This window comes from Microcaecilia unicolor, chromosome 4 (genome assembly GCF_901765095.1).
Source record: "Microcaecilia unicolor chromosome 4, aMicUni1.1, whole genome shotgun sequence".
NCBI lineage: Eukaryota > Metazoa > Chordata > Amphibia > Gymnophiona > Siphonopidae > Microcaecilia > Microcaecilia unicolor.
The window spans coordinates 58290118-58400966 of NC_044034.1; the positions used below are offsets into that span (position 1 = coordinate 58290118).

General features: G+C 44.2%; 1 protein-coding gene across 3 annotated transcripts; it reads right to left on the reverse strand.

The window, feature by feature from the left end:
* Positions 1 to 12176: 12176 nt before the first annotated feature.
* On the reverse strand, positions 12177 to 87406 carry SLC35F2 (solute carrier family 35 member F2). Of its 3 annotated transcripts, XR_003941882.1 has the most exons (9): positions 79388 to 79657; positions 76933 to 77108; positions 69194 to 69321; positions 36170 to 36329; positions 31721 to 31877; positions 28431 to 28483; positions 24563 to 24717; positions 22219 to 23079; positions 12177 to 12187 (listed from the first exon to the last, which is right to left on the reverse strand). XR_003941882.1 is itself a non-coding variant. In XM_030200260.1 (8 exons), exons 1-8 carry the CDS (start codon positions 87334 to 87336, stop codon positions 22873 to 22875), a joined length of 1137 nt encoding a protein of 378 aa, XP_030056120.1. In that variant the 5' UTR covers positions 87337 to 87406; the 3' UTR covers positions 22002 to 22872. The 3 variants fall into 3 exon arrangements, 2 of the variants coding, with proteins under 2 accessions (XP_030056120.1, XP_030056119.1); XM_030200260.1 differs by lacking the exons at positions 12177 to 12187; positions 79388 to 79657 and adding an exon at positions 87236 to 87406 and having other exon boundaries at positions 22002 to 23079; XM_030200259.1 differs by lacking the exon at positions 12177 to 12187 and having other exon boundaries at positions 22002 to 23079.
* Between the last annotated feature and the right edge of the window lie 23443 nt (positions 87407 to 110849).

The following is a 110849-nucleotide window of genomic DNA, read 5'->3' on the forward strand; positions in this document are numbered from 1 at the left end:
GCAGATAAGGGAGAAAGTTAAGGAGCAAACAATTATTTATTTATTTTAAAATTTCTAATCTGCATACAACTAGGCAGAATACAGGAAAAACACACATAATCATAAAATCACAAACAAAAGTCACTGCTCATACCCAGTCCAGCACAAAAGTATCAACCCCATGCCCTCACAAACAGGTTTTCAAACCTTTGAGAAACTGTTCCAGAATTCTCTCTGAGCGCTTAAGGTCCAACCCAGAATTCCAAACAGACTTGGAGGGTAGGATCTTCAAACTATGGGAAATAAAAGGGCTGATTAACTTACACCAAGTATGTGATAAAAAAGGACTGTGTCCCTTTACAGAGTTAAAATACAAGTGCAACATGATTTTGGGAAAAGAGGAATAAAGTAGTTATTAGGAAAGCATTACACTGCATTTGAATACTCCTACTACTACTACTAACATTTCTAAAGCACTGCTAGGGTTACGCAGCGCTGTACAATTTAACATAGAAGGACAGTCCCTGCTCAACGAGCTTACAATCTAAAAGACAAGTGTACAGACAAAGTGGGGCAGTCTAGATTTCCAAAAGGTTAGGTGCTGAAGGCAGCATTGAAGTGGTGAGCTTTGAGCAAAGATTTGAAGATGGGTAGGGAGGGGGCTTGGTGTAGGGGTTCAGGAAGTTTGTTCCAGGCATAGGGTGAGGCGAGGCAGAAAGAGCAGAGTTGGTGGTGGTGGAGAAGGGTATTGAGAGGAGGGATTTGTCCTGCGAGCGGAGGTTACGGGCGGGAACGTAGGGGGAGATGAGGGTAGAGAGGTAGTGAGGAGCAGCAGACTGAATGCATTTGTAGGTAAGGAGGAGAAGCTTGAACTGTATACGGTATCTGATCGGAAGCCAGTGAAGTGACTTGAGGAGAGGGGTGATATGAGTATATCGGTTCTGGCGGAATATAAGACGTGCAGCAGAGTTCTGAATGGATTGGAGGGGGGATAGATGGCTATGTGGGAGGCCAGTGAGGAGTAGGTTGCAATAGTCAAGGCGAGAGGTAATGAGAGCTTGGACGAGAGTTCGGGTGGTGTGCTCAGAAAAGAAAGGGCGAATTTTGCTGATGTTAAAGAGGAAGAAGCGACAGGTCTTGGCAGTCTGCTGGATATGCGCTGAGAAGGAGAGGGAGGAGTCGAAGTTGACCCTGAGGTTGCGGGCAGATGAGACGGGGAGGATGAGGTGTTATCAACTGAGATAGAGAGTGGGGGAAGAGGAGAGGTGGGTTTAGGTGGAAAGACGATGAGCTCGGTCTTGGACATGTTCAGCTTCAGGTGGCGGTTGGACATCCAGGCAGCAATGTCGGATAAGCAGGCCGATACCTTGGTCTGGGTCTCCGCGGTGATGTCAGGTGTGGATAGATAAAGCCGGGTGTCGTCAGCATAAAGATGATACTGAAAACCATGAGATGAGATCAGGGAGCCTAGGGAAGAGGTGTAGATTGAAAAGAGAAGGGGACCAAGGACAGATCCCTGGGGAACTCCAACAGATAGCGGGATGGGGGTGGATGAAGATCCATGAGAGTGCACTCTGAAGGTGCGGTGGGAGAGATAGGAGGAGAACCAGGAGAGAACAGAGCCCCAGAACCCAAATGAGGACAGTGTGGCAAGAAGTAAATCATGATTGACAGTGTCAAAAGCGGCGGATAGATCGAGGAGGATGAGGATGGAGTAGTGGCCTCTGGATTTGGCCAGGAGCAGGTCATTACAGACTCTAGAGTGCTGTTTCTGTCGAGTGTAGAGGGCGAAAGCTGGATTGAAGTGGGTCAAGGATGGCATGAGAGGAGAGAAAATCAAGACAGCGGCTGTGAACGGCATGCTCAAGTATTTTGGAGAGGAAGGGTAGGAGGGAGATGGGGCGGTAGTTGGAGGGACAGGTAGGGTCAAGTGATGGTTTTTTGAGGAGAGGTGTGACTACGGCGTGCTTGAAGGTGTCAGGGACGGTTGCAGTGGAGAATAGTTCTGCTTATCCAATAACGAAGAACAGGGTCAATAACAAAAATATATGATGTACTGGAGGGGAGGTGCCCACCCTCCCTAATAAAATGGCCCACTGCATTTCTCTGGGAGCAGCAGTCCCAGCTTTTCCAGCACAGAAACTTACAGTGAAACTTGATAATTTGAAAGGAGCAATCCCTTAACCGTCTCTCCCCTATTCTCAGCTCTCCCCAACGCAATTGCTCTACCTCTGAAAATTACAGCCTTCTACTGTATTCCCACCTCCCAAAATGCCTCCATCCCCAAAACTATCCCCTTCAAATGCCCTATCACATAAATCTATCATCCCCTAAACTGCCCTAACCCCACCCCATAACTGCCCTACCTGCTCCTAAATTTAACCTCTGCAACTGCCCCATCACCCTCCAAATTGCCCCACCCCCTAAGCTCCCCCAACTGCCCTGACCCTTTTAAAATACTCTCTGCAACTGCCATGACCTTCCAAACTAACCCCTACCACTTAAAGTACTTGCCACAACAGTCCCAACACCCTCCAACTGCTCTCACACTCTTCAAAGCTACTACCCTGCAACTACCTCACATCCCAAACTGCTCCACCTGCAAAACTACCCCCAAGTAGCTGCTCCACCACCTCCAAACTGCTCCTTCCCCTCTAAGCTACCTCTTACACAGACATATAACTACAAACATATAGAGTGGGGTTAGAAAGAATTCTACGAACCATTTTCTGATTATTTTCCACACACTCATTCCTCTCTCTGTTGCTGTTATATCACATCCGATACATCACAGCATCCCAGTGACTCTCTCCTGCTTGTTGAGATCATCAGATATAATCACTCCCCATTCCATTTCTGTTTGGTGGTTGACAACACCTGATTTCCACATCTGTCTTCAGTGTTCCATCCTCCAGAAGTATCAATTTCTCTTATAAGATCATCTGCAATTATACAGTATGTCTTCCCTATCAGCTCTACTAAATAGAACCGGCCCCAGAACCAATCCCTATGGCATGTCACTGGTCACGCTTCTCCTTCCAGAATGAATTGCATTTGTAACCAGATTCCAACTCAAATTTACCACTTTAGAACCCAATCCTAGGCTGTCCGACTTTTAGACTCTTGAAATATATATTATTGAAAGTCTTACTAAAATATAATGTAAATCAGTTCACATCTGAAACCAATCAGATTTGTTTGGCATGATCTTTTTCATTTACTTTTGTATTAGAATGTTTTCCTGAGTTAAACAAGTTATACAATGCAGTTTACAAAAATAAACAAAAGAGCAATACAAAAACATATCTGTCATGAAATGCGTAGCCACCCACCTGGGATTACCCCGCAGCCACTTAGAGAGTCTATCCCCAGCACAGCGCGGGACAGTCTTATCCCTTATTTGTTCTGTTTGTCTGGCCTAGTTAGATTGTAAGCTCTTTAAAGCAGGGACTATCTCTTCATGTCCAGTGTACAGCGCTGCGCACGTCTAGTAGCGCTACAGAAATTATAAGTAGTAGTAGTATGATAAGCCTGTTGCCGTGCAATAACCCATTAGTAAAAGGGCCCCTAAGGGAATTAATGTGCACTAAAATGCTAAGAAAATCCATAGGTATAAAGTGGGCCTTATAGCATTGAACTTAACGCACAATAAGGCCCTAGCGCACACATGAAGACCCTAACATTGCTTGATGAATTCCCTCCAAAGTGTCACATATAGGAGAGCAGGAAGTTGGCTCCCAAAGTAGGATGGTTCCCAAATTTGCATGAAGGGTTTCTTCTGCTGAGAAAAAAACCCCCAAAGATCCCTAAGTATAAAACAAATGCATGCCTGTTCACAATGGATTTGCAAGGTATGACAAATGAGGTCTAATATAGCGCTCTATAGATCAACAGCCAACAGGGGCTCTGGGAGCAGTGTAGAGAGCTTGTTCCCTGGAGGATTCTGCTGGATCTGTTTGCATTATTTGTCCAGGCAAAAGCATGGCTGGATCACGAAGGAATTCACAGCTACCAAGCCTCAGTGTCCTTTAAAAAAAAGAATATATTATAAGCAAGATTGAAATTTTCTAATAGAAACAGAGTATTAGAGGCCAGTTGAATTAACAGTTTGACTTAAATGTATTCTGCTAGTCAGGATAATTGTGGGGAAATTAAATGGTAGCAGACTATTATTGATTGGATTAATTGGGGAGGATTTATTATTTTGTTTGTCTTGTGTTTTGTTTTCTTTAAAATTGAGACAATTTATAACTTCTTGAACCAAATTTATAAATCAGGCAAAAATAATGAAATAAAAACATATGCAAAGAAACAACAAATCATTTGCTTGTACAATTTTGAAATGTAGCATCTTTTAAGCAACTTTTTAATTCCTTGCAATTTTTTTAAATATTCTTTATTTATCTTGACAAGCATCACATACATTTCTTACCAGCAATCAGAACTTTACCATATAATAGATCCACTGCTGGAAACACACAAAAAAAGACAAAACCTTCTATAGAAGTATACACAGAAATTCTGAGGCTGCCCCTAACCTGCAGCAAATGACTCAACATGGCTGCCAGCTGCATAGTTAGATGGGTTCTCTGGCTGGGATCAGGTGATGGCCTAACCTTTAGCTCCAGTCCAATTGGACCCAAGGGAAATCATGAGATGGATGTTGACTCCAGGGACTAAAGATAGGGGGTGAAGGGGGAGACCTCTGCTCGCCTATTCCAGTTCTAAGATTCCAGTTCTTCCAATGGGAAATCTGGTTCCTGGATATCTACGAAGAAATCATTTATCATACAATCATGCAATTCTGCCAAACCTTCAGCTACTGCATGTTGATGTTTCTGAGCGTGCCTTACCTTCAATGGCTATCCTTGGAGTGCCACTGTCTAGGAGACTATCTAGCTGTTGGCAACTCAACCACACTTGATCAAGTATGGGTTAATTCATGTCTCCACAATCAACTTCTCACTGTGGATGTAGCTCCAAAAGTGTTGGAGGGCCCAAATGGTAGATAACAGTGCCTCCTCACAATCAGAGTACTTCTCAACTTTTGGCTAGCATAAATGATGACCCACTTGTCAGTGTTGTACTTCTGATACAAGACTGCGCTCATAGACTGTTCAGAAAATCCCAGGTAAATGAAGAACTCTCAACCCCCTTCAAGGTACCTAGACATGGAAAGCAGCTTAGCTGATCCTTCAGCTCCTGCATGGCAGATTCCTGTACAGGACCCCACTTCCAAGGTTAATCTTTTTTCAGTGATTTGAACAAGGGTCTTGAGATCTCTGCATACTGATCCATAAACTTTAGAATAATTACATATTCCTAGGAATGAGCGTAGTTCAGTGAGATTGGTGGATCTTTTCAGCTGTTGTAATGCTAGGACTCTGTTCTTCTGAGGTCACAAACCCCCTGCAGATACTTCATATCCTAAGTAGTTAAGCAACCTACACCATTGCCCCTTTGAAAGGGTCAATTTCAACTGCTGGAAAACATGTTCTATCTCCATCAGATGATCCTGGAAGGTGGACTTTTGATCAAGATGTTATCCATATAGACCAAAGGTCGACTTGCTGTAGGATCTGTGGGTACTTGGGTGACATGCTGGTCAGTGAGTCCACTGTCATAGGAATTCACGGTGAAGATTGGCTAACTGAGCATGCACGGGAGAGCCAGCATTAGCGGCCAAAGTGCACCTGCTGAATTAAATGCTGCTTGTTCAGCACAGACACAACTCAGGCAGGAGACATCTTCAGCTGGTGGGGGCTTGGCATTCCCACCAGCAAAGATAATATTTTATTGCAGTAGCGGCTGCGGGGGAGGGGAAGAGGGAGAGAATATTGGGTCCTCTCAGTCCACCTTTGGGAACCCCAAAAAAATTTGCTATGCCCCTAGTGTGAGACATACTTCCAGGGAGTGAGCCTTGAGTTAGATAGTTACTTATATCTATTAGGTTAACCAATATTTTAAGGGCTGCTAGGTGCTGTGGTGAAATATTTTTTTTTATGTACACCGTTATTGCTTGTTTTGCCCTGGGACTTTTGTTTTTCTCAGTGAGAACTTCATGCAAACTCTTACATGACTATACAAGCAGAGCTGGTGCAAGCATATTAGGCACCCTAGGTGAACCTTCAGCCTTGCGTGCCCTCAAGTTTGAGGCCTGTAAGCTTTTCAACCCCCACCCCTTCAAGATTTTGATAAACTCAATTATCATCACCTTAAGCATGCAATGACCCTATAAACATGCATAAAGGCCTATCATTTTACTTTAATTACAGCTGCTTCCCCCCTTTCCCCCAGAAAGCTGCCACCCTGGCTCTGCATATAAATGACCTCCTGATCTTTGCAGTCTTAGCAATTCTTGACAGCTGGGAGGTTCTTCTTTGTGTCAGTCAGGACTAAAGAAGTTAAACCCACCTCAACTCAAAATGGACACATATTCTGCCTTTCCCCAGAAAAGTATAATAAGGGTCAACTTTCAAAGCCAATTAACCAGATAAGACAGCCTCTTGTTCTGTTAACTGGGACTGAGCAAGACCTGTGGGAATATTCAATGGCACTTGATAGTGCCTCTGAATATCCCCTCTAACCACTATAGCCAAAAAGGGTTACTGGTGGTGGTGGTCCAGGGCGTAGTCAGCACTTAACCAGATAACTGCCGATATTCATCCCTTAACCAGTTAAATTAACCAGCCAAATAGCAATCCTATCTTTGGCCAGTTTAACTTAACCAATTAAGGGCTAAATATCAGCACTGAACCAGTTAAGTGCTGGCTGCACATACCAGATATTTAATTCTGGTATCGGGGCATGGCCCACCATTCAATATCCAGGCATAATTTCAGCAGCAGTAGTCAGCAGACCAAATATATATTCTTACCTCTGTAGATAGATTGGTACTGGAGCTTCCGCAGTTGTTTAGTTAAAGTAAGTCTTAATTAGACAGGGGTCGATATCCAAAATGATTTGACCGGCCAGAAACAGCTCTAGAAGTAATAATTTACGCTTTATTAATTTTCCTTTACAGAGAACAGTCTCTCCTCGGGAAATGTTAAAAACTTATCTTAAAGAGGTTTTGGAGGTTGGGGAAGATAATATCCTCTCATTCTCACAGGTTTATTACCTCCCCATTAAAGGTGAAGAAAAGCAACAACCTCAGAATAATCAGGCTCTAGATGTTTCAGCATTGCTGGAAACATCAGACTTGGAACAACTAACAACAACAACTTTGGTGGCTACAGTTGCCTTAACTCCAGATAAAATTTGGATTTTGAGACTATTTTTTCAAAATAAAGAAAAGTCTTTTAAAGGTTTTAAAGTCCGCATTTACCCGGATGTTTCAAGGGATACCCAAAAAAGATGTCAGCAATTTCTTCAATTGAAACCACAAGCACTCCAAATAGGAGCAACGTTTTTCCTTAAATACCCTTGCAAATGTCTGATTAGATACCAGTTGCAGAAATATGTTTTTTTTTAATGAACCTTCTCAATTAGCAGCTTTCATATCAACCAGACAATCAGTGGGAAGTACTACCATCTAGTAATAACTCTTAGTAATAATTTAAATCTGTTACCCATTCAGATTTCCTACGTTAAGTTTGATGATGCTTTTCTCCATTCATTAGGTATCTTGGATCCACATTCTGGACTTATGTGAAGTTAATAGATACAATTTTTCTTTCTTTTCCTTTTCATGTTAATTTACATTATTGTTTATAATTAACCGAACTTTTCTGTACAAGTACATTCGCTTGTTAAAAAAATGTAAATTAATAAAAAAAATTGTTTTAATTCAGACAGTAGAAAAGACTGTCCAGTTTAAAAACTCATCTGTTATATTTTAAATTGACAAAACAGAGAAAAGTTAGGTTTACAGGTTCCTTCCCACTGCCACCATCAGATGTTAACGCTTTCGCATCCATAGTATGTGTAAGCCTATAGTGTTTCACTTGCCATAGATGGCAACTAGGGCATGAAAGGGTTAACCTTCCTTTGCCTACAAGAGGGCATGAATCTGATTACCAGTGCAAGGTCTTGCTGAAGATAGGAGAGACTTGGCACATATGCAATCATTACCATTCTCATCTTCTGGGGGAAAAAAGATCTATGTGCAGTGTAAATGAAAATCTGTTCATAAAATCTTTCCTTTAAATGTTCCTTTTTTGAAAAAGGTCCATTTTAAACTTCTGAAACTAAAAAGTATAGCTCAAACAGGGAAATCAAAGCATCAGTTTGGTTTGTAGACTAGCTAGTTTGGCTTTTTTTTTTTTTTGTACCCTGTGCTTTCCCACTCATGGCAGGCTCAATGTGGCTTAGGTACTTATTTGTACCTGGGGCAATGGAAGGTTAAGTGACTTGTCCAGAGTCACAAGGAGCTGCCTGTGCTTGCAGTGGGAATTGAACCCAGTTCCCCAGGACCAAAGTCCACCACTCTAACCACTAGGCCACTCCTGAGTCATCTCTTCCTTTTATGACAGAAGAAACATGCAGGCACCTCTTCTTTCCCTCCCCCCTTTGTACCAGTGGTGTAGACACAAGGGAGGGCCTTTGGGGCCTGGAACCTCAATTTGGGTTCAGGCACCCAAAGTCTGCTGGTTTGGCTTGCAGGGGTCCCCAAGAAGACCCACCAGCAGAAGCTTTCCTGCAGTGATATTCGCCACCACAGTGCCTACCCTGCTTCCCCCTCCCTCATGTGCATGCTCGGTTTTAATGAAATTGAGCATATGAGAGCTTCGCACATTTTGCTCTGCCTCCCCACCGCTCTCCATCCTCACCGCAACCCCATATATTTGGTCTGGCGGGGGTCCCCCAGTCCCGCCAGCAGAAGCCTTCCTGTAGTGGCTACACCTCTGCTTTGTACCATCTAACCCTTCTCCCCCCAATAATAATGCAACCAAACACAGTGGGTTCAAATGAGGCCAAAGCTTTATGTACACCCCCCCCCCCCCCAAGTCAGCATGTAATACCTGACCCAGCCTTGGGTCCTTTTTCCTCCCCAGTTTTCCAGTGCCATCCTCCATGGAGTAAGAGACCAAGCTGGCCACCAAACCAATGTGACTAACCCTCAGCTCTACTGGGACCTCAGTGTTGTGTAATGTCCAGGGCTTTTTTTTGTGGGGGTACTTGGGGGCACTGAGTACCAGCACCTTTTTCATTGTCTGCTAAAATTGACCAAAGGAACCCCAAGTTTTAATGAAAGAGCTCAGGCTCTACATACCAATTCTGCCTTGTCATAGGTTCTGACTGGTTGCAGGGGGCCTGGCTATTGTGGGGTGGATCCCTCAGTGATCACCCCACCCTTGAAGGGTAGCCTAGCATTTGAGTACCGGCACTTTTTTTGCTAGAAAAGATGCACTGGTAATGTCCAATTCCTCCCTCCCTCCACCCACAAACACACACACACACCCCTTCTCTGAGAACTTCTCCACTGTCCCAGTCCCAGAGGAGTCCAAATAGTGACATTCCTACCATCAAGCAATGCTGCAACCACCCCATGTAGCACCAGCGGTGCTCCTGGATATGCTTCCCTTGTGTGTTTGCCAGAATTTCTTCTCCTCAGGCTTGGTTGTTCCACCCTCCTTCCCATAGCTGCAAAGAGTAACAACTTTCAAACAACCTGGGACATAATGTAAACACCAATAGATTAAAAGAAACTCCCCCCTCCTTCGGTCAGTTGAGAGGGTGATCGTGGCATTATGCAGAATTAGGCTCCCCTTGGCTGCATTTATACATGACACACCTACTGAGATCTCAAGTTCCTTCCCTGCTCAGTCAGCAAGTGCAGGATTCAGATTAGGGTGCAGGCTCACCTGCATTCACCCATTCAATGCACCACAAGCCTTAAGGCCCTCTGGAAAAGGGAAAGGAGTAGGTATCCCTGGCCTTTTAATTTCAACTGGCCAAAGTGACCGGCCACTTTCCTCTCATCTGTTGGGTGTATTGTCCTTGATTTCTCTTGTCAAAGGGCTGAGTTTCATTCCAAGTTATTAATAAATAGAATACAAACTTCTGAACCATCTGTACTTCAATGAATCAATCTAAGTGCAAGGACTTGATGGACAGAGTGGATGGACCGTACGGGTCTTTATCTGCCATCATCTACTATCTCTTATTTGTCCTGTCTGTCCTACTTAGATTGTAAGCTCTGTCGAGCAGGGACTGTCTCTTCATTCAAGTGTACAGCGCTGCGTACATCTTGTTGTGCTATAGAAATGATAAGTAGTAGTATATGTTACTATGACTATGCTGCCAAGTTGTAATATGAAAAGAACTCTTTCATGCAACTTTACATGTCTGCAAATCATGGTGCAAAGTTTCAATTGTTAGTTTTTTCCTTGACACAGTCAGGGTTTGGACTCAGATATTACTATGGGACAGCAGCCTCACATGCATAACTAGTTCAGAAGCATATTGACATTGTGCGGATTCAAAGAGACAGCTTCTGAGCTGCATGAAACAGTAAATTACAGAACCCAAGAAGAAGGGGAGACCTAATAAGGAGCAGCAGATAACAGCTGCTAGTCTATAAAAAGGGACCTCTAGAAATAGAAAGCACTTTCTCTAGCTGTTCATTTAAGTGTCCTCGGTAAGAGACTCAAGTTTATACATGCAGAATGTATGATTTACGTTTACCCCTGTCATTAGATATTGAGATGCAGAGACCATTCTGCCAGCATGTGGCATACAGTGCACAATACCCAGATTAACTGCAGAGGTTGGAAAAAGGACTGTACCTTGTTGAAATTTTGCACAGTTTAACAGCTTATATATATATGTAAGTCACCACACACCCTTCTAACAGCGAGGGAGCTAGCTAAGACAACTTGTTGCAGCCCTGGGAGTCCCCTGTCTCTTTTTGGCAAACACCCAGAAGAACAAAAAGTCTCATTGACTGCTTGAAACAAATAGTACTCTCTACTCCAAGGCAAAGAAGCCATAAAGGTATATGCTATTATCACCCAGAGTTGGGAAAACATTACTCCTTAATCCTCAGTTCTCAGGAGTATGACCCCCAAATCAGGGGAGAAAAGATAGCAGTACCTTCCTCCCTGCTATAGGCCTAAAACAAAAAAGAAAAAGGGAGAAGTAACTCAGTAGTCTAGCACTTCCCAATACTTTTGTGGCTATGACCCCACGATTGTGGCCAAATAAAATTGTTTGACCCCCCAGACGTGCAGAATAATGATGCACCTATGGAGAGTCAACCTAGGCCATGACCTCAAATGTGGGTTTTGTGATTCCATTTGGCGTCCCGACCCACAGTTTGGTAAGTTCTGCAATAGCCCCTTCCTTCGAGCCAATAATTTTTCTTAAATGGCACCAAAGCTCTTACTTGTTGATGTCACCCCTGCATACCTATGCAGGGAAGAGGTGAAAAATATCTGCTCTCTTTCTGATGGGTTTAGCACAGTCAAATATCAAGAGATTACATACTTTGTGAAATACAACTGCTTGGTTTTTTGTCACTCCTTTATTTCGTCAATTACACTGGCTGCCAGTTCCTTTTAGGATCCAATTTAAAATTCTTGCACTTTTAAAGCTCTTCGTGATGGGATTCCAGGCTATCTTTCTAACTTAACCGTTCCATATGTCCCTTCTTATACGCTCCATTCTTTGAATGACCACCACTTAGTCCTCCCTCCTCCTGCTCAGGCTCGCTGGGAGTTGACTCACAAAAGTGCATTTTTTTTTTTCTGGCACCTTTTCTGTGGAATGGTTTGTCTTTGGGACTTCGCTCAGAAAATTCGTATAAACAATTTAAAATTAATCTGAAATTTCTTTCTATGGAAAGCATGATCAATTGCTGAGTGCTGCATTTTGGCTCAGTGGATTTACTTTGATGCAATGGAGGAATTATATGCATGAGCTATTCCAGATGGACTGCTCATCTGTTGACAATCGTAGTCATCTGTTTAAGAGGCAATTTCTTATTTGTGAACACTCTTACCGCACTAGTTTGTTAATTTGTATTGAATTACATAGAAATTTGAATATTGCTTAAGTTAAGCAATCCTGTTTCACTTCCCATTGTCTTTTGCTTTAGTGTTCTGCTTGGGGTGGGGGGGGGGGGGATGTGTTTACTACAATAGGCTGCAATTGATATGTACGCTGTAGCTTTTGCTTTTTGCATTGTGTACTTTACAATTGTATTCTTTGGTTGAAAAATTTAAATAAACATGTTTTTACATAAAATTAATCTGAAAACACATCTCTTTTCAGTGACTTTTGGCACTCTGTGATGCTGATCAGCTTGATGGCAGCAGCAGACACAACAATATTATATTAAGCACACAGTTTTGCCTTTGTTCTGATTTTTTTTGTTTTGGATTTTTTAGCATTAGATTAGTTCCTTGTATGACTATGTTTCTTTCCTCTCAAGGTTATTGGAATTCCTTTTCTGCTATTAATTTGTCTTTTGAGATTAGCTCATGTATGTAAATCGCTTAGACTTACTTGGCTTGTCCAAAATTTGGTGATTAATCTAAATTTCAATAAACGTAAACATGTCTAACTTCAATCTGACTCTTCAGACTGTTACATAGTAACTTGCTTGATCTAGTCAGCAAAAATTCAGAGGGTACTGCATGCCTTCTTTCCCCTTGCTTTCTCTGCTCTGGTCCAACCCCTGGTATTAATGGGAAGAAATTAAGAAGTTAATGAGGCCTTTGAGCTTGTGCTTGCTTACTCATCTTGCATGTTTTCCATAGTAAAAGCCTGTTCAAAGGAGGGAGTAGAACTGTCACTTAGCCTGTGAGCATACATCTACCTATAGGCCCTGTGCTGCTAACTTCTTATTGCCATCATGAGTCAGGCCAAAAGAGAGGAGGGGAGGACCAGGGAAGAAGTGATATGGTTAGGACCTGATCAAAGGGCCACCATGCTGGTCACTTCCCACTCCCAAGGGATCCCTCCTCCTAAGACTGCCAAAATCTCAAAGCCACACTGAAGAATGATACCTTGTAATGTAGAGAGGTGTGCAATGCCTAGGGTAATTATTTACACCTCACTCTTTTTCAGGTTCACACTATTAGCTGGCAATAAGGCTAAGAATAAATATAGTTCTAAGAACACAATGATTTATTATAGGATGGCAAATGCAGCAAGCATAAGCATAACTTTCCTTAGCAGTAGATGCATTACAAACTTTATCTTATAACAACTAATACATTCTCTCTAATGAAATGAAACAGATTATCAGATTGCCTGACTCACACTTCTGGAAACCATTTATTCATTTAGATTTTGCTCACACCTTGTTCAATAGTAGCTCAAGGTGAGTTACATTTAGGTACGCTGGATATTTCTCTGTCCCTGGAGGGCTCATAGTCTCTAGGTTTGTACCTGAGGCAATGGAGGCTTAGGTGACTTGCCCAAGATCACAAGGAGCAGAAGTGGGATTTGAACTGGCCACCTCTGGATTGCAAGACCGGTGCTCTAACCACTAGGCCACTCCTCCACTCCATCAAGAATTTCTGTTGCAGGACACTAATGGATAGTCATAACACCTTTTGTGGGAGATGAGATGCAGTCTCTGGCTCCTGATCCATTAAACAACTCTTGATCCGCAGTGAGGATGGAATAATTCTCTTTACACTGGATCTAGCCAACCCTGTTGTACATCAAGCTGCATGTGTGAGCCTAAGGCTGAGGCCTCAGTGGCAACCCAAGGGCTAGATAAGAAAGTCCAATGTCCTGCAAAGTCTATGAGTTTTTTGGGTGTTGCCTTGTAGGGCAGCACAGCAACAGTTATGTTCATACAATTTGGACAATAAACTGTGGAAGAGAAGATGGAAAACAAGCAAAATCCTTTTCTTTCTGCCTACAATTCATTTCAATCTGTATTATCATTGTTGTATTCAAATCCTTGAACACTGGAAACAGTCTCTCTAGCTGGGGAATGGGGGTGTCAAAGCTCACCAACATTGACAGAGTCAGAAAGACATTTGGTATCATGTGGAAGTCAGATGAACCATGTCCTCGGTGATGGGAGACAGAGGGCAGACGAGAAATGCAGGTATGCCAAGGCTAGTTTAAGATGGTGCAAACACTGTTGCATCTTCAAGGCCTTCACAACTAAACTCAGATTCACAACATGTACACAGCAGGAAACAAAGAACACTGAGGTCCTTTTACTAAGCTGTGGTAAGCACTTACTCATGCTTACTGCAGCAAAAAAGGGCTTGCTACAGGGCATGCTCAGGCATCCCACAGTAATATTTGCATGTGTGCACATTACAAATAAATAATTAAAATAAGGTGGGAAAATGTGGGATACAAATGTAACAAATAAATAAATTACTCACATGCTAAAAAAAAATTACATTTATTTTTTTAGTGCTGGAGGCATGTCTGGGGGTAGAAAGTGGGCATGTTCTGTGCTAATTAGTTATCACAGCTACATTGCCGCCAGTGGCATAGCTACGTGGGGCCACGGGGGCCTGGGCCCCCGTAGATTTGGCCCTGGGCCCCCCTGCCGACGACCCTCTCGACCCCCCCTCCTCCTGTCGCCAACCCGCCGTCGCCTACCTTTGCTGGCGGGGACCCCAACCCCCGCCAGCCGAGGTCCTCTTCTTCCGGCGCAAGGCTTCATTCAGTTTCTGAGTCTGACATCCTGCAACGCTGGCTGATCTGCAAGGCTTCGTTCTGTTTCTGTGAGTCTGACGTTCTGCACGTACAACGTGCAGGACATCAGAAACAGAATGAAGGCTTGCGTAGGAAGAAAAGGACCTCGGCTGGCGGGGATTGGGGTCCCCCACCAGCCAAGGTAGCCCACGGCGGCGGTGGGGGAGGGTTGGCGATGGGAGGGGGGTCGAGAGGGTCGTCGGCAGGGGGGGGTCAAAGTTGTTGTTGGTGGTGGTGGCGGCAGCAGGGGGGGGGGTTGGCAATGGCGGGGGGGGGGGGCTAAAATGTGCCCCCTCACCTCGGGCTCTGGACCCCCCCGAAGTCTGGCTATGCCCCTGATTGCTGCACACTAACCGATTAGTATGTAGTTAGGAAGTGAGCCCTTACTACCTTACATAATGTGTGGCAGTAGGGGCTCGTGCTAATGACTACGTGCTAATGGCAAAATTAGCGAGTGGCCATTAATACAGAAAAATGGCCATAGTGCGCGGGAATGACCCGCATAAGCATGTACTGAGGCCACTTTTTACCGCACTTTGGTAAAAGGGTACCAATGTCTGTTGGCCAAACTGTGATGTCAAGCTTACAGTTCTTTGCAGTAGAATTTGTATTGGTTTGCTTCTGGCCTCATTTGCACCTAAAAAGGCTGGTCAAACTTTCAGTGGATTGGATGTTGCTCTGATGCCACATAAAAGAGACACAAAAGCTAACCAATGTAAGATGCCAAAATTCACAGCTAAGTTTTGCTGTTGTTGTTCAAGTAAAGCATCCCCAACATAGCCAAAGCTATTTCTGAAGGTAAAACCTGTGGAAATTGCCTAGCTGCTATGCAAGAAAAAGTTCATGAGTTGTGTACCATATGCACTTTTACCCACACACTGCAAAGGGGGTGCTGTTACATCAGTGGAAGCAACAACACATGCAGTTTTGGACTTTCAAAACTAGTGGCAACTCTATAACTGGATGCCCCAAGTTAGGTGCCTAGATGAAACACATTAAGCACTAGTTCTATAATGGCATCTGGGCACCAAGATTCCATTAGAGAATACCAGCATGTTAGAATCTATCCACCTACATTTAGGCACGCCCACTCACACCATGTCACTAGCAGGAGTAAATATGTGCACCTAAATGTGACGCTTTAAGTTACGTGTGTAAATGTTGGTCTCGCCCATGCTTATCCACAGGGCTGGCCGAAGGCAAGATGATGCCCCTCCAGGTGGCGTCTACCTCGTCATATTCCAAACCCGTCAGCATCAGCGATTCTCATACGCTGCCCTGCCACCCGCCTCTTCCCTTTACAGCAGCTGCCTGCGCCTCTGATGAAACAGGAAGTTACATCAGAGAGGAGGCTGCAGTAAAGGGAAGAGGCGGTAAAGGTGCTGGTGGCGGCAGGGCAGTGTATGGGAATCGCTGCCGCTGCTGGGTTTGGAACATCACTGTGACAAGGTAAAACACCACAAAGGGGGAGATGCCGCTCCTAAAGAGTGCCGCCTGAGGCCCCCGCCTCAGGTGGCCTAATGGTCAGGCTGCCTCTGCTTATGCCCTGTGAATACCTCCTTGCATTTATGTGCTAAGTGATTTGCCCATGTCATAAGTGTACACTTAACAACAACGTAAGTGCTAGTGTTCTATAAGTGTGCAAATAGTGCTTACATTTAGGTACCAAGTTATAGAATGAGGGGATAAGTGCATTGTTTTGCCTGGAAAGAAAGCAAAACCTCTGCAAATATTATTCCATATCAATGATCAAAGGTAAACAGTGCATGTAGCTGCAGTTTGTACCAATTCAGTTTGATTATCAGGGGGTACAAGAGAAATATTTTCATTATATGTTCACTTTGTTTTTTCATTCTGTTCACTATCTAGTGCAAGCTAAACAAAACAGCACATGCTAAACCTAAATTAAAATTAACAATATGAAGATTAAGCTTTGTACTAATTATTGTCCCCAAAGTCTTTATTGGCATGCACCTTAGTAAAACAAATAAGTATTCACTGTAGGCTTGGATCTTAAGACAAAGCTCTAAATCTGCTCAACTCTCCAAGAACAAGAACACAATATACTTCTGAAATATGAGAAGATATTATGATACAGTTCATTTGATACACCAAGAAGTGTTCCCTACGAAGGAAGATGCTGTTCAAGGAGTAGGGAAAGGACGTGGGACAACCAATCCAGGCAGGACACCAAAAACTGAGTAGATAAAACCTTTATTACCAATGACCAGTAGATTTTATCTACTTAGCATTTGTGTCCCACCTGGATTGGTTGACCCCCCATGTCCCTCAGCTCATCCGATGTCACAATTCTATTCAGTAAATAAAGAAGGCAATCTTATTGTCATGAAACATACCATCCAACCCAGAAACATAAAAGCATCAACAAAAACAGTAAAGTATAGATACCCTCTTTTACTAACCTGTGTTAATCTACGTTCATGAACATTAATGTAATTTAGAACATGTTAAATAAGGCAAACCTCAACATTCTCATTGGGGTTGTTTACTAAGGTCCCCGTTTACTAGTGTTAGTAAAAATTAGCACATACTAACCATGTAGATGCCTATAGGAAAATTATGGGCATCTACACGTTTAGCGTGCGCTAATGTTTAGTGTGCACTAAAAATGCAAACCCACAGTGCTTTTCTTGTAGAAAAAATGGTGCCGGTACTCATTATGGGCGGGGTCACCACATATGGCTCCACCCCTATGATAGCCACACCCACATTAGCCACACCCCGTATACCAGCCATGGCGCAAATAAACAGACATCATTGAAAATATTATACTAGTATAGGAGAAAAAAAAATAAAGTGATTTTTTTTCATTATAAATAATTTCTGTAAGCTGTTACAGCTCCAGTATACCCAGTGCAAAATAAGACAGCAGATGTAAATTCTCAAATTGGACATATTCCAAACACTAAAATGAAAATAAAATGATTTTTTTCTACCTTTGTTGTCTGGTGACTTTGTTTTTCTAACTATATTGGTCCCAGTCTCTGATTCTGCTGCTCTCTATCTGATCTCTTAACTCTATTTCCAGGGCTTCCTTTCCATTTATTTCTTAACTTTCCTCCTTTCTTTTTCATTTCTTGCCCTACATCCATAAGTAAAAGCTGGGTCCTCCTCCGTGGAATTGACTGGAGGAGGTATAACGTAGATCCAGCTTTTGCCTATTTTTCTCCATCTATGTGCAGTTTTTCTCCTCTCTTCCCTTTCCCTCAACTCCATCCATGTGCATCTTCTTCTTTTTTTCTTTCCTCCCCTCCATCCATGTCCATCACTTCTCCTCTCTCCTCCCCTCCATCCATGTCCAGCATTTCTCCTCTCTCTTCCCTCCCCTGTATCCATATAATTCTCTATCTCCTCTCCTCCATCCAAGTCTAGTATTTCTCCTCTCTCCCCGCCAACCCCTCCTTCCATCCATTTCCAGCAATTCTCCTCTATCTCCTGCTCTCCTCTCCATCCATTTCCAGCATTCTTCTCTCTCCCCTGCACCCTCCGAAGCCGACATCGATACCGGCGATGACCTCAGTACTGCTGGCTCTGCCGACGTCGAAGGACCGGACGAGGCTCTGAACAAAATGTTCCACTGAGCCAATCTCGCCGTCTGGGTCCTCTTCTTGAGCTGGAGGCACAAAGTACAGGCGTTAGGGCGATGACCAGCCCCGAGAAACTGAAGACACAAAACGTGCCTATCAGTGAGCGAGATCGTCCGGCTGCACCACGTGCACTTCTTGAAGCTGCTGGCAGGCTTCGATGACATGGGCGGAAAAATCGCGCCGGCGAGGTCAAATGCGATGATGCCTGAAAAAAAGGCACCAAAAGAAGGGGAAAACCCCGCACGGGCGGCAAAAAAAGCCGCTCACGCCAAAGAAAGGAAACTTACGGGGAAAAACTCGAAAAAGTACGGGAAACAAAAACTTTTTTTTTTGAAAGAAAAACACGAGAGAACTCGAAGAAGATACCGAATTAGGCAAATAAAATGCAGCGAAGAACGCAGTGCGGGCCTCTCTGGGGCACAGTACGACCGAAACACAGCCATTCCAAACCATGGAAAAAGAGACTGGGGAGCATGCTTGCGCTACGGGCGGGAAGACTGTCACACATGCGCGGTTCCCGCATGTGCACGCAAGATCTAGCAAACTTTGTTGCTAGGAAGATCTTCCGATCCTGGGGCTGCCGTCGGACGTCACCCAATCTTGAGAAAAAGCAGCCTGCTTGTCCTCGAAGAAATGTGGGGTACAAATGCAACAAATAAATAAATAAATAAAGAGCAGTTTCTGTACTATGGCCTTTCCTAAAAACCTGTTTGGTTAGAATGCAGAGTATCAGTTTTATCTAGGATCTCCTCTAGCTTCCTTGGGGCACCCTGAACTGCAGAGGCTGTTTGGGCAAAATTTATATGGGAGAAAAGTAGCAGAGCTGGTGCATATTATTCTCCTCTCTCACGCATACCCATATTCGGCATATTGCCCCACTTACTTCTACCTACCTAATCATTCACCTCATCTATGTCCACAAGCAGCAGAGCTTGGTTTCAGATCATCACACAGCACAGAAACGTTATTGGTATCATTAATGACAAATGCGAGGGATTTTTTTTTAATCAGAGCATAGATGCAGTCCTTCTTCAATTTAACAGATGCATTTGAAACCATAGTTCATGAGGTGCCCCTTTACAAATTGAGTTATTTAGGCATATCAGGTGATGGTTTAAGGAATTTTTATTAATAGATCTTATCAAGTTAAAATGAAAGACTCTTTGAGGCGTATTTTCAAAGCACCTAGTAACCTATGGAACTTTGTAAGTCTAAGTGCTTTGAAAATGAGCCTCTATGTCACCTATTTGGAACCCTTTATGTGGAGTTCCTCAGGGTTCTCCATGCTCCCCAATTTTATTTAACATGTATATGACATCTTTCGGAGGCAGTTTACAAAATCTGGATGTTATATACTACTTGTATGCAAATGACATGCTGGTACTTGTTCCACTTATCAAACTTTGTGATAAGACCCTTCCTAAATTAACCAATTGCATTGATGTATTAAAGCTGTTGAAAGTTCATCCAGGTTGCATGGTTTAAAACTGAACAAAGACAAGACCAAATTGTTATAGTTGAGTAATCCTTACAGAGTGGTCCCCTGGACATTAACTATAGGTTTGTCTTCACAAATTGACACTTTTTCTTCTGTTCTTTGAGTTATATTAGATACCAATCTAACTTCAAGTCGACAAGGTAATCAAATCAGTTTTCTTTTAGATTGCGACAGCTTCACATTATTAGATCTTTATTTTTGGAAGAGCACTATTCAGTATTAATTCAGTTATTTTCCTTTCCAGAAAATGTTAAAACTAAGATCTCATACTTTGCCTCTTATTTATTTACTGTAGAATTTTAAAAAGTTCTTTTGGTTTTCAGGCTGTTCAATGTTGGAATTCCCTTCCAAGAGAGCTTAAATGTTTGAAATCCTATGTCCTTTCTCGTCATGCTCTTAAAACCTTTTTATTTCAGAATTTTTAATGTTAATTTACCTGTATTTTATTTGTAATTCCCAGTCTATTTTACCGCCTCTTGTAGTATATTGATACTGTTTTGTAATCCACTTTGTACCTTAAGGGATTAAGCAGAATATAAATTCCAGATTAGACTAGATTAGATTATAACTCCACCAAACAGGCCTTGTGCCCTGATGTTACTGAAGAACAACTGCAGTTACACTGTCTCCAAGCCTGCAGACACCTCTTAACTCTGATGAACAAAACAGGCAAAATGGAGTGACCTTATGATTAGTGCATTGGGCTTTGATCCTGGTAACCTAGGTTTGATTCCTACTGCAGCTCCTTGCGACCTTGCAGAAGTCACTTAACCCTCCATTGCCCCAAGTACAAAAACTTAGATTGTGAGCCCTCTAGGGACAAAGTACCTGCATATATTATATACAGCGCTGCGTAAATCTAGTAGTACTATTGAAAATGATTAGTAATAGTTCTTGAGGTTAGTAGTATTCTAGGGTGCTGCCCTTTTATAGGTAGGATTGGTGCTATTTAAGACCTGGACATTCTGCACCCAGGAAGATGTTGACGGATATGTTCGTACAGAATGATGCAATATATTGGGATGTCATCAAAAGAGCGTGTACAGATGTTGTTTACTTGTTTGATATATGTTGGAAGTTTTGCATTTCTGAGGCAAGGAATGGTTTAAATGTGTCAAGTTATATTCTTATCTTGGCTGTATCCTGTGGCTTATTTACAAGTTGGATTGTTTTTTTAAGATGCACTGTGCAGCTTCTGTACTTCAATAAAAATATGTTAAAAAAAAAAAGACCTGGACATTAATTCTGCATTAAGACAGGTTTCTCTGTATAGTCTGAAATGTATTTTGTTGTTTGTAGGATTTGGTTACTGGAGATCTGTTTCTGTAATGTAAAGCATGTGAAGTAATCATAGAACATACATATATGTGGAAGTTTTTTCTTTTGAGATGGCAACCTTAGTGCAGGCAGTTGGTTATAGAGGGGCAGGGCAGTGAAGTGTGGCAAAGGACTTGGGATGGGGCATGGGGGCGAGACAAGGGAGGGGCATGGACCAGGGCAGGTGTTGAGTTTTTCTTCATCAGAAATTTGGCAACCCTAGCTATCGGTAAGTGGTCCTGTGTTAACTCCATGTTAGGCAGTTAGTGTGTGGTAAACACAGCACATTAACTGCCAAATGCCATCCGCGCCCACAGTCTGCCTATTGCCACATCCCTTGACACAAAAAATACTTAGCATGCAGTATTCCATGTTCTAACCATGAAAATACTGCAAAGCCCCTTAACATAATTCTGCACAAGCAGTTGCCATGTGGCAAAACCAGGGCTGTGGAGTCGGAGTTGTGCAGTCAGAATCGTAGGCAATTTTGGGTGGAGTCGGTAAAAATGTACAAACTGACTCCAGCATAAAAATTAAAAAACATTATAATATATAGTAAACATATAATTTTATACTTATATATACACATCTTTGTCCTGGATCTAAAATGATATTAACCAGTTCTTTAGATCCAGAACAAAAAATTTAAACACTAATTTCAGTAGGACCAGGAGTTAGAATCAGGCAGTAGAAAAATAAAGGAGTTGGAGTTGAAGGTTTGGTGTACTAACTCCACAGCCCTGACTAAAACACATGTTAAGTACTTAATGTGGTTTAGTAAAAGGGCCCCTTAGGTAACCTAAAGTTATATATTACAAGCATCCAAGTTATCATTATATGAATGACCACAGAAGAAAGTTCATGCAGCCCCACCTTCTGGCCACAAATTTAATTAATTCAAATGATCAAATTTAATTAATTCAAAAATAAAGAAAGAGACCAAACTTTCAGGGCATATTATATATTTAATCTTTAAAAAAAAAAAGTGCTGCAATATAATTGTGCTCAACTTTCAAATACAAAAAATGGTAACAACCAATGACATTCAATTGATGGAAGTTAACATGTTCTTTGTAAGAAAATAAAACAAAAAAAACCCAAGAAATGCTTCACAGATGACTATTTCATAAACGTCACTTCACAATACTGCAGCATAATTTAAAACAAATTAAACATCTTTTTGTGTTTAAAGGCTACCAAAACATATCCAGTTGATCAGAGTTTAAATTAGACGCCAATTCCTTTCAAAGCATGGCAAACAACACTAAAAATTTACTTTGAGAAAATAAGTTATTTCTTTTAAAAGAAAATAAAAACACATTTTGATATTTTAACCACTATAAAAAAAAGTGTAAAAAGGCATTTTAATGTGATTTTATAACAGTACAGTGTAGTCTTTATAAACATTAGTTCAGCTACTTAACACCCCCCCACCCCCACCCCCACCCACGTTTACTAAACTGCGCTAGCAGCTGCAGAGTGCTAGTGCTGACACAATGGGCTGTTTTGGCATTGCTGCGCAGCTTAGTAAACAGGGGAGAAAGATAGCAAAATATAGGAGCGTGAGAAGTACATGGCAGTGTAATATTCATTCCCTTACTTTTGCCTTCTTTTAATACTTAGAAAATGTATTTAAACAGTTCTACATATGTACAGTAAGGCTCTACCTTACAATGGATCTTCATTTGCCATGCAAATGTATTTTTTTAAAACAGTCTGTTTCACCATAGAAAAAAAGTCTGAAGTCTGTCTTGAAACAGAAGCAGCAAAGAAGTCCCCACTGACTTTTCAAACAACTGATGTGGAAAATTCAACTGTTAATCCTGTCTCCCTTGTTGGTGATTTTGTTTTCTACTTTACATCTGCCACACTTTCTTCTGGAATATACCTCAAGACTCTGGGTGTCTCCAAGTCATTCTCCTCGACCTTCAACCCAGAGTTATCAATCCCTGCGCTGTCTGACTGGGGCAAGATGTCAGCAGTGTAGGTTGGTGTGGAGCAGTACAGGATGAACCCTACCATGATGACTGTGAAGGACAGGATGTAGAGGACTGAAAACTGAAAGCAAGCAAACATTTCAAAACTTTTTTCAAACCAGGCAGGGTATATGTCGTACTGGTTCATTTACAAGGAGAATGTTCAAAATTAGCACACAAATTCAGTGGCTTTCCTAGAGGGGCTGACACCCGGGGCGGATCGCCGATGCACCCCGCCCCCCCCCGGGTGCACGGCACTGGGGGGGGGGGGGGGGGGGGGCGCACGCGCCTGTCCTTCCTTCGTTCCATGCTCCCTCTGCCCCGGAACAGGAAGTAACCTGTTCCGGGGCAGAGGGAGCATGGAACGAAGGAAGGACAGGCGCGCGCGCGCGGCTCTCCCCCCCCCCCCCCCCAGCGGCGTGCACCCGGGGCGGACCGCACCCCCCCCCCCCCCCCAGGAACGCCACTGCACAAATTGAAGATGATGTTCCTTTGACAAAAAACAACCACCACCCAAAAAACGGTGATGGAATTTATGAAGGAGGAGGATATAACAATGATCCCTAAACAGCAAAAGGATGGAAACTAAGAACTGATCACTTCAGCTTAATTTGCACTTTTTAGAAGCCACAGAAAGGATAATTCTATGATGAGGTGCCTATCTGGAGTCCATTCTGTAAAGGAATGTAAGCACCTTCTTTTCTTTATCAAATACACTAGCACAGCAGAGGAGATTACAGCATACATTTTAGGCATGACTATTGCACTAGCCATAGCGCTGGTGTACAATCTTCACCCCTAGAATGCTAAAAAACAAAAATACCCCAAAATTATAGTATTCTATAATTTGCACATGTAACTGTGTGCCCCACCCATGTTTACACCCACCTTCAAACTATGTGGTCCTTTTGCTATGTTGCAACAAAAAGTGGAAAAGAACCATTTAAAGGTGTGCTAAGGCCATTTTTTGCTGCAACTGGAAAATTTTTAATTTTTTCCATTAAGGTCACGTGCTAATGTTCAAAAAGAAACAGCAAAGGCGACAAAAGAGGCTAGAGATCTTTAAAGACAATTTCACAATGACAACTCCTTATGAAATTGTCATTAAAGATTTCCACTTTCGTTGCTTTTACTGTTCCTTTTTGACTGTTCACTGTGTGTGAGGTGTGGACTTATCTTATCATCTATGTCTTATATACCAATCATTATTCCAGAATGGATTCACAGCGGTTCACAATTTAAAACATTTTCAACAATAGAGACAGGTTATAAAAAACACACTCAAGAGCATTAATAATATTTCCAGAAATATGAACAGTCAAACTTATTGCCAAACTCATTGGTCTTAAGTATTTCTTGTGCACCCCAACAATCAGTTCTGTGGGAGAAGTGGAAGAGCAACCTAGTGTTTAGTGCAGTAGGTAGAGAATATGATTAACCATCTTAACCACTGTTCGTAGATATATGAGGATTTTTTTCTAAATCATATCTAGATTGAAGAGATTGCAGGCACTGTTTAAGACATCAGATCACCTAAACACCATGAACAAGGCATAGTAACTTACCTTATAGCCAAAGAGGAAAAGTCCAAACAACAGACTGTACAGATCTGCAGTCAGAATACCCAAATTGACTGAGGTAGCACTGGTGACTTTAATCACTATGGGCATAAGGTTATAAAGACCAAACATGCACAGGGCAAAGGCTACGAATAGCAATGCTGCAAAGGAAGAGCAGAAATGTAGAAGTGGTCACACAATTATAGCAAAGGCTGAAAAAAGTGACTGTCTAACAAATGAAAACTCTGCACCAACATTTACCTAGTGGGAGAGCAAGATGCCAAGACTTTCCTTGGGCTATTGCTTATTAAAAGTGCCATATTTAAAAACTGAGGGAGTCTTTTACAAAGCGGCGGTAAGCCCTACGCGGGCTTACCACTCGCTAATCTGGAACTACTGCCGGCTCAACATGGCTGCTGGCGGTAGTTCAAGTGCTCTAGAAATTTTTTTTGCTGTAGCGTAGCGCTAACCTGGCAGTAATCAGGCATCACTGCATGCTGCCCAGTTACCGCTGGGTTACCAAGGGAGCCCTTACCGCTACCTCAATGGGTGGTGGTAAGTGCTACCCACCGCATGGCCATGCGGTAAGAGTCATCTTACCGCGTGGCCATTTGGGGGGGGGGGGGGCATCTTACCCTCTACAGTAAAAAAGGCCCTGGCATGCAGGAAAAATGGCCCCCACCGCTACCGAAGGGTCCTTTTTCCCACACCTTAGTAAAAGGACCCCTGAGAGATTGGGTGTGTGTGTGGGGGTGCGGTTTTAAAAGGTTCACCAGGTTAATTTTGCAAGTTAGCTAGTTAAACCTGGACTTCTGACTCGTTAAATGTAACCAGTTAAATGCACAAGCCCCCAAATTCTATATATCACGCCTTACTTTCCATGCAGAAATTGAAGCGTATTCTATAACAATGCGTGTAACTTAGATTAGCTCAAGTTATCTGCAGCAGGGCCCAATTTATTCCTATAGGCCCTACTGCAGATAACTCAAGCTAACCTTTAGTAAAAGACCCCTTTAATTGGTTAACTAGTTAATCAGCGCTGTTAATTGGATGTTAAGCAATTATCAGCACTAACTGGCATTAAGATTTACGTGCACAACTCACTAAGTGTATTCAGTAATGTGGTGCGCTTAAATTCTAAGTGCATAGTTGAAAAGGAAGCATGGACATGGGCGGGGCGTAGGTGTTTCTAAAATCTATGTGCATTATTATAGAATACGCCCCCCTCTCCCTCGGATTCTATATAGTGCACTTAGATTTAGGCACCAAAATTGGCGTGGATTCTATATCACCGCATGTAATTTAATTGGCTTAACAAGTTGAGTGCTGATAACAGCACTTAACAAGCAATAATAAGCACTAATTGGCACTGATTAGAATTTAGGCGCACAACTCAGTAAGAGTATTCTGTAACGATGTGAACTGAACTTCTAACACGTGGAGGCAAAAGCAGCATGGTTATGGGCGGGGAAATGGGCATTTTATGGGCATTCCAACATGTAGGTGCCTAGTTATAGAATATGGGCCAGCGCATCTAAATCTAAGTGATTAAATTTACATCAGGTTTTCGTTGGCGTAAATGGATGCGCACAGATATCGGTGCTGGAATATCAACCAAGCATATTCTATCATCGGCACCTAAAACTAGGTGCCGATTTTAGAATACACTTAGTCGGCACTGATTTCAGCGCTGATTTTTTTTTAAGACGCCATATATATAGAATCTCCTCCCCTGCGCCTAATTTTGGCATCGGGATTTACACCAAGTAAAACATGGCCTAAATAGATGCAACCAAATTTGGTCACGTGGAGACAGCGTAATTCTACATACCGTGCAGAAATTTAAGCCTATTCTATAAAATTTAGGTGTACTATAAAAATACGCCTAGGCTTATTTTTTGTCCATGTGGATTTTGCAGGCGCCATACATAGAATTCTAGCCCAAGGCACATAAATTTAACCAATTAAAACACAGTCAGCACTGGAGGTGCTCCTAGGCTGGGATGATGACTTTTAGCCAGTGAATGGCAATATTCAGCACAAATGGGAGAATTTTATAACAGTCCACATGGGTGAAAAGTATCCACAGCAGATCCTAAACAGAGATAGCTTATATAATGGTAAGTCTATATAAATCATAGCAAACAAAGGGGTCTTTTTTTACTAAGGTGCGATAACAGATTTCGTGCATGCTAAAGATTAGCGTGCTCTAAATGATAAGTCACCCATTATATTCCTATGGGCATCTTATTAAGCACGCGTTAAATCTCTCAGTGCACCACAGTAAAAGAACCCTAAAATCTATGCAATGAAGGGCATCAGAAATAATGGGGCCCTTTTACAAACATGTAGCAGGCTCTACGCGTGTGCAGCGCACACCAAAATGAGACTATCGCAAGGCTAGCACGCCCCCCCTTGCGGTAATTTTGAATTTGGCGCGTGCCCATACCGCTGGGACAAATTAAAAATTTTTTTTTATTTCCTATCGTGCAAAGCGTTTCTGGCTTTAATTGGCAGTTGGCACGCGCTGACCGATCACTGCGCATGTAGTGCGGGAGCCTTTACCACTAGACCAATGGGTAGCGTTAAGGGCTCAGGCCATAAATAGCTGCATGCTGGTTTCAATTTTACCGGAGGCCCTTTTCCCAGCCCACTGAAAAAAAGCCCTCTCCCAGTTGTGGTAAAAACTGGCCCGGTGTGCACCAAAAACACGTGCCCACACTACTGCAAGGTCACCTTTTGCTGCAGCTTAGTAAAAGGACCCCAATGTGCTTTACATAGGGTACAGGACTTTCTAGGGGAAACCCCACCATGAAGATGGTTCTGGGCAGCACTGTTTCATAAAGGAATATAATAATGATCGCCAATTTTTTGGTTTTCTATTTATTGTGCACATTACTATTCTTATACAGAGCTTATAATCTGCAAATACCAAAAAATAGTTCATTGCAGGTTACATAACCAAAGATGAACCATTTGTTCTCACAATCAATCAATCAAATCAATAAAACAGATATACACTAAGAAATCAATTTTCCATCAGGTACTACAAAATTTATGAGATAAAGTCTTAAACATCTTTCTAAAATCTAAACAATGTCTATTTTTTTTTTAATTTCTAATGCCAAAGCAGCTTGGTAAGAAAATGAAGACAGAAATTTTGTAGACTTAACCTTTTTCCCAGTAGGATAACCCAGAAGAACTTGCTTGCGCAATCGGTCAGATTTATAGTCTAATATTTCAGCCATATAAGAAGGAGCCTCACCATAAAGAATTTTAAAACCAACACCCCTAACTTAAAATGGACCCTGGCCTCTACTGGTAGCCAATGTAACTCCAATATAAAAGGATTCACTGAATCAAATCGACCTAATGACTAAAGGCTCCTTTTACTAAGCGGAGGTAATCCCAACACGGGCTTACCGCTCGCTATACAGGAAGTACCGCCGGGCTCAGCATCCTGGTCAACAGAATTGATTCATGTTTTCTTAGATTTTCCTCTGAGCCTTTGTCTCTCTACCTACTGTTTCTGTTGGGGGTAAATGTATTCATTTATTTGAATAACAAGGCGTCACATGATCTGAAAGAACTTACAACCTTCACTGAGAACTAAGCTGCTTTGAAACAATTGCCGATAGGCAGAAAGATTGCGGCCCATAGGAATGGACCTCATTTAAGGGACAAACTCAATGACTTTTTCTAACTGGTAGCTATATATTATACAAAACAAACTGGTAGCTAAATGCAATACAAAACATCTATCAGCAAGGCTGAGAAAGGTGTGATATAAGAGAATGCACCCATGAAGTGTGAATCGCTCTGTACATTACATGAAATCTCACTACTCAGATTAGTAGCATGTTTTCATACATACCAATCTTCCAGTCCCAACGAATACTGGCTATATCGCTGTATTCCACAATGATTCTGAATGTGAATAAAGAAAATAAGCATGTTAGCAAAAATTGTGTAACTTTTTCTCATCCTTTATTATTTCTAAAACAAGGGAGTTAATAGATCACGAGCACAATAAGAGGGCAATTTTATAACAGGTCACCTAGGTGCAGTGATGTATTTATTCGAGTTGTGTCTGTTGCATATGCACCCCCTGACAGACCCAGTACCCTAACTCCCTTAAAATCATCTCTGCTGCAGTCTTCACCCGGGCAGCAGCACTCATAGGTTGCCTGTGGCCAACACCAGGACTTCCTCTCTGAACTGCCCTGCCCCTTCTGACACAACTTCCTATTTTGTGAAAGGTGGGACAGTTCAGAGAGAAAGTACTTGTGCAGGCCGCAGACAGCCTATGAGTACCACTGCCCAGGTGAAGACTGCAGCAAGATGATTTTAGGGGGTGGGGCACTGCCTAGGTGAGCAGTCACACTGGATATTTATTTTGGTGCTATTTATAAAAAGACACATAGGTGGTGATGTCTTTATAAAATACAAACACAAATCCTGCAGACATTGCAGGTAACATGAACCCATGTACACTTATACCTGCTTGTATAAATCATGACTCCACCTTCTCTTCACCCAAAATCATGAATCTGCCTGTCCTTCACCCCCCCCCCCAAAAAAAAAAAATACTTACCCATATTACATAAAAATCTCCAGGCTGAATCTATTTCCCAAATTAAATTTTTTTTTTAACTATTTCTTTCAGAGAAGGAGAGGGGGAGGGAATTTAGAAATTATAGTTGACTGAGTGGGTTGGGGGTTTGGGATTCTACAAGGGTTCAGCACGGGAGCTAACTGTAGGCGCGTTAAAAACGCTAACGTGCCTTATTAAATAGGGCTCTTAGATTGTGAGCCCTCCAGGGACAGGGAAATACCCAGTGTACCTGAATGTAACTCAGCTTGAGCTACTACTGGAAAAGGTGTGAGCAAAATCCAAATTAATTAACTAATTATCATGGTGGGGTCATATAGCAGCTGTTAAGATGAACGGGCTTCCATGGCTACTGTTTTTATTTTAAACTTTACCAATGAATGTTCTGCGGACTGACTTAAAACTTTCTGTATTCTATTTACAATAAAAATCTATTGTTACCAAAAAAAAGGCATGCTTTCAATGTGCCTACTTTCTATGCATGTTTAGCCCCATGACATTTTTAATAGCCATTTTCTATGTGCAAAACATGCTTTACCAAATTATCTCCTGCGTGCATCAACTGTGTTTTTTCTTTTGTATATGTGAGAAAAGGTTATTTTATTTTTACTGCACTTTTATATAAAGGCTTTGTGTTAGACACGAATTTGCACTTCAGCAGACTCTGGTCAAAAATTATACTTTCTGCGCACTGAAAAATATTTTAAAATTTACCTGGGATAAGCACTATTACTAACCTTAATATCAATACAGCATTTACTAGCAAGTTTCTATTGTTAAAATTCTTTAAAAAATTTCTGCTGCATTTATCCTTCTAGAAGTAATATGTTTTAGTTCTCACATATTACCTCACACGGAATGCAGTGCGTGATACTATCAGAGCTAATAGGGACCAATCGACAGAGGCAGGAAGCACCTTATTTGATTAACTGATTAATTGCGGTCACGTACAAGCCAACTCCTGGCGACCCTATAACTACTACTACTAATAATAATCATTTACATGTTATATACAGGTACTTTCTCTGTCCTTAGGGGGCTCACAATCTAAGGGCCCCTTTTACTAAGTCGCGTAGGCGCCTATGCGCGCCCAACCTGCGCCAAAATGAACTTACTGCCCGACTACTGCATGGCTCTTGCGTTAATTTCATTTTTAGCATGAGTCCGATACGCACGTCTGAAAAAATATTTTTTATTTTCTGATGCGCATGGCGGACGCGCACCAAGTGGCATCTGACACACATAGGTCATTACCGCCAGGTCTATGGCTGGCAGTAAGGTCTGAGATCCAAAATGGACGAGCTGCAATTTTGATTTTGCCGCACGTCCCATTTTCGGGGGGGGGGGGGGGGGGGGGGGAGGGGGAAGAGGCCTTTTTTACAGGTGCACTGAAAAATTATTCTGTGCGCACCCAAAACCTGCACCTACACTACCACAAGTCATTTTTCAGCGCGCCTTTGTAAAAGGACCCCTAAGTTTTTTGTGCCTGGGGCAATGGAGGGTTATGTGATTTACCCAAGGTCACAAGGAGCTGCAGTGGGAACCGAACACAGGTTGACAGGATCAAAGCCCACTGCACTAACCATTAGGCTACTCCTCCACAATTGACTTCTCCAGAATATCCTGTGTGAAAGCATTTTAATGGAGCATTCATAGTAGATGACGGCAGAAAAAGACCTGCACGGTCCATCCAGTCTACCCAACAAGATAAACTCATTTGTGCTACTTTTGTGTATACCTTACCTTGATTTGTATCTGTCATTTTCAGGGCACAGACCGTAGAAGTCTGCCCAGCACTAGCCCCGCCTCCCACCATCACTGATCTGATTGTGTCAATTCATCTTATTGCTGCTCTTGCACGCCCTCTTTTACCTTCAAACTTATGTACTGAAATTGCTTTTTCTAGGGACTCTGACCATTGCATAATATGGCCAAAATATGATAGTTTCGGTCTAGCCATGTGAGATTCTAGTGAGAAATCGGATTTTATTTGATAAAGGACTCATCTGTTTGATGACCAGAGTCCAATTCCTCAAAGGCTCATGCCTCAATAAAGTGGTTAGTCTATTGGTTAGTCAACTGCCTCTGTCAATTATATTACAGGAGACTAACATGTGGAGGAGTGGCCTAGTGGTTAGGGTGGTGGACTTTGGTCCTGGGGAACTGAGTTCGATTCCCACTTCAGGCACAGGCAGCTCCTTGTGACTCTGGGCAAGTCATTTAACCCTCCATTGCCCCATGAAAGCCGCATTGAGCCTGCCATGAGTGGGAAAGCGCGGGGTACAAATGTAACAAAAATAAAATAAACATGGTTAGTTCTTTTAAAATATGGACCTATGGGATCCAACAAGGCTGAGATAATTTGTGACCCTCTGGCTAAATGTGGCAGAGTCCAGAGATTTAATAAAATGCAAGGCACCCTTCCTTATGGATTTTACAATACAATAAATGGCTGGTTGCTGTTCATACTGTTGAGATGCTGCAGAGTACACGAAGCCTAGTCCCACAAACGTCTGGAGGCGTGAAAGGAAGTAACAATGTGCGATACTTACAGCTGGAGACCACTGATGAAGGTCCCAAACAGGCCCACCATCCCCAGGAATTCTTCTCTGCTCAGATTTTTCACAATGTACTCCTCACAAACATTGGAAATTGCATACAGGAAAGCACCCACCAGAACCAAGATATCTCCAAACAGCATGTTGCTTCCTGGATAGAAATAGATTACAGAGACATTATCTTTATTTGCAAAAAAAAAAAAAAATTGTATATCTTACTTTACCCTTTCTTGCTTCAGGTACAAACTAGGGGATCTAGTTACTAAGCTGTGTTATGGTAATAATGTGCATTATCAACCAATTAATGTGTATTAATGGGCAATGACATGTAGTTTGCCAATAACATGGCTCAATGCAAACGTTTTCTCTCCAACATGCATTAGATATTAATGAGCTGCAAAACATACAAAACAACTCATTATTATGCAAATAACTTCACAAGCTGTATTACTCCAAGAAAGTTAACATCTCCAGAGAAGATGTTTACTTCCCCTCTGGGCATATTAGCCCACTAATGTGCAAATAGATGCTCCTAGGGGCTAGCATAAAGGGGCCGGTAAAAGTTAAAAAGTAGTCCTCCACCCCAATCCTTTTTTTTTTTTTAAAGCTAAGAGAACCCCCTTGGACCTCTCTAACCCCAAGACTGCTGTCCAAATTAAGGGAACCCACACACACACCGCTGATCCCTTTTTTGGGTTTTTTTTTCCAACCCAATTTGGAAGAAATTTTACATAAAGTGTAGAGATGTCTGTCTATCTGGGGGAGGAAATAACACTCCGGAAATTTAATGGAATGAGATCAAATCTGACATGTGGGAAAAACTGATGGAACGATACATCAAATTCGACAATGGGCAATATTGGACTGTGGGTTCCAGATAAATAAGCCCCTCAAAAAATGTCTCAGTGCATTTCTATGAGAGACGCTGTTCTAGCTTCTACAGCATAGAAACTTAGATACAATGAAATACAGAAAGTAGGGAATTGCTCCTTTCAAACTGCCTATGCCCCCCATACATCTACCTCATAACCCTTAATTATCCAACTCCCCAAAACTACCCCATCATTTCAATTAAATAGGTGGGGAAATTATCCCAACTGCCAACTCTCAAAGCTACACCACCCCCAAATGTCCCCAGTCCCAAAACTACTTGCATAACTACTCTCTCAACTATCCTGTCCTCCAAAACTATTCTCAACTACCCTCCATCAACGCCAGCCCCCAAAACCAATTCAACCTCCCCTACTCTCTAAAACTACTCCATCCCCATCAACTACTTCATCCCTCAAAACTATTCCCCAGAAGTACCCCATCATCCTCAACTATCCCCACCCCCAAAACTACCCCTTCACATCACCCACTCATATACCCCACCTCTCAAAACTACTCCAACTACCCCACCCTCAAATACATCTATTGCTCCAAACCTACTCCCAAAGTTTCCTCATACTCCATCAGCACCCCCTGTTTTGGTGGCTAGGGTCGAAGAGACACTAGAGTGCAGAAGGGAACATAATCCTCCCTTGGTAGAGGCAACATTTCCCTTTTTTCTCTCCCCATACTCTGCGACCAACATCTTTATCCCCCCTCAATCATCTCCTCTTTTTCCCCCTTCCCACATGTGGGCAAGACATGAGGGGATGCACCAACAAACTGGTATATACTTATGCATGGTGCCCTATGTGGCTGCATTCATTCTGCAGCTCCTCAGTATCTCTCCACTCTGATCTCTTTCTACACCCCTCCTAAGAAACTCCATTAATCAGGTAAGTCTCTCCTATCTATACCCTTCTCCTCCACTGTCAGCTCCAGACTCCATTCCTTTTCTCTTGCTGCACCTTATGCCTGGAATAGACTTCTTGAGTTGGTATGTCAAGCTCCGTCTCTGGTCGTATTCAAATGTAGGCGAAAAGCCCACCTTTTTGAGGCTGCTTTTAACTGTCCATCTCTATTCATTTGTTCAATACCCATGTCTGTTTTATAGGGCTGTTCATTTAATGCATATTAACACGAATAATTGCATTAAAGGTTTTGACTTGCGCTAATAGTTTAAACTCGATTAATCGCATCATGCTGCTCTCTCTTACCGCTGCCCCCTCCCTCCCCAGTGCTCCTACAGTTTGTTCTCTCCTACCCGTCACCGTACACTGGCAGCCTTTTCTCTCTAGCCACCCCGCTCTTTGGCATCCCATCCCGCCCGCCACCCTCTGAACTTGCCTTGTACACATAGCAGCATTAAGCACACGCTACTCCACTCCTCTCTGTAACCGGAGCCCACCCTCTCTAGCGTCCTGCCTTCTCTGATGAAACTTCCTGTTTCCTGCTGTAGGAGTCAGATGCTACAGAGAAGAGAGAAGACAGTGCCCACGGGGTGGGAGGAGAGACAGAAGGAGAGAGGAGATGGTGCCCATGGGTGAAGGGGAAGGGAAGAGAAGGGATAGAAACAAGACAGATATAAGGAGGAAGAAAAATGGTAGACAGTTGAATGTGAAAGATGTTATAGGGGAAGATGTGAAGAAGAGAGGAGAGAAAAGAAATAGTGAGGAGGCCCTGAAAGTACAATTCAGAGCACAGTGGAAGAGAACCAGTTCAGTAACTGAAGCACAATATGTCAGTTTTGAGAATTGACATCTGCAGTCCATATTTTGCACTATACAGGCGAAAATATGAGGGGAACACTTTACGCGATTAATCGTGCGATTAAAATTTACTTGATCCTGCGGTTAAACCTTTTAGTCAGTGAACAGCCCTACTGTTTTAATCATTCCCACAATAACTCCTCAATCCTTTATTTGTCCTGTTTGTCTGCCTTGAATAGATTGCAAGCTCTGTTGACTCTTGACTGTCTCATACGTGTTTTATGTACAGCGCTGCATACGTCTAGTAGCACTATAAAAATAATAAGTAGGAGAAGGAAAAAGAGTGAGAGAAAATTGTGAGATAAAAAAGGTAAATAGTTAGATGAGAGGTTAAGGACAAGATAAATATGTGAGGAGGAGAGTGAGATTGAGAGGTAAGAAATAAAGTGGAAGAGCTGGAAGAATAAGAGGTGAGGGGTTGATAAAGGTGAACAACGTGGAAAAGAGGAGAAATTAAATGGAAAGTGGAGATTGGGAGAGAGAGGGGAAAATGTACAGCTAAGAGATAGCAAGAAATAGGAGTCAGTGGATTGTACTGAGCTGTGAAGGAAACTATTGGAGTAGAAGTGCTTCATCCTGTGTTGCAGACATCAGATGGTTAAACCTATGTGAGAGAAGGCCTAAGTGATACATTAGAGGACAGTGGAAAATGGAATTCATTCTGAGCGAAGAAAGGTGACTATTGGAGTAGCTCATGGATCTGTCCTGGGAACAGTTCTGTTCAAGATATTGGAAAGTGCTTATAAGGAAAAGTAGAAGAAATTAAAATGGTAACAAAATTAAAAGAAGTTAAGCATAGAGGATCCCTAGTGGCCAAGTGAGAGGAAACTCACCTCCAGATTATATATATGGTGCATAAATTTTATCACGGATCCAAGACATGCGTGCAACTAAATTAGTTAATGAGTCATCAAGTATGAATTAATGGGCCTTAACAATCAATAACTGCATTTAATTGGCACAAATTTGGATTTGTGCACGCATCTGCCTACTCGCTGTTCTGTTACCCAGTGCACCTAAATTCAAAATGGGGAGTGGCCAGGAGAGGGTAGGGGTGATCCAAAAATCTGCACACAGTTTTATAGAATAGGGCAATTTATGCACCAAAATGGGGGGTGGAAATCTGTGTGGCGGGAGGGGGGGGGGTGCCACGAAAAATTGCTCAGACACTAAGGATGCCGTGAACCAAAAATGTTTTGGAACTACTGTACTATGTTATTGTGGAAGCTACTAAACGTACGTTATTGTGGAAGGAAGCTACTGTTTGTAACTACCATTAGTGTTGTGGAAGCTCCTATTACATAGTAAATGACGGCAGATAAATACCTGTACGGTCCTTCCAGTCTGCCCAACAAGATAAACTCATTTTACATGGTATGTGATACTTTATATGTATACCCAAGTTTGATTTGTCCTTGCCTTTCTCAGGGCACAGACCGTAGAAGTCTGCCCAGTACTGTTCTTGTACTAAGTTCTGAAGCTAACATCAAAGCCCCTTAAAATTTACACTCCAGCCCATCCCTATCTATTCAGTCACGATCAGGGCGTAGACCGTAGAAGTCTGCCCAAAACTACATATACTTGCTAAAGGCATTAGTTCCTCTTCAACAGGAAACCATGAGTAGTAAGAGAATCCATACTTTGGAAAGGCAAATTTTATAGAAACAAAACAGAATAACTGCTAAACCAAAAACTAATTTTATCAACATGAAAATGATATTCCCTCTCCATGTAAATGTATCTAATTTCAACCATGTTAAATACTTGGTCACATGCTATCTTTGATGCAAATAATTGCTCTTACCATTGTTGTGTTCTCTTCCTGATAATATGTCCGCACCAACCATGGCGCCTACACCCGACAGGCAAACAGCAACAGCAACAAAATGGATTACTCGGTATCTTGAGTGAAGAATGAACCAAGACAGAGCCATCAAAACTGGGATTCCAACACAGTCCAGAAGCTACATATCCAAATATAAACACAAACAGAAGTTTCTAGAATGCTCTAGCTGGATAGCCATATAATACACAGTAATAAAACCAATCAGTTAGAAAGAGTCCTCTTCAAATTTGCCTACTGTAGTGTATTCAAGGAGCCAAGACAGGGTGAGCTTGGTACCAACGAAAGTGAAGGACAGCAGAGAATGGGCCTTCTAGGTGGTAAGATCCATTCTTTCTGTAACTACATTTAATAGTGAGTTTCCCTATGGCATGCGGATAAGGCAAATAAAGTGGCATGCACCTTAGCTACTACTCTGGTGCTAGGAAGAGAAAATCAAAACTAAGGCAGGCTCCTCTTGACCAGCAGTGGGAGTAAGTGGACCTCTGGGCAGACATGTTCTGCAGGGAGTAAGTTCTGGGGTTAATACCCCCAGTTCAGCAACAGTTATCTTCCCCTTCTCAATTTGCCACTAAGGATCCTCTTTGAATCTCCTTGAGCCCCATCATGAGACCTCCTCCTCACCCTGCTATTGGACAGAAGGAACAGGCACAGATTTCTGTTTCTCATGTGGAACTTGGGTAATATCACCCTTGAATTCTTCTATTATTTTGCCTGTTTTTGTTTTGCAGAGCCTGAGTGGTGGTGATATGCCTCAGCCCCCCAAAGGTAATCTGATTGGGATAAGGACTGACTCTTCAGTGAGATTAGATATTTCACTTAGTTTATTAAATTTGACATATTGTCTTTCGAAATATCAGAAAATCTGTTTAACTATATAAAAAAATAAATACAAATAATTTAATATACACATAAAGGAGGCAATTTTATGTTTCAACATTTTTTTTATTGATGACAACCAATATTAACATTTCACAAATAGAAAAGCTTCCAAGAAAAGATACACACGCACGTGTGAAAGCTGAATACACATAAGAGTGGCCAAAAAGACCCATTTGTCATCAAGCTTGTAAAACATTAACACCCCCTCATCATAAAAGTTAACACCCGTGAATTCAACAACAGGAACCCATCCCCACCCATAGAGCATCCTTCCCCTCCCTTACCCCCCCCCCTTGTTAATGAATTAAACGGTACAACCATGCAACCTTAACCCCCCTCATACCCTCCCCCAACTAATGACAGCAGACTCCATACCTTGCCAAAGCTCTACCCTAAGTGCAGAACCCCTCCCAAGTCCCCTCCATCCCCATAACCTAACAAAAAAAAAACTGTTTATAAATAGGAGGCAATTTTATAAGTGGGCCCCTCCAAGCACAGATCACGTTTGTGGGCCCTTGGACCAACTAACACATAGGGTCCCCCTCCCCCTTTCCTGGCTCCAACTGCCAAGCCTCTCCTCATATGGATTTGCATTACAAGACATATGAGGAGAGACTTGCTGACCTGAACATGTATACTCTGGAGCAAAGGAGAAACAGGGGTGATATGATACAGACGTTCAAATATTTGAAAGGTATTAATCCACAAACGAACCTTTACCGGAGATGTGAAGGCAGTAGAACGAGAGGACATGAAATGAGATTGAAGGGGGGCAGACTCAAGAAAAATGTTGGAAAGTATTTTTTCACGGAGAGAGTAGTGGATGCTTGGAATGCCCTCCAGCGGGAGGTGGTGGAGATGAAAACGGTAACGGAATTCAAACATGCGTGGGATAAACATAAAGGAATCCTGTTCAGAAGGAATGGATCCTCAGGAGCTTAGCAAATGCATGCTGGACAGGGCTCACCATTCCTCCCCAATGATCTGCAAACCCTAATGCCAACTCGGAGCTGGCGTAGGGTTTGTCGCGGCCACCAACCCAATCTTTGGCGCGCTGGTCGCTGATCATTGGGGATGAACGCGTTAAGCCCCGTTTAGCATGCATTTGCATGCTACTTGCGGTAAGAGCCCTTGAGCACGTTGTTTCACATGCTCGAGGGCTCTAATCATGGGGCGGTAGCAAACGCCGGTGCTAGTATGGTGCTAACAGCCTCTAGCGCCGGCGTTTGCTTTTGATCATGAGGGTGTGAGCATTAGGAGGGAATAGGAAATGACCTCATTAACATCTGTTTGACTACATTAGCATGCTATTTGCACTAATCTTTGGTGCGCTTGTTGTCTCCCATTCTAGAGCCTCTGAGCATTCTGCACTCACTAATGCAGGCGCTAGATGGCGCTAATGGCCTCTAGCGCCCCCGTTTGCATCTGAGCATCAGCCCATGAGTGAGAAAGGTGAGAGTACCTGAACAAACAGGAGTTCGCTACTATTGTCAGTAAAACATTCACCATTTGCTGTACCTTTCAGTTTTTCATTTGGAGCAGAAACACGTGCTACTTCTGTGTGAAGTTAATTCAGAGTTGTGTAGAAATGTTTCCAGCACAGGTGTCAGGAAATTGATATTGTATAAATGAGTGCAAACATTTTTCTCTTTTGCTCAAGGTGAGTAGGAGGAAGTGAGAGCCAAACAAGGCAGGAGTGAGAAAAAGCATAAAGCAGTTCTGACAAGAGATTTCAGTCACTTTTTAGTACTTGTCTATGTTCATTATTCAGTGTTAAAGATGATCAGCAAAAGCATGACTCCAAGGTAATTTGTCATTAAAGTGAGATTTGAAACTGTAAACTGAGCAGATGTGATTTGGAGCTGTGGCATAGGTAAACCAAAGGCTTTATTTTTACAAAGCAACATACCACTGAAATACATACTCAAGAGATATGGGCTGCCTAGAGTTAAATGAAAAAAAAAAAAGACAGCCTATAACACAAAATAAATAAATAAATAAATAAATAAATACATACATACATACATACATGCCAACAAGACCTATAGCTACTGTTATAAACATGCACTAATAGGTTAACACCATAAATAAATTTTATTAAAAACTAGGGCCCTGATATTCAAAGCGATTTAAGCAGGCAGGAGAGGCTCCTGGCTGCCCAACTGCCAATTCAGCGGCACTTAACTAGGCAGTGTTGCTGAATATCAGGCCATCCAAAAAATGGACAAGTTAGGGGCAGTACAGGAGGCAGAACTGGAGAGAAGCTGGCAGTTATGTGGGTGCCAGCAGTATTCAGTGCTGGTACCCGCATAAACGGACGGATTTAGGGCAGCTCAAAAGCAGTCCTATATTCAGCCGCGTAGCGATGTGGGCCTCACCTAGATATCAGCCGGGACCAGCATAAGAAAAAAAAAAATTGTACAGAAGCCTGACAATCCCCACCTCTGCTCTCAATCCCTCCCTCCGGTTCCAATCCCCCACCCCCCTGTGAAGCGAGCTTGTGGCAGCCATTTTGGAAAGGCTGCTGCTAGGCACAGGAGCGGAGTGGCCTTTGCTCCTGCCCCCACCACCCCTGCTGGACCACCAGGGACTGCAAGTAGGCCTGGAGGGTCCTATCCTGCATACTGGAGAGGTGGGAAGGCTGTGTGGTCAGAAGGAGAGGGAAGGGGCTTGGACTTGCTTCAAAAGGGGGAGGGTGATTGGAAACAGAGGGAGGGATCAGAAAGGGGGGATCGGCATGCCTCTGTACTTTTTTTTTTTTTTGTTATGCGGGTCCCAGACAATATTCAGTCAGGACCCACATAACTGTCTTATGCGGGTCCTGGCTGAATATTGACCAAGACCTGCATTCACTCCAGCATCCAGCACTTAAAATTAGACCCGATATTCAATGTCAGTACCCAGACATGACCCCACATTGAATATCTGTGACTAACTCTGACCACTGTGGGCTGAATATTGGCCAGTAGGTGTTAACAGGGTTAGTGAACATTAATAACTATAGCTGAATGTTAGAGGGCTAGCCAAAGAAAGCTGATAACTCAATCTGCCTGCTATAGTCTGGGCAGTTTTACAAGGAATACATTTCAAACTGTAGGATCTTTAGGAACAAAAAGGTGATTCATGTTCTTAAAAAGGGAGATGGTGGAATCTGAAAGAGTAACATCATTCATTACAGCTTAGGGTAAGCACAAAAGACCCTTGGATTCAAGGACGTGAAGGTAAAGCCTGAGATCAGGCTCTGAGCCATAGAAGACAACTTTTCAGAATTATTGGGGGTGCTAAGCCCAATGGAAATTATTATTTGTATAGCGCTACCAGACGCACGCAGCGCTGAACACCTGACACAAAGAGACAGTCCCTGCTCAATAGAGCTTACAATAACCCCTCCCTAGACATATAAAACGAATTCTCTCAATATTGTGGGTGCTCAAGCACCCACAGCACCAGCTCCTATGCTTTGAGCTACTATATCAGGTCTAGGCAAACTAGATGGTACCTGTGGCCCTCATCTCCCACATTTTCTCCACACCTGCATCCTTTCTAAACAGACATTGGCAGCAGATAGAAAGTTAAAGGAAAAACAGCACCTTATATGTGGTCTCCAAAACAAGTGCAGAATCTCAGAAGTGATTAGGCATTGAAAGCAGAGGAAAAGTAAAGAATGAAAACAAACAAAAAAAGAGTGCTTGAAAGATAGAAGCAAGGTCAAAAACATGAAGTGAGGAATCAAAACATCTCAAGGACAGACAAGACTCTGTTCTGTAAAACAGTCAAGGTTCTTGAGTGAAAAAAAAAAAAAGGAGAGATTCTAAGATTTTCAAGGCCAGAAAAGGAAGAACAAGTTAATCAGACTGAGACTATAGCAATACAACAGAAAGTGCTAAAATGGGCAGAGTTCCTATGGAATGTGACCTTGGAAAGTTTGTTTTCATAGATCTGTATCTGCAGATATATATCCAAACTACATATTTTTATAGAAATCTAACAATTCAGGAAACCATTTTAACACAACCTGATTTCATTTAAAATAAAGTGTTTTGACAACAGCAGAAATCTCTTGCTAGGAGCTAGATATCTTAAAAGAATTTATTTATTTATTTCTCTCTCTCTCATTTCCAGTCCACTTATTAACTAGGTGGGTTACAATAAAAAAACTGGCACAGGTTTACAGTCTATCACCTCTAAGTCAGCAGGTTTAAATCCAGCTCACATCAGCAGAGACAGAAAGCAATTGCTACCTGAAAAGTACTTGGCAGCCCCTGTACAACAAGCTATGAGTCAGGATTGCAAAGGACAGGTATCCATATAACTATTCATCCTCCTTTGCAATTTATCATTTCAGAAGAAAGGACAGAGACAGCCCAATACAGGCATAGAGAGTGAATTGTCCCTCACCCATTTAGAGCTCAGGGTTGAGACACGTTGGCAGGACAGCCTGAGAAAGTGTGTACTCTAATGCCCAGGCTTGTAACTGGTCTGTGGCTGAAGTGGGGAGTGCTGTTTTTAACACCACTCCTAGCCCCCATCTCCTCTAAAAGGTTCTGGGTTTCAGGCTAACTAAAATATACAAATTAATCCAATCTGCTGACCAAATATATTAAAATATACCATGTGGATATTAATTGTGGACAACCTGAAAAGCCAAAACTGTAATTTAGGGTTAAGGGGGTGGGGGTGGGGGAGGGGGGGGGGAGGAAGAGTACAAAACTTAGAAATACAAATGGAGAAATTTGGTTTCCAGTGCTGTCAATCCAGCTCTCTTAGGGCTCCTTTTATAAAGCTGTGCTACTGATTAGCGTGAACGGAATGGGTTTCTTCGGATTCAGCACATGCTAATCGATAGTACCGCTTTGTAAAAGGAGCCCTTAGGGTTCAAATGTTTTTATTGAATATTAAAGGACAAACAACAGTGCAATGCATGGCTCTCAAAAAACATTGGTCCTTATTTCCACGTCCAATATAGTAAGAGGAATAAAGATCCATTCAATTCTCCCACCCACCAACTACTTCCCCAGCCCCCAACACAAGTAAACAATTAGAATCCAACACAAAAGTAGGTAGCACGACCATTAAAGGTTCAGTACTCTCCTATGTGCATGTGATGTTAAGGATTTCTAAAAGGGTTCCCAAGTACACTGGAATAACTTGCCTTTCACAGAATTCAAATTGCCAATGTCTAATTTTTCAAATGTCAACAAAGAAATCATCAGAGACTTTCATTTCCAGAAGAATGATCCTATTGTATATTAAGGGATTCATTTTTTTTTTTTAGTTCACATGCTTTATTGAAAGTTTCATCAATACAAAACAAAAATACAAACAAAAGTTAACACAGCATACCAAGAACCATCAAACAGCCAGAGTCAAAAACTCCTAAAAACAAACCAAGGAGAGACTAAATATTGCAAAGGATCCACCATCATATACAACCAAATATTCCAGTCTAAAAAAACATTAATAAAGGGTAACATTACCACTATACAGTCGTAATCATGGAACATCAATGGTGAGAAGTCTGAGACCAAAGCCGATCCACAGTAAACTGTCTGCTGTTAGACTCTGTAGATTTGCATTCATATATGTGCTCTAGTAAAAGAGAATTCCACTAAAAGGTAACATTCAAATGCCTTGCAGATTTCCCGTTTTGAAAAATCATTTGAATAGTCAATGCGACTACAACATCAAAAAGGTGAATATGCCAGTGATCCAACTATCAGTAATGGCCAAGGAGTGAAAAACAACAACAACACTGGTCAGATCCCCAGACTGGTAAAAGGGACTTGCTCTCCGCCCAGCCATTCAAAAAGCATAAATCAGAGGACAAAGGAAAAAACATATGAATCAGTTCACCTATTTGAGCACTACAGTGCCAACAAAAATTATCAGAGTGTAATCTTGCTCTATACAACCTATTTGGGGTCAAAGGAGCTCTGTGAATCAGAAAATAAATAGTCTATGATAGACTAATTGATAATACAGGGTGATTCACAGAGCTTAAAAAAAAACCAAAACAGGCTGGGCTCAAAGGTCTGTATTTTTCCTGACCTCTCTAAGTCTACTCAAGTGAGGTGCAGAGAGCTTTTTAGAGCTGCGCCTCAGAGCATTGGCAATGGGAGTTAACTTTGTATTATGTTTTCCTTGTATTTGTAATGTACTGCTTGAGGGCAAACAGTTTCAGTTTGTAGACCCGAAACAGTTAAAAGAATTTCTTGATGCTAAAGTTGATTTGAATGTTATATGCCCTCCCTAAATAGCAGGCTGGGACTAAAAACCTGAGGTAGCTACCGTTATGTTATTTTTTTAAATGTATTTCTAGATATGTGAATTCTTGGATCTTGTTTTCTCTGTTATTTGTGGATGAATAGGCCGATAAGATATTCTTTTTTCCTTATTGTACTATAATTTCTTTTGTAAAAAAAAAAAAAAAACAGGCTACTCCTCCTCTGAACCTCTCCAAGAAGTATCTGAATGCCAAGTAAGCCTGACTCTAGCACGAAGAGGATACATTCTACAATGTAGTTCCTTGTAAAAGAATGAAGTAGTAAGTCCTTTAAGCAAAGCATGACAGCACAAAATTCCTATGGTGGAGTGGACCCGAAATTTTTAGATCCAAATCCTCTAGAAGCTAAACAATGTTGCAATTGTCACAGTTGGACCCGTTTAAAAAAATTCAGACCCCAGAAGGTTAAATTTTTTCTATCAAACGCTGAAAGGACATAAACTTATCCTGTTCTGGTAACTGTACAATAGACCAAATCTTCTTATCTTGTCAGAGAGTCCACTTAAGAATCTTAGGATTAGGCAGTATATAAATACTGAAAATAAAATAAAATAAAAATCATTGTACAAAAGAGGAGCCCCCAAACACTGCCATCTATGCATGAGAAGAGTAACATCTAAAGTGTGAAAGGCTTTAACAGTGGCTAAATTGGAGTCAACTTGAGAAGGAATTAATATTAGAGGTGTAAAGGATAGGCAAGGCAAAGGAATAGGAAAAATTAAATCTCTTTCTAGTTGCAACCAGGCAGGACAGGCTTCCAAATCACTTGCAGAGGTAAACCAATTCGCACCATATTGGAGCAAAGCTGCTACAGGGTGAACCCCAGTGGAGACCACCGAGTTGTTAATTTGTCTATTCTGGCTATAAGAGTAGACAGATTCAATTCCGTCAGATGGTTTCTATCTTTATGAAACAACTAGTAAAAAAAGGCCCGTTTCTGAGAGCAATGAAACGGGCGCTAGCAAGGTTTTCATTGTAGTGTGTATGTTTGAGAGAGAGTGTGTGACTGTGTGAGAGAGAGAGAGTGACAGAGTGAATGTGCGAGTGTGTGTGTGTGACATAGAGTGAGGCTGTTTGTGTGAGAGTGTGTGTGTGTGTGAGAGAGGGTGTGTGTGGATGATTGAGGTACATAGGTGTGTGTGTGAGTGCGAGAGATGCTGTCTGTGCATGGCACACTGTGTGCTTGTGTGCGAGTGTGAGAGATGTAGATTTTGCATTTGACAGTTGTGTGTATGAGGCAATTTGTGAGGAAGGCGGCGACTGGATTTGGGAGGGGGTGGGAGTCTCATGGGGTCTGTAGGTGTGTGTGGGTGTGTAAGAGAGACAGATATTGAACTTTACTGTTACACTTTCTGTATAGAGGGGTTTGGGGGAGGGAGTGTGTGTGTCTGTGAGTGAGAAAGACAGATGCTGTGTGTCCATGGCAGTGTGTTTATGTTGGTGTGGGGGGGTTTGGTTTTTTTTTTGGGGGGTGGAGTTTGTGAGTTGCATGAGCAATTATTGGTGCCATTTTTGTGTTGGGGGTTTGTTGGGGGGATGGTACCGAAGGCTGTTATGTGTTTTTTTTTTTTTTTTTTGGGGGGGGGGGGGGGGGTGAGTCACATACGGAGAGCAGGAGCCTGGGCATCAAAATGGCTTTCTTCTGTCAGCGATGTTCATCTTCTCCGTGCTGCAGTGTAAGTGACCGGTTCTATCTTCATTGTCCTCCCTTGTTCCGATGTAGTTGGTTGTGATTGCATTCTTGCAGGTCGTTGATTGGTCCTTTGTGCGTGTTACGTATCATTCCGTCTCTTTCCGTTGCCTAGCATTGTTGCACATCGTTGATTGGTCCTCCGTGCGTCTTACGTCTGGTTGCGTTGTCTACCAATGTATTGGCGATGGAAGTCCTTCCTTATTTTGTGCAGGTCAAACAGGTGAGCGATTCGATTCACTGAGTGTCACTGCTCCGCCCTTGACATCATCACGTTGTGACGAGAGGGCGGGGCAGACACTCATGGACAAAATTTGATCTACACCACTTCACATTTAGAACGTTGGGAAATTTGAGGCTTCATTAGAACGTTGGAGTTGCGAATTATGTCTGGATGGGGTGTGGCTGAGGGCGGGTCTATGAGTGAGGGTGAGTGGTGCTCACAGCCTAGCCTACCAACAGTACAGGGCTTCAGTGCTACGGAGTGAGCTTCAGAACGTTGGAGGTGAGATTTATATAGATATAGCTAAATATTTAAGAAAGAGAGGGGCCCATCTGAGGGTAACTTGGCCCAAATCGGACTGAAAGGTGCAATCACTGAGCGTTAGGGCCACAGATTTCTCCCAATTTATCCTGTACCCACCAATTTCAGTAGTGTCTCACCAATTTCAGTAGTGCGTTAATAGAAGATATAGGGTCAGTTAAGAACAATAACAAGTCATCATTGCCAGCACTTTATATTGCTGAGATATTAAGGATAAACCATAAATCAAAGAAGAGTGTTGGACAGCAATCAGCAGTGGCTCTAAAGCAACATTAAAAAGAAGAAGTGAGAGTGGACACTCTTGGCAGTTATTAATTTGAAGTCGAGATTTAGGCATAGTATATAATAGTTATCCACTGTACAAATTGATCTGAACTGCCAAGACATCTAAGGATGCCGAAAAGGTGTGGCCATTCAACCATATCATATGCCTTTTTGGCGTCCAGAGAAAAAGCCATAGACAGCACACCATTTAATTTGGATAAATCAAGAGAAGCATGAAAGTTACATGAATTATCACCAATATAGCGGCCTCTCATAAAGCCCACCTGATTATGATGGATAAGCGAGCCCAGAACCTTTTCAAAATGCATGGCCAAGAGACTTTGGCCAGGATCTTCCAGTCCAGGTTGAGCAAAGATAGGCCTGTAGTTCACTGTCTTGGTATGATCCCTCCCAGGTTTGGGTAATATGGCCACTAATGCTTCAGCAAATCATCCTTGCAAATGTGGATTTTTCCATAAGTACTTATAAAAATCCTGAAGGACAGGCACAAAGGAGTTGCAAAAAATTCTGCAGAACTCCACTGGCTATCTGTCTGGACCAGGAGCCTCAATTGTGGCCATAACTTTAATCATTCAATCTCTTCTGATATGATTGGTGAGCCAAGAACCTCTGCTTGAAGTTTTGATAGTGTCGTATGTGGTAGACTTTAAAGAATAGAATCCATCAATGAAACATCATCAGTGGAAGCTGAACTGAAAAGATTGTTGTACGTGGATTCAAATTCATTAGCCATGTCTGTGTCGCATATTAACTATTGCCCATCAGATGATAAAATCATAGCAATCTTTTGGTGTTGTTTTCAATTATTGAGATAACGAGTCAGTAACCAACCAGATTTATTGGTCAAAATATAGTGCACAGACCTTTGTACAACAAGATCTTGGCAAGCAAGAACACTACAAAGTTGATTATACTCATATTTTAATCCGATTAATGAATGAAGGGCATTTGAGCATACAGTTAGAATATGTTACTGATCCAGCTGAGAGATATCCTCCAGCCACTGAAGATTTTCTGAGTCTTTCTTCCTAAGCCAAGTGGCATAACTAAGAATTTTGCCCCATAGGCTTACTTTAAAAGCCTCCAAAACAGTAGATGGGGTAAGTTCCCAGAAACATAACAAAGAAAAATAAATCAGTAATAAAACCAGTTATTCTAGAAACAAACTCCGAATCCTCCAAAAAAACATATGCTGAATCTCCAGCTCTTATTGGGTCTAGGCAATAACGCATCTTGAGAGATATCAGAGCATGATCAGAAAGCAAAATAGAACCAGTTGTAGCATCCATAACACCAGGCATGCACGACTTGGAGAGAATAAAATAATCAATTGTAGTACAAATGTGATGTGTAGCAAAAAAGAAGATAAAGTCCTTATCCACTGGATGTAGAAATCTCCATGGGTCCACCAAACCAAGATCCTGCTTCCGAGATTGTAGCTCCTGCCACATTTTAGAAGGACGAGAAACACAAGTGGGTTGGCAATCGATGATATAGTCAAGAGGGAGATTGAAGTTGCCTCCAAGGAGTATTGGAGCATCCCCATATTCCAGTAATAACTCCTGAAGATGTTGTATAAACTGAGGTGTATCAGAATTGGGAGCATAGACATTCCAAAATGTCAATCTGAAACAGTCAAATCATCCGTGATGCTATGACCCATCTGCCAGAAGTATCTGTAGCTGGTTGCAAAACCTGGTCTGCAAGTGTCCCGTTTGTGGCCGTGCCACCCTTCAGACTTACCCTGTTTCTGGGAGTCAGTGTCTGTGCTGGCTTCTGCTTGTCTCTGTGTCTGTGTTTGTCTTAGGTTCTCTCTGGCTCTGTGTGCTGATTGCCCTACTGAACCTCACCTGTGTGGGCTATGCCTCTTCCAAGATGGCTGCCGCCTCTTCGTCTCTGCCAGTATCCAAGATGGCTCCCGCTGTTACTTTCTATGGGATGCCTGCTCTGAGTGTCAAGCCTCTGTTTGGTTGCAAGGTGATTGCTGCACCTGTGGCTCTGGTGTTGCTGGGCTTTATTAGTCACCTGAAGACTACAGTCCTGGCCTTTGTATCTAATTCCATCTCATCTAAAGGTCCTGGTGTATAGAGTGCTCTGTACCCGGTGTCAGTGTTTGCTCTGTGTGAGTTTCTATGTTTGTTTGACTAGCTAGCTTAGGCACCGCCTGGCTTGTTGCCTGTGCATAGCCTTACTAGTTCTATGTGTTTGTTTCCAAGGTATGACTAGTTAGCTAAGGCACCGTCTGGCTTGTTGCCTGTGCATAGCTTTACTAGTTCTATGTGTTTGTTTCCAAGGTATGACTAGTTAGCTAAGGCACCGTCTGGCTTGCTGCCTGTGCATAGCTTTACTAGTGTTCTATGTTTGTTTCCAAGGTATGACTAGTTAGCTTAGGCACCGTCTGGCTTGTTGCCTGTGCATAGCTTTACTAGTGCTCTATGTTTGTTTCCAAGGTATGACTAGTTAGCTTAGGCACCGTCTGGCTTGTTGCCTGTGCATAGCTTTACTAGTGCTCTATGTTTGTTTCCAAGGTATGACTAGGTAGCTTAGGCACCGTCTGGCTTGTTGCCGGTGCATAGCTTTACTAGTGTTCCATGTTTGTTCCTTGTGTCAGCTAGCCATCCTGCTAGCCATTTCCAAGTCTGTGTTTGTTTCTAGTGTTAGACTAGCCGCCTTTGCTAGCCACTATTCCAAGATTGTGTTTGTTCCTAGAGTGAGACTAGCCAGCTTAGGCCCCGCTGGCTGTAGCCTGTGTCAAGCCTTGCTAGTCTCCTGTGTTTGGGTTCAGGGTATGACTTGTTAGCTGGGGCACAGCTTAGTTGTCAGCTGGTGTATAGCCTTCCAAGCCTCTTGAGTCTGCTCTGTGTATGTTCTTGTGTATGACTGGGTTGCCCGGTACAGCGTCTCTATGCGCCTGGGTCCAGCTTACTTGTCATTGTGTTGATTCCTGCTGATTACCAGAACCCGGATAGTTCCTGATTGTCTGCCTTGCCTTCGCCTAGGTGCCAGGGGGCACTCCTGGATCTTCATGCCTGCTGCTCCTGTAAGTCCTACCGGCTGCCAGAACCTGAAGGCTCAACCCGAGGGGGTAGGCAGTCAAGTGTAGGTGAAGCCTAGGTCCAGGGGGTTCCAGTTCTGCGGGTTCCGCTCCAGTGTGTTCCAGCCCAGCGGGTTTCACTCTTGTATGTTCCAGTCCAGTGGGGCCACTCCAGTGTGTCCAGTCCAGCCGGCCCCACTCCAGTGCGCACCCGTCCGGTGCGTTTCAGTTCCGAGTGTTCCGGTGTACAACTCCAGTCCGGAGTCCCGGTTCAGTCTTTTCTCCTTTCTACCTGGAAGGTGATTTTGCCTTAAGGACTCACAACTCCCGCGCTCCCGGGGAAGAAGCCTGAAGGTATGCCAAGGTCCTCGAGAGCGCGACCAGCGCGTGAGGCGCGACAGAATACAAAGGCCATGAGTTCAGCGAGATCATCAGTCCAGGTGGGTTTCATGCCCAGGAGTTCGTGCCCTACGGACCATCCCAGGGGAACTGCCAAAAAATCTTTTTTTTCTGATTCCGAGGACAGTCTAGTTTCTATTTTGGATCCCAAGACAAGCCTGGAGAAATACCGAGAGATACTTCTGACGAATCCAGCCTTTATGGCTACTCCTGAAGCAGCAGCGGAGAAAGAGCGGATTTACCGAAGTCTGTGCCATTATGACCCAGTTTTTGGCCTCTATGACCCAGTTTCTGATATGAATTCGGCCATCACGCTCAGTGAGTACCGCCGCCAACTTCGGGAGGACCCTGATCTATGGGATACTCTGGAGTCTGAGCTTGAAAGAAGCCGGGACTGTTCTCCGCCCGAGTTTTTTTCGCCCACCTCAGCCGAGTAGCCGGCCATACTATGGTGGGGCAAGTCGTCATCGGGATCATAGTCCACAGATGCTGAGTCCAGTTCGAAGAGGGGCTCCAGTGAAGCCTCTAGTCAAGCCACTGCGGTCGGGCCGAGGGAAGCGTCAGACCAAGCCCCAGACCTCAGTTCAAGTGGCGCGGCCTCCTAGGCGCTTGAGTCCAGTCCAGGGGATGCTTCATACTGAACCTCCTCTTCCAGTCCAAGTAACGAGGAGGCTTAAGTCTCTGAGACCAGTTCGAGGAAAGCGGTCGATGGAGCCTCAGATTCCTGTGCAAGTGGCACTTCAGGTCGAGCCTCCAGTCCTCCTTCAAATAGCCTGCCCTTTGAGGTCTCCGAGTCCAGTCCGAGGGAAGCTGTCGATGGAGCCTCAGATTCCTGTGCAAGTGGCACTTCGGGTCGAGCCTCCAGTCCTCCTTCAAATGGCATGCCCTTGGAAGTCTCCGAGTCCAGTCCGAGGGAAGCTGTCGAGGGAGCCTCAGATTCCGGTGCAAGTGGCGCTTCAGGTCGAGCCTCCAGTCCTCATTCAAGTGGCACGCCCTTGGAAGCTGCCGAGTCCAGTCCGAGGGAAGCTGTCGATGGAGCCTCAGATTCCTGTGCAAATGGCGCTTCGGGTCGAGCCTCCAGTCCTCCTTCAAATGGCACGCCCTTTGAAGTCTCTGAGTCCAGTCCGAAGGAAGCCTTCGATGGAGCCTCAGATTCCTGTGCAAGTGGCGCTTCGGGTCAGGTCTCCGGTTCTTGTTCAAGTGACCCGTCCAGTCAAGCCACTGAGTCCAGTTCGAGGAGCGCTCCAGATCGAGCCGCCGATCCCTGCCCTGAGGGTGTGTTCGGCCAAGCCTCAGTTAAAGTTCCGTCCCTGCCAGGAGGCAGAGGGCGTCTCGAGTTGCAAGTCCAGTCAAGATGCTGAGCCTGGATCGAGTTGCAAGTCCAGTCAAGATGCTGAGCCTGGGTCGAGTTGCAAGTCCAGTCAAGATGCTGAGTCTGGGTCGAGTTGCAAGTCCAGTCAAGATGCTGAGCCTGGACCGAGTTGCAAGTCCAGTCAAGATGCTGAGCCTGGATCGAGTTGCAAGTCCAGTCAAGATACTGAGTCTGGATCGAGTTGCAAGTCCAGTCAAGATGCTGAGCCTGGATCGAGTTGCAAGTCCAGTCAAGATGCTGAGCCTGGATCGAGTTGCAAGGCCAGTCAAGATGCTGAGTCTGGATCGAGTTGCAAGTCCAGTCAAGATGCTGAGCCTGGATCGAGTTGCAAGTCCAGTCAAGATGCTGAATCTGCACCGAGTGCAGAGGTCAGCCACGATATTGAGTCTGCTATTGAGGAAGAGATGATGTTCCCAGAGGACTGTGATAGACCTTGTGTTGATTCAGCCTGGGAGAAGATCTCCGAAGCTATAGCTGAGAGAGGGTGTGTTCAACGGCTTGGAGCCCGGAGAAACCCATTTTCTGCATTTCAGCCTGCTAGCATGCTCTGGGGATACCAGGGCCGTCTCCTCTTGAACCCTGCTCGGCAGAGGCCGCCCGAAGCTAAGGTTAGAGAGACGTCCCGGTCCGGCCAGAGAGGGGCGTCCAGCCCTGCAGCTGAATCTCTTCCAAGTTCCAGTTCTAACCATGATGCTAAGCCTGTTCCGAGTTCTAGTTCCAGCCAGGAGGCTGAGTCCATGTCTAGTTCCAAGTCCGACCAAGATGTTGAGGTCGTCCTAAGTTCCAGTGTCCGTCAGGAGGCTGACTTTCTGTTGAGTTCCCGTTCCAGTCAAGCCCCTGAATCCAGTTCCAGTCAAGGGGTTGAGGCCAACCCGGGTGCTAGTTCCAGATCCATTTCTGTTCAGACTTCTAGCTCCTGCCAAGATGGGAATGCCACCTGGAGCCTCAGCCCAGCTTCTAATGTCAGCTGGAGTAGTGACTCCAGCCCTGTTCCTGTCATTTCATGGACTTGCCAAGAGGTTCAGGACATTGGGGGTTCCCTCAGGAGAGGGTTACTTTTGAATTGTGTTCCTCTTGATGTCTCCATGTTCCTGAGGTTGCCCCATGGTGACTCAAAGGAGCTTCCTGGTCACAAGTGCTACTTTTGTCTGCCAGTTTTGATCATCCTTGTGACTTCCAGCCCAGTGATCTATGTCTGGCTTTTGAGACCTATCAGGAAGTTTCATCATAGTTACCCCTGGATACCCGACCGTCTCCGGGAGACCGAGAGGGGGGTCTTGAGGAAGGGATACTGTCCCGTTTGTGGCCGTGCCACCCTTCAGACTTACCCTGTTTCTGGGAGTCAGTGTCTGTGCTGGCTTCTGCTTGTCTCTGTGTCTGTGTTTGTCTTAGGTTCTCTCTGGCTCTGTGTGCTGATTGCCCTACTGAACCTCACCTGTGTGGGCTATGCCTCTTCCAAGATGGCTGCCGCCTCTTCGTCTCTGCCAGTATCCAAGATGGCTCCCGCTGTTACTTTCTATGGGATGCCTGCTCTGAGTGTCAAGCCTCTGTTTGGTTGCAAGGTGATTGCTGCACCTGTGGCTCTGGTGTTGCTGGGCTTTATTAGTCACCTGAAGACTACAGTCCTGGCCTTTGTATCTAATTCCATCTCATCTAAAGGTCCTGGTGTATAGAGTGCTCTGTACCCGGTGTCAGTGTTTGCTCTGTGTGAGTTTCTATGTTGTTTGACTAGCTAGCTTAGGCACCGCCTGGCTTGTTGCCTGTGCATAGCCTTACTAGTTCTATGTGTTTGTTTCCAAGGTATGACTAGTTAGCTAAGGCACCGTCTGGCTTGTTGCCTGTGCATAGCTTTACTAGTTCTATGTGTTTGTTTCCAAGGTATGACTAGTTAGCTAAGGCACCGTCTGGCTTGCTGCCTGTGCATAGCTTTACTAGTGTTCTATGTTTGTTTCCAAGGTATGACTAGTTAGCTTAGGCACCGTCTGGCTTGTTGCCTGTGCATAGCTTTACTAGTGCTCTATGTTTGTTTCCAAGGTATGACTAGTTAGCTTAGGCACCGTCTGGCTTGTTGCCTGTGCATAGCTTTACTAGTGCTCTATGTTTGTTTCCAAGGTATGACTAGGTAGCTTAGGCACCGTCTGGCTTGTTGCCGGTGCATAGCTTTACTAGTGTTCCATGTTTGTTCCTTGTGTCAGCTAGCCATCCTGCTAGCCATTTCCAAGTCTGTGTTTGTTTCTAGTGTTAGACTAGCCGCCTTTGCTAGCCACTATTCCAAGATTGTGTTTGTTCCTAGAGTGAGACTAGCCAGCTTAGGCCCCGCTGGCTGTAGCCTGTGTCAAGCCTTGCTAGTCTCCTGTGTTTGGGTTCAGGGTATGACTTGTTAGCTGGGGCACAGCTTAGTTGTCAGCTGGTGTATAGCCTTCCAAGCCTCTTGAGTCTGCTCTGTGTATGTTCTTGTGTATGACTGGGTTGCCCGGGTACAGCGTCTCTATGCGCCTGGGTCCAGCTTACTTGTCATTGTGTTGATTCCTGCTGATTACCAGAACCCGGATAGTTCCTGATTGTCTGCCTTGCCTTCGCCTAGGTGCCAGGGGGCACTCCTGGATCTTCATGCCTGCTGCTCCTGTAAGTCCTACCGGCTGCCAGAACCTGAAGGCTCAACCCGAGGGGGTAGGCAGTCAAGTGTAGGTGAAGCCTAGGTCCAGGGGGTTCCAGTTCTGCGGGTTCCGCTCCAGTGTGTTCCAGCCCAGCGGGTTTCACTCTTGTATGTTCCAGTCCAGTGGGGCCACTCCAGTGTGTCCAGTCCAGCCGGCCCCACTCCAGTGCGCACCCGTCCGGTGCGTTTCAGTTCCGAGTGTTCCGGTGTACAACTCCAGTCCGGAGTCCCGGTTCAGTCTTTTCTCCTTTCTACCTGGAAGGTGATTTTGCCTTAAGGACTCACAACTCCCGCGCTCCCGGGGAAGAAGCCTGAAGGTATGCCAAGGTCCTCGAGAGCGCGACCAGCGCGTGAGGCGCGACAGCAAGACCCCTCCTGTTCATAATAGAGACCTCACCTTTTTTGCTCACCACAGGGAAATAAATATGCCCGGCAGCCCATGCAAATTTCAACTTAAGGAATGCATAAAAAATTAAATGTGTTTAAGAAAAAGTAGGCCAATATTATTTCTAGACACATAATCAAATACTTTCCTCCTCTTGACCAGGTGATTAAGTCCATTGATGTTCAATGAGGCAAAATGAACAAATGTCATGTATATATAATAAAAAGCAGAGAAATCAGGTCATAAAAACAAGTACTACTACTACTATTTAGCATTTCTATAGCGCTACAAGGCATACGCAGCGCTGCACAAACATAATATATACAAACAAGTATATAATCTAAAGTAGTTCCACGAAATAAATCTAAATAAATTTCCAGAGTGGATCCTAAGAACTTCCAAACAGTGAGCAGACACACCTCTCGCAAGCAACTCAACATACATACGGAACATCCCAATAGTACCAAATACACAAACAATGCAAGCAGAATATGCATGCACCCTCAGAAAATTGTTTTTCACCACATTCCCTGTCATTCAAGGAATGAGACCAAACTTTTCCAACCATGCACAAATATATAGAGTACAAACAAAAAAAAACCCAAAACAAAACCCAATCCGAGTACACCTTGCAGAGTAACTACTCCAATACAAGATCATCCAAAATGAATACAGAGGAGCAAATGCCAGCATTCAAAGTACTGAAATCTAAGAAATCATATTAAAAAAAAAAAAGAATATATGGTTACTAGCCAATGAGGGCTGGAAACAGCCTTCAAAACGTCTACTGCAAAGCACCTCTGTGCAAATGGGGATCAAACCATCGCAGAAAAGTCACACACTGTGCTGTAACAGTTTCCAATGGAGAAGTAAGGCAAAAATAAAGGAGATTCATTTCCAGAGGATATAGCATAAGTCACCCCACCTTCACTTCTTGAACTAACTCTTCAGAAGCACCAGATCAGTGCAAAAAAACAGTATGATTTTTGTATGTCACCCGCATTTGAGCAGGGTATTATCAACCCAAATCGTGCACCAATATCTATAAGATCCTGCCGAAGCTGAAGAAAAAGCTCTCTTTTAGCTGCAGAACTGGCTGCCAGATCAAGGACTATAAGAATCTTCTGGTCCTAATACAGGAGGGAAGGCTTTCCTTTTGTAACCATCAGAACATGTAGAGTGTGCTGGTAAAGCAGTAACTTAGCCACGACCAGGTGCGGATATTTGGCCCCAAGAACCAGCCTAGAAGGAGCACAGTGAGCCCTTTCAAATTCAAGGAGCTTCATTAGATCCAAGTCTAAAACCTTTGGTAACAATCCTTCCAAGAATGAAATCATGTCCACTCCTTCGCTGCCTTCCAACAAACCGAGGATCCTAATGTTATTTCTACAGCTCCAATTAGCTAGGTTCTCGATGTTCTCCAGGACTTTTATAATCACTGCCGTGTTAGTCGCAATCTGTGGAACAGCTGCTTCCAGTTTAGTAGTGTGCCCCTAGAGGGTCCCTGAAGTTGCTGAGAAGTAGCAGTCTGTGAAAGGATTTCTTCTAACTCCTGCTGCATAGCTCTGGAAATGGCCATATAATTGTGCAGAATTTCCTTGATGATTTCAAGTTCTAACATTACCCGATCCTCCTCTGCGTCCGGGCCGCACTGGTTACTGGCCTTGTGAGGTGAAGCTGGCTTCGTCTTGTGCCTTTTAAGCCCAGATTGCACAACAAATTGGGCTTCATTTTTAGCCAATTTCATATTAATAGACACAAAAGAAATTACCCTTGACCAATCCTTTACGAAAAAAGGAGATGAGTGCTAATTTTATATAACAATTTTCTGCTTCAACGGTGGGAACCTCCTGCTCACATGTCCATGTGGATTGAGAGCAAACTGGAAGTTCTATTAAGGGATTCATCAATTCAGAGTATAATGGCCCCACTTCACCATTATTTAATGTACACAACATACTCACCCTTTAGAAAGCTGGCCTGATAGGCATACCAAAAACCAGATCCATAAGTGATATAGAAAACAATATTGTTTCCAAAATTCTGACCAGAAGCTAAATACTAAGGGATAAATATTCAGCCAGCTGCGTTTTTTGGACTGCCGCCAGTGTTATGCCAGATACCAGGCCATGTCCAGACAACAGAACTGAATATCTGGGTTTGTGTGGCTAGCTATCCCTTATCCGGCACTTAACCGCCTAAGTGAAACTGGACACTTTTATGCAGTCCAATTTGTTCGGATTACAGACAGTTTAGTGCTGAATATCAGCACTTACCCTCATATGCCGACTATGCCCCTAGACCATCCACAAAATAGTCAGATTCATGTTTGGCAGTTAGTGCTCATATTTAGCAGCACTGACTGGTTAACTGCCACTGAATATCAGTGGACAGCCCCTCACAAGCGATTTAACCAACCAGGAGCCTCTTCTATCTAGTCAATTATCAACCCCTACAGTTAAAAGTCTCTCATGTCTGAACAAATATGAAATGTCAGCTCACTGCTTCACAAATATAAACATCATTCCTTAGAGTAAACTACTATTATTATTTTTTTTATGTTTTACATTTGATAATTAAATATCATTTTAGAAAAGTCACAGCTCAGTAGTACGTCAACTGCCAACACAAGGCTGTGTTTCAAAGAAATCTGTATCATAAAAATGACGTCTAAGTGACATCGGGGCTCATTTTTTTATCCATGGAACTTTGTAAGTCGAAGTACTTTGAAAATATGCCTTAATCTGGTAGACAACATTCAAACAGCAGCGCACATTCATTACAAGACGCAGGTCCATGGGCAGGCATAAATAAATATACTGCCTACTAGAATTTCTGCAGTTGTTGCTTTTGAAGCCATGGTGCTTCTCCAAGGAAAATGTTCCCTTCATTTTTGCTTCTGTGAAACTATTATTTTTAATCTTAACACCAAGTGTATTAGAGATAACTGAGCTTCTGTTATCTAAAAGTAAGCTGTGAAAAGGAATTCTTAGCCAGAGTGATAAAAGCTCATCAGTATGCATTTTACTCTACGCAGAAAACTGAGAAGGAAATTGTCTTTTGCTGTTCAGAAACACTAGAGAAAGGGGGTCAAACATAAGGCCCGCAGTCTGTGATCCTGTCCCCCCCCCCCACTCCAATCTTATCCTGCCTGTGCTCTTTCAGTATCACAACTCAGTGTCAATCATGTGTTTCTTGAGTTTCAAAGTCAGGCATTTGCAGTGCTCCTTGGATGGCTACAGCCTTAAACTGAACCAATGCATGCAGCATTGGTTCAGTTGATGATACGTTGAAATCTTCTGCTCAGTGTGCTGCGGCGGCTAAGAAAACAAATAGAATGTTAGGTATTAATAGGAAAAGAGTGGAAAACAAAAATGAGGATTTTATAATGCCTTTGTATCGGTCCATGGTGTGACCGCACCGCAAATATTGTGTTCAATTCTGCTCACTGCATCTCAAAAAAGATATAGTGGAATTAGAAAAGGTACAGAGAAGGGCGACAAAAATGATAAAGTGGATGAGACAACTTCCCTATGAGGAAAGGCTGAAGCGTCTAGGGCTCTTCAGCTTGGAGAAGAGACGGCTGAGAGGAGATATGATAGGTCTATAAAATAATGAGTGGAGTGGAACGGGTAGATGTGAATCGTTTGTTTACTCTTTGAAAAATACTAGGACTAGGGGGCATGAAATGAAGCTACAAAGTAGTCAATTTAATATGAATAGGCATAAGTTTTCCTTCACTCAACAGGTAATTAAACTCTGGAATTCGTTGCCAGAAAATGTGGTAAAGGCGGTTAGCTTAGTGGCGTTTAAAAGGTCTGGACGGCTTCCTAAAGGAAAAGTCCATAGACCATTATTAAATTTACTTGGGAAAAATCCACTGCTTATTTCTGGGATAAAGTGAAAATATTGCAATAATAAACTTGTTGACTGTAGAGGTTATCTCATATCGTCCCGAATATCCGTGTACGCCAACTATTATTGTGGCTCAAGGGACTGAGCGTGTTTGTAATCATTGATTACCTCCAGCCAACCAGTAGTAACAAATAGTGTGCATACAAATGCAGTTACGTACTTCATTCACTTGCAATGATTGCATACGAGCGTAAGTACATGAGCACCAAAAACTTTATATGTACTACTGGTGAAATAATTCAAAAATTCAACATTATTGCAATAAATAAGCAAATAATGCACCAAGATTACTTAACTTGCGGGCTCCAGACTTTATATATTGTCTTCTAGTGTTGGAGCTCGTCAGGTTTCACCATGACATGGCAAAACCGTATTGGCAACTCCGATACCGTTGTACGCCCGACAGGACCCTGTTTCGCGGTCTCTTGCTTTGTCAAGGGCATAAATCTAGTATCACCAACTGATATCGCCATATCGATATCAGTTGGTGATACTAGATTTATGCCCTTGACAAAGCAAGAGACCGCGAAACAGGGTCCTGTCGGGCGTACAACGGTATCGGAGTTGCCAATACGGTTTTGCCATGTCATGGTGAAACCTGACGAGCTCCAACACTAGAAGACAATATATAAAGTCTGGAGCCCGCAAGTTAAGTAATCTTGGTGCATTATTTGCTTATTTATTGCAATAATGTTGAATTTTTGAATTATTTCACTAGTAGTACATATAAAGTTTTTGGTGCTCATGTACTTACGCTCGTATGCAATCATTGCAAGTGAATGAAGTACGTAACTGCATTTGTATGCACACTATTTGTTACTACTGGTTGGCTGGAGGTAATCAATGATTACAAACACGCTCAGTCCCTTGAGCCACAATAATAGTTGGCGTACATGGATATTCGGGACGATATGAGATAACCTCTACAGTCAACAAGTTTATTATTGCAATATTTTCACTTTGTCTAATTATAGTTGTGTTATTCCACAAATTGCATGAGGACAAGGCCTAGCCATTTATTTTTGTTTTTTGTATTTCTGGGATAAGCAGCATAAAATGTATTGAGCTATTTTGGGATCTTGCCAGGTATTTGTGACCTGGATTGGCCACTGTTGGAAACAGGAAACTGGGCTTGATGGACCTTTGGTCCGTTCCAGTGTGACAATACTTACATACTTAGAACAGCAAGGCAACGAAACAGTAGCTAACAAAGGATGGGAGCAAAGGGTGGGTCACTGAGATCAAAAGAATGGAGCACTGAAAAGGCGACATCAACCATTACGTTCAGACTCAGCCTTAGAGTTTACAATGTTGAAGTCTTTTGTAGCTTTTTGCTCACAATGCATTCTTGCACCGCCTCTTATATCCCACCTTTCCAGCTCCAGGATCTCTCTGAGATATAAGGAATCGCCCCCCTCCCCTCCTGGTTGGCCACGATGTCTAAGAGGGATCCCCCACCCATCAGCCCACTACAGGTACATTTTGTTCTGTCCTACAGTTTTGTGGAGGCTGTTTATAGGTTTCCCACATCTGCTACTCTGTGCCCTTTCACTCTAGTTCCAGAGCTCTTCAGATATTCTTGCTCTGAAAGACTTCTAGTTAATGAACCTTTATACAGTACAGTTTCTACACTTAATAAAAACTAGAAAGCAGTGTCCTCATCACTCAAATAAGACTGTTCTTCATAATCAAGATTATTTGTACACTCTGCAGTCCACCATTTAACATCAAACAGGACAAAGAAAAAGATACCTTAGCACAGTGTTCTTCAATGCAAACCTGGAGACCTCTGGGGTGGCCCTCATCATCATTCAGACTTTTTTTCTGCTAAGGTCTGCCTATCTACCCAAGCTCATGACAGAAAGGGGGAAGTGGATGTGAGGAAGAGTCACATGCTTGAAGGACAAGGCATTTCTCAATAGATGAAGAGAATGTATTTGGAAATACCCACCTCCTTGAGGATACACCCAATAAAGTCAGGCTGGTGGAGTGGGTATCACTGACACACACTGATCAGCAGTGTTGAGGCCTAGCATGGGAAGGTATTTGGTGGCTCTTCTTCAGCTCATTTTTGATCCAAAGTAGCTCCACATTAAAAATTAGTCCAGCCAATATTTTATTTATTTATTTAGATTTTTCAGTAGTAGCTCAAGGCGAGTTACATTCAGGTACACTGGATATTTCTCTGTCCCAGGAAGGCTCACAATCTAAGTTTGTACCTGAGGCAATGGAGGGTTAAGTGACTTGCCCAAGATCACAAGGAGCAGCAGTGGGATTTGAACTGGCCACCTCTGGATTGCAAGACTGGTGCTCTAACCACTAGGCCACTCCTCCACTCCACTATACAAAGTGATTTAAGCAGGCAGGAACCCTCTCCTGCCCATTTAACTCGCTTGTCCATGGCTAACCACGAATATTCAGTGGCATGAAACCGGCTAACTTGTGGCCTTTCAAAGGGAGGAGTTGGCACTTATGCAGTTAAGCGCCAATATTCAGCCCTTAACCACATAAGATAACCACTTAAATTGGGCCGATAAATAGCAGTTCCTATCTTTAAGCGGTTCAGCTTATGCAGTTAAGGGCTGAATATTGCACTTAACCGCATAAGCTGGAGCAGCCAACTTAAAACTGGATATTCAATGCTCTGGAAATGGCCATATGATTGTGCAGTATTTCCTCCTCTGCGTCTGGGCCACATTGGTTACCGGTCTTGTCCGGTGAAGGTGGCATCGTCTTGTGCCTTTTAAGCCCAGACTGCACCATAAATTGTGCTTCATTTTTAGCTGATTTCATATTAATAGAGGCGAAAGAAATTACCCTTGATCAATCCTTTAAAAAAAGGAGGTGTGATGATTTTATATAACAAATCTTCTGCTTGAAGAGTGGCCTGGCATTGAACATCTGGGAATACAGCCAGCGGCAGACATAAAAACACTGACCACCACAGCTGAATATCGGCCAGAGTGAAGACCACTGCCTTAGCAGAAGGCAACCTAGCTCATCAGTATTGCACATCTACTCATCCAGAAACCAACTGCAGCTTCTGATTGTATTTTACATTCTTTTTAACCCTGGTTCTTTTTCCCTTTTAGTCTTTGCATTTTTACTAAAAAAGAAAATGCTTTACTTTATAATACCAACCTATACAGCTATGCTACAGTTCTCCGATTCAGTTTGGATGTTTGTTTTTTTAATTCGCAAGAGGTACTTTATTGAGCACAGTTAGAAAGCAAACATACTGAACAATAAATAAAGCAAGTTAACAATAAATCTGGCATAAGAATATAATGCATAGCAGTACCAATACTACAGCTTATAAGTGTCCAAATAGGCTAGTTAAGACATAATGTCAAGGAGCACTAGCAACTTCATTTTTTGTAAATTTTTGTTTTAAGAGGATGAAAAAAAAAAGAGGGGGGAGGAGAAAAAAACAACCAACCCTTTCAAAACCTCCCGGATCCTGCACAATAACACAGACAGCACTTATCTGTGTCTACCCCAGAAACAAGATTAAAAAATATATAGAAACAAAAAAAAAAAAAAAACCAAAACGATAACAGATCTTGACCTCGAGTAGACACCAGACTTTTTCCCACATATGCAGGGATTTATGTCTTGCAGCAGTCAACTTTTCCATCTTATAAATAAAGCGTAACTTATTCAACCACCAGGGACACTTGCTTCCTTCCAGGCTGCAGCCAGTACCAATTTGACTGCACTCAGTGTTGAACTAGACATGGTTTATGGTTTATTTATTTATTTTATTGCATTTGTATCCCACATTTTCCCACCTATTTGCGGGCTCAGTGTGGCTTACAATACATTGTAGTGATGGAAGTACAATCTGTTACAACATAATTATGGTTACATTATGAGGCGTTAAGTTAAAACAAAGTCCAGGTATTGTTAAGGAGTATACAACAATGGCTTATTGGCTTGATATTCCCCTCTTCAAGAGATAATAGAGCGGTTCACAAATTAATATCAAATAATTATAAGTTATGGCTGAAAGGAATGTCAGTGTTTGACAGGAAAGAAATTAAGGTAAAGAGCATCAAAATAAAAACGTTATAAGAAAGACAAAAGAGGACTGACAGGAAAACAGCCCACACAGAGAGTCGCTAGAGTTAGTGGATCCTCGGAGGAACAACAGTGCCACATGCAAATTAAAAGAAGTCTTCAGCAAGGACCTAAATCTTCATTCTTCTCTCTCCTTGAAATTAAGACAGTGAAGTTTTGACTTGGGCAAGCCAAAGTGAAGCTTCTTCTGGAGATCTCAAAATTAGTCTAATTTAGGAGCCCTTTCACTAAGCAGCGTGTCTACTCGCGCCCAACGTGCGCCAAAATGGAGTTTCTGCATGGCTCTTGCAGTAATTTCATTTTTGCCATGCGGCCACTACGCACAGACAATTTTTATTTTCGGATGTGCACCAAGTGGCATTTGGTGTGCTTATGTCATTACCGAACAGTTATCACATGAAACTTTATCACTAGATCAATGGCTGGCGGTAAGATCGCAGACCCAAAATGGACGTGTGGCAATTTTGATTTTGCCGCACGTCCATTCTCAGCAAAAATTTTAAAAAAGCCTTTTTTTACAGGCGCACTGAAAAATGGATTGATGCGTGCCCAAAACCCGCATCTACACTACTGCAAGTCATTTTTCAGCGCACCTTAGTAAAAGGACCCCTTAAAGCTTTATATAATGGTCTTCTTCGCTTCTCTCTTCATCCATTATATCTCGCCTTAGTTGGCAGGTCAGCACTGGTTGCCAGTAACTTACTTATTCAGATTTAAACCCACAACACATTTTAAATTGATCAGCCTTTATATCTTTCTACTCTCCTCTCTCCATCTCAAGCACGATTCCAAAGCACCTGTCATTCTGTGTTTTGTTTTTTTAAACCTGGGTTCGGTGCTTTGGAATAGCTTGCCTATGGGTTTGAAGCAGGAATCCATGACTAAATTCAAAAAGCAACTTGAAACATTCTTTCTTCAACCAGCATTTAATGACACCACCTAGGGTGAGGCTGCAGTTTCTTTGATGGAGTTACCAGATCATTTCTATTTGTGTTTTATTGTTATGTTTGATTTATATTCTATGTATTTAGATCGTAAACCACTCAGATGGACCTCCCCCAATTAGTAGTCTAGTAAATCTTTGCAATAAATAAATAATATCACCCATTCCTATAATGAATTGCCAAACTAGAGAATGTGGTAAAAGTAGTTAACTTAGCAGGGTTTAGAAAAAAGTTTGGATAATTTCCTAAAAGAAAAGTCCATAACACATTATTAAGATGGACTTGGGGAAAATCCACTGCATATTCTAGGATAAGCAGCATAAAATCTGTTTTACTGTTCTGGGATCTTCCCAGGCACTTGTGACCTGGATTGGCCACTGATGGAAACAGACACTGGGCTTGATGGACCTTCAGTCTGTCCCAGTATGGCAATGCTTATGTTCTTAACCAGTGCTCACCTGAAAAAGGCTCTTCGATCTCACTTCATCAGATACACTTTCAATTTATGATCATTTGTGTCACCACTACTGTACCTGGCTGTTTTCCTAAACCCAAATTGAAACACACTACTGGGATGAAGCAGAATCAAACAAAGATTGTATTATCCTTACATCTGTTCTGTCTCAGACCTGTATTATTCGCTATGCAAAACCGGTGCAAGAAATGCCGGGGCCCGAAGCACAAATTTGGGAAGATTGTCTCAAATCACACTAGCAGGCTGTGCCTCCTTCAGGTTCACACAGGCTTGGAACTCCCTCTAACATGGGACACAGGGCAACTGTCAGCACACACATGGCCAGATCTCAAAGATTTCAGTGTTTAATAAAAACCAGGAACTCATATATAAATTACTCCCATCAGACAAACAGATGTGTCACATTTTTTTGCTAGATTCAGTGTGGCTAGACCAAGGTGCTGGAGGGATTTGGAGAGCCCAGTGACTACTCAATCATGTGGTGGGCGTGTGATATGGATCATTCCTTTTGGAGAGCAGTACAGGAAGAAAGTCAAGACATTATGGGCATGTGTATAATGCTTACTCTACATCTGTGCTTGTTGGCTAAATAGAAAGAGGAAATCGTATTAAAAAGGCATAAGGTCCTCATCTCACAAATAGCAAAGCTTGAGCTTATAACCAGAATGTTAATGGAGAAACAAGACAACTATGATGCTATACAGACCAGTTACTGAAACTGGGGGGGGGGGGGGGGGGGGGGGGGAAACAGGGATCTGATTCAGAGATGATCTGAATTTTTTCTGAAGGTCTTACACTGTACCATTTAGCTTTACATTATAATGTACTGAATTACGTTAATAATTATAACAGGTCTTGTGTTCCTGGCCGTACGATCCCTCCCAGGTGTTTGGTGTACCACTTTTTCATTTGCCCCCAGATTCTATATATGGCGCCCAAAATTGTACGCTGATCCAGGAAGAACATCCAACTAAATTGGCTAACAAGCCCATGAGTGCCAATAATTGGGTGCTAATCAGCACTAAACGGCACCAATTTGAATTTGCACACGCATCTTGCTACATGCTTTTCTATAACCATGTGCATCCAAAAGGGAGTGTGCTCATATGAGGTCCATGGGTGGGTAAGGGGTGTGCCTGAAATTTACGCACAGTATTATAGAATACTGGGGATGTGCACCCAAACGGGGCGCTGGGAATTACATCTAATTCAGCAGGCATAAATCCCGGCACACAATGCTATTCTACAGTGACATAGCACTGACTGCCAGTTTTTTTCAGCGCCCATTTTTGAGTGCCATTTACTGAATTTACCTCTTGCTATCCATGTCCTTGCTTTCATTTTTTTTTAATAAAAAGTTATTTTAAAAAAAGGTAAATCTTGTAACTAAAACTTATCTCTTCCAAATACTTATGCTTAGAGATAGAAGGCATAATGTGGGATATAAATGCCATACATAAATAAACGTAGGCTACATAAAAATCAGCTTTTGAAGGGTCAAAAAGTCCAAACAGGATCTTCCATCACTACAGAAAGTGGCAACCTGCAAGGAAGATGAAACTGAAACCTCATTTACCATGATCATTAAAGAGCTACAATCCCTGGAAGTGACTAGAATCAAAGTTCAATAAAAGAAAGTGTATTTCAATAGGCAGGGAATAAACTGACCTATACAGTCCATGAGGTAGTCCACTCTTGTTTCTGTATTTTCCCATCCCTCCCCCCCCCCTTTACCTGTGTCCACTCCTGTCACATCTCTTTTCTCTTCCCCTGTCCCTGTCCGGAAGTGTTTCTGGTATGATTGATTATCTTTCCTAGCAATTTTGTAGTTCCTTTCCATTTTAAATTATTTGGATTATTGTAAACCACCGAGATCTGCTAGTTAGCCATGAAGGTATACCAAATCTAATAAATATCCAGTGTACCTGAATGTAACTCACCTTGAAAAAGGTGTGAGCAAAATTCAAATAAATAAATATATAAACGATAAGGAAAATGTGCTTTGTTGGAAAATACTGTGGCACTGTTATATTATTATTATTAGCATTTGTATAGCGCTACCAGACGCACGCAGCGCTGAACACCTGACACAAAGACAGTCCTTGCTCAAAAGAGCTTACAATCTAAATAAATAACGTTCTTATGATCAATGTTAATAGCATGCAAATTTATGCATGCTATTAACAATCACTGGGGTAGTTCTGCAGGAAGACTGTGACCGAGCATTTGCCCACAAGGCACAAGCCTCCTGCAGAAGCTGTTTTTTGACAGGTCCAGGCCTTTTGTTTTGTTTGACAGCCCGGACCTGTCAAACACAGCCCAACAGACAAAGTCAGAATCACTGCTGCCCTGAAAAGGGACTTTGTTACTTATACTCCTGTAATCTTCTATCTTCAGCCTGAAAGCAAGTTCCAGATGGAACAGGTGATAATCTAGTGAAATTTATGGAGACATTTATTACAAAGCTAATGAAAATTCAATTTATCAAGGACTTTGAGACTTAAAGAGCACAGTGTGCTTTACTGTAATACCAGCAACAACAAAAAATGGCATGTGATGTGCTAAGGCATTCGAAGGCACACTAAAATGGAATAAAAGGACATTCGCAAGCATGGCAAAATACTACTAAGTGGAATGGTTTGTAAGAGTTCAACAGAAAGCGAAATGCGCAGTATGCACAGAGCACCCTTTATAGAATACTAGCTTAGTGGGAATCATCCCGGCACCTAACTTAGGTCGCCATTTACTGTATTCCCCATAAGCGACCTTCGCATATCAGTTAGAATAGCACCTAGCAGCATGTAAATGCCAATTAGTGGAACCTATAACACGTGTAAGGGTTAGTACTCTGTAACATACACGCACTATTTCCTCCGTACTGAAGAATGGATTTTTTGCCCTTCGTAAGCTAAGATCTGTAAAAGGCATCCTTGATTTTTATGCCTTACACCAGGGGCGTAGCTACGGGTGGGCCCGCCCGCCCACTTTTCTTCCAGGCCCACGCCAGCCCCAGCTCCCATTGCCGGCCACTGCTGCTTTTCCAGTTGAGCAGCAGGGCCGGCGCTACAAAAAGAAGAAGCGCTCAGCTGATTGAGCTGAGCGCCAACGCTAACGAGAAAAATGTTAAAAAAAAAAAAAACGCGGCACCAGGTCCGCAGGCAGCCTTGAGGCATTGGCTGCAGGCTCTGCAGGCTCCTCCCTTCTCTTATGTCACTGCCCCTGGAGTGAAACAGGGCAGTGATGTAGGGAGACGGGAGGAGCCTGCAGAGCCAGCAGCCAATGCCTCAAGGCTGCCTGTGGACCTGGTGCCGCGCTTTTTTTTTTTAAACATTTTTCTCGTTAGCATTGGCGCTCAGCTCAATCAGCTGAGCGCTTCTTCTTTTTGTAGCGCCGGCCCTGCTGCTCAACTGGAAAAGCAGCAGTGGCCGGCAATGGGAGCTGGGGCTGGCGGGCCTGAATCAGGAGAGGGGAAAACAGATGGAAGGATGGGGAGAGAGAGGGGAAAACGGATGGAAGGATGGGGAGAGAGAGGGAAAACGGATGGAAGGATGGGGAGAGAGAGGGAAACGGATGGAAGCATGGGGAGAGAGAGGGAAAATGGATGGAAGGATGGGGAGAGAGAGGGAAAACAGATGGAAGGATGGCAGAGAGAGGGAAAACAGATGGAAGGATGGGGAGAAAGAGGGAAACGGATGGAAGGATGGGGAGAGAAAGAGGGAAAACAGATGGAATGATGGCAGAGAGAGAGGGAAACAGATGGAATGATGGCAGAGAAAGAGGGAAAATGGATGGAAGGATGGGGAGAGAGAAGGAAAACGGATGGAAGGATGGGGAGAGAGAGGGAAAACAGATGGAAGGATGGCAGAGAGGGGGAAACGGAAGGATGGGGAGAGAGAGGGAAAACAGATGGAAGGATGGCAGAGAGAGGGAAAACAGATGGAAGGATGGGGAGAAAGAGGGAAACGGATGGAAGGATGGGGAGAGAAAGAGGGAAAACAGATGGAATGATGGCAGAGAGAGAGGGAAAACAGATGGAATGATGGCAGAGAAAGAGGGAAAACGGATGGAAGGATGGGGAGAGAGAGGGAAAACGGATGGAAGGATGGGAAGAGAGAGGGAAAAAAGATGGAAGGATGGCAGAGAGAGGGAAAACAGATGGAAGGATGGCAGAGAGAGGGAAAACAGATGGAAGGATGGGGAGAAAGAGGTGACAATGGATGGAAGGATGCAGAAAGAAAGAGGGGAGACTATTGGAAGGATGGGGAGAGAGAGGGGAGACATTGGAAGGATGGGGAGAGAAAGAGGAGAGCTGCTGCATGGAAAGGGGGAGTAGTGAAAGATTGGAGAATAAGAGGAAGGGGCATGGGGAGAACAAGGGTGATAAAAAGATGAAAAGCCATAAGTAGATGAAGGAAATTAAAGAATGGATAGTAAGAATGAATTAAATCAGGACAGAGAGAGAGAGAGAGAGAGAGAGAGGCAGAAAAATATTGAAGAAAGCTAAGAAAAAGGAGAGAAAAATGAGAAATGGCCAGGAAACCGTGGCAGAAGAGTTAAGCGAAAACGAAGGAAAGCAGAATCTAGAGACAGGGAGCAACACAATGAGAAAAAGTAAATGGCCATACAACAAAGGTAAATAAAATAATTTTATTTTTAATTTAGGATAAAGTAATATGGTACCTGTGTTAATAAAGTTTCAGAGACTAATACTTCCTTCCTTAGGTCAGGAGAGGATACCATAACAGCATTATACTGACCTGAGGCAGGAGGTTTTGGCCTCTGAAAGCTCACTGAAAATGTGACTAAATTTTGCTGGGGGAGGGGGGTAGAGAGAAAATTTTGTGCCCACCCACTTTGGGTTCAGGCCCACCCAAAATCAGCAGTCTGGCTACGCCACTGCCTTACACACTCTGTTTCGTGCCTTTATAGGCTCACAATTAGACTATTGTAGCATCATTTAAGCAGGCCTTTCCAAGTTACAAATTAAACGTCTCCAAACATTGCAAAATACTGCTGCACAACTGCTCTGAACTGATCAACGCAGGGACCATGTCATCCCTCTTCTTATGAGACTTCATTGGCTCCCTATTCATTTTCGTGTGCAATTCAAAATCCTTTCATTGCTATTCATACAGGTATTCCTGAGTACTGTACTTGGCAAAACTGACTGTCCCTTATGCCTCTGTTTGCAACCTACGTTCTTTGAATGACTAGGTTAGTTCTCCCTAACAGTTGGCAGGCGTATTGGGAGGCAACAAGAAAGAGCGTTTTTATTTTATGGCTCCACTTTTGTAGAACAACTTACCCCTACAGATTACAGCTGAACATTCATTTAAGAATTTTAAAGTTAGGCTAAAAATCTCTTTTTGTAATAAGGCTTATTCTGGATCATAGTACACTGATTTTGTCAGTAGTGACAGGTGCCCCTTGAAGTAGGGAGTATAGCGATGTAATTGATCTTGATATGCTTGTGTTCTTTCCTATTGTTTGATGGCGTTCCTTTCTTCCTTTTATTTTATTGATTTTAATAATTTTTACGTGTTAAAAAAAGCAATTAAGAAAGCTTTAATAAACATAAACTAGTGATGCCTAACTCCAGATTCCATCTTACAGAATTGCTATGCAGATGTTTAATCGTCCTAAAGCACACGGAGATGATGTTTGGATAAATGGCTGTGCACAGTGCCGTGCCAACACGGTAAGTGAGGTAAGCACGGCAGGAGGGCGCCGTCCTCTGGGGGGCGCCCCGCCGCGCCATGGGAGCGGGAGGGCAGCGATCATTTTCACAGGGGAGAGGGAGCGCGCGCGCGCCAACTGTTCGTCTGCGGGAGGGGGGGGGGGGCGCCACAGACCCTTGGCACGGCCCTGGTTGTGCAGAAATCAAAATAAGCCTTTCATGTTGACAGGTTGGTATTGTTGTGTTTTGTTTGGTATTGCTGACATCAATAAAGAGAAAGAAAAAAAAAAATACGCCTTTCCTGTCAACCAATACTGACTGAATACCTACAGCATTAAAAGCAGAAAATGGGTGGAATTCTTACCTGGACGCTTGTTAAGGAGGTATACTGGTAGGCTTTAACAATTGCATAATTGGCTTCAACATCAGCAAGTCCCAAGAAAATATATTTCCACCACTTCTTTTTCAGAATGTGTAAAAAATTGTCCTCACCTGATTAAGGGAAATAAGCAACCACGTAATGCTTGATGTGGATAAAACACTGTATATTTCTGCTTTTTGGCATTAGATATTCAATATTTAAAACTGGCATTTCACTCGGGAAGGACTAGGAGTAATCCAGGTTTTAAATCAATGTCCTCAGGCAACAATAGGATGGTTGCAGATAAGCAAACATATTACACCCAGACAAGAGTGACATTTGGGGGGGTTATTTTAGAAGTCATAGTTACAATTTCCACATGCAAATACTATTTCAATAAACAATTTTATTTGGACCCTCCACGGTCCGTGTTTCGGCTTTTAAGAAAAGCCTTCATCAGGGGTCGATCAGTGAATGCACAGTTGTATACTGATTGACAGTGAAGCATATGAATTGATCTCTCTAAATGCAAATGGCGACAAAACGTTTTTTTAATACGAATTTGTTGGTGCGAGACAGTATTTTTCTCTGCATTTAGAGAGATCAATTCATATGCTCCACTGTCAATCAGTATACAACTGTGCACTCACTGATCGACCCCTAATGAAGGCTTTTCTAAAAGCCGAAACACGGACCGTGTAGGGTCCAAATAAAATTGTTTATTGGAGCATCTTACCCTTGGTTTGGACTGATCTCTTGAAATTGGTTTCTTTTCCATTTTCTTTTATGCTGTTGAACTTTTGTGGACATTGTGAACCCCTTTTATTTTTGCACATGCAAATACTGGCATTTATATGTGCAAAAACAGATTTCAAAAAGCAGCTATTTACATGTGGAGATCTACACTATATAGAGATTTCAAGGGGGTGGGACATGGACAGGACTAGGATCTATGGGGCCCTTTTACTAAGCCGTGTAAGCGTCTAAGCGCACCCAACATGCGCCAAAATGGAGTTAACACACGGTTACCGTGTGGCTCTTGTGGTAATTTCATTTTTGATGCACATCCAATACACGTGTCCGAAAAATAATTTTTACTTTCAGCCGCGGGTATCGGACGCACGCCAAGTGGCATTTGGCGCGCATAGGTCATTACCACCCAGTTACTGCGCGAGTCTTTACCGCTAGGTTAATGGCTGCCAGTAAGGTCTCAGACCCAAAATGGACACATGGCAATTTTGATTTTGCCGCACGTCCATTTTTGGCAAAAATTTTAAAAAGGCATTTTTTACAGGTGCTCTGAAAAAGGATTCTGAGTGCACCCAAAACCCGCATCTACATTACCACAGGCCATTTTTCAGTGTGCCTTTCTAAAAGGACCCCTACATGTGTATTCCCCATTTTATGAAGAAAATACATGAGTTTGGGGGGAAGTTCCACGTCGGCCTTTACACCTGCTCAACAGGTTTCTGCTCATTTAATCAAGGCTTTACAAGAGTGTCTAAGGGAGTCATTCTCCATATTCCCATGTAGTTTTTGTCCTCTAAAATGAAGTCACATTAAGGCGGCAATCCTCACTACTTAATTGGCAGAAATACACACTTAGGTTTATAAAATGTCGCAACTACACATGCAAGTCAAGAAATCACCACTTCAACGTTTTAAGTGCAGACACCTCCAAGTGGAAGCTGCTGGGTCTGTGCCATTCATTTTTTGCATGCGTATATTTCTGGAACATTTTGTTCTAATGAACCACAGATTTGAAGATAAGTTAAGATAAGGGAACAGGACTGGATGGCACATTTGTAATTTAAAAATTTAAGACATTGTTTGTATGGGAATAGCCAGTTCTGATTTATTTCACCAACATCTTTTTTTATCCTCTGCGTGGGATTGCATATCTGTAAGTTGTATAATCTCATTCATTCAATTATCAATTTTTAATGTTTTAAACTGGTTTGTGCAATTGTTTTACTATTTTATTTCTGTTTTAAACAAGTATTATCATTAACTGTGCACCGCTATGATCTGCCAGTTAGTTAATGGCAGTATAACAATCTTAATAAACTATAAACTATCCCTTATCTTGGAACCTCCTGAATGGTCAGTCAACATGTTTTATTATTTATGACATGTTTATGATTTTTCATAAAGAAGACTTTTTAGCAAGATTAACTCCAAACATGATTTTTACCTTTTTTGTTGGCCTATGTGATTTTAAACATTTAGGGCCCTGTTTACTAAGGCGAGCTAGCATTTTTAGCACACGCTAATGCTAGAGACACCCATATATTCCTAGGGGTGTCTTTAGCGTTAGCGTGAGCTAATTTTTAGTGTGCACTAAAAATGCTAGCATGCCTATAGCGCAGCTTAGTAAACAGGGCCCTTAAATTATTATCTTCCACTAATCTTAGAAATATTACTAACTACTCCCTCCACTCTCCAGCAAGCTAGTCAGCCGCCCTCCACCCTGTACTCCAGCAAGCAGTCAGCCAACCGCCATCCTCCCCAGCCTATACTCCAGCAGCCAGTCATCAAGACAGCTGCCACCCACTAACCCCTATCCCAGCAAGTCATCTAGCCTCTCTCCTCCTCTCTTGCTAGCCTTCAGAGTTACATCCCCTTATCCTACTGCCCACAGCTGCTGTTAAGACCAAGAACTTCCTCCTCTGCACATCACACACATTGTGTGTCTGAACTGTGTGCTACAGGAACTATCATGCTGGTCTCGCAAGACTTGAGACCAGCGCAAAAGTTCCAAAACCACATGGCTCAGACTTACACAGAGCCATACAATGTGCAGAGGATGAAGTTCCAGCAGCAGTGGTGTTGGTTGCAGCTGCAGCATCAACCACAAAAATACTTTTAAAAAGACAGAAAAATTCAAGGCACTAGAGACAAATTTCTAGTTACCCTGGCAACTTGTCACCTTGGATTTGTCGAGTCCTGGCCTACACAATGACTGAAATAAGTTGCTGCACTGGAAGACACAAGATGTTATCTACAAGATGAGTACTCAGGTTAAATTGTTTGGCTCATTGTTCCTCGGGCTGAGTATATAGGAAGAAGATTCAAAACTGGAATGGAGAATAGCTATCCAATGCACTCTTGGCCCGTTTGAGAGCAGATTCGACCTCCATGGAGGGGTGAGGCAGCTGAGCCCTCTCAAATCCAGGAGCCTTTTAGATACAATACTGCGCATCCACCTTCTTAAGTACGACCTGCACTCTGAGGGGAGACTCCCAGTTCTTCAACAGTGTGTCCATAAGGATAGGGTGCAATGGCACAGTGACCCCTTCATTAGGAGGAGACTTATAGCCCAGGACAGATAACGTTTCCACTCTAGGTTCTTCCTCCGTCTCCAATTCACATAGCATGGTTGCAGCCATCTCCCTCACAAAACTAGAGAAAGAAAGCACCTCTGGTGGAGACTTTTGTCTCTCTTGAGGGGAAGCAGGATCAGATGGTATACCATATGACTCCTCCTCTGAGAAGTAATGTGGATCTTCATCTGACTCCCAAAAGCGGTCCCAATCAGACTCTTCCACATACTCACACAGCTGAACGAGTCTACACCAACCTCGGCCTGGTGGAGTGAGGGCCACGCCCCGAAGAGCCCCAAGGTACAGACTCTAGGGAAGCTTCCTCCCCCGATGTCGACAGCGGTACTGCATGTCCATATGTCGATAACCTGCGAGGCGCCAGCATCGAAGATCTGGACATCAGAATTGATGGAGCCTCAGAGAAGGCCTGGGGTTGTTCTGCTTGTGGCGCAAGTGCCCTCGATGCACGAGCAGGAGGCCCCTGCAGTAACTGCGTCAGCTCTTCTCAAAGCATGCTCCGGAACCGCTCATCAAAGGTGGGCATCGGCAAAGGCATGAGAGCTTGGGAAGAAGCAGTCTAAGAAGACGTTGGTGCCAAACCGGAGGCAGGGACCAGGCCGCTTGATGACTTGCGTAACAGCACCTCTTCTAATGAGGAGGAGTGATCCTTCCAGTACCTGCACTTCTCAGGCATCGGAGTCTCCGATGTCCTGGTGCTCCTGGCACCGTGCATCAAGGAAGACCACAGCTTATGCTTCTTGGGTTTTCCCCAATGCATAGAGCCTCGATCCCCTGGTGCTGACGAGGATGACCCTGAACCTGTGCATATCCTCGGTGTCAGGTCTGATGCTGACCAGTCCCGGGGCCTGTTATCAGCTCATGGTGTCAAAACAGGTGGAGACCTACTCGATGCTGATGCACACCCAGTGGATGCCAAAGTCTGAGCAGCCATGGAGGTTGATGTTCCGGCCTTCGAGGAGCCAAAATGTTGCTCTCTCTCAGCCAGTCACACCTGCTCAGTTCTCACCTGCATTTTTAAACAGAGATCACAATCAGAGGAGACATAATCTAGCCCAATGCACCAATTGTGCAGATACGTGGCAGAAATCACACATCGACATTGGATGAATCTCTTGAAGTCACTGGGGGGTCTTCTGAGACATCGGAAAAATAATTCTGGCTAAATTACACTCCTCAATCTTGAACTCTCAAACTGAGGTCAGGGCTGTGGCCTAAACCGGGCAGCCACACCTGAAAATAAAGAAAACTTAAAAGGGCCAAAAAAATCCTTAAAAAAATACAAAAGGTTGAGAAAAACAAAGAAAAAAAAAAAGAGAAAAAGCATGACTAAAATAAGAAAGAAACCCGCATGGGAAGGCGATTACAAAAGAGTAGCACAGCCTGAGAAGAGAACACGGGAAAGCGTCCTCTCATCTCTGTTGAAGAAACAAGACTGGAGAACCCGCATTCGTGCACTGGGCGGGAAGGCACCAGCGCATGTATGGTGGGACACTTCTAGAATTTTCTGCTTCACTCGCTAGTCAGCATCTGCACTGGGCTCAATCAGATGACATCACACAGATGTGAGAACAGGAAGGCCTGCTTGTCCTTGGAGAATATAAGAATATTTGTATTTGTATATCTATGACAACAAGCCGACTCATTTTGCTTGTTCCAATTTAAAAAATTTGTAGGCACATTATTGAGGCAGGTGAAAGTACTGGTGTGAAGAAACAATGTATTTTAAGTCTGTAAAATGTACTGGATATTTTCCTGCACTGATTATGTTCTAAAGTATATTTCTCCTATTTGGCCAGCAGACGGTGCATATTTATGCTTAAAGCTGTTACAGAGGACTGACTTCACTTTCTTTTAGTTGGCACACAGATAATAGGAAGTGCCTGTAGTGATGTAACCAGTTTTTATTTGAAGCTTGACTCTTCTGAGCTCTGATTGGCCTGCAGTTTGAAATTACCCAGCAGATGCTGGCTGTTGCTTCAGTTTCAGCCCAGGAGAAGAGAGTGAGAGATCTCTTTACTGAAGCTCTGTGAACAGCTATATGTCCTGATCTCCCCAGCTACTTTTTTAGGAAGTAAGCAAATGTTTAGTTAGTGTTATAATTAATCCATATTTCAGTTACCTGTTATTGTTTGCTATTTGCACTATTTTGTTCCACTGCTCAATATTTTTAAGAGAATAAACATAATTGCTTGTTTGCTCTGTTTGTCTGGACTGATAAAGAATCCTGGTGGTTTGTGTAATGGGTCTGTGAGTGCTTTCATGGAACTGTGGGACCACTGGGAGTGTGGTCCCAGTAACCTAGAAATCACTGGGGATAATTTGATAGCAGGAGACTCGCCCAGAGGCACAAGTGGCAAGTGCAGGTGGACCTGAGCTGTGCTGGGGATAGACCCTCTAAGTGGCCGTGGGGTAACCGCAGGTGGGTGGCTAGGCGTTTTGTGACAACTGGAAAGTTTTTTTTTTTTTTTTTTTAAGATGAGCATAATAAGATAATTATGACACTTGAAACTCAGTGAGAATATATGGTTCTGCCTCAAGGCACCAGATATAGATACCGGTAATCAGCCCAATAGCATGATAGTGCTTAAGGTAGCAACAAATCAGTAGACTCTGAGAACCACTAAAAATATACACGGTAAACCAGTAAAGCCGGGAAGAACCAACTGCTCAGAGATAGATAAATGAGAGTCTAAGCCAAGCGAGAGCAAACTCAAGAATAATTTAACACATTTATACCCCACGTTTTCCCCACTAGTAGTAGGCTCAATGTGGCTTACACAAGACTGTAGGGAAAACTACAGTGCATTAGAATACAATTAAACAATGTAATAATGAAATAGTAAATGTTTACGTATCGTATAAACAACAAAGATAATAAGAGTGAGTAAGAAAGATAGGGTCTGTGGATTTTGCTGTAATAAAAGAAGAGGTAAATTAGGTTGAATCAGGAAAGTAGGCCTTCTTGAACAAGAATTCACCAGTCTGCAAAGGTTCCATATTGTTTGAGTGAAGAGTAAAAGAAAATGGTGCCAAAAAAGGAAAAGGATTCAGGAGACCAAAAAACATGGAGAAAATTCATAATCAAGAGGCTCCTGCCTTCCAAATGTCCACTGAATCAGAAAATAGAAACAAACAACCTGTTAAATAATAGTACTGCAAGAGAAAAACTCTGCTGTCCAAGAGCGGAGAGAGAAAAATATCAGATGGCTAAGCCGATGATAAAAGCAAAAATTATTTACCTCTGTGAGAATAAATGCAGAAAGCATAACAAGAAGCTACTTATGACAAAAAGACAATATTACCTCAGTCAAAAGGCAGTATGAAGATGTGCTTTGATCCTGGCAACCTGGATTTAATTCTCACTGCAGTGACCTTGGGCAAGTCACTCAACCCTTCATTGTCCCAGGTACAAAATACTTAGGGGTCCCTTTAATAAGCTGCGGTAACAGGAGACCTGCGCTAGCATCAGCACATGTTTTTGACGCAAGCTGAAGCCCCCTTTTAGCGCAGCGGGTAAAAGGCTGTCTTCTTTTTTTTTTTTTTAAAGAAATGGCTGTGAGGTAAGTGAACCACTTACCACGCGGCCATTTTAGGGGGGGGGGGGCACTTACTGCCACCCACTGAAGTGGTGGTAAGGGCTCCTGCGCTGACCCAGCGGTAACCGGGCAGTGCATGGCATAGCCTGATTACCGCCAGTTAAGTTCCAGCGCTACAAAAATCCAAAATATTTTGGTAGTGCCAGAAATGGCATGCGCTAGGGGTGGGAGCTACTGCTGGGCTGCTATGGTAGCCCAGCAGTAGTTCTACATTGGCGCTCGGCAAGCCCGTTGCCACATGCCAACCCTTTAGTAAAAGGTGTGAGCTCTCTAGGGACAGAAAAAAAAATACCTGCATATAATGTGTATAGCACTGGTTACATCTAGTAGCACTACAGAAATGATTAGTAGTAGTAGTAACAAAGCTTTAGTCGCACTGAAAGGAACATTATCCTGCCTGCAACACTACCCCCTGCTCTACTAACACCTAGTCACGGAAATGGGTTAGGACCTGGCTGAGAAGCTCTGACTAGGGGCTGCACAGTCCCTCCACCAACCGCTGGAGACAGAACATTTCTGAACATTTCATGGTTGCACAAAACCCTCGTAGGGTGAATCAAATAGAACTACTTTGTTTTTCTATCTCCATCTTCTGGTCAGTGGAAACACCACCCACTTGTCTGGACTGATCTGGTATGGACAATAAGGAAAGATACAATGGGACAAAACAAAGACTGGTTCAGATTGTTAGGTTGCCATTAGTTCCATACTTAATAAGGCAAGATCTTTAAATGTATTTGTGGGGATTATCAAACACAGGAAAATATTACGATGAGAACACTGAGGATTATTTTGTTCATACCTGTCCTTAATGCCAGCACCACGGTATAAACCAGAAAAAGTAGACAATAGTTGATAAAACTTTGAAGCATCGGTGTATTGACTTTGTAGGCATACGCTAGGTACTGACTGGTAACTGCTGTCCCACATATAAATAGTGACACCATCTGTCCCAAAACAACCGTCTTTAAAACATACCTGTGAGTGCAACGGAAAGAATAATACAAATCATTATAAGGAAAGCCCAGAAGGAGGAGGAGAAGCACAGCAGAAAGTAAAAACAATCCAGAAGTGATCTGCTAGCACAGCTTCTGGTTAATCTAGTTTCACCATCTCTTACTGGCAGCAATGCTGACTAAACAATAAACAATCTTCCCTCATTACTCAGGGACCTGGTTAGTTGTGGTCACCACCCATCACAGTTCTTGCTGAATACAATTGTATGTATCTATGCAATTTCTACTCCACTTCCTATAACATCTATCCCTCAACTGATGTCTCCTGGGCATTTACATAGCTCAGATATACAGAGATGTTCCTTGGATAGGTGAGGATTTTATTATTCATTTTGAAGATCTCCAGAATGAAGAGCTGCCAAGTTACTCAGTTTTAGGAGGGAGATTCTTATGACAGTACTGGAATTCTGTAAACTCCATCCTCATACTTTATGGGATCTGCAGCACTGATTTCAAAGGCCAGTCAAGGACTACAGATACCACACTGCTTTAGACTGGCTAAAAAGTCTCCCTCCTTGAACCAGGCTTCCATGCAGAAACTATATACTAGCAGAATAACTCTTCTCAGTCACAAAGGCAGAACAAGGATAGAGCTTCACACCAAATAAAGTGATCAAATATTAGAAATACAAGCATGCAAAAACTGAACTGGAAACCCCTGGAACCCAAATTCTACATGAGTGCAACAATGGAGAAATAGAAACAGAACTATTTTTTCTTCTGTACCTCACCCGCTTCCAGAGTTACCAACTTAGCCAGTTCTAGGAGGGAGACTTCTAGAAGACTGGGTATAAAATGGATCCTCCAGATCAGTCAGATTAGCCAGATCTAGTGTGTACCACCTTAAATTTGGAGGATCCAGCTTTTACCCTGTTGGTCTTATCCTCAGATCCACTGCCTTGACTTAAATCTACTGCTACTTATCACTTCTATAGCGCTACAAGGCATATGCAGCACTGTACACCATACACGAAAAGACAGTCCATGCTCAAAGAGCTCACAATCTAAATAAGACATGTAAACAGAACAATTAAGAGGTAAAGGAATTAAAGAGGTGGGGTACAGGGCAAGTGAGTAGTGGTTAGGAGTCAAAAGCAGTGTCAAAGAGATGGGCTTTCAGCCTGGACTTGAAAACAGCCAAAGACGGGGCTAGACGAACAGGCTTGGGAAGCCTAAATCTGTGGAATCCGGCTTTTACCCAGTCAGCCACATCCCCCTGATCCTCTGCTCGATTCTCTGCCAACACTGCCTTAGCCGGTCCCCATTCTATTCCTGGATGTCTGAATTATTTTTTCCTCAAGATCCTGCTTCAGCCTGCCTCTGAACAGTTCCGGGCAGGTTGAGGTAGAACTTCTGCATCCAACTTTTTAATGTAAAAGAAAAAGAAATCTGATGTTCTGTGGCAAAGGCAAAACAGGGATTGGCTAAGGCAGTAGCGGCAGAGGATCTGGTTGGGGCAGAGCAAAGCAGAGGACCCAGGGATGCAGCCAACTGGGTAAAAGATGGATCCTCCAGATTCAGTGAGAGAAAGCAGTGGATCTGGAGCTGCAACCAACTGGTAAAAGCTAGATCTTCCATATTTAAGGTGGTATACACTAGATCTGGTGATCCAGAAGATCTGTTTTAACCCATTCCTGATTTCTAGGTCAGTTATGGTTTTAAACTTAACATGCTAAAAGTGCTAGAAAAATCCCCACCCTTACTTTTTTTTAATTTTGTTGGCAGGTAGGAGGTGTGTTCCTTTGATGTTGTTTGCTAACATTAGGGCATGGGCCATCTTTACAGCAGCTACAATAAAAACGGCCTTAGTGTGTGGGGAAAAATACAAATAAGGTTGTGCTAAGGCCACTTTTTACAGTAGCTTAAGTAGAGAGGTGTGGTATGTCCAATAAAAAGTATCATCTTATTTTCTTTTCCATGTTTTATTTTGTTTGATTTCTATTGATAACCTACAGTAGCTTAGTAATTGGTCCCCAACTTACCAAGAAAGAGAATGGGAGAACTTCATCCTTCTCCAAAACATATGAGATGAACGTATTGCGAACTGCACACTAATTTGTTTTGTTATATGTTGTCCCTCTAATTTTACTTAGTTTGTGTACGGGCGAGGCCTTTTTTTTTAAACTGGAATCCCTTTAAAGTTATTCGAAGCTTGTACAAAGCAGAGGCAGCAGGATCGCGCGCTCCGGCCCGCCTGCACCCAAACACGCACGTCAGGTGTTGGCTCCTCCGTGTACTCACCAGCTGCACACTGCCGTCCTCACCCAAGCCAGCGCGCTGTACCAGCTCCTTCTCTCCGAGGCCCGTGGAAGCGCCGGCTCGCTGGAGTCAAAATCCGACTCCATGACTGAAAGGAGCAAGGAGCTGTCCGCGGTGCCGCAAGCGAGGTATCCCTCAGCGGGGGCTGCCGAGTGCCGACGAAGGTCGCCGGCAAGCTCGGGTCAGGATGCGCAGCCCGGGTACACGCGCACACAGCAACCACATTCCTCTCTGTCTCACTCCGGGGGGCCTGGCTGGAGATCCACGTGTTCCTCCCTCCGCCGGGATCCGCCCACGCACCCGCCTTTCACTCCCTGCATACGTCAAAACAAAGCGCCAGTCAGAGCTGGCTCAACCTTTCCCGCCTTCTGTGTTGAATAATTTTTCCCTTTTGACAAGTAAATAGAAATAAAACAAAAGGGAAATAAGATGTTCCCCAAGACATTACTTCCCAAGACTAGCGGGGAAGGGGGGCGATGACGCAGTATTAAAGTGCCGGTAGCACTGATGAAGCCAAAATCTCTGGGGCAAAGCTTCCTTTTACTAATCGGACACGCTCCTTCAGTTTTACCGCAATGTATATGATCCTTTCCCAAGTCTTTAGGTTTTATCCCACTGTTTATTGCTCTAACCCTGTTCACCTCCCCACCATCAATCCCTTATTTCATTTCCGTCCATTTATGATCCGCCCCCAACGCCTTAGGTTTTATTTCAGTGGATTGAAGGAAATAATAGACCTATGTTTTCTGCTTTTATGAAATTATGCAGTCAGTGAAGGAATCTGGAGAAGTAGGTAGTGTAACTCTGGTCTCAGTACACACATTCTATTCCAGGGAACAAGTAGCTCATTGCAGGCTAGGGGCATCCCAAGGGCCACAAGGAATACTCTGTTAGACAATACTTCTCTTTTCCACACCTTATTCAAGGAGCTGGGTGCAGGCCACAGCCAGATAAAAATCCGGAAGGCTGTAGGGTTATGAGCTGGGGCTTTATTTCTCTTTTATTCTCTGATCTCTTTTTCTTTACCAGTCTGGGAGTAAATGAATTTCATTCTCACTCAAAGAAAAGCCTCCAGTCCAGAGAGTTATGCAAAAATAAAACAAATTTTACTGAATTTCTGCCACAGGCAGTTCAATTCTTCTTTGAAGCAAACAGTCAAGTCAAAAGCAAATTGTAATCCAACGTAATTTAGGGATATACTACTACTACTACTTATCATTTCTACAGCGCTATTAGATGTATGCAGCGCTGTACGCTGGACTTGAAGAGACAGTCCCTGCTCGACAGAACTTACAATCTAATTAGGTCAAACAGGATAAATAAGAGATAAGGGAATTACTAAGGTGGGAATGATAAAACATGGGTACTGAACAAGTGAGTAAGGGTTAGAAGTTAAAAACAGTATCAAAAAGATGGGCTTTTAGCCTAGATTTGAAGACGGCCAGAGATGGAGCTTGACGTATCGGCTCAGGAAGTCTGTTCCAGGCATATGGTACAGCAAGATAAAAGGAATGGAGTCTGAAGTTAATAGTGGAGCAGAAGGGTACACATAAGAGAGATTTACCCAGTGAAAGGAATTTCCGGGGAGGACTGTAGGGAGAGATAAGAGTGGAGAGGTACTGAGGAGCTGCAGAGTGAATACACTTGTAAGTTAATAAGAAGAGTTTGAACTATATGCGGAAACAGATAGGGAGCCAATGAAGTGACTTAAGGAGACGGCTAATATGAGCATAGCGACACTGACGGAATATAAGTCATGCAGCAGACATATTGAAGGGGAGAGAGATGGCTTGATGGGAGACCTGTGAGAAGCTCAGTCTTGGTCTTGTTTAGTTTCAGATGGTGATGAGACATCCAGAAAGCAATATCAGACAGGCAGGCTGATACTTTGGCCTGGATTCCTGCTGAAATTTCTGGTGTGGAGAGGTAGATCTGGGAGTAGAGGTAGATCAGCATAAAGGTGATACTGAAAACCATGGGATGAGATCAGAGTACCAAGGGAAGAAGTATAGACGGAGAAAAGAAGAGATCCCAGGACAGATCCTTGAGGTACACCCACTGATAGTGGGATAGAAGTGGAGGATGATCCACCAGAGTATACACTAAAAGTATGATGGGAGAGATAAGAAAAAAACCAGGAAAGAAAAGAGCCCTGAAATCCAAGTGAGGACAGCGTATCAAGGAGTAGGCGGTGATCAAGTGTCAAAAGCAGCAGATAGATCAAGAAGGATGAGAATAGAATCTTTGGATCTGACCAGGAACAGGTCATTGGAGACTTTAGCAAGCACTGTTTCAGTTGAAAGAAGAGGGCAAAAGCCAGATTGAAGTGGATCAAGAATAGCTTGAGATGAAAGTCAAGACAAGTGCAGTGAACAGCACGTTCAAGTATCTTGGATAGGAAAGGAAGGAGGGAGATGGGGAGATAGTTGGAAGAACAGGTTGGGTCCAATTAAGTTTTTTTGAGGAGTGGTGTGACTACGGCATGTTTGAAGGCATCAGGAACAGTCACAGTGGAAAGTGAAAGATTGAGGATATGACAGATAAAAGGGATGGCAGTAGGAGAGATAGTGCTAAGTAGATGGGTGGGAATAGGATCAGAGGAACAGGTAGTTAGTGTCTGGGGAGAAAGTGAAGGGAGAGTTGGAGGTAAAGGCACTTTGAGGAGAGAGTTCAGTGTGGCAAAGAGACGTCGATGGTTTGAGCCAAGATAATTTGTTAAGTGGATGTAGTAGTCCTGTTTGGCAAGTGAAAGAGCATGTATGAAGTCAGCATGGGCACGGAATTTCAGCCAAAGCATTCGGCAGAACTGGCACAGGAACATAGGTAGTGGATTCTAGAGGTCAGTCAAAGCTGGGGTTTGGTAAGCCTTACTGAATGGGGAATGGGAGGAGCGAGAGTATCCAGAGCACAGGAGAGAGTAGTATTATAGGAAGAGACAGCCTTATTGACAGACTTGGATAACATAGTGGTTGAGAAGAGATTTGAAACACTAGAGGACAGAGTAGAAGGGTCAATAGCCTGAAGATTCCTAAATGTATTGGTTGAGATTGGCCGGGACTGGGGGGGAGGAGGGTGTTTAAGTGTGAAAGTTATCTGATGATGGTCAGAGAGGGGAAGAGCTGAGGCACATAAACTGGAGAGTGAGCAGTTGGATAAGGAGATAAGATAAAGACAGTAGGCATTCTGGTGAGTGGGGGTAGTGGAGCACAGTTGAAGATTGAAAGAGGATGTTAAAGTGAGAAACTGAGAAGCATAAGAGTCAGAGGGATCATTAGCATGAATGTTAAAATCCCCAAGAATGAGGGAAGGAGATGAAGGTTCAAGAAAGAAGGAAAGCCAGGCACCAAAGTCAGTGAGAAAGGAAGAAAGGGACTTATCAGAGGGGTTGATAAATGACTGCTACTTGGAGAAGAAGAGGAGTGAATACATAATATCAACTGGCTCATTTTTCTCCCTACTGGTAGGGCCACTTGTTTTTTCTTCTCTTTGGCTCACCTCTCATAAAAGCAATAATGATGATCAGTGCACTAGCACTGAGGGTCCAATTAGTGAGAGAAATAGCTCAAAGAGTGTGGGAGTGAGAGTCTACAAATTAGTGTAACACATTCCTGATGAGTGAAACTTGCAATTTCTGGCTTCCTCTGGAACTCTGCAATCATGGATCCCAAATCTGGTTCTTAGGTTTGCTTATGAGTGATGACCACAACTCCTTCTAAGGGGTGTGAATACTGCTTCCAGAGTACTCCCAGCCCCTAGGGAGCAGAATACCCAACTTATGGGCAAATGATCAGAAACAAATGCAGGCTGTTAGCATCATACTAGTGCTTGCATTTTCTACCGCCCCATGATCAGAGCCCCCGAGCATGTGAAACAACGCGCTTCTGGTCTCTGAACACAACTAGCATGCAAATGCATGCAAAAAGGGCTCTTAGCGCATGTAGCATGCAAATGCATGCTAAACCTATTCATTCCCAATGATCAGCGACCAGCACCCCTAAGATTGGCTCGCTGGCCGCAGCAAACCCTATGCCAGCTCGGTTTTGCATACCATTGTATGCTAGCAGACCCCATTCCCCCAATGTAACAGCCCCCCGCAGGAACTCCGACTCGACCCCCCCAGTGACAGGGGGCTGGAGGTCCAGTGGACCTCCAGTCCTCCCAACCCCCCCCCCCCCGACACAGGTTCAGGGGGGGTTGGAGATCTGGTGGGTCTCCAGCCCCCCTAACCCCCCCAGCATCCCTCAGATGTCCCTGGTAGCCCAGTCGACCACGGGTCAATCCCCCCTACTTGGTGGTCTAGCGGCCCTTCCCCACCCCCCTACCTTCAGTTGGAGGAGGGAAATGGCCTCCCTCCTCTTCCATCTGCGCTGTCTAGAAAATGGCAGCGCCCAGCCCTGCCCAGTGCATCCTGGCCCCAGTGATTCAACCTGAACTTTCATTAACATTTTTGTATTGGATGCTTGGGGTGAGCTTTCCCTTTTAGTTTGCAAATGATTTGTGCACTTAGCATTGTATATCTTCTAGGGATCTGCAGACAGCCTACATGGCATTACATAGCAAAATTATTACCATTAATCACATTACTAATTTATTCTTTGGTCAGTGTTAAAAACATTTACGTGGTTGACAGCACAGCTGCATAAGTGTTTTTTAAAAATCAAATCTCCCAAGGGTATATACTTTTACACTGGATTCATGTAGCGCAATGGAAAAATCACATGCATGAGTTATTAAGGATGGAGAGACTTTTGGTGGACACAGGGGCTTCCTTTTAAAAACAGATTTCTTAAACTGTGGACTCCATTTCTGGATACCTTGACAGTTTGGGTTCATTCTGCCTTGTTAAATGAGTTAGCTATCTGAATACAGAGCTACTGGCTATAATGTATTTGGATAGATCACCAGTTCACTGAAGTACTTCACAGGTTTAAAGGGAGGAATGGAGTTTTTCTTTGGGGGCGGGAAGATTGATGGTGGTGGGAATAACTTGATATCTTTATACTGTTGTGTTTGTTTTTGTTATCTTGCTGATATTGGTTCTGTATGCAATGTTCTTGTTCTTGTTGTCTATAGGGATGATAACTCCAATAAAGATATTTCAACATAAAAATCTAATCTCCGACACAGAACAACCAAAATGATCTGCCTGGAAAAGGGGGACAGTTTGAAACTGGGCAAGGGTGACAAAGTTCAGTGGCAAAATTCAGCTATTGAACATATAATATCTGTTAAAGTACAAACTGGAAAATAGCACATCTAACTTTAAATATCTATTCTAAACATTTACACAGATAGTGCTGCTGAAAATATATATAATCAATTAAGCATTTAGAGGTTAACTTTAAACAAGTTAGACATTTATAGGTCAATGTTTAAACCCCTCAGCAGGTTTTTTTAGACATTGGTCATGGCCTTTAAATACTTCACATGTACTCAGTCACTATCTATAGAAGTGGTAGCACTGAATATACCTATAGACACTAAACTATACAGACAATGGTGATATTAATCCACTATCTGTATCACGACGACTGAAGGTGAGTGAACCCTTGGACCATAACAGGGCAGGCAAGTGACAGAAAGTTCCCAGTCGACAGTAAGCAAGTCTCTTCGAGGATGGCAAAGACAGTGGGTGGTCTTGAAAAGGACCCTTGGGGGCAGGCCTGGTAGAACTGAGATCTGGAGTGGCTCTGAGAAGAGTCCTTGGGGGCATGCCTGGCAGAACTGGGACCTAGAGTGGCTCTGAGAAGAGCCCTTGTGGACAGGCTTGGCAGAACTTGGACCTGGAGTGGCTCTGAGAAGAGCCCTTATGGACAGGCCTGGCAGAACTGGGACCTGGAGTGACTCTGAGCCCTTGGGGGGCAGGTCCAGCAGAACCTGGACCTGGAGTGGCTCTGCTGGAAACAGGAACACGGGACTGGACGGGAGACAAGATACTGAGGCAAGGCTGGAGTGGAGACAAAAGGCAAATGCAGGACAGGACTGGAGACAAGACGCTGAGGCAGGGCTGGACTGGAGACAAGACACTGAGGCAGGGCTGGACTGGAGAGAAGACGCTGAGGCAGGGCCAAATTGGAGACAAGATGCTGAGCAGGAACACTGATGCTCGGCAAGTGTTGCGAAGGTGAGGCAGAGGGGGCTCAGCTGCCAGAAATGGTCCAGAGTGCCTCAGCGAGAAGTCTCTTGGCACACGTGCACCTGATCATGTCAGCTCCTGCCAGTGTGTTGCGGAGTCCGAGGTGCGGGGCTCGACAGGGGCCCTGAAGAGCAGGAGCCGGGCGCACACACCAGTGGAGAGGCCAGCAAACTTCCGAGGAAGATGCGGGGTAGTCCCTTGGAGCCCCGAGGTAAGTCAGGGGAACGGGAACACGGCCATGGTCGTGACAATCTGTTAGATGAGCAGTTTAACTTAGACAGCTATTTTGCTAACCTAACTTAAACCACTTAGTGACTGACTAGTACTGTTATGTTTATGTTTACTGAGGTTCTTGATATACCACCCTTCAAAGTATGCAATCAGAGTGTTATCCATATACCTCAGCAGAATGTCTTTGTTGCAACTTCACTGCTCTACAGCATTACACAGATTGTTTCAGGGTCATCAGTAAGAATTTGTAACAGCACCTTTCATATTGTACCACTGAAAATGTACAGATAGGGGGCACTTATCTACATACCGCTTTGAGTGAATTTCTTCAAAAGGTGATAAATAAATCCTAGTAAATGTAATAAATAAATTACATAAATATAGCAGCTGCTGTGATAGGGATAAGTGCCTTTGAATATTAGACTGTTAAAGTTTAATGGTGACCGCACCACTGAATATTGAGTTGCCTCTTTCTTGTACACAATTTTTAAATTTTACAGGAGTATATGAACAATTCTATCAAATCATGTCCTCCTACCTAAACCTGTCATCACCATCCTCCTGTTTAATAAGCCACACTAGCAGCTGCCACATGGCAATGCTGACACAGCCCATTTAAAGTGAATGGGCTGTGTCAGCATTAGCGCATGGCAGCTGCTAGCTCTGCTTAATAAGCAGGGGGGCATATGATGAAAGCACAGAATCCTGATACATTAGAGCGTCCCAAACCTATGCACAGCTGGTCGAGATTTTAGGCTTTTCATAGTGAATATGCACAAGATAAATCTGAATATATTTCATATTGTTTATTGTCTATTAAACTTTATATAGCACCTTTCATGCAGGTGCATGACAAAGTGATTTATAATAATATTTTTGTATATATAAAAAGGAGAAGAAAGGAATACCATAACTTTATAAGAGAGGAGGATGCAGCAGGGTTGGAGAGCGAAGCAGGAGTAGGGGGGGGGGGGGGAGAGAAAGGAAGCAGAAGCAAACCCAGATCCAGTTTGCCATAAGCATCTATACTTCTAAAAACATCTGGATGAAGTGATAGCATGCTCCAAAGTGTTGGGGCCAAGAAAAAAAGAAGGCATATGTCAAGTGGAATCAAGAGACAGCACAGGAGGGAAGGCTAATATTGAATCCAATTGATGATTGTAATAAGTGTGAAGAAGTGTGGGGAACAGTATGTGAAGTCAGATAAGACAAGCAACCTGTACAGAGAGTGTGAGAGTCAGTATTCAGTATATGTTGATTTATTTCATACATATTTGTTTTGCATAGCTAGAAAGTCTGACTGACTTGGGGGGGGGGGGGGTCCTCAGGACAGGCTTGGGAAGCCTACATCAATCTCCTACTTAATTAATATTGCTTATAGATATAAACATTCACTTATTAAAGAAATCAACATCTGCTTCTTTCAGCAGGTAATGTGATAAAAATGTCTCCTCTGTACTTACCGGGAACACACTTTCTTCCTTATCTTCACCAGTATACCTGCAAGGCTTCTACTTCTCAGAGCAGGTGATGGTGAGGATTCATTTGGATCAATGACTTCCATTATTTAATCCAAAGAAGTCACTGAATTGTAGACTCCAGGAAAGAAGATTCAAAGGTGAGCGTAGAACTGTTCAAAGTAACAGACTGTGTGCGTCCCAGCTGGCACATCTCACAATTGTGTACTGCACATAATACAGCTAAATCATTAACAGCACTAGGCTAGTCAAGATAGATAATAAATTAGAGATAGATTGCTATTCAAGGTTCACTCTTTACCACAGGGAGGAGAAACACTGGTTTTACAATGAATTTCTTGAGTCACCCAAATTTGGTAGCTGAAAACTTTTATAGCAGAAAGCTCTTTGCTGGAGGCGCGAATGAGCTCTGAGTGTGATGGACATGTAGAGATTGAGCCTCGTTCCCCATGCTAATATTTACCTTTATCAAATACCCTGAGCCTCTCTATTTCAATTTTTTATCATCACTGCTGGCATCCTCAAGACATCATGGCTTCCTCTAAGCAAATTAAGCAGGATTCACAAACAGCAAGTCAAGGTAGAAGCGCTCGAAAAAAAGAGCCGCCTAACCCCTCAAATCCAGACCTGACTCACAGGATGAACTTTTGCTGAGCTCCCTCATGCAAGATTTACTACAAATTAAAGATCTCATAAAAGACAATACGGAAACCCTCTTGGAGTTAAAATTGGAGGTGATTTTTATTAAACAACAGCTCTCTTCTCGTTCATCCCATCTCAACGCAGCCAAAAAACAGCTGAGGGCACACAATTCTCAACTACAAGCAGTGCTAAGAATAACGAGATGGTTGTAATGAAAGAGATCTTGAAGATCTTAATAATTGTTCGAGACACAATAATATTAAAATCATGGGTTTACCTGAAAAAATGTGAAGGACATAATATACTTCAATTTTTAACTGGATGGCTAACCACTGTATTTCAGCTTTCCTTTTCATCACCTATATAATTTGAGTTGGCACATAGATCGCCATCTTTCCTGACTTAAAGTGCCATGAGGCCTCGCCCAATCACAGCAAAACGTTTTAGATATCAACAAGTGATTTAGATCCTTCAAATTGCTAAAGCTCCATTAAAGTTTGAAGGCCATACAGTTATGATAGTTGCAGATCTTCATAAGAACACCATCTCAAGGAGAAAACAGTTTTTAGCGTTGTGTCCTTATCTGAAGAGTATCGGAGCACACTAGGGCTATTAGTGTGTGGCTATTAGCATGGGAGTACTTACCGACTCCTATTTTTTAGGCAATAAAGGCTCTTGTGCTAATCAGTTAGTGTGCAGCAATGTAGCTAGGTTAACCGACTAGCACAGAAGATGCCTACTTTCTGCCCTCAAACATGCCAATCCCAAAAATGCCCCATGGTAGTGTGTTCTAAGCACTCATTAGTATTTACCACAGCTTAGTAAAAGGTCCTCATATTCAGATATGAATACATTTAGCTGTAAGGGAAGGGCAATAAAATCTAAGTCAACTGAAAAGGGTATAGTTTTCCTTTTGTCTTGTTTATTCTCCATCATAGACCATGTTTCACTTGTTGGCTCAGGGAGATTAAGCTAAAGGGAATTTCAGTCCTAGCTGTTATGTTATGCCAGTTCTTGTATTCCGCCTATACCTATACAGTTCAAGGACGGATTACAACAATCAAGAGCTGGACCAATCAGTCCAGGAATTACAAGCAATCAAAACAAACCAATAACAAACCAATTACAAACTAAACATTAGCTAACTGGTAATACTGAATAGATAGTGTAAGATGCCTAATTGATTTAAAATTTTTTAACATTGGAAACCTTAGCTGAAAGAGATTACGAGTATTATATCTGGAAGAAGACCCTTGTATTTGTTATAATAACTGTGAATACAACAATCAGATAAACGGTGAAAAACAAAATGAAGCTTCTGTTGCATTTATGCTTAAAATAGTTATACAGTTTTGCAAAAAAATGATTTAAACACAATGAATGAGAAGCATTCAGCATCTTATATATAACAACTGAGCATTCCTGTTTCAAAGCTGGGTTTTTTTTGGCAAACATGAATTAATCACTAACTGTATTTGAAAAGTCAATAAAGGGCCAGAGAAGGCCCTAACACTAGGCCGGTGGTCTCTGTTAATTTTTAAGTTGGGGCCACTTTGGGTCCAAAACTGCTAAAGGAGAGCTTACATGCAGGGCTCCAATGCTGATCACTGTATGCCAATGACATCCACCCCCATCAGTCTGTGTCTCTTTCAAATGCGCCCTTACCCTTACCTAGGCTTATGCCATTGGTCTCTCCCTTCCTCCCTTTCCCCCCTCCAACCAGGTCCAGCATTTCTCCTTCCCCTCACTGGTCTAGCATCTCTTTCTTCTTCCCCTCTTCTTCACAGGGCAGCATCTCTCCCCCTCCCTTTCCCCCCACTAGTCCAGTATCTCTCCTTCTCCCTCCTCTTCCCCCCATCTGATTTAGCATCTCTCCTTCTCCTTTCCCCTCTCCCCCACCAGGTCCAGCATCTCATTATTCCGCCTCTTCCTCCCACCTCCACTTCCCCCATCAAGTCCAGGATCTCTTCTCCCCCAGAGGTTAGGGCTCTTCAGCTTGGAAAAGAGACGACTGAGGGGAGATATGATTAACGTCTACAAAATCCTAAGTTGTGTAGAACAAGTAGAAGTAAATTGATTTTATACTCTTTCAAAAAGTACAAAGATTAAGGGACACTCAATGAAGTTACATGGAAATACTTTTAAAACAAATAGAAGGAAATATTTTATCACTCAATGAATAGTTAAGCTCTGGAACTCTTTGCCAGAAGATGTAGTAACAGCAGTTAGCATATCTGGGTTTAAAAAAATGTTTGGACAAGTTTCTGGAGGAAAAGTCCATAGTCTGCTATTGAGACAGAAATGGGGAAGCCACTGCTTACCCTGGGATTGGTAGCATGGAATGTTGCTACTATTTGGATTTCTGTATATCACAGAAGCCATCTATATTTCTAGTTTTTATTTTAATATAGCTATTTTGCTTTTCTTGAGCTGGGAGCAGACCTGGAATTGCAAGATAACTAGAAATGTATTTTTTTCTGGTAACTACCCTTTCTGAGGCTGTAGAAATTTGTGGTTTGACATTTGGCCTATGCTAACTTGGCCTATGCTAACTTGTGATAAGCAACCAAGAGCCAGAGACTCCTATGACTAAGGACACCTACTGTATCCAGATAAACAATCAAAAGGAGAAATAAGTGTGTGTGTGTGTGTGTGTGTGTGTGTATGTGAAATTGTATCTTCAGGAAGAGGGTTGGGGGGGGGGGGGGGGAATAGCATGGTGATTATACATAACAAGAACATAGGTCAAACCATAATCTAATGAAAACTTATGCTTATATGACAGACCTTAAACTGTCCATGCAATGAGAGAATAAATGATAGGAGTTGGAAGATGGTAGAAAGTGCTGGAACAGGATTCACCATAAAAGGAAATAGAATGTTCTGGAAAGATGAATATTCATTAAATAGGATGGGTAATTAAGATAATGAAGAAAGAAAGAAAATGTATATAAGAGGAAATAGAACTGAGGATGAGGAGCCTCAGTGTGTCTACACTAGCAGGTGGACATATTGACAGCTCCCGGAAAACTGTTTGTTTTATTTGCTACATATTATACTCTGTTGGGGTTTTTATTTTCTTTAATATCTGAGTAATTGCTTATTTTATTTTGTTACATTTGTACCCCGCCCTTTCCCACTCATGGCAGGCTCAATGTGGCTTACATGGGGCAATGGAGGGTTAAGTGACTTGCCCAGAGTCACAAGGAGCTGCCTGTGCCTGAAGTGGGAATTGAACTCAGTTCCTCAGTTCCCCAGGACCAAAGTCCACCACCCTAACCACTAGGCCACTCCTCCACTCCTAGGCTTATTGGCTTCTTTATATTGGCTCCTTTGAATAAACATTTATTAAGTCTAATACTTATTTGGTAGCCAGAGTTTTTCTTGCCTGGGGGAGAAAAGATTTACTCAAGGGTCCACCCTCCAGGAGACCTCCAGAAGGCTACTCCTGTCTCTGAGGCAAGGACAGGAATGCACTGGATTGGCCACTGTTGGAAACAGGATACTGGGCTAGAAGGACCATTAGTCTGACCCAGTACGGCATGTTCTTATGTTCTTCCCTTCCCCCTACCCAGTCCAGCACCTCCCCTACCTTCCCTCTCCTTTCCTCCTCCAGGCCCAGCATCTCTTCTTCTCCTTCCTGCCTACCAGGTCCAGCATCTTATTTACCTCCCCTTTCCTTCCCTCCCCATGCCACATCCCCCACAAGCTCCAATATATCTCCTTCTGCCTCCTCCCCCATGTCCAGCATTTCTCCTTCTCCCCTCCCTCAAGTGCAGCATTTCTCCTTCTTCCTTACCTTCCCTCTCTCATCAGGTCCAGCATCTCTCCTCCCTTTCCTTCTTCCCTCCCCCACTAGGTCCTGCATCTCTCCTCCCTTCCTCCTACCCCAACCAGATCTAGCAGCTCTCATTCTCCCTTCCCTTCCCCCAATCCCAACACACCAGACAGCCTCTCTCTTTCTTCTTCCTCGACTCCCCCAGCAGACACCCTATCCCAGCATCAACCCAGGCTCACTGTTCCCGATTTCTCCTGCCTCCAGCACTGTCATCTTTCAAAATGATGGTGCCTGACTCCTAGCAGTGCTTTCCAATAAACCACTAGGAGTCAGTCTGCTAAATAAGGCTTAAGATATGCGAGTAGTTACAAAATAGCACGTAGTCTGATCACTGTTATGTGTGTATGTGTTCACATATTGTGACAAGGCAAGCCCCAGAGATTCCCCAGTGAAGCAGTTGAGCCCAGAACTAAGGGTCCTAGAAGTCCTTGCAAGAATGAGTGAGGAGAGTAGTCCTAAAAAGATGGAATGGATTTCCAGTCCCAGCAGGGGGAGCAATGGCTCAAGAAAGGGTGAGCCTGTTACTCCCTTCCTTCCCCACTAGAGGGCGAGGGAAGGATGAAGCTCAGTTTCCCTGGCTTCGCCATCAGTATATAATTCCACCCAGCTGTGAGAAGGGGAGAGCAGATTTCCTGGAGGCTCTCAGTCATCAGGGAGAAGGAGAGACGAAGGGAGAGAGATTCCATGGAGTATTTGGAGGAAGGAAGTAGCCTGCCACTAGAGCTGCCTAAGGGAGAGGAGCCAGCTACCATGGAGTGGGAGAATTCAAAGGTTGCCCTGGCTAGCACTTGAAGGCAGTGGAGGAGGCCACACCGGGCGTGGTGCTGAGAGGTGGGAGAAACTGCCAGCTCTGCTCCTTATAGGGTTCCCTCTGTGCTGTGAAAAGGCAGGTGATTTGTGGTATTGGTTTGATGTGCAAAGACTGTCCATGAAGATTTGTTCTGAACTGTTGTCAGGCCTAGTAACCCTCAGAAAGTGAGCCCCTGTGCCGAACGGAGTTAGGCAGCCGGACAATCCTGATCTTACCTGAAAAGTGGAGCAGCAACTCCTCAGGAGGTAAGGGGTGTGTAGACACAGGTGAGACTTCCAGGGCGGATGGAAAGCAGGAGCAAAGTCCAAGACCAAACAAGTCTCAGAGCAGGTGACAAACAAAAGCACAGTCCAGGTCCAGGCAAGTTCCAGGGCAGGCGGCAAACAAAAGCAGAGTCCAGGTCCAGGCAAGTTTCAGGGCAGGCGGCAAACAAAAGCAGAGTCCAGGTCCAGGCAAGTTTCAGGGCAGGCGGCAAACAAAAGCAGAGTCCAGGTCCAGGCAAGTTTCAGGGCAGGCGGCAAACAAAAGCAGAGTCCAGGTCCAAGCAAGTTTCAGGGCAGGCGGCAAACAAAAGCAGAGTCCAGGGCCAAGCAAGTTTCAGGGCAGGCGGCAAACAAAAGCAGAGTCCAGGGCCAAGCAAGTTTCAGGGCAGGCGGCAAACAAAAGCAGAGTCCAGGGCCAAGCAAGTTTCAGGGCAGGCGGCAAACAAAAGCAGAGTCCAGGTCCAAGCAAGTTTCAGGGCAGGCGGCAAACAAAAGCAGAGTCCAGGGCCAAGCAAGTTTCAGGGCAGGCGGCAAACAAAGCAGAGTCCAGGGCCAGCAAGTTTCAGAGCAGGTGGCAAACAAAAGCAGAGTCCAGGTCCAGGCAAAGTATCAGAGCAAGAGCAGTCCAAGAAAAACACAACGCCACAGAATCCACAAAAGCAGAAGCCGAAGCAATGAGAGTTCTACCTTGCTGCTCCTAAATAGCCCTCCCCATCAGGAGGACCGGTAACAGCTGAAAGGAGGCGGAACTACCCACAACCGTGACTCAACAGCCCCGGATTGGCCGGCCAGAAGCAGGAGGCGGAGTCAGCCGCGATCGGCCAATCCGGACGTTGTGGGGAGTGACATCATTCCTCTGAGGCTCCGCGCCTGCAAGGGATCCCTTTCTCGGGGAACGCCGGCCCTGTCCACCTGGCCGGCGTCTCCCCGCCGCCACCGAAGCGGACCGGAGGGCCGGAGCAGCCCAGACCACAGACAGGACTCCAGCGGTGTGATGCAGGGGCCTGGCACCCGACCGCCTCTCCTGGCCAACACTCCCTGCGGCACCCTGACAGCGCGGCACGCCTGACGGAGAAGCGGCACAGGTGAGGGACGCGACAGTACTCCCCCCGAAAGCCCCCCTCCTCCGTCTCGGCCCAGGTCTAGAAGGATAACGAGAGTGAAACTCTCGAACCAAGTCGGGTGCATGGACATTCTTTGCTGGTTCCCAAGAATTATCTTCAGGACCAAAATTTTTCCATGAAATCAAATAAAAAAGTCTTCCCCTTTGGAGCTTGGAATCCAGAATTTCCTGTACCTCAAACTCAGGATCCGGCTCAGAATCAGGAACAGTAATCCGCTTAGGTTCAGGATGCCACTGTGAGGCCCGGAAAGGTTTGAGTAACGAGACATGGAAAGCATTGTGGATATGCAGGTTACTAGGTAAGTGAAGACGATAGACTACCGTCCCCACTCTGGTTTGAACAGCAAATGGACCAATAAATCGGGGAGCAAACTTCAAGGATGGAAGACGAAGCTTCAGATATTTGGTGCTGAGCCCACACCCGTTGCCCAGGCAGGAAAACAGGAGCGGCCCGACGATGGCGATCAGCAAACCGTTTATACCGGGCTGCCGCCTGCTGCAAGTGGTGCTGTACTGTTCTCCAAGTGTCCTGGATAGTGGAGAGAGCGGCTGAACTAGTGGAGGAGCGTGATCCAAAGGAAGCGGAGGAGGAAGACACGGATGACGTCCAAAAACAGCAAAAAGGGTGAAGTCTGGGAGGCCGATGTGCACACTATTATTGTAGGCGAACTCAGCCCAAGGCAACAGATCAGTCCAATTATCCTGACGGGCGTTAGTAAAAGCCCGGAGGAAAGCCTTAAGCGTCTGATTAGTCCGTTCAGCCATGCCATTCGTCTGCGGATGATAAGCTGAAGAAAAAAGTGTGGCGACACCAAAAGCGGAGCACAAGGACCTCCAGAATCGAGACGTGAATTGAGAACCTCTATCACTGATGATACGCTGAGGAAATCCATGTAACCGAAAAACATGCTGGACAAAATGGGAGGCCAAAACAGCAGCAGACGGTAGGGTTCGCATAGGAACAAAATGTGCCATGCGGGAAAAACGATCCACCACCACCCAGATGACAGTGTTACCCTTGGAGGGAGGAAGATCCGTAATAAAGTCCATAGAAATGTCCTGCCACGGATGCTGAGGTATGGGCAAGGGTTGCAGAGGTCCCCAGGACTTGCCCGGAGGAGACTTGGTGCGAGCACAGGTGGGACAGGTAGAAACAAACTGTAGAATGTCCTGAGCCATATGAGGCCACCAAAAATAACGGGAGATGAGATGATAAGTCTTCCGGAACCCAAAATGTCCAGAAAAAGCAGAAGAATGACCCCACTGTAATACCTTGCGTCTGGAGCGGGAAGGAACCGGGGTCCGCAGAGAAGCAGCAGCCACCACCGACGCAGGAAGACAAGACGGATCTAGCATAGGAGAAACCTCATCAGGTTCTTCGGGCTCCTCAAAGGCTCGGGAGAGCGCATCAGCTTGGACGTTCTTTTCAGTAGGTCGGAAGATCAAGTGAAAGTCAAAACAGGCAAAAAAAAGAGACCATCTGGCTTGCCGTGGATTGAGACGCTTGGCATCCTGTAAATAAAGAAGATTCTTATGATCAGTGATCACAGTAAAAGGATGTGCGGCCCCCTCAAGAAGATAACGCCATTCCTGAAAGGCAAGCTTCATGGCTAGCAATTCTCTGTCCCCCACTGTATAATTACGCTCCGCTGAGGAAAACTTCTTAGAAAAGAAAAAACAAGGATGCCGTTTACCAGAAGAAGCCACCTGTGATAAGACAGCTCCAGCTCCAAGAGCAGATGCATCCACTTCAACAACAAAAGGCTTCGCAATATCCGGAGTACGGAGTACTGGAGCAGACACAAAAGCAGTCTTTAAAGTAGAGAAAGCCTCCAGAGCTGTGGTGGACCAATTCCGCACATCGGCCCCTTTTCTGGTCAAAGCTGTCAAAGGAGCCGTAATCAAAGAATAATGTGGAATAAACTGTCTGTAGTAATTGGCGAAACCAAGGAACCTCTGCAAGGCCCGGAGTCCTTGAGGCAGGGGCCAATCTTGGATAGCCTGAAGCTTAGCAAGGGTCCATCTGAGGCCATCGGCGGAGATAATATGTCCCAGAAAAGGAATAGTCGACTGGTGAAATGCACATTTCTCCAACTTGGCAAACAGTCGATGAGCCCGAAGGCGTTGGAGCACCGTGCGCACGTGCCCTGGATGGTCCTGAGGAGAAGCAGAGAAGATTAGGATATCATCCAAATAGACAATGACAGATGAATACAGTAAATCCCGGAAAATGAAATTAATAAAGTCCTGAAAAACAGCTGGAGCATTACACAGGCCGAAAGGCATGACCCGGTATTCAAAGTAGCCTTCGTGAGTATTAAAAGCAGTCTTCCACTCATCCCCCTCACGAATGCGGATCAAATTGTATGCACCTCGGAGATCCAACTTGGTGAAGATAACCGCCCCCTGAAGACGATCAAATAACTCAGGGATCAGAGGAAGAGGATAGCGGTTCTTAATCGTGATAGCATTCAGTCCTCGATAGTCAATACAAGGTCTCAGCGACCCGTCCTTTTTGGACACAAAAAAAAAACCCGCACCAGCCGGGGAGGAGGAGGGTCGAATAAATCCCTTGGTAAGATTCTCATTAATGTATTGCCGCATAGCAGCCGACTCAGTTCTGGACAGAGTATATAATCGTCCCCTAGGAGGCATCTTGCCCGGCAGTAAATCAATAGAACAGTCAAAGGGGCGATGGGGAGGGAGGGAGTCTGCCTCCCGTGCATCAAAAACATCTTGAAATCACTATATTCCTCTGGAAGACAAGCTTCATAAGGTCGAAGAATCCCAGGTGAGGCGGAAATGCTTCTAGGAGGAGGTTCCACAGGAGTCAGGCAGACCTCAAAACAACGTTTACTCCATTGACTGATCTCCCCAGTCGGCCAGTTGATGCTGGGTGCGTGCAGACGTAACCAGGGTAACCCTAGAATAACAGGATGGATAGCATGGGGCAAAATAAAAAATTGGATCTCTTCATGATGCAAGAGGCCCACTTGCATCTTCAGTGGCGGGGTGAGCTGAGTAACAAGATGAGGCAGAGCCGAGCCATGAATGGACGTTACCTGCAGCGCGGGCTTACAAGAAACTGAAGGTTCTCCCAGCTTCTTAAGAAGAGATGCATCAATAAAATTACCTCCTGCTCCAGAGTCCAACAGAGCTAAAGTGTTCACCCTGAAGTCACGCCAAAGGAGAATTATAGGCACAGAAATCAAGTTATCTGGAAGGGAATTCGAATGACCCAACGCCACCCCTTCCTCAGGGCTTGGGTCTAGGCATTTCCCGGCTTATTGGGACACTTCTTCACAAAGTGACCAGGTTTACCACAATAAAGGCAAAGTCTATTGTTTCGTCTATGGGCCCTCTCAACGGCTGAAAGACGATGTCTGCCAATCACCATAGGTTCTTCAGACCCCTCTGTGGTCGATCCTGCAGCACCCTGAGGAGACATGGGCCGTCGCCTAGGAGGTGAAGTTCTTCGAGGCGGACGCGAAGTCCCCTGTTCTCGTGCTCGCTCCTGGAATCGAACATCAATCCGGACACAGAGGGAAATAAGTGCATCCAATGTGCTAGGAACCTCCCGGCCAGCCAACTCATCCTTGATACGCCCGTTCAGGCCTTGCCAAAAGATCGCCGTGAGGGCCTCTTGATTCCACTTCAGCTCTGCCGCTAGCGTACGAAATTGGATAGCATAGGCTCCGACTGAACTGCTTCCTTGCTGAATACGAAGCAGTTCACTAGCTGCGGAGGAGGGGCGTCCTGGGACGTCAAACACCATGCGAAACCTTCGCAGGAACTCTCCCAGATCCGAAAGAAGAGGGTCTTGTTGTTCCCACAAGGGTGAGGCCCATGCCAGGGCTGACCCGGACAGTAGCGAGATGATGTACGTAATCTTGGATCTGTCTGTAGGGAATGAAGCAGATTGCATGTCAAAGAGCATTTGGCATTGGTTCAAAAACCCGCGGCAGGGGTACCGTCAAACCGGGGAGGCTCAGGTAAACGGAAGGAAAGCTGGGGTGGAGCTGTCCGGCTGGTACCAGTAGTCGGACTTCGCTGGGCCGACATCTGTGAGCATACATCTTGAAGGACTCCCGAAAGTCTATTAAGCTGGGCCTGCTGTTGTTGAAGAGCTTGGGCCAGGTCGGTCAAGTCAGGCTTATCCGGCGAGCTCATGGCTTCGGCTTACTGTCAGGCCTAGTAACCCTCAGAAAGTGAGCCCCTGTGCCGAACGGAGTTAGGCAGCCGGACAATCCTGATCTTACCTGAAGAGTGGAGCAGCAACTCCTCAGGAGGTCAGGGGTGTGTAGACACAGGTGAGACTTCCAGGGCGGATGGAAAGCAGGAGCAAAGTCCAAGACCAAACAAGTCTCAGAGCAGGTGACAAACAAAAGCACAGTCCAGGTCCAGGCAAGTTCCAGGGCAGGCAGCAAACAAAAGCAGAGTCCAGGTCCAGGCAAGTTTCAGGGCAGGCGGCAAACAAAAGCAGAGTCCAGGTCCAGGCAAGTTTCAGGGCAGGCGGCAAACAAAAGCAGAGTCCAGGTCCAAGCAAGTTTCAGGGCAGGCGGCAAACAAAAGCAGAGTCCAGGGCCAAGCAAGTTTCAGGGCAGGCGGCAAACAAAAGCAGAGTCCAGGTCCAAGCAAGTTTCAGGGCAGGCGGCAAACAAAGCAGAGTCCAGGGCCAAGCAAGTTTCAGGGCAGGCGGCAAACAAAAGCAGAGTCCAGGTCCAAGCAAGTTTCAGGGCAGGCGGCAAACAAAAGCAGAGTCCAGGGCCAAGCAAGTTTCAGGGCAGGCGGCAAACAAAAGCAGAGTCCAGGTCCAGGCAAGTATCAGAGCAAGAGCAGTCCAAGAAAAACACAACGCCACAGAATCCACAAAAGCAGAAGCTGAAGCAATGAGAGTTCTACCTTGCTGCTCCTAAATAGCCCTCCCCATCAGGAGGACCGGTAACAGCTGAAAGGAGGCGGAGCTACCCACAACCGTGACTCAACAGCCCCGGATTGGCCGGCCAGAAGCAGGAGGCGGAGTCAGCCGCGATCGGCCAATCCGGACGTTGTGGGGAGTGACATCTTTCCTCTGAGGCTCCGCGCCTGCAAGGGATCCCTTTCTCGGGGAACGCCGGCCCTGTCCACCTGGCCGGCGTCTCCCCGCCGCCACCGAAGCGGACCGGAGGGCCGGAGCAGCCCAGACCACAGACAGGACTCCAGCGGTGTGATGCAGGGGCCTGGCGCCCGACCGCCTCTCCTGGCCAACACTCCCTGCGGCACCCTGACAGCGCGGCACGCCCGACGGAGAAGCGGCACAGGTGAGGGACGCGACAACTGTTGTGCTATATTGGAAGTATGCTGAACTCTTACTAAACCCTTCTGAAGGAGGGGGGAGGGAAAGCTAATGCCCTAATAGAAGTCCTGAGGTCTTAAGGAGCTGAGCGTTTGCTGAGGGATTTTGGGACCTGGACTGTACCTTTTTTTCTTTTGAAGATTATCTTATGAGGACTGTACCTTTTTCTTTTGAAGACTATATTAAGAGGGCTGTACCTTTTGTTATGAAGAATTAATTATGATTTTTGGTATGAAATTGCCTTGACAATAAAATACTTTGGCCCTGAGGCCCAGTATCAGCAGTATTCAGGAACCCTGGGAGCCCAGCAGGCTTGCTGGCTCCACCCAAGAGGAGGAAGTGGATCCCCCTTTACAATATGCACATAAATCAGTGCTCCTGAAACTTTTTTATTTTGGGGAATACTTTCAAGCTTGCCTGATCCTTGGGGCACACCAAACTAAATTTCACAAAGTTGTCATATTGGTTAGTCATTGGCCACTGGCAACATGACAAATGCCAAAAAAAATATTCTTTAAAAGGCTTAACCCCAAAAAGCAGAACAAACTCCACACTCCAAAGCAGGCACAACACAGTGGAGATGACAAAGCAAGTCAATGATGAGCTAAAGGTACTGCCTCACTTCATATACTCCTTTTTTTTTTTTTATAGATTTGTTATAGTTGTAATTCATGTTTTGGCCTTTTATATGTTTTTATTTTTATATCTGTGGTTCTAACTTGTTTTATGGCTCTTTAGCACTGCATGTTTATTCTTGGTGCTTTTTAGTTTATTTTTAGTTCATTATCAGTGTAACCCCTAAGGGGTTAAAAATAAAAACTTACCTGGGAGTTGGGGGGGCGTTTTGAGGCGCTCGTGTGGGGTCGCTGCTTGGAAGACAGGAGGCGGTCTGAAGGGAGAGGCGCTCCGGCAGCAGCACGTTTTGTTTTTCTTGGTGAGCGGGCATCGGCGGAGTTAGCTGTTTGGAGCAGCGCTGCGGAGTGGAGGAGGAGCAGCATTCGCGTCAGAGCCTGGGCTGGCATCGGCTGTTCAGCGGCGTTGATGCGAGGGAGAGCGGGGAAGCCCAGGGAAAACTAAGGCTCCGATTGGCCCTGCGTCAGCGTCTGACGTCAAAGTAGTGATGTCAGACGCACACTTTCAATGCAGGGCCCAGGAATCCCCTATTCTTAAAGGGAACCAGCTCTTTTAAAGTTGCAGAGCCGAAGAGAGAAGGGAACTCAGCGTGGGACAAAGTGCAGGGGAAGTTTGGAGAAGTGCTCCAGTGCGCTTCTCTGGCGTTTTTATTTAAATTCGGTGAGCGGGCAGCTGAATGGCACGCGCGGAGGGGAAGCCATGAGGAGGAAGAGAACAGCTGACAGCACGAGTCGGATGCTAGCTCGTGACGGAGCTGGGCAGTAGGCACGTGTCAGAAGAAAAGAAGAAGACTTTTGGGCTCCAAAACATAAAAGGTACTAATATTTATATTAAGTTAGAAACTGGCTTGAATGTATAGGTTCATCAAATGTTTATGTTGATTTAAAACGCTGTGTTTGAGTGTACTGGGGGCTTTGGAATGTTTTAGGCTCCTAGCAAGTGCTCGAGCTCAGGGCAGTGATGTCTGCGGGTTCTAAACTTTACAGTTGGGAGTTGGGAGGTAAGTTGTGAAGCTGAACAGACGTGTAGTTGTGGTCTCTGTTCAGTTGGGGGGAAAATCCGTTTAAAAACTGATAAAATGGATTGTGTGAGCTGCTTGTGTGCTGAGAGTATGTTTTAGATTAATTAGTGATTAAGTTTTAAAAGCCCTGGTGGTTTTATGGCTTTAGAGTGGTGACTGAAGCTAAGTGCTAAGGTGGAAGCTTTGACTTTAAAATAAGTTAATAAGTCAGACAGTGCTCCTTGGATAACCTGCGAGGGCTTGTTCCTTAAATAATCCGTCACACCAGGTGCACATGATGACTAAGGTGACAGTATAACTGCACATTCATGACTGTGCTGTAAAAGGGGTTTTGTGAAAGATATAAAAGTGACAAACCCTACATATTCTAAAATAAATTCCTTTGGAAAGAGAAAAATTATATTGCTTAAAAGTTTCAGCGAATACAGAACAGCTGCGAGAAGTTCTGGAGCAGAGGACCTTAATGTCTCTGAAGCTGTTTAGTAGTCTTATAGTGGTATTATACTGAGATATTTTAAGATTCTGGGGAATATTATTGGATGGGAGGGATTAGATTAGGGTCAAACAATTATATATTTCTTGTATTGGGTAAGCTAGTTAGGGAAATAATTTAAAGATCATTTAAAAAGGGTAATTGCTCTATGGAATGAGGTAGGGTTTAGGTTTTTTTTTTAATTAATTTTTAAAGCTCAGGATAGTAGGTATACTGGACCTGCTCCTGATTCCTGAGGTTGTTCGTGGAAAGGTACCCAACGATACAAGAAAGACGAAGACTTAAACAAGTAAGCTTGAAGACCAGCAAAGTTAAGCCAAAAACGAAAAGGGGAAAAGACTGAGAGAATCAAACCGGGTAAATAAAAAAAGAAAAAAAACCCCATCAGAGCCATACTTACCTTTCCAGCGCTGAAACACCTGTTGGAGAGAAAAGAGAAAGAAACCACAAGGCATCAAATTTCTCTAAGACTGAATATTATCTGAGACAGCAATGTGCTCACATCTGCAGGGTTGTTAAGCTAAAATTCAACTGCTTTATAGATGCTTATACTTATCTGATTTGAACTGTTGAAGGCATCAGTCTTTAGGAGTTTAAAACCTGTTAACCAAAAATACATTAATTAATTTGGGTGTGTTATGAAAAGTACTTGAATCTGAAAATAAATCTAACAAAATTATTTGATTTTATACTCATTCCAGTCCTTCGTTTTCTTGAATTGCTTATTTTCTTTATATAGATTACATTTCCCCGTCTATTTTAGAAATAGATTGGTGAGGCTAGTTTAATGTCTGTACGTCACCTCTGTTTGCTTAACGAGGGTTTACCTGAGGTATCTTACAGGGTATGGTAGGGCAAACAATCGTCCCAATTGGTGAGGTCACAGTTACATCAGGCTTATTTTCAAAAGAGAAGGACGCCCATCTTTCGACATAAATCAGAAGATGGGCGTCCTTCTCACAGGGTCGCCCAAATCGGTATAATCAAAAGCCAATTTTGGGCATCCCCAACTGCTTTCTGTCGCGGGGATGACCAAAGTTCCCGGGGCCATGTCAAAAGTGTAGCGAAGGCGGGACTTGGGCGTGCCTAACACATGGGCATCCTCGACCCATAATGGAAAAAAAGGGCGTCCCTGACGAGCCTTTGGACGACTTTACCTGGTCCAGTTTTTCTTACGACCAAGGCACAAAAAGGTGCACGAACTGACCAGATGACCACCAGAGGGAATTGGGGATGACCTCCCCTTACTCCACCAGTGGTCACTAACCCCCTCTCACCCTCAAAAAAGAACTTTAAAAATATTTTGTGCCAGCCTCAAATGTCATACTCAGCTCCATGACAGCAGTATGCAGGTCCCTGGAGCAGTTTTAGTGGGTGCAGTGCACTTCAGGCAGGCAGACCCAGGCCCATCCCCCCTTACCTGTTACACTTTTGGTGGTAAATGTGAGCCCTCCAAAACCCACCAGAAACCCACATCTAGGTGACCCCCTTCACCCGTAAGGGCTATGATAGTGGTGTACAGTTGTGGGTAGTGGGTTTTGGGGGGCTCAGCACACAAGGTAAGGGAGCTATGTACCTGGGAGCTTTTTCTGAAGTCCACTGCAGTGCCCCCTAGGGTGCCCGGTTGGTGTCCTGGCATGTCAGGGGGACCAGTGCACTATGAATGTTGGCTCCTCCCATGACCAAAGGGCTTGCATTTGGTCGTTTCTGAGATGGGTGTCTTTAGTTTTCACTATCGCCGAAAATCAGAAACGACCAAGCCTAAGGACGACCATCTCTAGGAACGACCTAAATGTCAAGATTTGGGCGTCCCCGACTGTATTATTGAAACGAAAGATGGGACGCCCATCTTGTTTCAATAATATGGGTTTCCCTGCCCCTTCACCAGGCTGTCCTCAGGAAAACTTGGGCGCCCCCTTCAATTATGCCCCAACACAGGGCTCATTTTCAAAGCACTTAGACTTACAAAGTTCCATAAGTTACTATGGGGCTCATTTTCCAAAGAGAAAAATGTCTAAAAAGTGGCATAAAGCAGCATTTGGACATTTTTCTCACCAAAACGTCCAAATTAGTATTTTCAAAACTCATTTTCAGATGTTTTTCTACGCAGTTTGTCTGCAGTGCATTCGAATCTTAAGGAGGTATGTTGGGGGCATGTTAAGGACAGGATTTGGGCATTCCTAAGACATTTTTCAGCCATAGTGCAACAAAACGAAAAGGACCAGGGCTAAGACTAAGATGTTAACAATGACTAAGCCCCCCAAAAGTGCCCTAAATGACCAGATGACCACTTGAGAAATAAAGAATTATCCCCCATTACTCCCACAGTGATCACTGACTCAGTGGCGTAGCTAGGCTAGTTGACACCCGGGGCCGGTCATTTTTTAACACCCCCCTCCCCCCAAATCCAGTACTAGGCATACCGAGAATACAAAACACGCAATTCTACCATACCATAAGCAGTCATTTCTACAAGTCACACAAGCATCTTAAACGCTACAGTGAGCACTAGAACATCAATTCACCTATTGTAAAACGAAAACAGACAGATTAGTACAGATCGTCGATCCTGCACAGTCAATGCCAACCGAAAGCCATGTCTTTTGCACAAACACAGATACACCCTAATCCACTATAGAATAAGTAATCATAAACTTTCTATTTAGACAAAAATTAAACTGAACCCCCGATGCCAGACTCTGCATACAATGCAACACCACAGAAACAGAAAATGTCCCCTAGTACTGTGCAAAATATAAAGACAGCAGATGTAAATTTGAAAAAACTAACAAATACCAATCACCACTTTACAAATTAACAAATAGAAATAAAACAAATACAGAAAATAAAATACCATTTTATTGGACTAATACATTTAGCTTCCAGAGGCCAAAATGTCCTTCCTCAGGTCAATACAGTATAGTGCTGTTATAGTATCCTATCCTGACCTGAGGAAGGGGGTTTTGTTCTCTGAAAGTTAAGTCAAAATGTATTAAAAATTAGACCAATAAAATGATTACCTTATTTATATGTTCTATTTATAAACATTTATTATCACATAAACACAGATACAATACTATACCCTAAGCAAAAAAATAAAAAATATATATTTTATTTACAGTTTGTTGTCTCTGGTTTCTGCTTTCCTCATCTTCTTTTCACTGTCTTCCTTCCATCCAGCATCTGTCTTCGCTCTTTCTCTGAAATCCAGTGTCTGCCCTCTCTCTCTGCCCCTTCCATCCACCATCTGCCCTCTTTCTCTCTCCCCCTTCCACTCACCATCTGCCCTTTCTCTCTGCCCCTTCGATCCGTCTGCCCTCCCTCTCCCATCCATCCAGGGTCTGCCCTCTCTCACGCTCCCCCCCTTCCATCCAGGGTCTGTCCTCTTTCTCTGCCCCCTCTTTCCACCTGCACCTAGTTCCAGCCCACATCTCCCACCTGCCACCCTTTTCAGCCCCCCTATCCCACCAGTCCCCAGCCCTTTTTTCCCATCAGTCCTGGGCTTCAGCCCCCAGCCACTTCTCCCTGTCCCCTTTTCAGCCCCTAGTTTCAACCCCAGCCCTTTTCTCTCACCAGTCCCGAGCTTCAGCCCCAGCCAGTTCTCCCTGTCCCCTTTAAAGCCCCCAGTCCCCACAGTTTCAGCCCCTGCCCCTTTTCAGCCCCCAGTTCCAGTTTCAGACCCCTTCTCCTATGAGCACTTCCCTCCCCAGTCCCTTTATCCCCTCTGAGCACCCCCACCCCTCCCCAATCCCCATTCTCCCCTCTGAGCACCCCACCCTCCCCAATCCCCTTCTCACCTCTGAGCATCCCTCCTCTGAACTCCCCCACCCTTCCCCAATCCCCTTCTCACCTCTGAGCATCCCTCCTCTGAACTCCCTCACCCCTCCCCAATCCCCTTCTCACCTCTGAGTACCCTTCTGAGCTCCCCCACCCTCCCCAATCCCCTCTGAGCACCCCCACCCTCCCCAATCCCCTTCTCCCCTCTGAGTACCCTTCTGAGTTCCCCCACCTTCCCCAATCCCCTCTGAGCACCCCCACCCCTCCCCAATCTCCCCTCTGAGCACCCCTCCTCTGAACTCCCCCACCCCTCTCCAATCCCCTTCTCCCCTCTGAGCTCCCCCCGACCCAGTCCCGTCCCCCCTCCATTGAGAGCCAGAGAGCCCTCTTCTCCTGCCACCGCCTGCCTTTTTCTTTTTTTTTAAATCCGTGCAGCCACGCAGGCAGCGCTTCGCGTCTGCCCTGCGTGTGCTGTGAAAGAAGTAAATCGCCAGCGCTGGCGTCGGGCCTTCCCTCGATGTCCCGCCCCCTTGTGAGGTAACTTCCTATTTCCTTGAGGGCGGGACATCGAGGGAAGGCCCGACGCCAGCGCTGGCGATTTACTTCTTTCACAGCACACGCAGGGCAGACGCGAAGCGCTGCCTGCGTGGCTGCACGGATTAAAAAAGAAAAAGGCAGGCGGTGGCAAGAGAAGAGACGCAACGGAGCACCCCCCACTCGCAGACACCTGGGGCGGACCGCCCCCACCGCCCCGCCCTTGCTACGCCACTGCACTGACTCCCTCCCACTCCCCCCAAAATGTAAAAGAAACAGCACATACCAGCTTCTATGACAGCCTCAGATGTTATAGCCATTCCTATTAGAGCAGTAAGCAGGTCACTGGAGTAGCCTAGTGGTCAGTGCAGTGCACAATGAAGAATTGGACCCAGGCCCATAATCCATTCTAATTGTCACACATGGTGGAAAGTGTGAGCCCTCCAAAGCCCACCAAAAACCTACTGTACTCACATATAGATGGCACCTGCAGCTATATGGGCCATTGAGGTGATATACAGTTGGGTACAGTAGGTTTTTGGAGGGTTTTGGAGAGCTCACTGTATAATATAAGGGAGCAACATTGAGATGTGTACCTGGGAGCCTTTAGGTGAAGTCCACTGCAGTGCCCCCTAGGTTGCCCCACTGCTCTGCTGGGAAGTCTATATGGCCAGTCTACTATGAATGCTGGCTCCTCCTACATCCCAATGGTTTATGTGCATTTTTCACTTGGACTTTTTTTTTAATGGACCAAAAAGATAAATGCACAGAGCACAAAAACATCTAGCAAGTGTTCATTTTCAAAAAGAAAAGATAGACATTTTGTTGTTTTGAAAATGGCTATATTTGCTATTCGGATTCTGGACGTTTTGAGCAAAACGTTCAAAGTCGGACACAGAAGTCATATCAAAAATGCCCCTTCATGTAACTTTGTAAGTCTAAGTGTGTTGAAAATACTCCTCTTCTATATATTCATTATATATAATTTAAAAACATATATATCTATTTATGATTATCTTGCAGGTTAATTTTTTTATAATATATATCTCATGTGGCATTTTTATCTATACATAATTTGTAATGTTTTTTTTTAATGTGGTATGTGTGATTTCTTTATTTAGTTTTCAAGTATATATCATGCTGTTTTTATATAGACTCTTGAGGAAGGCCTTTTGAGCCGAAACACAACCCGTGTCGAGTCATTGAGTTGCTGTTATCTTGTGAAGACATTTATTAAACAACTTTAGTAAATCATTGGCTTGCTTTGTCGTCTCCTTTAAAAAACCTAAAACATAACTAGACAGGTAGAGATTTAGAAGAAGAGTATAGGAACCATAGGAGGATTTAATACATAACTGTCAGACTTGTGAGTTCTTGTACCAAGTAGAGCGCTGCTGATCCCGGTACTCGGACCAGGTTCTGCTTGGCGGCCGGACAAACCTGGGTTTCACCTGCGCTGACTGCCGTTCCCCAGAGGTTGAGCCCCTAGGTGCGGGCAGCCTGCAGGGCTTACGAGACGGAGCAGGAAGCGGGGTGGTGAACGTAACGACCAGACAGGCAGCAGGCAAGAGAGTGATTCAGGTCCAGGCAAAGTTAATAGGCAGGTAGCAGGCAAGGGAGTAATCCAGGAACAGGCAATGTTAACAGGCAGGCAGCAGGCAGGGGAGTAATCCAGGTATAGGCAATGCCAATAGGCAAACAACAGGCAAAAGAGTAATCCAGGCACAGATAAGTCAGTAGGCAGGCAGCAGATCAAGAGAGTAAGCCAGGTACGGGCAAAGTCAGTAGGCAGGCAGCAGGTCAAGAGAGTAATCCAGGCATGGGCAAAGTCAGCAACAAGGGACAAAGTAGAGAAGAAGCACACTACTGAGCAAGTAACACCTACCAAAGTAGAAGCCGAAGCATGGAGTCGAGGAGGAGGAGGAGGAGGAGGGCTTCCTTTCCATTTATTTCTTTACTTTCTGCCTTTGTTCTTCATTTCTTGCTCTATATCCGTAAGTAAAAGCTGGGTCCTCCGCAGCCTTGACTGTCCAGTGGATCCAGCTTCTGCCTATTTTCTTCATCCATGTGCAGTTTTCTCCTCTCTTCCTTTTCTCTCATCTCATCTCCTTCCTCACTCTTCCATCCATGTCCAGCATTTCTTCTCTCTCCTTTCCCTCTCCTCCATCCATGTCCAGCAACCCTCCTCTCCCCTCCATCCACCCATGTCCAGCAACCTTCCTCTCTCCTCCCCTCCATCCACCCATGTCCAGCAACTCTCCTTTCCCCTCCATCCATCCATACCTAGCAATTCTCTTCTCTCCCCTGACCCCCTCTATTCTCCATACCCAGCAATTCTCTTCTCTCCCCTGTTCCCTCCATCCATACCCAACAATTCTCTTCTCTCCCCTGCCCCCCTCCATCCATCCATACCCAGCAATTCTCCTCTGTGCCCTGCCCCTATCCATCCATACCCAGCAATTCTGTTCTTGCCCCTGCCCCCCTGTATCCATCCATACCCAGCAATTATCTTCTCTCACCTGTCCCCTCCATTCATCCATCCCCAGCAATTCTCTTCTCTCCCCTGCCCCCCTCCATTCCACCACTTATACGGTCTGTGCCAGATCCGGTGGTGGGAGGTGGGACTGGTGGTTGGGAGATGGGGAATAGTGCTGGGCAGACTTATACGGTCTGTGCCAGAGCCGGTGGTGGGAGGCAGGGCTGGTGGTTGGGAGGAGGGGATAGTGCTGGGCAGACTTATACGGTCTGTGCCCTGAAAAAGACAGGTACAAATCAAGGCAAGGTATACACATGAGTTCATCTTGTTGGGCAGACTGGATGGACCGTGCAGGTCTTTTTCTGCCGTCATCTGATATCTCACCTTGCATCCAAAACAAAGTTTCAGCGTGTTTGTCTGACATTGCTGTCTGGATGTCTCAACGCCACCTGAAATTAAACATGACCAAAACCGAGCTTCTCTTTTTTCCCCCCAAACCCACCTCCCCGCTCCCCCCGTTTTCTATTTCTGTTGATGGCTCTCTCATTCTCCCTGTCTCCTCAGCTCGAAACCTTGGGGTCATCTTTGACTCTTCTCTCTCCTTCTCTGCTCATATCCAGCAGATCGCCAAGACCTGTTGTTTCTTTCTTTACAACATCCATAAAATCCTCCCCTTTCTTTCTGAGCACTCTACCAAAACCCTCGTCCACACCCTTGTCACCAGACTACTGCAATCTGCTTCTTGCTGGCCTCCCACTTAGTCACCTCTCCCCTCTCCAATCGGTTCAAAACTCTGCTGCCCGTCTTGTCTTCCGCCAGGGTCGCTTTACTCATACAACCCCTCTCCTCAAGTCGCTTCACTGGCTCCCTATCCGTTTTCGCATCCTGTTCAAGCTTCTTCTACTAACCTATGAATGTACTCACTCTACTGCTCCCCAGTATCTCTCCACACTCGACCTTCCCTACACCCCTTCCCGTGCACTCCGCTCCATGGATAAATCCTTATTTGTTCCCTTCTCCACTACTGCCAACTCTAGACTTCGCGCCTTCTGTCTCGCTGCACCCTATGCCTGGAATAAACTTCCTGAGCCCCTACGTCTTGCCCCATCCTTGGCCACCCTTAAATCTAGACTGAAAGCCCACCTCTTTAACATTGCTTTTGACTCGTAACCACTTGTAACCACTCACCTCCACCTACCCTCCTCTCCTCCTTCCTGTATACATTAATTGATTTGCTTACTTTATTTCTTGTCTATTAGATTGTAAGCTCTTTGAGCAGGGACTGTCTTTCTTCTATGTTTGTGCAGCGCTGCGTACGCCTTGTAGCGCTATAGAAATGCTAAATAGTAGTAGTAGTAGTAGTCATCTACTATGTTACTGTACAGTGAGCAGCTGCTGATTACCACACCGGTAACTTGTGAGCCCTTACTGCTAAGTCAGGGTGGTGTTAAGGGCTCAGGCTGTAAATCGGCACAAGCTAATTTTAATTTTGCTGCATGTCCTTTTCTCCTACCCATTAAAAAAACAACCCTTTTTTCCAGACGTAGTAAAGAAATGGCCCACTGCATATCCAAAACATAGGGTTATCATTCGTCCGGATTTCCATGGAGATGTCCTCTTTTTGAGAGCATGTCCGGCGGGTTTTGCCCGCACACACGTTTGTCCGGATTTCTGGACAAATGTGCGTGTGGGGAGGGCGTGCATTGCGGTTGCGCGATCCATCGGTGCTGTGGCTCTCCCCTCCCCTTACTATCTTCCCTGGTGGTCTAGTGACGTCTTCGGGGCAGGAAAGAGCCGAAGACGTCAGTAGACCACCAGGGAAGATGGTAAGGAAGGGGACGGGAGTATGTGATGGGGGGGGCGCGGGGGAGGGGACTATGTGACGGGGGAGGGGAAAGGGGGCGGAATGAGGATCTGAAAGGGGCGTAATATTTGGCTCCTATTTTCTGAAGTTCCTTCCCACACTAACTCGCAGTCTCGCACGCTGTGATTTTAGCCGGAAGGGGGGGGGGTGCTTCTCTGGGTTGTCTAAGGCCAGACAAGTCACGTGATGCCCTCGCACACTCTGTGTACAGTGTTGCCAGGTGGGCGGTTTTACCGCCCAATTGGCGGTTTTCCGCGACCCGCCGGGTTGCGGTTTTTTGGGCGGCTTTTTGCCTTTTTCGGCCGCGGGGGGGGGGGGGGCGGGGTTAGTGACGTTTTTTGGGCGGGGTTAGTGACGTTTTGGGCGGGCCGATGACGTGGGAGGCGGGGCCGATGACGGGGAGGCGGGGCTGATGATGGGGAGGCGGGGCCGATGACAGGGGAGGCGGGGCCGGTGACGTGGGAGGTGGGGCCGGTGACGGCGGGGGCGGGGGGTGATGACGCGGGGGTGGGGGTGTCAGGGGCGGGGTTTGTGTTTGGGCGGGTTTTGGGCTGGTTTTTGGGCTGGATTGGGCTAGAAAAAAATTTTCCACCTGGCAACCCTGTGTATCCTCCCCAGAAGGGCTGCTCTCGCGACCGGTTATATAGAGATTGACGTTGTATGTGTGGTGGGGGCGCGTTGGATTGGAGTCTCGCTGTGGCCTCCTGGCTGCGGGATTGGGACAAGGGGTTAATAAGCCCTCCTTGGGTTGAAAGAGAGCTGGGTACCAGGAGTTAGTCTTCTCCGTGA

Coding starts and splice junctions, on each gene's coding strand:
- SLC35F2 (XM_030200259.1), bottom strand. CDS start 79,491: ATGGAGTCGGATTTTGACTCCAGCGAGCCGGCGCTTCCACGGGCCTCG. Junction 28,484..31,720: donor TTCATCAGTGGTCTCCAGCT/GTAAGTATCGCA, acceptor ATTCACATTCAG/AATCATTGTGGAATACAGCG. Junction 24,718..28,430: donor TCGTTGGGACTGGAAGATTG/GTATGTATGAAA, acceptor CTTCCTTTGCAG/CATTGCTATTCGTAGCCTTT.